Source organism: Chlorocebus sabaeus, chromosome 15 (genome assembly GCF_047675955.1).
Source record: "Chlorocebus sabaeus isolate Y175 chromosome 15, mChlSab1.0.hap1, whole genome shotgun sequence".
Taxonomy (NCBI): Eukaryota; Metazoa; Chordata; class Mammalia; order Primates; family Cercopithecidae; genus Chlorocebus; species Chlorocebus sabaeus.
The window spans coordinates 56669241-56813419 of NC_132918.1; the positions used below are offsets into that span (position 1 = coordinate 56669241).

The following is a 144179-nucleotide window of genomic DNA, read 5'->3' on the forward strand; positions in this document are numbered from 1 at the left end:
TTATAACAGCATAAAATGAACTAATACATATGTCAAGCATGCATTAGAGTGTCTGACATACTGTCCATGTTCAAGAAATGTCCTCAATCATTAGTAGTCGCAGCAGGAGGAAGAGGAGGGGGAGGAAGGTTAGCATTAATATTGCTACTAATCTCTATCCATCAGAATGGCACCACTACCAGCTATTTCCAGTCCAAACACTTGGGATTCATCCTTGGCCCTTGCCACTCACTTCCTACTTCCCCAAACTTTATTTAACCTATCATCAAGCTATTGATCCTATTCCATAAATATCCCTCAGATCAGACCCTCTCTACCTGCTCCTCTGCCCCCATTTCCATGCTCACTGCCCTGCCCCGCCCCGTTCAGTCCCCATCCTCTGTTACCCAGTCTGTTCGAAAGTCAGAAAGCCATACTGCCTGGTGTCCCACCCTCGCCTTACCATTTCCCCTCCAGTTCATCCTCTACATCGTCTCCAAAACGATCCTCCAACATGTTTGTCTGACCAGATCACATCTCTCCTAGGCATATTTCAGTAACAATTATAATTGGAACAAAGAAGAGAAAAGCTAATATTTAAAATCATAACAGACTGCAGCTGCATCATCCCCAAAGGCTTGCATGTCTCTGAGCACAAAGCTCTTTGTTTCAAAACACCTGGGTGGGGCCATCCTTGGTGGTTCATGCCTGTAATCCCAGCACTTTGGGAGGCCGAGGCGGGTGGATCACCTGAGGTCAGGAGTTCAAGACCAGCCTGCCAAAGTGGTGAAACCCGTCTCTACTAAAAATACAAAAATTAGCCAGACATGGTGATGCGCGTAGTAAACCCAGCTACTTGGGAGGCCAAGGCAGGAGAATCGCTTGAACCTGGGAGGCAGAGTCTGCAGTGAGCCGAGATCGCGCTGCTGCACTCCAGCCTGAGCAACAGAGCTACACTCCTTCTCCAAAAACAAACAAAGAAACAAAACAAACAAACAAAAAACACCTGGGTGGACACAGAAGGTGAACAGTTGGGAATTTAAAACAAAGAGATAGCTAAACTCCTCTGCAGGAAATAAATCAGGATTTGGGGGCTGGTAGGCATCTAGAAAGGGAAGCGAATTGAGGAAAGCCTTAAGAGGGATGCTACCTCACCATCTCAGTGGGAGGCTGGAGGCATACCCTTAACCCCACTGCCCTTTGCCCTACATCTTTAATAAAGTTTGTTACATAAACACTGCCCCTCATGAATCTATAAATGGAGGAAAGGGGTGATGTTCTTTGAGGATCTGTTAGGAACAAGAACTGAGAACAGAGGTGGGAGGGCGTCCCTGTGACTCTGGAAGTTCCAGGTAGGATGAAATTGGAGCCTGCAGACCCTAGGAACAAAGGGCTTGGACAGGGAAGACCTGATGTAAACAAAGGTGGGTGTTCAAGTCAATTATACCTAAATTTCAAAAAATGTCGCCAGGCTCTTTGGTGCGATCTCATCACTATGGCAATAATGTGGCAGATGTTTTCTATGGGTCAGGCAATGGGCTGGCTGCTTTGAATGCACAATCTCATGCCATCCTTTCCTAAGGCTTGCTACAGAGTTGACATTATTGGATCCATTTACAACTTAGGACCTACCATTTACCTGGAGTCACAGAGTTGGAAGGGGTCAGGGAGTTGGGGTCTGAACCAGATCTATGTATTCTCGCTGTTATTCAGAGGTGTCCCCTTTCTCTTAGATAAACTCTCAGCACTTCCCCACTGATTCCAATTTTCTAATTGTGGTCAAATAAAAAGTCAGATCCAGTCACAGGTCTGAATGAAAACATCAGGTCTATTCACTCATTTTGCAAATTGGAAGAGGTTGCTCCAAGGAAGTGCAGGGAACTGGGACCTCAAGGGAGCCAAGTGAATAAGGATATTTCTTTTCATTGTGAGTGTAATGTTCCTTTCACTGCACCCATTTCCCAAACTGGGCCTGCAGAACTGGTGATGCCAGTAAGTGTGCCATGAGAAAAGTATCCTGCAGTTAAATACATCTGGACATTATTGAGTTAAAGTTAAATAAAGCTTCTCACAAGCCTCAATATATTACTGTGCATTTGATTTTCCAAAAGCAGGTGTTGGTATGTTTGTTTCCCACTTATTGGACAAAGACTTTGGTGGGACAATGATGAGCCTCTTATCAAGCTGGTGTATTGTGGAACAGAGTTTAGGAACTCTGGCTTCCTTTGCAGAAAAATTCTTGCTTTGAGGAAATACAGGCATTACATTCAGCAGGGGTTTCAAGTAATGAAAACTGACCACCCATAAAGATGATATTTCCTGTAGGAAGGATGAGGAACTCCTGAAGTCCTGCAGGAACTCACGTTTTTCCTGGTGGATATGAGTGGAGACAGACTCCATGTAGAAGGGATATTCTGAGTAAAGGAAGGAACTCCACCGAACAGGCTTTGGGAGAAAGGACAGGATCTAGCGGAAGGATTCTGAGAATGAGGCCAGATATAAAAGAACACGAAGTAAACAGACGAGGCTGCTTTATAGTACTCAAAGGCACAAGGATGATATACCTTTATTTTTCTCAAATAAAATCTGACTTTGAGGCCCACCCACTGTGAATGGCAAGAAGTCTTATACCAGACATTTTTTATTTTTGGTGACTCTTTTGTTTTGTTTTTGTTTTTGGTTCTTTTTTTTAGATAAAGTCTTTCTCCGTCACCCAGGCTGGAGTGCAGTGGTGCAATCGTGGCTCACTGGAACCTCCATCTCCCAGGTTCAAGTGATTCTCATGCCTCAGCCTCCCAAGTAGCTAGGATTACCAGGGCACACCACCATGGCAGGCTAATTTTTTGTATTTTTAGTAGAGATGAGGTTTCACCGTGTTGGCCAGGCTGGTTTCAAACTCCTGACCTCAAGTGATCTGCCCACCTTGACCTCCCAAAGTGCTGGGATTACAGGCATAAACCACCCTGCCCGGCCATTTTCGGTGACTCTTACCCCATATGAGCATCTGGGGCTTGTCTAGTCCAGAACAACTGGGGAAGAGCCAACTCTGCTCATGGTGGATCCCCAAGAGAACCACTAGTGTAACTCCTGCTGTCTAAATTTGGACTCCAGCTTGGACCAGCACTGCCATTCCAGGCAGGATGCCAAAATGGCCCTCCCAGGGGTTTCATCACAGATAGGGATCAGCTACAGAGACCCCTGTGGTAACCAGGGCCACTACTTGGTGTCCACAGACATCCAGCCTCCTTACAGTATCCGAGATACTCCTCTGTCCAGCCTCAGTGAAGTTTTCTTGGCAGCTGGCTATATCCCTCCTTCCCTGGAAGCCCAAACTTCAGGCCCATTCCCACTCCCAATTCATCCAATTTAGCTTCTTTAACCAAGCTCTGAGAGCATGGGTCTGATAATGATATTCTGGGATTTGGGGAACCAGGTTGACCTTACACATTTAAGGCGAGCATGAACTAAATATCCCCTTGAATCAGGAGGAAAAATACCTCGTCTTTCTTTGGCTAATGAATCCACAGCAGGCACTCCTAACATTTCCATTAAAAAAATAAAAACAAACAAAAACAAAAAACACAAAAAAACAAAAAATCAGCTGGGCACAGTAGCTCACATCTGAAATCCCAGCACTCTGGGAGGCTGAGGTGGGTGGATCACTTGAGGTCAGCAGTTCCAGAACAGCCTGGCCAACCTGGTGAAACCCTGTCTCTACTAAAAATACAAAAATTAGCCAGGTGTGGCAGTGTATGCCTGTAGTCTCAGACACTTGGAGGGCTGAGGCATGAGAATCATTTGAACCCGGGAGATGGAGATTTTGCAGTGAGCTGAGATCATGCCACTGGACTCCAGCCTGGGTGACAGAGTGAGACTCGATCTCAAAAAAAAAAAAAAAAAAAAAAAAAAAAAGATTATTTTTCTCAAGAATGCATCATGTCACAAATACACAAGAGAGGCGATTATATTTGCACTAAAAGATAGGAAAATGTTAGAGACAAATTTGGAATTTGGTAAAGCAATGAAGTCAGGGAAAGGAAATTCACTCCAGTAAGACCCTTGTCCCTATGGAGCTTCTCTCCACATGGAGGGGTTGAAAAAACCTTGGAGTGATTCCGACACACGAGTAAGAATGACTCTGATGTGATCACTGTGATAGCACAGGTGCCTGGGAAGTATTGTGTAGCTGAGCACAGGAGTCAACATGCTGTAAACTTGCTTGACATCCACAACAATAAATAACAAATAATCACGACCAGTAAAAAAGAAAAGAATAGAAAGGCTGACTGTGATGGTTAATTATTATTATTATTTATTTATTTATTTATTTATTTTTTTTGAGACCGAGTCTCCTGCTGTCATCCAGGCTAGAGTGCACTGGCACAATCTCAGCTCACTGCAACATCTGCCTCCTGGGTTCCAGTGATTGTCCTGCCTCAGCCTCCCTAGTAGCTGAGATTACAGGCACCCACCACCATGCCCTGATAATTTTTATATTTTTAGTAGAGATGGGGTTTTACCATGTTGGCCATGCTGGTCTCGAACTCCTGACATCAAGTGATCTGCCTGCCTCTGCCTCCCAAAATGCTGGGATTACAGGCATGAGCTCCTGTGCCTGGCCCATGTGATGGCTAATTACATGTGTTGACTTGGCAAGGCTAGGGTGCCCAATTGTTTGGTCAAACACCAGTTTAGAAGTTGCTGTTGAAGTATTTTAAAGATATGATTAACATTTAAATCTGCAGACTTTGAGTAAAGCAGATTAGTTTCCATAATGTGGGTGGGCCTCAGTCTAATCAACTGAAGACCTTAACAGCAAAGACTGGGGTTTCCAGAAGAAGAAGGAATTCTGTCTCAAGACTGCAAGACAGAAACTCTGCCTGAACTTATAGCCTGCAGACTCAAACTCAAGACAGCAACATCAACCCTTCTCTGAATTTCTAGCCTGCCAGCCTGCCCTACACATTTTGCCCTTGCCAGTTCCCACAACCGCATGAGCCAATTCCTTGAAATGAATCTCTGTCTCCTATTGATCTGTTTCAGGGAAGAATCCTCACTAATGAAAAAGGCTTATGCCATTTTGCATATTATAGTGTCCACTAGAGATTAAGAATTAAAGACATGAGAATGGAACCAGGCAGCAAACTGGGTGCCCATATCTACTTTTCCTTCCCCCAGCACCAAATTCCACAAAGTGAACAACATTTAAAAGAACGGGGAGAATGGAGAAGAGGTATACAAGGAAAAAAAGGAAGAGGAGGAAGAGGCAGTGCATTTCTTCATACAGCACAATGCTTTGACTGTGACAAGAATTGCAAAGATTTTTCTCTCAGTTTGCCTCTTGTTTTTTGACTTTGTTTATGGTTGTGTTGTCATGCAGAAGTATTTTATTTCCTATAAATGAATTAGAGAAATGAAGACATCCTCTAAAAGACAGAAAACAGATGGTATCAAATTAACAGAGAAGCAAGATCAGAGAAAACCACAGCCTAAAATACCCTCAGTTCCTGCTTTTGGAAGGGAAGTTGTTCTGGAACAGCTCCTAGTTCAGAGTCAATGGACCCAAAAAAAGGGATGGTACCCTGGGGCAACCACTGGGATATTCAATTTGGAGCAACAGGCCATGTGAAACCCTTTTCTCTTCTCCTTTTGTGCTGAGCAGGGGTTAGCAGTGGTGTTGTCTCCAGGCTAAAGCAGTGACTTGGGCACTGAGGTCAGAGATGCAGAGTGATGTCCCAGCAGCAAGTCATCCCCAGGATAGACAAGAAAAACCTCATGTCAAAAGATAAGCTAGCAGAGGTTCCTACACTCAGCAGAGGCACACTTTCATCACCATCTGCAAAATCCAGTATAGCGTCACAAAAATAAGGATAAGCAGATGGTCAATAGTCAGGAAGTATCTGAGGAAAACCAATACCCTAAAAAAGAACAGCAGACTAACAAGCAGAAAGATTGATGTCTGAGGAAAGAGTTAAGAGCAAAGAGCAGAGTTTAAATACCTCTAATCAATTGCTTCAGAATGGTTAAGAACATGGACTCAGGCAACAAACTGCCTGAAATCAATTTCTAGTTCTACCCTGCTCTAAGATGTATGGATACCATGGGGGAAAGTTGTGCCTCAGTTTTCTAATCTGTGAAGTGGGAATTTGAATAATACCAATCTCATAGGATTATTTAAAAACTTAAATAAGATAATCATGAAAAAACAAAACTCAGTAATGAGCCAATAATAACTACTCAATACATGTTCGATACTGTATTATTGTTTTTAAGAAGCAAGAACTGGCTGCAGTAGAGAAGCAAAAATTTGAGAATATAGAAATGAAAATCAATGTATGGCAAATTTATAAATGAGAAAGATGAATGAACCACATAATAGATTAAAAAGTGGGCCAGGCACGGTGGCTCACGCCTGTAATCCCAGAGGTTTGGGAGGCCAAGACGGGCGGATCACTAGGTCAAGAGATCGAGACCATCCTGTCTCTACTAAAAATACAAAAATTAGCTGGGTGTGGTGGCTTACACCTGTAGTCCCAGCTACTCAGGAAGCTAAGGCAGGAGAATCGCTTGAACCGGGGAGGCAGAGATTGCAGTAAGCTGAGATCACACCATTGCACTCCAGCCTGGGCGACAAGAGCGAAACTCCATCTCAAAAAAAAAAAAAAAAAAAAAAAAAAGGTGAATTAGTGACTGAGATTTTAGCCAGTGTGCCCAGAAGGTGGGGGTTTGTGTTTGAGGGGCCAAGCTTTCTAACTGGCCTTTCCTTCTTTCCTTTCCCCTTCATGGAGGCAGAGCTTTTGACTGGCATGCCTGCAGGTGAAAGTGGGGGTAGAGATTGGTGTGCCTGGGGCTGAACTTTCAGTAGGTAGGGCCAGAAGTTTGTTTACCTATGGAAGGATTAATCAAATAAGCCAATTAGTTGAGGATAATGGGAGCCAGGCTTTTGAGTTATAAATAGGGAATGAGGAAGGCATTGTGTGGCACTGGAATCAGAGGTACTGATGTGAACTCATGGATGTTACAGAGGTATGTAGGTATATGTGTACATACATATGCAGACACATACATGCATATATTTGTTTCCTTGCTTTGTCTCCTGAAAGGACCTGCAAACAATATACAATGAGCACACCTAGTTCCCAAATCTTGGTTTCTAAATACCATTCTCTATGAAAAGGAACTAGGGCTGCTAAGAAAAAATGATTCCAGGGCTGGGCAGAAAAGTGCAAAAGGAGATAAACATATTTTGTTTTTCTAAAAAGTAAGAAAATGCTCAGTGAATGCTAGAGACATATCAAAAGGACCCAGGAATCAGCTGCAAGGGGACCCACTGGCCAAACCTGGGACAATTCAAACATAAAAAAATATATAATGATAGTAATAGATTGTAATCCACCAAATAAAATAATCCATGAATTCAGTTGATATAAATATATCAATCAATAAATGGAAGAAAAGGGAAAGTTCTCCCTTATGGTTAAATGCCAACTAAATATGGAAGAAATTAAAAAGTTAAAAAATCATCAGTGGGTAATCAAACTAGTAGATAAAAGTTTGATGAGGAACAGGAGATTTATATAATTTCAAAGTATCTCCCCCAAAATTTCTTGTTAATTACAAAGGAAAATAACTTTACAGTGAGGAAATGTATCAGAGAACACCTTAAACAAGTATTTAAAGTTAACATCACAGTAACAGACCAAGCCAATAACCCGTGATTCACTGAGAAGAAGATAGCAATTCTACAGTATTGCTTCCAAAATGTATAACCTGAATCTAATCATAAGGAAACATGAGGCAACATGGATTGAGCAACATTCTATACAATAACTGGTCAAGGGCAAGAAATTCAAGCAAAATAAAGGCTAAGAAACTCTTTCAGATTAAAGGCGACTAAAAAGATATGACACATAAATGCAATTTATGATCCTGGATTGGATCCTGGACCAGGAAAAAAAAGCTATAAAAACTTTATTGGGACAATTAATGAAATCTGAATGTAAACTGTGGATTACAAAATAGTATTATATCAATGTTAACTGTCTTAATTTTGATAATGGCACTAGGGTTATAAAAGAGAATGTCCCTGTTCTTACGAAATACACAATGAAGTATTTAGGCTTGATGTATGCAACCTATTCTCAAATAGTTCAGAAAAACGCCTGCCTGCCTGCCTGCCTGCCTTCCTTCCTTCCTTCCCTCCCTCCCTCCCTATATCTTTCTTTCTTTGTTTTCTTTCTTCTTTCTTTCTTTCTTTCTCACTCTTTCTCTTTCTCTCTCTCTTTCTTTCATCCTTTCTTTCTCTCCTTGATTTTAAAAATGGAGCTGATGGGCCGGGCGCGGTGGCTCAAGCCTGTAATCCCAGCACTTTGGGAGGCCGAGACGGGCGGATCACGAGGTCAGGAGATTGAGACCATCCTGGCTAACACGGTGAAACCCCGTCTCTACTAAAAAATACAAAAAAACTAGCCAGGCGTGGTGGCGGGCGCCTGTAGTCCCAGCTACTCGGGAGGCTGAGACAGGGGAATGGTGTAAACCTGGGAGGCGGAGGTTGCAGTGAGCTGAGATCCGGCCACTGCACTCCAGCCTGAGTGATAGAGCAAGACCCCGTCTCAAAAAAAAAAAAAAAAAAAAAAAAAAATTGGAGCTGAGAATTTCCTGGAATTTCTGAAAGACACCAGTTCCGGGAATCTCAATATCTCCACTTTCATACATCCCAGAGAAACTGTAGACATCAGTTTAAAAAACCTTTTAAAAACCCATAAGGAGGCCAGGCATGGTGGCTCACGCCTGTAATCCTAGCACTTTGGGAGGCTGAGGTGGGTGCATCACTTGAGGTCACGAGTGCGAGACCAGGGTGGCCAACATGGAGAAACCCTGTCTCTACTAAAAATACAAAAAATTGCCGGGTGTGGTGGCTCACGCCTGTAATCCCAGCACTTTGGGAGGCTGAGGCGGGTGGATCACGAGGTCAGGAGATCGAGACCATCCTGGTTAACACGGTGAAACCCCGTCTCTACTAAATATACAAAAAATTAGCCGGGTCTGGTGGCGGTGCCTGTAGTCCCAGCTACTCGGGAGGCTGAGGCAGGAGAATGGCTTGAACCCGGGAGGCAGAGCTTGCAGTGAGCCGAGATCGCGCCACTGCACTCCAGCCTGGGCGACAGAGGGAGACTCTGTCTCAAAAAGAAAAGAAAAATACAAAAAATTAGTTAGGCGTGGTGGTGGGTGCCTGTAATCCCAGCTACTAGGGAGGCTAAGCCAGGAGAATCAGTTGAACCCAGGAGGTGGAGGCTGCAGTGAGCCGAGATTGTGCCACTGCACTCCAGCCTGGTGACAGAGCCAGACTTCATCTCAAAAAAAGAAAAAAACAAAACAAAAAGCAAGAGACAGATAATGTATCAAGGTGATCAAAGTGGCAGTGAAATATCATCAATGTTCTAGCAACTCTGAATTCTGTAATGAGTAAAACTATTTTTTCTTTAGAATAAGATAAGGCATTTCTACTCCAAAAAAAGCTGAGAGATTTTACCGCAAAAGATCACCATAAAGTAAAATTTAAAAGATGAACTTCAGGCAAAAGGTAAATGTTTCCAGATGGAAGGTCTGAGATATGAAAAGGAATGGTTGTAAGTGTAACTAAGCAAGCACTGACAAAATCAAGTAACAGTAACAGTATTAAACTTTTGTGCATGTAGGCATAGGCTAGAACTAAACTTGTGGACAATAAGAGCAAATGAGTGGGGGTGGTGGTGATCATAAAGTGTTTTAATGTTCTCACGTTCTTCAGGAGGAGGGTAAATATATGGATTAAATTTAGACCTTGTTAAGTATGAGTTTCATATAACTAGAACGATCATAAAAAGAATAGCCATAAAGCATATGACTTCCACAAAAAGTAGAGACGAAAAAGTAAAATGAAAAGGAAAATCAATCCCAAAAAAAGCAAAAATTGGTTAGTGGCATGTGAGGAGGATAGCATAAAAAAGAAAATAGAAAATTTGTAATGAAATAGTCGAAATAAATCCAAATATACCTGCAGCTCCAGGAATGTAGTGAACTAAATTCTCAAGTTAAAGACAAATATTGTCAAATGTAATCAAACAAAATCCACACTTAACACATCGGGACACAGAAATGTTGAAGCTGACAGGATGTAAAATGATATACAGGCAAATGCTAACAAGAAGAAAGCTGGCAAGCTGGAATGGCTTTATTAACTTTAGACAAAATAGACTGTAGGCAAAAAGCATCAATGGAGATAAAATGAGTCATACATAAGAATAAACAGCTCAAAAATTTCCAGAAGACACATCACTTTAAAATTTCTATGTCACTAATAATATAGTTCCAAAATATACAAAGCTCAAACTGACAAAACTATAGAAGAAATAGATAAATCTATTATCTTAAGGATAAATTTGCATACAGTTCTCACAGCAAGAGATCAGGCAAAAACAGAAGAGTAAAAAGAAAGAACATTTGATCAACACAATAAAAAGGTTGATGGGTTGACGTCATGTACATTACACAGAACTTTGCTCTCAACTATTATAGAGCATATATACTTTTCACATGAAACATTTATGAGAATTAAATGACATGCTACACCATCAATCTAGCTTTAACAAATTTCTAAAGATTAATATCTGAGCCCAAAGCTAATATCTATGAAGCTTTTAGATTTTTTTTTTTTTTCCCAAGAAGGAGTCTTGCTCTGTTGCCCAGGCTGGAGTGCACTGGCGTGATCTCGGCTCACTGCAACCTCTGCCTCCCGGGTTCAAGCGATTCTCCTGCCTCAGCCTCCTGAGTAGCTGGATTACAGATGCCCACCATCATGCCTGGCTAATTTTTGTATTTTTAGTACAGACGGGTTTTCACCATGTTGGCCAGGTTGGTTTCAAACTCCTGACCTCAGGTGATCCACCCACCTCAGCCTCCCAAAGTGCTGGGATTACAGGCATGAGCCACCATGCCCAGCCTTAGAATTTGACCTAGAGACAAAAACAGAACTGCCATGTCTCAGAGCTGTGGAAAGTTCAGTAGTTTCAACTAAAGAATTCCTAGAAAGGTGTACTGATCTGTTCTAAAATAAATTGTGATGGTGGTTGCACAGCTCTGTAAGTACGCTAAAACTCATCGAATTGTTAACTTTAGGTGAACTGTGGTATGCAAATTATATCTCAATAAAGTTTACATGTGTATCAACTTGAGAAGCTAGAAATCTGTGGATACTTCTCTGTTTCTATGAGGGATTTAAAAAAAACTTTCAGAAAGGAACTACGAGCTAATGAAGCTAAAGTGTTTGGGGGGAAAAAAGAAGTCTGACTTGCAAGACCTCAAAGAAAACATTAGACTTAAAAGTACTGAACACTTACTATAGAAACCAGGAGACATGACGAAGTGACATACTGCACTCAGTGAATTAACCAAGTAATAGTTGAAATCCTAAAGGCTTAGAAGAAGAGAATGAAATTGAAATATAGACTAATTGTATTCCACAACTAGAAGAACTGGAGGATCCCCAGAGTAAAAAATTTAACAACTCAAAGATGATGGGCAAACAAACAAACTCCATTAACTCTAACAGAAAGTGATTAAAAACCATTTCCAATGCTAACTGAATAATGAGATATCAGCTAGGCACAAGAGGAAGAACAAATTGAAAAGTTGCAATATGAACTTCTTTGCTTTACTCATCAGAAAGTTAAAGTGAAAAATGTAATGGACTAAATTGTGTCCCTCCAAAATTCATATGTTGAAGCTCTAACCCCCAATGTGACTATGTACTTGGAGGCAGAGCTTTTTAGGGAAGTGATTAAGGTTAAATAAGAACAGAAGAGTGGGGGCCCTAATCCAGTTGAACTTCTATTCTTATAAGAAAAGGAAGTGACACCAGATATTTCTCTTTTTCTGTGGGGACACACAGTAGAGGTCATGTGAGGGAAGAGCAAGAAGGTGGCTATCTGCAAGCCAGAAAGAGAGGCCTCACTAGAAACCCATTCTGGCAGCACCTTGATCTTGCACTTCTAGCCTCCAGAACTGTGAGAAAATAAATTTCTGTTGTTTAAGTCACCTAGTCTATAGTCTTCTGTTACGGCAGCCTGAGCTGACTAACACAGAAAGCAAATACAGAAGCTTCTGATTAAAGATAGTAGAGTAAGAACATGCATTAATCTACAATCCCTTTTAAAATCCCTTGAATACCACCATTAAGAGATTTTTCAAAGGCATAAACAAACAGGACAAAAAATATGGCAGAGGAGACAAGAGCAGGAAGATGTTCAAAGCTGGAAAGCAGGACATGTAGTAAATTATTTCGCTGATTTGAGAAAGAGGAATCCTAAGGCAGAAATAGGAAAAGCAGGGAATCAATCCAAAAGACTCAGGAATTGGTGGAACCAGTTAACTTTGCAAGTGAGAATGAAGATGGTATTGAAAATAAGAGAGTTGTTTAAATAGATTAAAGAGCTAAAAGGTTGTTAAACCTCCAGATACCTTCCTGCTATAGTTTGGGTGTTTGTCCCCGACAAACCTCATGTTGAAATTTGACTCCTGATGTTGCAAGGTGCATGGTGGCACCTGGTGAGAGGTGTTTGGGTCATGGGGGCAGATCCCTCATGAATAGATGGATGCCCTCCCTAGGGGTGAATTCTTTCTCTGTTAGTTCCTTCAAGTTCTGGTTGCTAAAAAGAGTCTGGCCCCTACCCCGACTTGCTTCCTCTCTTGCTATGTGACCCTTTTGCACATGCTGGCTCCTCTTCTACTTTCCACTGTTGAAGCAACTTCAGGCCCTCACCAGATGCAGATGGCCAATCTTGAACTTTCCAGCCACCAGAATAATGAGCCAAATAAACCTCTTTTCTTTATAAACTATTCAGTCTCAGATATTCTGTTATAGCAACACTACATGGACTAAGACACCTCCCCAACTCAGCACAGCAAGATGTCTCTCACTACCTCCCCAAACCTGGCAAAGTGCTGGAGTTTTAAATATTGGAGAGGAGGCCGGGCGCGCTGGCTCAAGCCTGTAATCCCAGCCCTTTGGGAGGCCGAGACGGGCGGATCACAAGATCAGGAGATCGAGACCATCCTGGCTAACCCGGTGAAACCCCGTCTCTACTAAAAAATACAAAAAACTAGCCGGCGAGGTGGCGGGCGCCTGTAGTCCCAGCTACTCGAGCGGCTGAGGCAGGAGAATGGCGTGAACCCAGGAGGCAGAGCTTGCAGTGAGCTGAGATCCGGCCACTGCACTCCAGCCTGGGAGACAGAAGGAGGCTCCGTCTCAAAAAAAAAAAAAAAAAAAAATTTGGAGAGGATAAAACTAAGGGCTAAGTTGAAGGCAAGGGTACCATATTAAAAATCGGAAGATTTTGAGATATTTTATCTACATATTGATTTTAGGATTATGGGTCCTTCTTTTCCCTTGGCTGCTGGAATGCGGTTGGTTGGGCCTGTACCCTTTAGTCAAGAGATGGGGAAAATATTCTGTGGGAAATTAGACCAGCCCAAAAGATATGTGGAAAGATATGGACACTGGGGATTCCTAAATAAGTGGCCAGATGAGCCACTGAGAACTTCATAGTCAACAGATTCCATCCATATCTATACAGTTTCCAATTCAATTTTTAGCATTCCTCTCTTCAATGAGCAACCAGGCAAGGATGATTTCAGGAACTGGTCTAACAATAAAAACTAAGATGAAAAACAAACAACTGAAAATAAAACGGAAAATTAAAACTATACAGAGAAATAAAACTTTTTCAAAAGTTTTTAAAAAGTGTTTAAAAAATATATTATTACTATCAGAGCTGTAAGAGAAGATAATTATTATGAAGCAAGAATATACCATTAGGCCTGATGCGGTGGCTCATGCGTGTAATCCCAGCACTTTGGGAGGCCAAGGCGAGTGGATCATGAGGTCAAGAGATTGAGACCATCCCTGCCAACATGGTGAAACCCCATCTCTACTAATACAAAAATTAGCCGGGCATGGTGGCAGGCACCTGTAGTCCCAGCTACTCAGGAGGCTGAGGCAGGAGAGTCACTTGAACCCGGGAGGTGGACGTTGCAGTGAGCTGAGATTGTGCCACTGCACACCAGTCTGGCGATAGAGTGAGACTCTGTCTCAACAACAACAACAACAAAAATATATATAAAATATATATCCATACACACACATATATACACACACATATATATACACCATTTAAAAGGACATTTCAGAGAACAAACAAGCTCTAGGAAATTAAAAATGAAAGCAGAAATGAAAAACTCGAGAAGAGTTATAAGATACAATTAAAGAAATTAGTTAGATTAGCAGACAAAGAGATGCTTTAACAGCCGGAATATAGGAATTTTAGAAAGAAGATGGAAAACAGAGTGGGGATATCATCAAAGATATAATTCAAGAAAACATCCCAGAACTGAATAGCCAGTGTTTGCAGATTGAAAGGATCCACAAAATACTCTAGACAACTGATTAAAATAGAAACACATCAAGGTGCACATTAAAAACTTTCAGAATATCAGGAATAAAGTATTCCAGATTTTTCCAGAGGGCAGAGGGCAAGGGGAGGAAAAGGAGAGAGGGAGAGAAGGTTTTATACAAAGGGTCAAGAATCATAATGGCATCTGACTTCCCAAAAGTTACACTGAAAGCCAGAAGACAATGTGAAAAGCCTTTGAAATTCTGAGGAAATGTTACTTTTATGAACTCTATGCCTAGTCAGTATTATGAATAAAGTGTTCATAAAGATGTTTTGAATAAAGACTTTCAAATATGCAAACTCTCAAAATACTTATCTTCCATGTATACTTTCTTAGGAAAATGCTGGAAGAAGTGCCCACTATATAAAGAAGGCAAATCAAGAAAGAGGATGGTATCCAGGAAACAGGGAATCTAAAAACAGTTACACAGGGAGGTCCCTGCATGATGGAACATTGCAAGATGATCACTTTGCAGCATCTAGGGAATACTGAATCCAAATGTCCAAGATGATGAAACTGATGGATCAGTTGATGTGTTTGAATAAATGGAGAAAGTTTAAACAACTGAGGGATGAATTTGGGCCTGAATTATTGATGAATACATAGAAACCCAAGCAAGTGAAGTACATGCTGACTTTAGCGGGGAAAAAGACTGTGCAAGAAAGGAAAAATTATTGTCACATGGCTCAGCTGTGAATAGCATTTACACAGTCATAACTATATAAACAGTGTTTATAGTATGGATGGTAGTGAGAACAGGCAGTTTATATGTGTGTGGTATTTTGGAGGGTATAAAAGAGGGCAAAATATACATAGTTTTCTGCAGGGGCAAATCATTTTAATACATAATGCCCAAAATAGAAAAATCAACAGGTTGGTCATGTAAACATATTATTTCAAGTGATAGAAGTGAATAAACAGCTAAAGGGGTTTAAAGCAGCTGCCAGGTGAGAATGGAGAACAAGTGGTAATGTTGTTTCTTGGTAATATGCCTTGTGGCATATTACGGTGGCTCACACCTGTAATCCAAGCACTTTGGGAGGCCGAGGCAGGCAGATCACTTGGGGTCAGGAGTTTGAGACCAGCCTGACCAACATGGTGAAACCCTGTCTCTTCTAAAAATACAAAATTAGCTGGGTATGGTGATACACGCCTGTAATCCCAGCTACTTGGGAGGCTGAGGCAGGAGAATCGCTTGAACCGGGGAGGCAGAGGTTGCAGTGAGCTGAGACAACACCATTGTACTCCAGCCTGTGCAACAAGAGCAAAACTCCATCTCAAAAAAATAAGTAAATAAATAAATAAACCAACAACAACAAAAAACTATTTAAACTATATTTGTATACAATTTTGGTAAAAATAAAAACTAACGGGCTGGGAGCGGTGGCTCACGCCTGTAATCCCGGCACTTTGGGAGGCCGAGGTGAGTGGATCACGAGGTCAGGAGTTCAAGACCAGTCTGGCTAACACGGTGAAACCCCATCTGTACTAAAAATACAAAAATTAGCCAGGTGTGGTGGCGGGCGCCTGTAAACCCAGCTACTCAGAAGGCTGACGCAGATAATTGCTTGAACCCGGGAGGCAGAGATTGCAGTGAGCTGAGATTGAGCCACTGCACTCCAGCCTGGGCGACAGAGAAAGACTTTATCTAAAAAATAAATAAATTAATATAATAATAAAAAACCCCTAATTTTTTTTTAAATAAAGAAAATGCCTGGGCTGGACGCGCCTGTAATACCAGCACTTTGGGAGGTCGAGGTGGGTGGATCATGAGGTCAGGAGATGGGGACCATCCTGGCTAACACAGTGAAATCCCGTCTGTACTAAAAATACAAAAAATTAGCCGGGCGTGATGGCGGGCGCCTGTAGTCCCAGCTACAGGGGAGCCTGAGGCAGGAGAATGGAGTGAACCTAGGAGGTGGAGCTTGCGGTGAGCCGAGATCATGCCACTGCCCTCCAGCCTGGGCGACAGAGCGAGACTGTCTCAAAGAAAAGAAAAGAAAAGAAAATGCCTGAAACATATTATAGCATAGAATAGAAACATTTAATGTTCTCTAAGCAGAAAGACATGACTCTGCAAATGTAGGTGACTTGAAACCAATATGAGAATGAAATGAAGAGATGTTATCAGTTGTGGAAGACCTAAAAGCTTATGACCAGAAATTGCAAAAGGTATACACAAAATAAATTACAGAAAAAAGAGAAATATGCTGTCATGATAAGAAGGTTGGTGAAATCTGGCTTACTGCTTGTGTTAGAATACGCTCTTACTTATTACCATGAGGACTATAGTAATCTGTTACAGTAGCAACAAAAAACTAATGATGGTGTTGCCCTCGATCAGTTGTACCTTTTCCTCGACTGTGGAGACCTCCTCACAATTTAAAAGAACATCACCTAGGTTTTCTCCTGGAATAAGGTCCTGTCTTCTGAGAGGCCAGACTAAATACATTAAATTAGGTTAAGACAAAGCCATTGTATCAAAGAGACCTCCAAATGGATTTAATACCATAAAAGTTTATTTTTCTGTCACATAAGAGTCCAGCCAGTCTCAGCTGACAGTAGGTTGTGCTCACGTGGCCCCGGAGGCTTCTGAGTTCATCCTCCCTCGAGGCACCCTGCTTACCTCTGCAATCAAGGTGAACCGTCGCCACTCACGCAGGAAGTGAGGAAGCAGAAGCTGCACATATCACTTTTGCTCACATTCTACTCGAAAGAATTTAGTGAAGTACAGGGAAGGCTGTGAAATTAGCACAGCAAAAATTCTATGAATATGGACAAAGGGGAGAATGGATTTCAGGGTACAATTTGTGTCTATCACCTGCATGACCCAGTCTTTAGATTCTTAAGTCCCTCAGCCTAAGGAAGTTTCTTCACTTTGGCCCCACATTGTGCATCCCCGTTGCAAGGTTCTGGGCCACCTACCTCATTCTTTTGTGAGATGCTCACTTTCTTCCAACTTAGCAAAGATCCCTGGCTCCCTTGTAGGATAATAAAGAGGCTTCTCTAGGCTTTCAGCCCAAGACGCTGAATAGGAATGTTTCTCATATTTCACATGCCAATGTAAAATTTACTTTGATGATAGACATCATTTTTGCAGAATTTCTTTTTCACCTGGGGGTGACTACAATTCTGCACATTTGAGCTAAACAATTCAGCGTTAAGGTTTGCGGTTAAAAAAAATGCTATGACAAGTGAAGATCCCCTATAATACTGTGACTTCTCATAGGATCACTTGCCTATTTTAGTTTCAGTTACTGCAGGTAATGCCATTTGGCAATTGTTTAAAGTGCTATGAAAAATCTAATTTTTAAAATGAAATGCTGAACGATCTGGAACTAATATCTAGATCAGCACTGCCCAATAGAAATGTCAGAGAGGCCATAGACATAATTTTCTAGTAGTTAAGTCAAAAAAGGTAAAAGAAACATATGAAATAAATTGTAATGCTATATTTTAACACAATATATCTAAAATATTACCACTCTAACATTCAACCAATATAAAAATTATCAATGAAATATTTTACACTCTTTTTTTTTTTAATACCAAGTCTTCAATATCGGGCATGTATTTTGCACTTACAGCACATCTCAATTCCTACTGGCCACATTTGAAGTACTTTACGGCCACATGTGGCCAGTGCCCGCTGTACTGGCCAGTGTAGAACTAGATGATCTCAATGTGGAAGGTATGTGAAGAAAGAGGGAAGTGAAAGCAGGCTGAAATTCCTGTTTTGTTTAAAGTTAGATATAGCCAGTAAGGAACATTCAGTAGATGTAATAAGTAGTGTTTGGTACAAATGGTTAGCCATATGGAAAAAATAAAATTGTATCATGTGCCACACATAAACATAAATTCCAGATAGATTAAGGAGCTATTTTTTAAGAGAAAAAAGTACAAAATACAAAAAGTGTTAATTGGGGGCCCTATGTAAGACACAAAATGCAGAAACCATAAAGGAAAAGATTGTCAGATTTATCTAAAATGGAAATCCAACATTTAAGTTAAGCAAAGAACATCATAAGAAAAGTTAAATGACAAGGGATACGGTAAAAGAAAACATCCATAAATCAACAAGAAGACAAACCAACTAAAAAATAGAAGAGGTGGGCAGATATTTCAAATAGTAATTTGAATAGGCAATAAGTATATAAGATGCTTAACTGCACTAGTGATGACAGCAATGCAGATTAAACAACAATAAGCTATTTTTCTTTCACTAGACTGTCAAAAGCAAAATGAAAAACACTGGCATATTACCTTGTGTCTCTCATTTATGCCACTGTTGGAAATGTATATTTGTAAAATCTTTTGGAAGGCAATTCAGCAGAATCTATCAAAATTAAAACATAATTCCTTTGGACTTAAAGATTCCATTTCAGAGAATCTATTCTTCTAAATATTTATACATGTGCACAAAGATGTATGTGCAAGGATTTGATGTGTATTACCAGAACTGGTGAAATCCATCAGTTATCCCAACCAAAAGAACACCATAGGGGTGCCTCCATATGCCCTGTCACGAGAACGTCCTCGAGATCTCAACTTACTTAGATCAGTCAAAAAAGCAAATCCCGTAGACAACAACTTTTTGTATGATTCCATTTCTATAAGACTGAAAAAGAGCACACACATACAATTGTGTGTTTAAACACATATATGGGTAAGTAACTGCCTAGAGAAAGGGTTCTCAGAACATACACCAAACTGGGCAGTGGGTAAGAGAGATGAGGGTGTATGTGGAGGGACATATTTCTATTTTACTTCACGTACTTCTGTGCTGCTTGACTCTTTTACAATGCAAATGGTTTAATATATTAGGTTTACAGCGAGAGCCACATTCCCAACTGCTCCTGGCAAAAGAAGAGGCTGATTTCAGGACTTGGAGCTACCCCTTCTCCAACCACCTGCCCCCGCCCAGCTGAGTGGTCAGGTCAGGTCCACGTTGCTGAGTTGTCTGTCCTTGTGGGCACCAGGTATTCTCAGCCCACACCAGATGTCAAACATGGAACACCCGTCACCTCTGTGTAGCCGTGACCCCACGCTCCCACCTACCCATCTACCCCTTGGCATCTCAAGCCCAAGACTGGCTTTTTAAAGTACAAGTCCTGCTGATGGTATTTCCTGGCCAGGCTGAACTATGTCTCCTGGAGGAGGAGAATGAGGTCAACCACTGTGACAAACAAAACCAAGAGCGGAGGGCCAGTGTGTGGATTGTGTTGATGACTGTGGCTTTCATTTCCCCAAGGCAAACCTCAGGAGGCGGTGGTCAGGGTCTCTCATTTTCATGCTGAGGCTTTTTGGGACATTTCAAAAGTTGCCACCCACACCTTGTTAGGGGAGGGAGAGGAAACTTCCTCTTCAGGATGGGTTGGGGATTGTGGGAAGACCTTTGTGTGAGACCAAGTGTCATGCAGAGACAGCAAGAGAGAGACTGGGAATCAATTCCTTCTCCGAGGGTTTAATTAAAGTGTGGGGAAGTTTGCAATCTTATTCAGAAGTTAACATCTGAGTATAGATTTGAAGGAGGTAAGAGATGAAGCCATGTGGGTGTCAGACAGAAGAGCATTCCAGAGACAGGGAACAGCAGTGCAAAGGCCCTGAGGTAGGATTGTGTCTGGTTTGTTGGAAGAACAGAAAGGAAGCCTTTGTGGTATGGCAGGAGCTAAGGGAGTAGGCGGTGAGCAGAAGAAGACAAGGTCAGAGGGAAGGGAGAAAGGTGGAGAGTGAGAACTACCTTGACATCTTGGAAAGACTTTGCCTTTCATTCTAGGTGAGTTGGGGAACCACTGGTGGTCTGAAAGCCAGAGAGTACATGATCAGGTTGACATTTAACAGGATGCCTCTGTCTGCTGTGTTGGAAACAGACTGAGCGCATAAGGGAGAAAGTGGGCAACTGCAGCCGACCAAAAGAGAGACAGGAGTGCTGAGATACTAATGGAGTGACCAGCAGCATCAGGAGGCTTGGGAAACAGATTGCTGGGCCCTAGCCCTGGAGCTGCTACCTGTTAGTATGGGGGGTGTCCAAGGAATTTACATTTCTACAAGTTCCCAGGTGATGATGATACTATTGGTCTGGGGGCCACACTTTGAGAACTTGTCTTTGTAGCATTGATGAAAACATTTGTTTATCAAAGTTCTCAAGGAAGCACATTGCTCACTCCTGTGTCCCCAGTACCTAGTGTGATGCCTGGCACCAGTCTTTATCGAGCTCAGGCTCTGAGCCATGCATGGTGCTATTGAATGAGGTTCATGAGGATCCCAGGTTTGAACTGTTTGGAGGTAACTGGTGATGAAACTTTCACAGGAAGTAGTCATTAAAGGGAAAGGATTCCTTGTAATAACAATAGCAACAGGTGTGATACCTATCCAGTGTCTGCCTAGGTGTTTTACTTGTATCTCTCTCCAATTAAATCCTGTAAATGCCCTGGAAGTCGGGCATTATCCTGGGATTTTTATGAATGAGAGAACCAAGGCTTGGAGAGTTTAATTTTCCCTGGTACAAGATTAATGAGTACCAGAACCCAGCCAGGCCTGACTGTTTAATCACAGGCCGCCTCAAGAAGTCACTGACAAGACCTAGTAATTAAAGAACCTCGAGAAGATAGGAGTTTCTTTCTTTGCGGACTGAGAGCCTTTTTAAAAGTGCAAAGAATATGCCATCCTTTAAAAACAAAATGCTTCCCATCTAAATTGAGATTCCTGTTCACACATGTTTCGAGCCTCAAGCCCTTCCTGGCAGAACCCTGGTAGCAGTGGCTGTCCCAACAGAAGTGTTTTTGCTTTTTTGCTGTTTTTTGTGGCTTTTAGCCTTCTCTGATGGAGAACTTTTCCTTCCCTCTCCCTCTTCTCAGCTTCCTTCGGTAGGATGAAGGGTGTAAGATTTTGTGCTGAGGAGCTGAAGCTTGACAAATTTAGGTCTAAATGGAATCCGTGTATCTTGATAGGGAGGAAGAAAATCAAGTTCCAGCACTTCCCTCCTTATCCGCCTCTCTTTTTCCTACCCTTCCCTGAGGATAAAAATAGCCGCTTCCCAGGGCCTCACTGCAATCGAGCAACTGCAACTGCGTGCTGAAGCCAAGCCTAGCGTGAGAGCAGCTGCTCCCCGAGGCACGGGCTCCGCGAGAGCCCTGGGGTCAGGACAGGGGCCTGTCCGCAGGGACGAAGTGTCCCCGGACAGGGCAGGGGCCCTTGGAGCCTCACCAAGAGAGGGGGCACTGGTGCAAGTTTGACCCGGATGGTGGGCGGCTCACAAAAATACATCAGGAGGCCCGGAAGTCCATGCACTGGCCGACTCCACTGCCTTTAAGTACACGAGGTCTATCTGCAGTTCTTAACCTCTATGAGGGGACAAGGACTCCCTAGAACAAATGATGACATACCACCTCTCTGTGTGCACTCAATGAGCACACATACAACACACAGAAACATGGACGTGGACACAAATACACACGGAGAGACATACACTTCTGCACACAATTTCTTATTATTGGAAGGCTGTCGAAGCCTGGTGTGGACCACAGATTAACAACCCCAAAGGCAGGTGGATTATAGTGATGCAGAACGATTATTAAAAAATAACAATTTGGCCGGGCGCAGTGGCTCACGCCAGTAATCCCAGCACTTTGGAAGGCTGAGGTCGGTGGATCACCTGACGTCAGGAGTTCGAGACCAGCCCAGCCAACATGGTGAAACCCCGTCTCTACTAAAAATACAAAAAATTAGTCGGCATGGTTGCGGGCGCCTGTAATCCCAGCTACTTGGGAGGCTGTGGCAGGAGAATCACTTGAACCTAGGAGACAGAGGTTGCAGTGAGTCGAGATTGTGCCAGTGCACTCCACCTTGGGCGACTGAAAAGCAAGACGACTTCTCAAAATAAATAAATGAAAATATGAAAATAAATAAAATTTTGTAACATGTAAAAATAGGGTTACTAAAGCGTGCTAAGATCTTTCTGGAAAACAAATGTACGTAGTATAAATTCTAATAATAGATACGGAAATGATAAAGTTGATCACCAAGATAAAGGATGGTTTCTATATAATTTGAGTTTTCCCACTAAACAGGAAAGCATGCTGCTCTTTCGCAACCAGAACGACCGCATCCAGGCGTTTCCGGGGATCTGGGGCGCCCACTGAGCTGCAGGCGCGGCCGGTGGCTCTAGCCTGGCCCCTCGGTCGGGAAAGGAGGGTTAGACAATAGACAAGCAAAAATGAGACGCGGTGACCGCATGGGGCGGGACCGGCTCTTGCGGAGAGGGTGACCCGAGCCCTTCGCCCGCCGAGGCACTTTAAAACCCCAGCGCGCTGCCCAGCTCGGCCCGCACAGAGAGAACGGTGCGTGCGCGCTCCCGGGGAGGCGGCGGCGCGCACGGGCGCGTCTCCGCGGGCAGCCCCCTACTCCGGACGATGCCGCAGAGGAGGCGGCGGCGGCGGCGGCGCGCTCTGGAGGTCTGAAGCCACTGCTGGCTGCCACGGGCCAGCGGCGCGATGAGCTGGGCAGCCGCCCCCGGCTCGGGGCTGTGAGCGGCTCGGGGCCGGGGGTGGGCGGCGGTGCGGCGGGCGGCCGACGCTCCTCTTCGGCGGCGGCGGCGGCCATGCGCGGGGCGGCGCGGCTGGGGCGGCCGGGCCGGAGTAGCCTCCCGGGGGCCCGCGGCCTGAGGGCCCCGCCGCCGCCGCCGCCGCTGCTGCTTCTGCTGGCGCTGTTGCCGCTACTGCCCGCGCCTGGCGCCGCCGCCGCCCCCGCCCCACGGCCCCCGGAGCTGCAGTCGGCTGCCGCGGGGCCCAGTGTGAGTCTCTACCTGAGCGAGGACGAGGTGCGCCGGCTGATCGGTGAGTGGGGCCGCCGAGGCCGGGGCGGGCAGGTCGCGCCGGCGGGGGCAGCTTCCGGCCGCCGGCGGCTCAGTCTGCGCTCCGTGGACCGCGGGCGAGTGCCCTCCCCGCCCCCCGCGCCCGGATTTGCCTCGCGGCCGGGTCTCTGCCTGCCGTGCTGGCTGGGAGGTGTGGTCCCTGCCCGGTCCCCCGCTCCGGGTCAGCCTTCGTGCCGCCCTCGCTGCCCCGCCGCGATAGACCCACATTCACCCCATCCCATCCTCCTTACTGCCTCCTTAGCCCTTTTCCCTAGAAGAGTCAAGCGCCCTTAAAACTTTTCTTCCTTGCTACACGAAGTTTTTTTGACCCTTTCTATGCGTGTCACTCTAGGGTCCTCGATTTTGAATACCTCGAAATTTACGTTTTAGACTGAACTTGCAAACCCTTTGCTGTGGTTTTGATGCCCCAGTAGAGGCCACGGTCTGTGCTTACCCTTTTACAAAAAAAAAAAAAAAAAAAAAAAAAAAAAGAGAAAGAGAGAGAAAGGGGGAGGTTATAAGGGCACCAAATGTTCGTGGCAGCCTCCAGATCTTGGGACGTAGATTTGGATCATATGCTTAGATTCTAAGCATATTTTTAGTGAATGAATCGCCAGGTAGCAGACCTTTTTAGTTTCAATACCTTTTTGGTTTTTGCATTGGGTGTGTTGGGAGTATAGACTGATTCTGTACTTCTGGGCCACTCTCCTACTTTGAATACCTTGAAGGGAAGCAAGAACTTAATCTTGGGTCGGTTTGTGGTTCCATTTACTTGCTTAGCTTTGTTGTTTGGGGAATTAATTTGAAAAATTGCTGAGGTCTTATGTTAGGACTTTGTGGATTCTGGAAATGACCCCTTAGAGGAAGATCTGACAAGAACAACCCCCCAAAAAGAAAGTCCTTGGTACCTAGACATTTGCATTCTTTTGTTATTATGGCAGTATCTTTATTTCATCTCAAGGTGGTGCTTCTGAGTGTTTGAGGGGAAAAAATTATTCTCTGTTGCATCTTTTGTCAGTATTATTTTATTTTTTTAAGTAATAAGACTTTGTTGAGGTGTGTTGAGATTGACTCAGTGTAGAAATGGAATTACTTATAGCAGACTCTTCAGACATTACATGTACGGATTTGCAGTTTTTAACCAAAGAAGAATGCTGTGTTTTTATAAAGTCGTGCCATTCTTAATCCTTCTTAGTCTAGCTGAATTAGCTGAATGTAGTTTAGCCGAATTAAAACTGCTAATTGGGGTAGTACTTGGAACACAAGACTAAGACTTAGGAAAAATAATACAACACGACTCATATCACATTAGTTTTAGAAATATTAACGTATTGTCCGGGCGCGGTGGCTCACGCCTGTAATCCCAGCACTTTGGGAGGCCGAGGTGGGGGGATCACGAGGTCAGGAGATCGAGACCATCCTGGCTAACACGGTGAGACCCCGTCTCTACTAAAAATACCAAAAAAAAAAAAAAAAATTAGCCGGGCGTGTTGTCGGGCGCCTGTAGTCCCAGCTACTCCGGAGGCTGAGGCAGGAGAATGGCTTGAACCCGGGAGGCGGAGCTTGCAGTGAGCCAAGATCGCGACACTGCACTCCAGCCTGGGCGACAGAGCGACACTCCCCGTCTCACAAAAAAAAAAAGAAAAAAAGAAAAAAAAAATTAACGTATTATGCATGGTTTTGTAAAGGCTTTTTAGTTAAAAGCACTTATATAGCTTGTGAGTTTGTTTACATGGGTAAACAAAGTCAGAGGTGAAGGTAGCCGACAGAGGACAACCAGGGATTGACATTGAATTCTTGACATATACCTGCCCCTACATGCTTTATACACATAATTTCTTCCAATTTTCTCGTGGGCCAGTGAAGGTGGCATTATTTCCATTGTAGAGGTGAGGAAAGTGGGGTTTTTAAGTAACTTGCTCAAGGTCACACAGTTCATAATTTTTTTTTTTTTAAGACGGAGTCTCGTTCTTGTCGCCCAGGCTGGAGTGCTGTGGCGCGATCTGGGCTCACTGCAACCTCTGCTTCCCGAGTTCAAGCGATTCTCCTGCCTCAGCCTCCCAAGTGGCTGGGATTAGAGGCGCGTGCCACCACTCCCGGCTGTTTTTTGTATTTTCAGTAGAGACAGCGTTTCGCCATGTTGGTCAGGCTGGTCTCGAACTCCTGACCTCGTGATCTGCCCATCTCAGCCTCCCAAAGTGCTGGATTACAGGTGTGAGCCACTGCACCTGGCCTAGTCATATTTTTTTAAAAAACGAAACAGTGTTGACATAGGCAGCAAAGTTTTATTGAATGAAATGAAGATACTGTGTATAGAAGTTTGATTATGGCATGGTGGAAAATAAATCATTGCTAATTAGCGCTTGAGTTATGTATTTGTTACCTTATTTGGCCTGGAACTAATTTTCTTAGTAATATTTGCAGCAGAGGAAGCTCCTGATTGATGAGCATCCAATTTATGCCTAGAAATACTGTTGCTGGGAGGGTAGGAAGCATTGTTTCGATTAACTCCCTTGTCTACCCTGGGGGGCAAGAGAGACTTCTAGTAGTATTTTCTCTAGTGCAAATAGGGTTGACCTGTTACAGAGGATCTCTAGTCACTTCATCCTGCCAGATTCACATCGTTTGTTCTTTCCATCCCTCATACATTCTACCTTTAAAATAACTCCTTGGCTCCTCCAGGTAGGGAAGAGCCAAGTGGGTAGGACTGAGATGTATACAAGGCACTCCGAGTTCTCAGAATACAGTCTTTCACAGAAGCTGTTATGATACTTAAGGCTTCTTGGAATAGTAACTTTGCACTGTATTTTAGAATCACTATAGATTTTGTGCCTTCTGAATGCTGGCATGGGAAATGAACCATTATTTTACAACATTTTTAAGACAGTTTAGAGTTCCAACTAAGAAACTTAGAAATGAAGTTGACGGTGACAACTTTATAACTTGAACTAATTACCATTGATATGAGAATAAGTTGTTTTAATCCAATTAATATATGCATATAGTTTTAAGAAAACCCAGTAGCACTAAAAGGCTTTTTTTTTTTTTTTTTCTGAGACAGAGTTTCGCTCTTGTTGCCCAGGCTGGAGTGCAATGGTGTGATCTCAGCTCACCACAACCTCTACCTCCCAGGTTCAAGCCATTCTCCTGCCTCAGCCTCCCCAGTAGTTGGGATTACAGGCACACATCACCACGCCCAGCTAATTTTGTATTTTTAGTAGAGACGGGATTTCTCCATGTTGGTCAGTCTGGTCTGGAACTCCCAACCTCAGGTGATCAGCCACCTCAGCCTCCCAAAGTGCTGGGATTACAGGTGTGAGCCACTGAATCCAGCTTAAAAGGCTTTTGACAAACACAGCAGGCTCTTGCTTTTGTCCTTTTTATCCCCCAGGCTCTACTTTCCAGGGGTAGCTACTACCTCAACTACATCTGTTTATTTTTTCTTTCTCTTTTTTTGCTTTTGTAATTCTAAATCAATGTAGAATAAGTCTTTGACTTTCTAGTATCATAACTGAGCTCTTTATCATTTCTCTCTTAAATCCTCCAATGTAGTTACATAACTTTTTTGTAAAAATAGTATTTACATTATTGTGTACACTTGTATTGCTAAATAGGGACTTATGGTTATGTTTTTTCCTATACATTTTTGCTTTTCCCAGAGCAAATAATTGCATTTTGATTCGTTATCTATTTATCTTTGGCTGTGTTCCCTCAACTACTCCAAGAAGTATGTTAAATGCCTTTCGATTTTTTTTTTTTTTTTTCCAGGTAGCACATTCAATCATCTGTCAGTTCTACTTGGTTTCCTCTTAGAGACTTCTTGGTCTGGAGCATTCCATTCTCTTGCTCCAATCTAGATAGTAGGATTATTTTTTCTGGGACTTCCTGTTACTTCTTTCCTGTCTGGGAACCTCTGTGTCTTGGATCTCCTGTCTTCCTTTTTCTTGCTTTGCTTCATTTTACTACTACGTATGTATCCTCAGTAGCTTCTTAAGAAGGAATGATGGGAGATAAATTACTTGAGGCCTTGAATGTTTGAATATGTCTATCCTATCCTCATACTTTATACATGGTTTGGCTGAATTTAAAATATTAGGTAGAAAACACATTTTTTCATAATTTTGATGGCATATTCACAGTTTTCTGTCTTAAGGGTTTTTGATGAAAAGTCCAAAGCCATTCTGATTCCTCTTTTTTACTCTTGCTTTTTTGAAGCTCAGGTTCTTTTTCTCTGGCATTCTGAAGTTTTATAAGTTTTCGTGTGGTTGGTTGGTTGGTTCTTTCCTTCCTTTCTTCCTTTTCTTTCTTGTATTACCTTAGTGGGTCGTTTCAATCTAGGGACTCCTATCTTTTAGTTTTCAGAAATGCCTTTTTTTTTTTTTTTTTAAATAATTCCCACCCTTTATTTTTTCTCTCTCTCTCTCTGTGTGTGTATGTGTGTGTGTTTGTTTCTGAGATGTCTGTTGGTTTGGTTATTGAACCCCCTACAAGTGATCTTCAAATTTTCTTAACTAATCTCACCTCTTGCGTATTTCTTTGTACTGGAAAGAGTGGGCGGGGGGGGGAATGGTTCTTAATTTTAATGATCATGTTTTTAAATTTTAGAATCGTTTTCTGTTTCCATTTCATTGCATCTTATTTTATGGATGTATTACCTGCACTTACCTCTGACGTATTTTTTTTTCTTTGTGTTTAATATATTTTTAATATTTCTTCTGTTTCCTCCAGTGTGGCTGTTCATTTCAGGAATCTTTTCTTTGTTTAAATCATAAATATCTAGTGATCCTTGACTGTCTATAAGGAAGAGAAAGATCCTGAGGAGTTGATTGCAAAGGAGAGAACATGTGTGTATTGGTGGTCTAGTGACTTGTGAGGTCAGGTGGACTTTTCATTGGGAGTCTGCCCTGAATATCGACACCTTTACATCTCGTTTGGGGCCAGTGTTCGCAACGAAGAAACCATCATCTCGTGCCTCTGGTATGCTTGGTGATATGCCAGCTGCCAGCGTTTGGGTTACCTGGCTGAGGGAGGGATGGAGGCTGTAGCCTTTGACTTCTGGGTACACTTTTCCTGTCATTGTGCTTCAGTTTCTTCAGAAAAAACTTTGGGTCTCCTGCTGGAATTGGGGGTCCAAAAACTTTGAACACCTCTTTCAGTGGCTCCTGCCTTGTCTAGGCTGAGCCTCAGATCAGCCTTTGGCATCTCCTTGGTGCCTCAAGACCTGAGCCTCTTAGAGGCCCTGAGGGGCAGTGACCATTCCTTCAACTACTTTTGCCATCTCGTAAAAAATTTGTTTAAAAAAGTATGTTGTCTTTCCTTTTCTGTTTGTCTTTGTGGTTTGATGTCTTTGTGATTTCTTTTTTTTTTTAAAACTATCATTTGAGAGGAATTTTGGAGGTAAGGGATTATGGTCGTTTCACAATGTGTAAATGGCAGTTAGGGTTTGGGCTTAACTATTGAAGATGATGTGTGTCTTTTTGTATGAACAGTGTTAAGAGTAGTTAGTAGTGGTGGTTGTAGTAGTAGTTGACACTTTTAAAAGTGCTGTCTTTTGTCTGCGTGGGGCATAGAAGTCATCCCTGTGTTACGTACTGTCATTTCCATTTTACAGATAGAGTGTTAGTCTGTTCTGGCTACTGTAACAATGTACCATAAATTGGGTGGATTGTAAACAACAGAGATTTATTTCTCATAGGTTTGGAGCTGGGAAGTCCAGGATCAAGGCTCTGGTAGATTTGATATCTGCTAGAGCCCTGTTCCTGGTTTATGGATACAGCCTTCTCCCTGTGTTCTCACGTGGTGGAGCTCCCCTGGGTCTTTTTATAAGGGCTCTAATCCCATTCGTGAGGACTGCTCCTATGAGCTAATCACCTCCCAAAGGGCCCAGCCTGCTAATACCATCGCCTTAGGGGTTAGGATTCAATGTAGAAATTTTCAACAGAGAAATGAGAAAACAATAATCTTAGAGTAGGTATGTATTAATAACTAGCCTGGCTTTTTGGTAGTAGTAGGGCACGCAGTCCTGATGGAAGTGTATCTGTTCTGAAACCCCAAAAGCTTTGGGAGCTTTTCAACTCTGGTTGGCCTTCCTGTGTTCCTGGGCTTGCATTTACTTCTCTTAACAGGCTGCAATGTAGGCATTTATTTCTGCATTGTACTGATGAGGACCCTGATTCAGGGCCTTTTGGACAGTGAGTAGAAGGCCAGGTCTTGAGTCAGTCCTGCCTGAGACCTGAATTCATACTGCTTCTTTATCAGCTCTGGAGGAGTGCAATTAACCAAAAACTCAAGGAGAATCTGCAAGCCTGCAGGTGGTTGTTTGTGGTCTTTATTATTATGCTAATTATCCTCGCATCCTCCTATGTTCTCTAATTGATAATTTTCATAGTACTGAGCTCTGTGGAATTCCAGAGCCTGTGAAGGTGGCGTATGGCTGGGCAGTGCCAGAAGCTTGGGAAGAACATGCTGGTGGGTGAGGGGAATGATATAAACTGGTTATGGCAACAGTGGTGGTGGTGATGGGGTCAGGGGAGGACTTTTGGGAAGAGACCCCATTTCTACCAGTTAGAAATTCACTTTGGATAACTTGCTTCTCCTTTTAAAATAAATACCTTCTGAAAAAGTTAAGCGTGTTCACATTTTATTTAAAATCAAGTCAATACTAGTTGGGATCACTGTGTCCCAAATCAGTCCAGAAAATTTTTTTTGAAGCTAAACCAAGTACCATATATTGTGGTAGAAAATGACAATTCAAAATTATTACATTCCTTTCCCTGAAGATCTCGGAATTTTGTAGGGGAGACTTGCATTTATGACTGCAACAGAGATAAGTTGCTGATTGACATAAGTTGTTATAGGAGTACTTACTTTTGACTGTGGAAAGGGTGGAGGAGAGACAGGCTTAGAGAGTTTAGGAAAGTTGTCCCAGGAAAAAAAAAGACATTTGAGCCTCATCTTGAAGGATGAATTTGATAGGCATGAAAGAGCAGTTCATACCAGGCAGAGAAAGTAGTGTGAACAAAGGCATAGAGCTGTGTGAAATTGTGGGGTAGGAAAAATCTAATGTGGCTGAGGTGAAAAAATTAGCAAAGCCATGGAGCGTCACAGGATAAAGCTGGAAGGTAGGCTGAGGTTAGAGTAGGAATTTGAACTCTTATAGGTGAATTCTTCAGTGAGCTGCTTAAGAATGCAGACTAGGAGAGTGCGCAGTCAGGTCTGGGTTATAGGGAAGATAACTTTGGCCCCAGTGAAAAGGATGGCTTTGGAGAATGAAATGCTGGATCTGGAAAATGGGATGGAGCCAACCTTGTGATGATAAGAGGGGTCAACTAAGGCAGTTGAAGGGGTGGGATGGATTTGTGAGGAATTTGGTGAGTTTGGAGAAGACTTAGCAGAAGAGACTTTAGGGCTAAAGAAAGGGGAGGAGTCACAGAGGAATCTAGGGTTTCAGATTTGGGCAACTGAACCAAAGGACCCTTTCCTTTTGGGAGAAGTGGTTGGTCAAGGGAAAGAAAAAGGAGATGAACCATGTATTTCTCTCCTCCCAGCACCCGTCTTTCCTAAGTCCCAGAGCCCATGCTTGGTGTGGGGGAAGGGGGGAGGGTTGAAGGCGTCCCCTGCAGGTGAGTCTGGCATAAGCCGCCAGAGGGCCCAGCTGCTGGGTGGGTTGTTGGGAGGTTAGCACTCTGCAGCAAACCCTTAACCGTAGGCATTTTGGTGGAGTTGGTATTTATTTGAATCCATGTGTTCTTCATTGGGAGACAGGCAGAGACATTGTGCAATTGTGGGTTTGAGGGTTGTTGTTTTTTCTCCTTATGCTACACATGCGAGAGAACTCTAACCAATTACAGCTAAACCTGTCCCCTGTGAGTCACATCCTGAGTTGACTGGTCAGTTCCGAAGGTGCTGCCTAAAATGCTGTTTGGATTTTAAGGATCACTTTTGGGACAAATCAAACATGTGAATGTTTATTCAGGCACCTGAGTTGAGAAGTTCCATAGCATTACTTTTGGTGTTTTGATGCAGTTATGCCAGTGTTCTGAAGAATCTTGCCAGCTACACATCCTAAAGCAAAACAAAAACTTGTACATGAAACAGAACCATTAGCTATTCTAAAATTATATCACACTTAAAAGTATACATTTTTGTGCATTGTTGATGTAAATCAAGTACAATATTTTCTAATAAAAATTTTATTAAACAGCATTCATGTGTGCAGGACCTCTTAAAATGTGCCAAAATAAATGTGTATTGCTCAGTTACATAATAAACAGTTGTTGAATGATTCTTCTTGTGTGTTCAGCAGTGATAGTGCTGAGTGGATTTCATAGGTCTCATTCTTTTATTTTTTTTGAGACGGAGTTTTGCTCTTGTCACCCAGGCTGGAGTGTAATGGCATGATCTTGGCTCACTGCAACCTTTGCCTTCCGGGTTCAAGCAATTCTCCTGCCTCAGCCTCCCGAGTAGTGGGATTACAGGCGCCCACCACCACTCCCAACTAACTTTTGTATTTTTGGTAGAGACGGGGTTTTACCATATTGGCCAGTCCAATCTCGAACTCCTGACCTCAGGTGATGCACCTACCTTGGCCTCCTTTCAAAGTGCTGGGATTACAGGCGTGAGCCACCTTGCCCGGCCTCATTCTCATTCTTATATAAATTTTAAGCTGGAATAGACAGCACACAAGTCTCTAGTTAGGGATCACCTGTAATTTAGGGAGGAGGAGGAAGAGCGTATCTTGCTGTATGCCAGGTACTTTACATGTGTTCTCTTTTATCAACCATAGGAAGTCGGTGGCATTGACTGTTTTTTGTTTGTTTATTTTTTAAGCAGATAAGGCTGAGACGCTGAGGTTGTGGGCAATTACAGAATTTACTGTAGGTCACAGAGATGTGTGGGGCTATGTGACTGCAAAGTGCATGCTTTCTCTACTGTGCTGCCTTTGAAGATTAACAGTTTACTTAGTCTTTAACCAAAATCATCTGAGAAGCTTTACCAAAAAAAATACAGATTCCTTGACCTACCCTGAGCAATTTGTTGAATTGACTGAGATGGGGCTCAGGTAAATTAACATTTTAAATGCCATGTTTAATTGATTACAGGATGTACAGTTTTTCCACATTTGAACATCTCTGACATCAGAACCATGTTATAATCGGTGGTGAGTCATCAGGCAGTTGATAGCTTTTTTCTTTCTTAGTGGCGCAAAAAATAATGATGTACTTTAGATTAAATGAAATATGATAGTATAAAAAGATCATACTGTAAAGGGAACTTAAATACACAGTTTGTCAGCTTTCTTCCTTTCTTTTTTGAGAGGGAGTCTTGCTCTGTCTCTCAGGCTGTAGTATAGTGATGCGACCTTAGCTCACTGCAGTCTCTGCCTCCCAGGTTCAAGCGATTGTCGTGCCTGAGGCTCCTGAGTAGCTTCGGACTACAGGTGTGCACCACCATGCCTGGCTAATTTTTGTACCTTTTTTTTTTTTTTTTTTTTTTGGTAGAGATGGCATTTCACCATGTTGGCCAGGCTGGTCTCGAACTCCTGACTTCAAGTGATTCCCTCCCTTCCAACCCCGTCTCGGCTTCCCAAAGTGCTGAGATTACAGGCGTGAGCCACCATACCAGGCCTCCACCTTTTTTGTACGCGTATGTGTGGGCTTGTCACAATTTTCAGAATTGTAAAATTCACTGGTGGTATTTATTATTTGCTTATGGCAATAGCTGTGTAGTAATGCCCTTCCGAGGAAACCATAAAATGAATGAGATATTGTCGTTAGATTAAGAGCAGTAGCAAGGTTACTTTTCAGCCAAGAAGCTGCAGGCAAGGAGAAATGTCAGTGGTTCTCAACCTTTTTTTGTGAAAGCCTCAGGCCCTTTCCCTAGAAAAAGGCGTGAATGTCCACACATACCAAATTTTATGTACTGTGCTAGGACCTCTTAGACTTTTGGGGCCTTTGATGGACTCCTGATGAAAAGCTTAATGGGTGTACCTGAGTGTCACAAAAGCTGGTATATGTCATATTCTGTTTTACATCCTAAGATCTGACCTCTTACATGAATTTTTTAAAAATTTGCATATATTAAGATTTACTTTGTTGTAAAGTTATGTAGGTGTTGACAAATGCATAGTGTCCTATATCCTCCACAGTATCATAGAGAGTAGTTTGCACTTTTAAAAAATCCCCTGTGAATGGGGCATTTGTGTTTATAAATACTCCCTCCCTTTTATTTTAAATAAGGTACTTTAAAAATGTATTTATTATGGAAAATTTCAAAAAATCAAAATAAGGCATAATAATATAATGAACTTCTATATACCCGTCATCCAGCTTTAGCAATTCTCCACTCATAGCCAATTCTGTTTCATCTCTACCACCTTACCCCCTACTCCACTCGTTTGCCCTTACTCTCCCTATCCTCTTCTTAGATTATTTTGAAGCAAATCCAGACATAATTTCATAAAAAATATTCCGATATGTATATATGAAAGAAACTTAAAAAATCTAACCATTATTGCATGTTATTAAGAAATTAAGAATTTATAAATATCAAATATGTAAGCTGTTGAGCTTTTCCTGATTTATAAATATGTAAATGTATATGTAGAGACTCTTGCCTACCACCAGGATCCACTTTTATGCCTGACCCTCCCTGCACAACTCACTTAGTTCCCTTGGTGCCAGACTCCTTCTCACCCTAGAGTCTACATTAGATGGCACCTCTGCCTAGGGTTCTTTTCCCAGATCTTTACATGGCTGGTACTTTCTAGATCTCAACTTAAAATGTCAATTCCCCAGAGAGGCTTGTCTTCCTAGGGTTGATCCCTAGCGCCTCTCTGTGCTATCACACTGTTTTAAGCATCCGATACTTTTTTGGTTGTTTCCATCTCCTTTAGTGAAAGTTCTGTTTGAATAGAGACTGTTTAGGTTGTTCCACTTTATATTTTTAGCACGTGAAACAGTACCTGACATGTAGTAGGTTTTCATTAAAAGTGGAACAAATGAGTAAACAAATGATTCATACTTACAAAAAAATTCACTATCCTGTGCCTTACTGGAGTCATCATTCTGTTGATCATTTCCCATTGCCTGCTAAGTTATTATCCAAAAGGAAATTAGACTGAAGCTATACTTACTAATGGAAGTTTACATATGTTAATTTTTTATAGCTGCTTTTCTTTTCTTTTTTTTTTTTTTTTCCTTTTTGAGACAGAGTCTCACTTTGTTGCCCAGGCTCGAGTACAGTGATGAAGTTATGGCTCACTGCAGTTTTGATCTCCCAGACTGAAGTGGTCCTCCTGTCTCAGCCTCTAAATAGTTAGGACTACTAGGTGTGAGCTACCATACCCCACTAATTAAACAAATTTTTTTGGTATAAATGATGTCTCCCTATGCTGCCCAGGATAGTCTGAAACTTCTGAGCTCAGGGGATCCTCCCACCTTGGCCTCCCAAAGTGCTGGGTTTACAGGTGTGAGCCACTATGCCTGTTCTTGATAACTTACTTTCTTTGGAGTTGCCTGATTTGCCTCTCCCATTCCCTTGCTGTCTCTGGTGCTCCCATGTCAACTTCCATAGCTCCATATCCTGCATAAGCAGACCTGTATCACTGCACCCATCATATTTTGTCTCCCGCTCCTGTACCAAGGCTACCTCATGGCTTGGCGCAGAGCAGTCTCTCAATAGACTGTTGGCCCACACTACAACTGGAGGATGTGAAATATTCAAGAGAGATTCTGGCAGAAGCCTTTATCAGTAATGAAAAGCTAGGAAATACAATTTCTAATTTTTTTTCCCCAAAATGCCTAATCTGCTATCCTATCCAGTCTATTTTCCATCTTATATACGGTATAGTTTTCAGCCCTAGAAGTTTGACTTGAGTCTTTTTATATTTTCCATGATTCTACTTAACTTTTTGACCATATGGAGTACAGGTATAATAGTTGTTTCAGTGTCCTTGTTTGTATTCTAACAGTTGTGCCTGTTCTGTGTTGATTTTGACAACATATCATGTTTACTTCCTCAAGTGGCACAGTTAGGAAAGATTCTTAGTGCCTGCAGATTCCTGGCTTTTCCTTGGGGGGAACAGGAGATTCCCTTCCATGTCTTCTTGAAGCTGATTTCTAAACCACCTATCAGGACCAAAAGGGTGGGCCTACCTGCTTTTCCTTGGGCAGAAAGAAGGCAGTCTGAAGGAAGGAGGGGAAGAAGGGGTATATTTATGTTGTCTGCTGTTGTTGATCATGCATGTATTCTTTCTCTGGAAAGCCCTTTTTAATCCTTCTTCTGTGTGAACATACACTCTCAAGACAGTTCTATCAAGACACTTAGGGTTGCAGGACAAATATATGTGGAAAATGCTGAAGAGTGTGGCAGAGTTACGTGAAAAATCACATTTAATCCACAGATTATTGCTTGAACAGCTATGGGATTGAAAATTTACATGCTTATTCAATTATGAGGAAAGGATGCCCCTGTTCTATCTACAGTCTAGTATTTTAATTCCTTGTCTTATAATGTAGTTAAACATTAGGTCTCAGCTAATTTTCTAGGTATAATATGACCACAGCTAGATTTATTAGATTCTGATGAACAAACTTATTTTATCGATTTCAGCTTGTTACTTTCCATAACCTAAGAGCATTTGAAATAAGAGCTCCTTGTTTATTTTCCTTTTAGCATTCATTAACATGTGTTCCGTGGTTTAATACATGTTAAGTGATTTTGGTTTTCTTCTCTGATTAATGGCTCATATTACCACTGTCCTCAGAATCTAGAAGATTATCTTGACTAAATGAATTTTTACTTAAGGTTTAACTGGCATATGGAAACTGTGGATGATATAATAAAATAATAGTGTTTTGGCTGACACTAGGAAACCATGGATGATATCATAGAGTAATAGAATTTTGTGGCTGAGGAGGGACATTAACATCATCTGGTTTAACTTTTGTTTTGTAGTTGAGAAAATTGTTGCCTAGAGAGGGTGGTTAAGTAATTGGTTGCCAAAGGTCATTCAGCTACCTAGTAGTGAAGCCAGGGGAGGAGAAGAACCATGAACTCTGCTTTATAGTTCTCTTTCTACAACATCACTTTTTTTTTTTTTTTTCCTTAACTAATGGTTCTTGACATTTTCTTTAAAGTACCATTTTCTTTAAAACCCATCTTTGATGTAGTTGACTTTTATCGACAGCCAGCCATTCATGCATCTAATATTTTAGTAGTTACAAGTAAACTAAGACCCCAGCCTTGTTTGTAAGATGTGCAAGGTAATAGGAAGATGGACATTTGAAATAACTCCCTGAAATATGTTTTGTTAAGTGCTATAAAGGTGGCTTTTAAAATAAAAATAAAGAGAGTTTGCTGATTTAGCACGAATGAACCATGTGTGCAGCTTTGAGAAACCAATAGTCAACTTTTAAAATCATTTGGAAAAAATTTTTGAACTGTTGAATTATTAGAACCTGAGTTAGACAGGCCAGTTTGTGTGAATCACAGGCCTTGAAATAACTTTGAACTTAAAATCGTCTAGGGAAAAATGAATATTTTTTTGATGAGCCTTAAGAGTTTTGCAAGAATAGCTTTGGTTTTTTAGCTTTGAATTTGGGTTGTTTAAAAAAAAATTATGAAAAAATGCCATGCTTTCTAACAAGAGAGCAACATTTTTACTTTGCTGGAATTGGCAGTGGGAAATTGAAGTCTGGTTAATATAACTGAACAGCTGAAGTATTGTCATCCTAAATCAGAAGTTAAAAATTCTATGCATTCTAATGACAAAATGCTACCTCTTTAGTCCGTGGCTGTCCGTTCTTGTTCTTGTCTGCTTTCCAGCAGAGCCCCCTTTTCTCTCGGCATCCTTGTCAAAAATCAATCAGCCCAAAATATGTAACTTTATTTCTGGAGTCTCAATTCTCTTCTATTGGTCTACATGTCTGTCATGCCAGTACTACACTGTTTTGATTAAAGTAGCTTGGTGGTGAGCTTTGAAACCAGGAAGTGTGAGTCCTCCAGCTATGTTCTTTTTAAAAATTGTTTTGGCTATTTTGGGCTGCTCACAATTTCATATTAATTTAAGGATCTACTTTTCCTCTTGTGCAAAAATGGGAGTCAGAATTTTGGTAGGGATTTTGCTGAATCTGTAGCTCACTTTGGGTGGTATTGTTATGTTAACAATGCTGAGTCTTCCAGTCCATGAACATGGGGTGTTTTTCCATTTATTTAGGTCTTTAATTCTTTCAGCAGTGTTTTGTAGTTTTCAGTGTACAGTTATTCCTAAGTATTTTATTCTTTTGGATACTATTGTAAATGGAATTGTTTTCTAATTTCCTTTTTGGATTGTTCATTGAGGGACCAGCTCTTATTATGCATTATACTTCTCCTTTCCTACTTGGATTGTTTTGCCCCCGGACAGTGTCTCAGAATTCTCTTCTCTTTTGATTTCTATGATCTTTACTTACATAACCTTTGACTCATTAGGATTGTTGGAGTCACCAGACCTCTACAAAATGATACTCAGTGACTTTATTTCCCTGACTCTAATTTTCATTTATTCCCTCCCTTTATCCCAAAGGGATATTAGAACCTACCCTGAATTTTTTTTTTTTTCCTTTGACCATGCTGGTGTCCCAGTTCCCAGTTTTCTTTTTTTTTTCCCCCCCCAAATAAGGCACTCATTGGAATGACCACCTTAGACTCAGCCCTTGGAATTTCCTAACTATAGCACCCAACCTTCCTTCTCAGTTACTCCCTTCTACTGGAACCAGGCTCTGTTTCCTAGTCTCACAAAGAGTTACCCTGCTCCTGGCTTGTCTCAGAACTGGTTCATTAAAGCATTACTGAATAAATTGTTTCCCTCACTACCTCTCTAATCAGTTCTCATTACTCACTTAACCTCTGTGACGCTTAACACTCCCTGACAGTAATAACCTACTGTCCACTATCCCTGCTTTCAGGCTGCATTTGATTGCTGTTGTCATCTTTGAAACACTAATAATTAATAGCATTTAGAAACAGGTAGGTTATCTAGCCCCTATCTTTATGTGTCTTTTACTTTTCCTTGAAATTTTTTTCAAGCATGTGATGGGGAAGGAAAGAAAAAGGAGTTAAAATTGAGAGATAAATCATGATATTCTCTATAGATTTCATCTTTTTCTAAAAATAAATTTGTTTAAAATCTTTTATTTCATTAATTTTATTTCCTGATTATTAGGGTAAAATATACTCATTTATAGACTATTTGTAAAATATACAAGAAAATATATAGACTGGAAAATATATTCATTATAGACTATTTGGAAAATATTTGTAAAGAAGAAAAATACCATGTATTATTTAACCATGCATTGACAATTTTTGATAAATGTATTTTCAATGTTTTTTTTCATGTTCTTGTTTTTTCTTTATGTAGTTGAAACCGTTTGTGAAGGTTAAGAATATAGGTAACTCTTTGAGATAGATGGTACCTAAAAATGTGTATGTTCAGTTTTGCCTCACTCCCTGCCTTCTTCCCATTGCCTGGTGGTCATATTATGGCCTATACATTTTCTCCTTTAAGAAATTGATTATGCTTTTCCTTATAGCTGATCACATTTTGTAAATATCTTACAGATGATTTGAAGTAATTCACATTTCCTATAGAGTACCATCTTGATGTATGTATTAATTATGGCTATACCTATAAAGGATATCTTTTATATGCTAATATCATTCATAGACTGATAGTTTTGTACCATGGTCGTACTTATATTTGGTTCTCCTCATATTTCTACTATTTTGGTTTTTAAAATTCTTTATAGTTTGATACAGAACAGTGATGATTCATGATTATTATACATCCTAAAGCATACCTCTTCTCAGTGTAAAACAATTCTCTATCCCCTATTAAAAACAAAAGTTTTACTAATCTCTCAGTATGTTTTAGAGAAACTTTTTGGGGAGAATACATAATTGAGGTGTTTCCTGAGGCGTTCTGAGTACTGTTTTTGCATATGATGAGAGTTTGTCTGGAAATAGAATTCCTTGCCTGCTTCCTCTTCTGGAAATTAAAGCTTTGTTCCATTCCCTATCATCTTCAGGATTTTCTGTTATTCTCATTCAGATAGCATGGGTAACTCAATAATTTTATTTCAGTCGCATTGTCAAATGTTGCATGTGGAAACTTTTCCCAAGTTTTGGTCTTCTCTTTTGGTCTCTCTCTTCAGTTTATCGTACTTTGCCAAATTTTGCTATTTGATTTAACTGGGTATTTTAAGGGAAAGTTGGAGGAAGGTGTTTTAATCATTAATAATTTATCATTAATGGTGTTAACATTAATATACCAAAGATAATGTCTTTACAAATGTGATTTTTTAATTGAATTTTATTTTTGAGGGCCTTTTCTCTATCTCTTATCAACCTTCATGGATTATTTTAGACAGTAGTTGGTTGTATTTTTGTATCAATGAGTTGTTGCAGCTGTATGCATATTTCTTTAAACACTTTTATTGTTTTTCCAGTTTAACTTTCATAGAAAATTTAAGAGAAGAAAAAGAATAAAAGCATATAATAAAAATAATCCATAATCCACCATTTATATTCAACCACTGGTAACATATTTTGTCATTTTCCTTTTTTTTTTTAAAGTGGAACACAACATGCATATGAATATATGTTTAACTTTGATTCACTGGATGTTTATTGAAGACCTGTTACATGCATGAACTATTCTAGGTGCCAGACGTTGTTGAAAATTTGCTGTATACAGTTTGTATGTTGTAATTTTCATTTACTGTTATATTCTAAGCAAAACTCATTTTACTACATTATTTATAACAGCTTTGTTCATGGCTTCATAGTCTTTTTTCAGTGTTTTTTAGTCACTTATTTGGTCATTAGAACCTGTCTTCAAAGAAGAAGCCCAGTATGTTAGATAGATGAACAGGGAGCAATTTAGTTGAAAGGATATTATGACTTGGGGTATCACCTCTCTCCTCCAAAGAAAAACTGTTGAAAACTGTTGTTCTCTCTTGTGGATGTATTATAGTTTATTAATCATTGCTCTGTTGCTGGTAGTTTATATTATTTCTTTTCTTCAATTTTAATTGTTTCTATTAATATATTTGTACATAAAAATTTGTGTCTGTCTTTCATTTCCTTAAGATGGATTTTAGTAATGGAATTACTGGGTCAAAGAGTATAAATGTTTATAAAACTTTATATAGAATCACAAATTACTTGTCATAACCTGTATAACACTCAGTATTATTTTTAAATAAGATAAACATTTCTGTTATAACATCAAATGCATTCCATAAAAAACCCTTCAAGTTTACCTAGTCACTAAAAATAACAAGATTTATGAGAAAAATAAGGTTAAGGGCAAACCACTCAAGACCTCTGCAATTTTCAAAGCAGAGCACTAACAAAAGCGTAATTGGTACCTTATGAGATGACTTGGGCAGCCCAGTCAAACCATTTAGCATGGCTTGTGTTGCCTCAGAAGAGAGTGAAAGATACTAACATACAAGGTGTGGTCTTGAGACAGTACACATGAAAGTCATTTTCTAAGCCAATGTGGTTGCCATAAAGGTGGGCACCAGAGGAAATGCAGCTTGCTGTGCAAAGGATGGGAATGCTCCTTTGGGATTCCTGGGTACAGGTGCTCATTTTAAATATTCTTGAAATAGAGCTGAGAGGGCTTCTGCTTGGCAGCAGCTGAGCTGAATGAGGATCTTTTTCTTTCTCACCGAAAGTTATATAATTCTATTCCTGCTATTCCAGATCCCCTTGCCTAGGAAAATTAATATGTGAACCACTTCCTTGTTATACTGGAATGATCTTATTTACAAACCACTTAAAAGCTCGTGTTACAGAAGCATGTCTCACAATATAACAGACTGTATTTGCTAATTCGATGCGTGAAAATAGAATTTTATTGGTTTCGTTCAAACCTTTTCAAACTGGAAATAACTACCTTAGCTAATAAAGAATGGAATATCTGTTTCAAAACATGTTTTCAAAACCTATAGTCAGAAAACAGCAACTGTGTTTAATGATTGATTGTACTGCCATTTCAACACCTCAGTCTATGGTAGTGAATTTTAAATTTACAATTTATTTTGGTGGTCATTAGGTGTTCATAGAGATTTGGATCACAGGGCTTTAAATTGTCAGCAGCTTATAAATATTTATTTGCTGAGGGTACAAACATCATCTTGTAGTGAGTCATTTGTGGCAATGGCTTAATCTGGGATTATGCAGCATTCAATTATAGCACCAGAAAGAACAGGAAGTAGAAGAGTGAGTTCAAGATTGGGTGTCTTTTTCTGAACGGATTGTGTGTGTCAGACGTAGGCTGTGGTGGGAGAAAGTGGAAACCTCCACTGCTAAGAAAGTAATTGAAGTAATTGAGGTTGAGGCCTGTAAGAAGAAACTGAAGAAATGATTGGTACAATAGAACGGGAGAAACAAGAGGATTATAGATACTGGAGACAGAATGACCCTGGGAGCAGCTGTTGTAATAGTAAAGGAAAGAGCTGAATAACTACTAGCTGTTGAGATACTATAGTTCAAGATTTTAGAGGCAGAGCAATTCGCATATTGCTGCTGTCCATAGAAATGAGTTTCTTTGGTATGGATGAAGGTTGTTGGAGTTGAGGAATAAAAGGAATAAAAGAGTCATTGAAGGGCAGATTGGAAGTGGGTTAGTCTCAGGGACATTGGGAGCCTGCCCCAATGAGACATAGAAGAGGAATGTATAGAACTTGTATAAACTGGTCCCAGAATCCTCAGTGAATGAGATAGCTGAGATACTGAGAAGGATAGAGGGTGGCATAGTTTGATGGCATGATTGTAAAGGAATAGAACTTTTGGTAAGGATGCTCAAGCATGACTTCAGTCATCTGAGTGGCCATGGCGATCCAGGGCAGTGTCCACTGAGGGTAGGAGAATGGGCCCTTTGGGCTCCACAGGGCCAGGGGGAAGTTGTACTTCAGAAGGATAAGGAGGTTGGTGGAAGTCAGAGTGGTGTTAATGGGTGACAGTATAGAAGCAGATCACTGAAAGGGGATAAGGGGTGGACAGCCAGGGTGCTAAGCCTACCAGCACAAGTTGAAGTCCAACCAGGTTTGAGAAACCTGAGAAAGTTGGCTGACTGCAGTCTTTGCCCTGTCTTCAGTTGAAATGTGAAGTTGCTCTGATATGTTGAAAAAGAATATTCTCTACTTAGGAGGCATAGTTTCTGTTGAAGTTGGTAGTTTCTGTTTGGGCTGGTAGAACCAGAGAGACCTTGAGCAAATTGGGGAGAACAGATGTTCCCAGGAGGCTGGGAAGAAATTGGTTATATCCACCAGTCTACTTGACAGATAAGATAAAATTTCTAGTAGAACAAAACCACGAATTATCAAATGACTGCATGTATGACTTAAGGACGTGCCTGCATTTTTTTTTCTTGTCTGGCTGCTTACAGGTCCTTTTTATCTAGCTTAACATGGAGTTGAATTTACAGAACTCCTAGATGCTCTTGATACTTTGAACTGTGTCTGGAAAACTTACTCATTATTTTTTGTTATTATTACCAGTAATAACAACAAATTGTTATTTATTAGAACAGAGTTCTTTATTTTCCTGGGAAAGGTGTTTTGAAGTTTAAATATGGAAGTTGGTGATCACTTAAGATTAATTTTTTCTAAAATTTTTGATGTTAGTACAAGTACTATGCTATGATTTTGCAAGCTTCTTGAGATAAGCAGAGGGCTAAAAACCATTGAGTTTTCCATCTTTTTCCATCTTTTTTCCATCTTTTAAAAAATTTAGGTAAAGTACGTATAATGAAATACACAGATTTTAAATGTCCTGCTGGTTGAGTTTTGAAAAATGCATACACCTAGTAACTGTCACTCCAACCAAGATATAGGACATTTCCATCACCACAGAAATTCCATGATGCCTCTTTGTAATCAATTCAACAGTTTCCCTTCCACTCTCCTTTCCAGGGTAACCATTGATCTGATTTTTGTCACCATAAATTACTTTTGCCTATTCTATAACTTTACATAAGTGGAAATATTAGTATATACTTTTTTGTGTAGTTTCTTTCACTCATACAGTCTATGAAATTCATCACTATTGTTACCAAGTCTATTTTCATTGCTGATTAGCATTCCATTTATATATATGCCACAGTTGGTTATCTGTTCATCTTTTGATGGACGTTTGTGTTGTTTCCAGTTTTGGCTATTGTGGCTAAAAGGGCTGTGAACATGGCCAGGCATGGTGGCTCACACCTGTAATCCCAGCACTTTGGGAGGCCGAGGCAGATAGATCACTTGAGGTCAGGAGACCAACCTGGCCAACGTAGTGAAACCACGTTTCTACTAAAAATACAAAAATTAGCCGGACGTGGTGGCAGGTGCCCGTAATCCCAACTACTCTGGAGGCTGAAGCAGGAGAATCGCTTGAACCTGGGAGGTAGAGATTGAAGTGAGCTGAGATCCTGCCTGGGCAACAGAATGAGACTCCATCTCAGAAATAAAAACGTTGTGGGAGTCTTTTTGTGGACATATGTTTTCTTTTCTTTTGGATAATTACTCAGAAACGGAATTCTTGGATCATAGAATAGGTGTATGTTTAACTTTATAAGAAACTGTGTTTTCCAAAGTAGTTGAAAGTTTTTTATTACACTTTTAGCAATGTGTAAGATTGTATAATAGTTACCCCACCTCCTTGACAATGTTCAATGTTATTTTCTTTGGTGCTAGTGGCTCTCATTGTGGTGTTCGTTTGTAGTTCTCTGATGACTAAAGATGTTTAGCACCTCTTCATATGCTTATTGGGTATGTATATAATTATGAAATGTCTGCTCACATCTTTTGTCCATTTTATCTAATTTGGTTAAAAAAGTTTTGATTCTTTATATATTCTAGAAACAAATCATTAAAAAAATTTAACCAACATCTCTCCCTTTCCACAGACAAGTTCTTTCTTAGATATATGTGTTGTGAATATTTTCTCCTAGTTTGTGACTTTAATTTCATTTTCTTAATGTTTTTTTGAGGGACAGAAGTTGTTAATTTTGATGAATTTCAGTTTTTAATTTTGATAATTTTTAAATTTTGATAAGTTTTTAAATTTTCATAATTTTCAGTTTTTTCTGGTTGCTTTATGTTCTGTGTCACCTGTCCAGGAAATCTTTGCTTACCCCAGGTTGTGAAGATTTTTCTATCCTACATTTTTTTTTTTTTCTCAGCCCGAAGGAGAGCAATGGAGAGATGGAAGGAAAGATGGAAAGGGATGGGGGAAAGAGAGAGAGAGAGAAAAAGAGAGAGAGAGAGCAAGCAATAGAGAGAGTGCAAGGCAGAGGGAGAAGAAGAAAAAGAGAGGGCGAGGGAGTCAGAGAGCAAGAGCGACAGGGCCCCAGAGAGGGAGCGCTCCGCTCTGGCAGACATGGCCTCTTCTATCCTACGTTTTCTTCTAGAAGCTTTACAGTTCTGGGTTTTACATTTAGGTTTATATCTCAGATTGGGTTTTGTATGATATGTAAGATAGGGGTGAAGTTTTTTTTTTTTTTTTTTAGTAACCCTAGGAAGAGTTTTCTAACGTTTATTTTTTCAATTTTTATTTACACGTTATAATTGTACATATTTATAGGGTACAGTTTGGTGTTTTGATACATATCTCTGCTGTATAATGATCCAATCAGGGTAGTTAGTGTATTCATCACATCATACATTTATCATTTCTTTGTGATGATAAACTTGAAAAGCCTCTCTTCTAGCTATTTTGTGATATACCGTGTTTTACTGTTAACTAGTCACTCTACTGTGTGTTAGAACATCAGAATTTATTCCTCTTATCTAATTGTAAGTTTGTACCCACTGACCAGCCTTTCCCCATCCTCCACTTTCCCCTCCCCTCCTCAGTCTCTGGTAATAATTACTCTTCTCTATTCCTATGATACTAACTTTTTTTTTTTAAAAAAAAAAGATTCCACATATGAGTGATATCATGCAGTATTTGTCTTTCTGTGTCTGGCTTATTTCAGTTAACATGATGTCTTCCAGGTTCATTCATGTTGTAGCAAATGACAGAATGTCCATTTTTTAAAAAGTCGAATAATATTACATTGTGTACATTTACCATATTTTATTTATCCATTCATTCTTTGTTGGACAGTTAGGTTGATCTCATATCATGGCTATTGTAAATAGTGCAACAATAAACATGGGAATGCAGATACCTCTTCGACATACTAATTTCATTTTCTTTTGATATATACACAGTAGTGCGATTGCTGGATCATATGGTAGTTGTTGTTGTTGTTGTTGTTGTTGTTTACCCCCTACGCAGTCTTGTTCTGTCTTCCAGGCTGGAGTACAGTGACACAATCATAGCTCATTGCCGCCTTGAACTCCTGGGCTCAAGCCAACCTCCGATCTCAGCCACCCAAGTAGTGAGGACTACAGGCATACACCACCATGCTTGGCTAATTGTAAACATTTTTTGTAGAGACAGTGTTTTGCTAATGTTGCCCAGACTGGTCTCATACTTTTGAACGGCCTAAGTGATCCTCTGGTCCCGGCCTGCCACACACTGGGATTACTGGCATGAACCATCATACCTGGCCTTACTTTTAATTTTTTAAAGAACCTCCAAAGTCAGGCCAGGCACAGTGGCTCACGCCTGTAATCCCAGCACTTTGGGAGGCTGAGGCGGGTGGATCACGAGGTCAGGAGATCGAGACTATCCCGGCTAACACGGTGAAACCCCGTCTCTACTAAAAATACAAAAACAAAATTAGCCAGGCGTGGTGGCGGGCAACTGTAGTCCCAGCTACTCGGGAGGCTGAGGTGGGAGAATGGCGTGAACCCGGGAGGCGGAGCTTGCAGTGAGCTGAGATCGCACCACTGCACTCCAGCCTGGGCGACAGAGCGAGACTCGTCTTAAAAAAAAAGGACCTCCAAAGTCTTTTTCGTAATGGTGTACTAGTTTATAATCCTACCAGCAGTGTAATAGCCATCCTAACTGGAATGAGGTGGTATCTCATTGTGGTTTTAATTTTCATTTTAAGGTGTTTTTTTCCTGTATATTTATGCATCTAGTTGCTTTATATCTCTTGTTGAAAATACTAAAATTAAATTGCTTTGGTTCCTCTTCCAAGGCATTTTCATTTTCAAGATTGTTGTTGGCATGTAAATTTTGTGATTAATTTTTTCAAAAAATCTCTTGAGATTTTGATTAAGATTACTTTGAATCTGCAGATCAATATGAGAGACTTGACATCTTAACAGTATTGAGGCTTATCTAAGGAGAATTGTACAGTATGGCTTTCCACTTTTTAAGGTCTTCTCTAATTTTTCTTAGCCATGTTTTACAGTTTTCAGTGTAGCGATCTTACATAGCCTTAGAGTTATTCCTAGGTCCCTGGTATTTTTTAATGTTACAGTATTGACTTTTTAAGTTTTATTTTCTAGTTGTTGCTAATATAGAAATACAATTGATTTTAAAGTATTGGCTTTGTATTCTGAGACCTTGCTAAATTCACTAGTTGGTTTTAATAGTATTTTAGTAGATTTCATAGTGCTTTCTATACATACCATTATGTCATCTGTGAACAATGACAGTTTGACTTCATCCTTGTGCTTTTTATGTCTGAATACATTGGCTAGGACCCCCAGTACAAGGTTGAATAGAAGTTGTGGACGTGGACATCTTTGCCTTGTTTCTGATCTTAGGAATAAGGATTTAGTAATTCACCATTGAGTATGATATTAGCTCTAGGGTTTTTTTAAATGTTCTTTACCAAACTGAGAAAGTTTCTGTCTGTTCCTAGTTTGTTGACAGTTTTTTATCATTAACAGGCTTTGAATGTTGTCAAATGCTTTTTCTCTATCTATTGAGATGATACGGGTTTTTATTTTGTTAATGTGGTAAATTATACTGATTTTTAAAAGGTTAACCTTTCATATATACTTGGTCATGATGTGTTAATCCTTTTATGTATTCTTATATTGAATTTGCTAATGTTTTGTGGAGAATGTTTTAATCTATGTTCATAAGGGATGTTGTTCTGTAATTTTCTTTTCTCATAATGTTTTAGTAAGTTTGTATCAAGATGATGCTGCTGGCCTCATCAGATGACTTAGGAAGTATTCTCTTCAACTATTTTCTGACGGAGTTTATGTAAGATTGGTGTGGTGTCTTCCTTAAATGTTTGATAGAATTCACTGGTGAAGCCATCTGGACCTGGAGCTTTCTTTTGGGATAGGTTTTTAATTGTTTGAAATTTTTATTTCTTTTAGTTTGGTAAATTGTGTTTTTAAAGGGTTCTTCTGTTTCATCTAATTTGTTTACTTTATTGTCAAAGTTGTTTATACTAATCTTTTTATCTTTTTAGCATCTATAGGATTTGTAGTAATATTTCATTTTCATTACTAGTATTGGTAATTTGTGTTTGGTGTTTCTTCTCTTTTTTCCTTGATCAGTCTTGTGAAGTGTTTAACTATTTTATTAATCTTTTCAAATAATACTCTTTTGGTTTCATCCTTATAGTTAATATCTTTATCATATGGTGTTTGATCAAGGAAGGTAGCCTGTATGATTTTGGTTTGAATCTGTTTTTATATTTAAAAAAAATTTTTAAATGCATGTGGTCTAATTCATGATTAATCCCCCCTCACTTTTTCATGTCCCATAATTATATGTTCAGATCATCTATGTCCACACTCAATTTGTATCTGTTTTGATCTTATTTTTTAAAGAGGGAGGGTCTTGTGTTACACAGATGGGAGTGCAGTGGTGTGATCATAACTCACAGTAACCTCAAATTCCTGAGCTCAAGCCATCCTCACGCCTCCTGAGTAGTTAGTACTACAGGTGTGCACCACCACTCCCAGCTAATTTTAAAAAAGTTTTTTATAGAGATGGGTTGTTGCTGTGTTGCCCAGGCTGGTCTTGAACTTCCAGCCTCAACTGATCCTCTTGCTTCAGCCTCCCAAAGAGCTGGGATTACAGGTGTAACGCTATGCCTAACTGTTCTGATCTTTTGATTTCTCAGAGGATGTTAGTTTCCATTTGTGATTGTGGATTTGTGTGTTTCTTTTTGCCTTTTTGTCCTGTTGGTTTTTACTTTCTATATTTGAAGCCCTATTTTTTCAGTTGTACTACTGTATCTTCTTGTGGTTTTTATTAATATGAACTCATTAATACATTTTATATTAATACATTTATTATGAAATCCTTTCAACTTGAGTTCTAGTTTGTCTCATGTCAATACTGCCTCATGTAACTTTCTTCTTTTTATTTATCTGACATATATTTCTAAGTAAACAGCACCTATCTAGACTAGAGTAAGACCCAGGCTTAAGAAAAAAGGCAAATTTAAATTATTTACAATTTTTCCTCTAACGCCTTTCTCCAACACCACCAATCTTCCATTCCTGGGTATTTGCTAACACTCCTGCCAGCAGGGAGTGGCTTTTGCAAAAGGATCTACGTTTCTCTCTCTGCTTTCAATATCTTTTGTAGGATAAATAAAAGCAGTACTACCCAGCTAGTGCTGTGGGTGGCAAGCCACCCAGGTGCTGGGGCAAGAGACTGAAGGCACAAGCTGTTCCAGTATAATAAAGAAAATGTATGGAACAAGAATAGTTATACTAGAAATATAGATATGATTACATATGAATATTATTAATCATTAGTTTGTAGCATTACTCTTTATTCCAATATTATAATAATCTGTGTTCTACAATTATAACCTAGGAAAAACCAGGCCATACAGCGATAGGAGCTGAGGGGACATGGTGAGAAGTGACTAGAAGGTAAAAGTGTGAGCCCTCTGTCATGCCTGGATAGGGCCACTAGAGGACTCCTTGGTCTAGCGGTAACACCAGTGCCTGGGAAGGCACCGTTACTTAGCAGACCTTGGTTTTGTGGTAGCGCCAGTGCCTGGGAAGGCACCTGTTACTTAGCAGACCAGGAAAGGGAGTCTCCCTTTTCCCAGGGGAGTTAGAGAAGACTCTGCTCCACTACCTCTTGTGGAAGGCCTGACATCACTCAGGCCCACCTGCAGTCATCTGGAGACCTAAATGTCTCCCTGCGATGCTATGCTTCAGCAGTCATGCTCCCGGTCCACTTTCATGTTCCACCCTGTACACCTGGCTCTGCCTTCTAGGTAGCAGTAGCAGAAGCAGAATTAGTGAAAGTATTAAAATCTTTGATCTCTCCAAGAAATGCATAGAAGAAATAACGACGTAAGCTGGCCCCTCTCTGTCTCCATCTAGGCTACCAAATAGGGAAGGGCCCCCTGTTCGTTGGACACATGACTCACGTGACCTTACCTATCACTGGAGATGACCCACACTCCTTACCCTGCCCCCTTGCCTTGTGTACAATAAATAACAGCACAGCTAGGCATTCAGGGCCACTACCGGTCTCCGCATCTTTGTGGTAGTGGTCCCCCGGGCCCAGCTGTCTTTTTTTCTATCTCTTTGTCTTGTGTCTTTATTTCTATGATCTCTGGTCTCCGCACACAAGGAGAAAAACCCACAGGCCCTGTAGGGCTGGACCCTACAAGTGCAGCAGCTTTCCCCTATGTAGCATGCCTTAAATTTCATTTCTGCATTAATGATTTTATTACATCTAGTTCAGAAACGAGAAAACGAATTTTACAGGATAAATACCTGTGGCAGAGTGATTTGTTTCTAGGTCTCTATTCTTAGGAGGTATGAGATCTCCATCTTGACCTCTCTGCATACTGTGAGGTTTCAGACCCCATAGTGCCGGCTCAGTAAATGTGAAAGTTGCATTTTGGCTGTTGTTCTCAGTATCTTTTCCCCCTCTAACTTGTGGAATATATATGTCATATATTACTAGAGGGACACCTGGATAGAACTTTAAATAACAGTAAATCAATTCAAGAGAAAGTTACTCCCTGCTTTTAGTCTTTCAGTTCCTTGGATGATCACGGGGAAATCCTCTGTGTGAGTTTTTCTTTTTTTTTTACATTTCTCAAATGCTTGATTATACCTCCCTCCTCCCTTTTTATAACAATGAGCTAGGCTCAAGCTCACTGCCTTCTTGGTAGGCACCAGAATTGAGCTAGAATTTAGTACATTTGTTTTGTTTTTCTTTTGTTTTTGGATAACTTTTTTTTTTTTTTAACAGTAACTGTTGATTTGCCACTGAAAAGTAGTGTTTAAATTTTGCCTTACAAATTTTTATTTTAACAAATTAAATATGTTTTAAATAAAAATATTAAATACAGGTAGGATAAAAGAGTGTGACAAAATTGAGAGCCTGATACGTTTGGGAGATTGCATGTGCCCTGGTTGAGAAGGTGGTATGGGAGTGAGTGAAACTTAGGAGTCACTTCTCTGGTATTCCAGGCTCTTCATTTATTTTTGTTTTGTCTGTAGTACTAACCTCTTGGTTAACAAGTGTTTATGTTTTGTGCAGAAAGCTGTGTCCTGCAGATACCATGAAAAACATAGTGTTCTTCCCTTTGTAGTCTTGGTAGGGAAGACAGCATGCGCCTGCAAGACACCGGTGCAAGTGTGTACCATGGTAAATGCTATCAGAACAGCAAGGACCTTGTGTTGTCAGAGGAAGCAGAGGTCATCTCTGGCTGGGGGCTTGAGGCTTGGCTCAGGCTTATGTTTTATCTGAAGTGCCTTTCTCCCTTTCATTTTGAATCTCCCTTCCTAAGTCTACATAAATTTTTTGGGAGAAGGGGCATTTCTTTGTAGCTGTTACTCTAAGAAGCACTGTGTCCAGAAGAAAGCATCACACTGGCCCTCGGAAGACAGAGTGGCTGCCAGAGTTCTAGTTCTAGCACACCTGTTTTTGGTTGGATAACTGTTTCAAGTCTCAATTTCTTCATCTTTCTTGGTGATGATAAAACCGTGTGTCTTTCTTGCTTCATAGGGCAGCCCATGGGAGGGCCATTTGTGATGTTCATTTGCTTATCAATATTATCTTCACTCTATTATTTGCATTTGAAATACCGATAGGGATGATTTTGAGGGTATTTTAAGTGTTTAATTATTTTTTTCCAATTTTTTTCTAGGTCTTGATGCAGAACTTTATTATGTGAGAAATGACCTTATTAGTCACTACGCTCTATCCTTTAATCTGTTAGTACCCAGTGAGACAAATTTCCTGCACTTCACCTGGCATGCGAAGTCCAAGGTAAGAGAGTGGCTAACCACAGACATCATGACAGAGTCACCCAGCCACAGAGGCAAGGGCTGTGTTTGAGGACTGGGCTGCCATCTGTACCGAAGGGTCGGCCGGTGATGCGATATAATAGTACTGAGTCTTTTCAGATTTGTATTTCAAATACTTGGCCTATTCCTCTAAAATTTCTCGAATCCTTTAAAACGAAGGTGGCTGTCATTTAATTGATTAGCATATGACACAACACTTACATCCTTTTAGGCTCTTCAAACAGAGATCCAGACCTAGCTTGAAAAGGGTGAAATTGGACCCAATGATAACAGTGCTGCTGTGGTGAAATGATACGGGTGCAGGGGTAGGGATTGGTAAGACAGGCTTTTTAGACATGTTGGACAGAATGGATACAGTTCTCCCACTCATGGAGAAATGGTTTAAGAAAGGTACAGCAGATGCAGCCACCCATGTGTCCTCTGGCGAGGCTTCTTTACTCCTAAGGGCTAAATCCAATCACTTAAGAATCTCTTGCCTGGGCTACTTGTTGCTGAATTCTTCACATTTGCTCTGACTGCCTGGGTCCCTCAAACATAGTAAGTTTTCTCCTAAGTCAGAGAGTCGGAGGCTGAGCCTGGAGGTGCCTCCTATACCCAACCAACTTCAGTTTCTTTTATCAACTTTGTATATAGGCTTTTGAATAGGATTTTATTTAGGAAATAAAAATAATCTTGCTACTATAAATAAGAATACCTATTGTAGAGTTGTTTTTTTAAAAGTATTATAGAGTAGTGTCTGTCATGATATTTGCTGCAAGTTTTTTAAATTGGCCACTTTAATATAGGTTTTTTAAAATCTTCATTTTTTTCTACTTAGAAAACAACAATGATTATTGGGAAAATTCAAATATTACAAAAATGTTTTAAGAACTCTAAGACTAGGCCTGGCATGGTGGCTCATGCCTATAATCTCAGCACTTTGGGAGGTCGAGACAGGTGGATCACGAGGTCAGGAGATCGAGACCATCCTGGCCAACATGGTGAAACCCCGTCTCTACTAAAAATATGAAAATCAGCCAGATGTGGTGGCGCGCACCTGTATTCCCAGCTACTCAGGAGACTGAGGCAGGAGAGTTGCTACCCGGGAGGTGGAGGTTGCAGTGAGCTGAGATTGCACCACTGCACTCCCTCCTGGGTGACAGAGTGAGACTCTGTTTCAAAAAAATAAAAAAGAAAAAGAACTGTTAAGACTTTGTAGTTCTATATTCAGAAGTAATTGTTTATGGTTTGGTATAACTTCTTCAAGGTCCCCTTTTTTTCCCTTTTTAAACAAAAAAGGGATTTTTAGACATGTATGTTGTATAGTACTTTTTCCCCTACAGAATAACTTATCTAGGCATCTTTCTTTTTCTCTCACTCCTTCTCTTTAGTGGTTTTATAATATGATATTGTACGATGTATGCTATATTGCTTTCTGTAAAGTACCTCATTGATGGGACACATGGATTTTTAATAGCATTTTATTATTTCAAACAATGCTTCCCTTCACTGTTACATAGTTTCCCTCATTTCATTTTGTAGGCAAAATCTAGGTAATGGGATGATGAAAACAATTGGTAGTTCATCTTTTATTGATGTTTCTACCTTTGCTATTCCTTTTATTTAAAAATTTTTCAACCTTTGCTTTTGATGAATATAGAAACACAGAAAAAAATGTGTTAATGTGTATCCCTGTGTGTGTATATGTACATATATATGTGTGTGTATGTATATAAATATGTTAAGAACATCTTTGTTCAGAAGTTTTTGTGCACTTATGGCCTTATTTCTGAATAGTAAATTACTGCTAAGAAGTGAAATGGCTAGCCAATGCGTGTGCGTGTTTAAAACTTTGAAAGGTACTGCCAAATGTACCAGTGAATAAGTGTTTATTTTTGATCTTCATTTCCTAATACCAACATTTTAAGTATACTTGTTTGCCTTCCAATCTCCCTCTCCCTCCCGCTCCCCATATGTCAGTGTGTATTTTCTAAGAAAAAGGGCATTCTTTATACGACCAAAGTACAATGATCAAAACCAGGAAATTTGACATTATTATGTTATTATCTAATCCACAGTAGTCACATTTTATCAATTATCACAACAATGTTCTTCATAGCTAATTTTTACTAGTTGATGTCTCTTAGTTCCCTATCAGTCTGGAACAGTTCCATAGCCTTTCTTTATGTTTTTTGACCTTAACATTTTTGAAACATATAGGCCAGTTATTTTGTAGAATGCCCCTCAGTTTGCGTTGTCTGAGGTTTCCTCATGATTAGATTCAGGAATATCTCTTTGGCAGTGATACCACAAAGGTGCTGTCCTTCCCAGTGCACAAGGTGCCAGTTTGTCCTGTGACTGGTGGTGGTGACTCCGAACACACTCCTCACCAGATTTCTCCCATTGAGTTTTTCCCTTTATGATTAGTGTGTAATTTGTGGGGAGATAATTTGAAACTATCTTTTAACAAAATCTCATTCCTCATCACCCTTTCAACTTCTACTTTTTGCATCTGTTTTTGAAACCAGTTTTGTATTTCAGCCTGTGCTGTGGTGAGGGCAGTGTGTTCCCTCTCCCTGGAAGAGGTCAGACCTATGCTGGATAACCATTCAGTAAGGCTGTTGTAGAAGGAATTCAAGTATTTGTGGAGTGGTTGTTACTGAATTTTAAGTTCCTTTGCAACTCTGAGGTCCAGTGTTTCTATGAACATCTTTCAGGCAGAGAAGCTTCTTATATTCTCCAAAAAATTGATAGCTAATTCTTTGTTATTATTCTTACCTTTGATGTTGATACATATAAAAACAAATAATAAATGTATTTCAAAATGGTGAAAGGTTTATTAGAGAATTCTGTTCTAGGTGCTTCTATTGACTTTGAACAGAGTGTAAATATTTCTGGGCACACTTAGGAAAAAAGAATGCTGATATGAGAAGGTTTCCTGGAAGTGTATGGGTAGTGATTTGTGAGTCCAAAGGCAATGTGGGAAGTGGCAGTCAGGACTGAACAAAATAAAACCTCCTTTTACTGATTCCTTTAAAACAGTTAATATACACTGTTATTTGGAGTGAGCGCAGGGCCCTGACATTGCTGGTAATGGGTGTCTGAGTCTTAGGAGCCTGTTACAGGAGGATGTTGGAGTGGGAGAGAGCAGGTGGGAGGGGCTCAGGTGAATATATGTGTTTGAAGGGAAACCTGTGTTAGCGTGGTGCATTTTGGGTCAGGAGAAGCCTTGGTATAGCTGTAATTGTACTCCCATATCATTCACATTATTTTATAGCGCATAATTTCCAAGTTACTTCTTTGGCAGGTATAAATATCATTGTTAGTGCACATTTGGGCTGCCACTGTGGTATGATATTCTTCGTGAGGCAGAAGTTTCCTGATTTTTTTGGAGGGCATGACCATTCATTTACATGTCCAGGCCAGAAATGTAGAAGGGATCCTAGTTTCCTTCTCCTACACTTTCTAAATCTAGTTGATTCTCTCTAATAATTACATCTTAAATTCGTTTCTTACCTCTCTTGTGACCCAATGCCTCACCCTTAGTTTGGGCCTTCATTGTTTCTTGCTGGGTTCAGAAGTGGTCTTCTAACTGGTCTCCTTTCCTCTGGACTGACCTCTCGTTGCACCCTTCACAAAGCCACCCTAGGCTTCTCTGTTGCTACCGGAATAAAGCTCTTGATTTCGTCAGAGGCCTTTATGGTCTGGTTTTGGCCTTTCTTTTCTGCCTCCTATCTAGCCAGTCATTTAGTGTCATTTTTTTCTGTCTTGGAATTTCCTGAATGCTCTGTGATCTGTCACAGTGCTGCTGTTTGCCACAAATGCCCTTTCTTCATTCTTTACCTGAATAACTCCTGTTTATCTCATAAAGCTGTGACCTGGTGTCACCTCTCCTCCAATGTGCCAGGTGCCCTTTTCTGTCTGCACAGTGCCCTTCTCCTCTCTCATAGCTTTACTTTACTAGTTATACTTTAAGAATATTGTACTAGTTTGATTTTCTTTTCTTTCTCCCTCCTGTAAGCTGAGCACCTTAAAGGGTATCCCCTGTGCTTGGTATAGCACGTGGTACTTACTGCAGAAGAAATGTGCAGGTAGAAGCCACAGGGCCCGGCTCAACAAATGGGGAACTTCTGAGCAGTTAGGGCTTTTCAGAGTTGGAATGTGTGGCTTTAGGAGTGGTGACTTTCCTATTTCTGGAAGTGTGAAAACATATAGGCTGGGTACACTCGACAGTAATTGCACAAATGGGATGTTTCAGATATTTTACTCTTAATAGAGTGAGGTTATAAGTTTGGAAAAATGAGTGGGTTGAGTGTTAATATAGTTTCAGGCTTCAGACACTATTGCAGTTCCCAATTCTAGGTCATAATCTCTGGTGATTTTAGCACAGTTGATTATGTTTATTTATTTTAAAAATTAATCTTGTGAGTAGATAATATATGCACATAGTAAAAATTTAAAAAGCTTAAAGGGTATACAGTGAAAAGTAAGTCCCCTACACCTTCTGGTACCGTCCCTGAGCAATCCAGCCACTTAGGTCCCCTCGCCTGAGTCAGCCAGTGTTGCCTGATTCTTGTCTTTCCTTTAGAAATAGTTTGTGTGTATATAAGCATCCATGTGTATATGTATATATACATCTTTCAACAACTAACATACCACATACTTTTCTGCAGTTTGCAGAGCACTGAACAATATCCTGGTCAAGGATCTCTGTCACTTGATACAGAGTCGTACTTTTTCCCCCTTCAAATGGCTGTATTATTTATTATTATATGGTTGTACTTTGGTTATTGATCAGTTCCTGTGAGGAAATTAAGACCCAGGTTTGGAAAGGGACTTGCTTAAGGTAGGAGAAGTAGGGTTAGAGGAAGCAGATGATAGAGATGACCTGAAATGGGAAAGTCACACATGAAGGCAGGGGAGGCTTGATGAAGGGTTTGTCACCTGATCGTTTAACCCTGAGGTGTAATCATGAACTTTCAGAAGGAAGGCTGTGCCTCTCAAGCTCTAATTACTTCATCGGAAACCCTCGGTTCTTTCTTTAAGGTTTTGCCAGAAGATGAAATATTTGCTTCCAGAGATCTCCTGTCTCCCTGGTATATGTCAGTTCAACATTGTAGATATTTTAACATTAGTGTTCTCATATCACAGCTTCTGGTAATAGTGTTTCTCAGTGTTTACACGGTTTTGTCTTGCCGCACAGATTGTGGTCTCTTCAGAGGCTTGAAGCTGTCTTACTCTTAGTGCATAGGTCACACATGCCTTAGCGAGTGGTCAGGAAAGACCATTGTGTTAATTGCATTTTGAGCTGGGAGTAGAACTCTGGTATTGCTTCTTTTTCACAGGACCACACACTTAAAAGCAGGCTACTGAGACGCTTTAACAGATAATTAGTTTCTTCTGTATTCCAGCACATTCCCCAATATCCAGGAAAAACATGTAACTGTGTCTGTTGAGTGTCAGTAGCTTTTTTTTTTTTTTTCTTTGAGACAGAGTCTCACTGTGTCACCCAGGCTGGAGTGCAGTGGCCGGATCTCAGCCCACTGCAAGCTCCGCCTCCCGGGTTCACGCCATTCTCCCGCCTCAGCCTCCCGAGTATCTAGGACTACAGGCGCCCGCCACCACGCCAGGCTAATTCTTTTGTATTTTTAGTAGAGATGGGGTTTCACCATGTTAGCCAGGATGGTCTTGATCTCCTGACCTCGCGATCTGCCCTCCTCGGCCTCCCAAAGTGTTGGCATCACAGGCACGAGCCACTGCATCTGGCCGTCAGTAGCTATTTTAGATACCCAAAAAGCAAAAATTTGCCAGGATGTAGCAGAATATTCCCACTACCCACCCTCACCGCATGGCTGTTTTCTGCTTTCAGGAATTCATCATCATTTTCTAGGAGTTGCAGGGAACTTGTCCAGAGTTCCAGCAGACACCGCTGGAGGCCAGCGGCTATGTCCTGTGCAGAGTGAGGTTTCTATGAGAAAGGCATTACTTCTAGTAAGTTCAGAGAAATTAAAGGGCTATTTAGCTGTAGACAAGTGTATTCACTTTAAATCTGTACTCTCTGTGTTCCAGAAGGAAATGGCTTTACTTGCCAGCTTCCTACTTGTAATTGCCATTTGTTTCCAAGTAAGGGAACGTAAGCAAAAATGTTTATTTTTCAGTTTATTCAAATGTTTATATTTTTGGTAGTTTCTGTTTTGTTTTGTTTTTTTCCTTTTCTTTTCTTTTTTTTTTTTCCTTTTTTTTTTGAGACTGAGTCTCACTGTGTCTACCCAGGCTGGCATGCAGTGGTGCGATCTCAGCTCACTGCATCCTCCGCCTCCCGGGTTCAAGTGATTCTCCTGCCTCAGCCTCCCGAGTAACTGGGATTACATGTGCCCACCACCATGCCCACCTAATTTTTGTATTTTTAGTAGAGACAGGGTTTTACCATGTTGGCCAGGCTGGTCTAGAACTCCTGGCCTCAAGTGATCCACCTGCATTGACCTCCCAGAATGCTGGGATTACAGGTGTGAGCCACCAGGCCTGGCCTGTAGTTTCTTTTCTGAAGTATTTTGGCTCACTCTACATTCTGATAAACAACTGCTGTTCAGATTGCTTTGTCCCAGTAGACTGTACATTTAACTTTTGAGCAGATCTGTTTCTTTAAAGGATGATTGGCAAGTGAGAGTCCTTACAGATTGATACATGCCCAACTAGAGAAAATTGGACTTCAATAATTGGCAATTTCTTCTCTAATCCCAGAAACTGCAGTTTTAAAATTTATATCCTAAAGACTGCAGAGGGAAAAGAGAACTACCTTGTGAATGCCCCCCATTTTTAGACAGTTCCTCAAAAAAGGAGCCAGCAAGCAGGCTTCCGCAGTTTCATGCTTCATATTCCTCTAAGCTGTTGATACAACCAAAGGGGCTGCCTTCTCAGATCTCCTCATCAGCCCTTTGCACCTCTCCCTGTGCCCTCACTGGCCAGCTACACTCACAACCTCGTTTCCCTCCCTTCTCTCCCCCTTTTCACCTTGCCACACTGAAATGCTCAGGTGCCAGTCTTACCCCTTTTTTAACTGCAGTTAGCGCCCTGGACCCCTTTGCTAGACCCTCTCTGCTTCCTTAGGGGTTCTGGTCTCTGGCCTGCTGCTTCTCTCCTTGTGATAACTGAGACCTGTGATAAAGGAGACAGCAAGTTTCTGGGGAGATAGTAAGTGTGGCTTTGAATTTGTTAAGTTGGAAGGCTGTAGGATAATTAGGTAGATTTACCTAGTAGGTAATTGGACACTTGGGAGGGATTGAAGATAAAAGAGAGTGAGAGAAATGGATGATTAAGATATTCCATCAGTGGTGAAATGGGCTAGAACCTAGTGTACTAGGAGAGAAGGATTTACATTTGGAGAGGAAAATGGACCTTTCCTTGGGAGTGGAATGAAAAGAATGGATGCTCTAACAGATCTGCCTGGGTGTTGAAAAGAAAGGCGAAAATGGAGTTCCTCTGTGCTAGTGGAAAGGGACAAAAACATTGAGTGTGAGGAGGTGGGGAAGGTCTGTAAGGTTGGAATAAGACTAGGGAAGAGAGGGTCAGTGAGGAAGGGATTGCTGAACGGAACTAAAGGCCTCCGCTGAGACTGGAGGTCATCGTTGTATAAGAGCTCCTTCTCTGTAGGATGGATTTCCTTCAGCAGTGCTGAGCAGCAGGAGTAGAGTAAGGGGTGGTCAGGATGCTGGAGCTGCCCTTTGAGAGTTTGGAAGGAGTGAACCAGCTGAAGGTGCCAATATGACTGTCAGTAATGTTGCCTTCTTTAGGGCTTAGGCTGTGGGAAACATGAAACTAGGTGTTTGTGGCTATACTGGAGAGAAGGGAAGTGGCTTTAACTGGCTACTGCATCCTGTTGGGAACACAGCTCCTGGCTCATAAATGTGCCTCATAAACTTTGGCTGACTTGGAGTGATGGAGTCAGAGAACTGGTTTTGTAGGAATCAGGTGGTGATGGGATCTTTGATAGAATGGTATCATTCGAGACCATCCCGGCCAACATGGCGAAACCCTGTCTCTACTAAAAATACAAAAATTAGCTGGGCATGGTGGCGTGTGCCTGTAGTCCCAGCTACTTCGAAGGCTGAGGCAGGAGAATCACTTGAACCCAGGAGGCAGAGGTTGCAGTGAGCTGATATCACGCCACTGCACTCCAGCCTGAGTGACAGAGTGATACTTGGTCTCAAAAAAAGAAGTTATGAGCCTCAGAGTAGAGGGGATTGCATGAGGGCATGAGGAAGGGATGTCTGGGAAGGACCTAGTGATCCTAAAGAGTGCTGACCCTGCTGTCTAGGCCCTGAGGGTCAGGTGTTATAGGAACTGAATGATAGGGGAACAGATGACTTCTGAGGAAAGCCAGGTTGTGGGAGAAGGTGGGAAGACATTTGTGAAGAGGCAGAGAGTGTAGGAGGTTGTTCTGAATAGGGAGGTTCTCAGAATGGGGGAAGAAACAGAAGGCCTGCAACAGTGTTCTTGACAGACCCAGGAGTTTCGTGTCAGAATCCCTGGGGCCAGCAGTGGGCTGATGATTATGAAGAAGTGCAGCATGGCAGTAAGGTGTCTGTTCTGGAATGACTACTGATGCCGCTGATGTCTGCATTTATCAGAGGAGACTTGTGCCAGGCTAACAGTTAGGTGTATTACATTAATGATCCTATTTGATCCTCATAACATGTATTACCCTCATTTTACAAAAAATGGAAACTCAGAGAAGTTACTAATTTACCTGAGGGTCACATGGTCTTATGGTTCCGAACCCAGTTCTTGCTGGCGGTGCTGCTTTCTTTTGTGCACCTACCCTTCATGTATAGTCCTGTTCAGAGATAGCATGGCTGTAGGGATGTATAATGAATGCATTCTTTGATGTTGTATTGCTGGAAAGCTTGCTCATACCCTGCCCAAACTTGCTTGGTTGTGGCTCTGTAGCACCCCCTGGTGGCAGCAATGGTATTGTGATATGCTAAGGTGAGTGTGAACACTTTCTAGCCAAGGTACCTCTAAGTCACTGATGTGCTGCAGCAAGAACATTTGCTTTGTTGGGAATGTGGCACTTATCAAACACAGCCTTTAACAGTTGTTTTTGTACCTATCTTAACTGCAAAGGAAGAGTTTAATGTTTGTATACCCCTACAGTGTTTAGCTAAGAGACTTTAAATACAGTGTGAAAGGAGAAACCCCGAGGGGAATCAAACTCTAGATTGAGCCCTTCTTATTCATGGGTAACAACACCTTCCACTGTAGCCCAAGCGTTAAGGGCCATCCCTTCCCTTATATCTGGGATGATACTCTTTCCCTCTTTTCTTTCATCTTTATTATGTACCATTTCATTAGCTTTATTCGCCAGCATATATACATATTTGAATATCTCATCTAAAAACGAAGAAAGAAAAGCTTTGGAACACCGCCCACTTCACCATCTGTCTCCCATTCTTCCAGTTAAGTTTCTTAAAGAATGGCTTATCGAATGTCTTTCTTCTCACTCTTTTCTCAACCTGCTGCCTCATGGCTCTGCAAATCTCAGTCTGCCACCAATGACACCTTTTGTGACCACTGAATGGGAGAGGGATACCATACGTATCAAGAACCTGTGGGCAGGGCAGAGAGTGATGTGAACTGTAGGACCTCATTGAAGGTCTTGATGCTGGCAGCCATTCTGAATTTCAGCTATTGCTTTGCAGTTTGAGCTGCTGCTTTCATGAACTCTCCATAGCAACAGAGCCATAATTATTGATGCTGATTGGTTCTATTAAGCCACATTGGGTAGGCCAGGTATTGATAGATAATATTGGTGTTTTAGCGACATTTCATGGGTTGCCTCTCTTCCCTTCTGGATTCTGAATCACTTCTCAAGTCAAATGGGGATCTAAATATGAACTTTCTTTTTGGTGGGAGCAAGACTAGAGGATGTGACTTAGCTATTCTATGAGAAATCTACCTTGGCATCTGCTTATTGTGTGAGTGGGTCTGCAGAGCAGACCTTCTTCTACCAGCCACAAGGAGGCCCTCCGAGCTTGGCTTTCATTTATCAACCAGAGAAGACATTGGTAGCTATTTATGGTCTGTCAGTTACATATCTCACCACTTTGGTTCTTCACATCTGGCTCTTCATGGCCTCTCTGTCAGTGCTGCATAGTCCTCAGCAGGATTTCTGACCCTAGATGGCAGGTTTTATGGAAGAGTGGTGGTCCTGTTCTGGACATAAAATAAGAGGGTGGCTTGCTGAGTTGAATTTTTATCCAACTGAAAATTCTTGGGACTATTTCTGACAATTTGGACTTTTTTATACCTAGATTATTTGTACATGTGAAAGTCTCATGCATTGACTAGTTAATGAGCTAATCAATGAAGTCAAGCTGATAGTATCTTCTTATCACGGGTCCATTTTGTTTATTTCTGTCTATTTTACAGGTTGAATATAAGCTGGGATTCCAAGTGGACAATGTTTTGGCAATGGACATGCCCCAGGTCAACATTTCTGTTCAGGGGGAAGTTCCACGCACTTTATCAGGTAAGTGAGATTCTTCAAAGACAGAGTTAACATACTTTTTCAACTGCATGCCCTGTGTCCCCAGAACGGAAGTTTAACTACTGATGAGTAGTGTGTATTACTTGATAGGCATAAGATGTGTAAGTACTGTGAAAAGTAATTTTTGTAAATATTTGCACTGTGTTCTTAAACCATTCTCTCTTTTCTGTCCTTCTAGAACTCTCTGTGCTCAGCCCTCCCTCTCTCCTTTTCTGCATTGCTGGTACTTACCTCCACATGAGTCCCTGTGTCTGATCTCATTTCGCTTTGATTAGGCACCACATTCCACCCTGTGGCCCAGATGGTCTTTGCATGGTCATATTTGACCCTGTCACCTGAGGCCCATCAGTGCCCTCCACTCCCATCAACTGAACATTCCAGACTCACCACCTTGTGTCCTGGATCCTTTACCATCTGCCCCTGTCTGCCTGTCTAGCCTTGTTGCTGCACTTGCCCCAGAGTTCTAGCAGTTCCAGACTACGTGAAGTTCTGATCTTTAAGCCTTTGCATGTGCTGGTCTCAGTATTTGGGATCATCTTTTCCTCTTTCTGCTTGTGAACTCCTTTCTATTAATCCTACTCATTCTGCAAGACTCAAGATCTACACTGTCTTTTTCCTGCCACCTTCTCTTCTTTCATTTGTTAACTTCTATTCTTCCTACCCCCTTGGAACCTTATATTTAACTGTTTTTGCACTGATTACATTATCTAGCAGTTCCCTTGATGCTTAGCATAGAGTATGGCACAGGATAGGCACTCAGTACAGTCTGAGTAAATGAATAAGTGTCTTATTTACACCAATTTAACTTCTTTTGAATTAACTTCTTAGGCTCTTTAAGTTGTGGTATTTGTAAGAAATGGAAATTTTTAAAAATTGAAAGTATCAGCCACAATAGTGTTGTGAAACTTTTTCTGGCAGTCATATTCACTGTTATCAGTCACATACATTAAGCTTGAAGAAAGCATGGGAAGGCTGCTTAAATTTTTGTGGGCAGTAAAGGAATTTAGAAATGCCCATATCTTTAATGCACTCATACAGATGGTAGAATGATATATTTTAAATTTGTAGGAAAAGAATCTTAAAGATTGGGGAAAAAAATTATCTGCACTGAAGTCTGTTATCCCATTGCTACAATTATGGATTAAAATCAGTTTCTATTGAGAAAGGTGTTGTTTTTAAACTCATAGCTGAGAATTGATCAGATTCATTTACAGGTTTATATTTAATCTTTTTATGAAGAGCAGACATACTTGCATTTTGGTAGTGAGTTGTCTTTCCATTTGATCATGTAATTTCTGTTGTTACTACAGCTGATGTGTCTGCTAAGGTTTGCCTGATGATCCTTTAGCTTTAGTGTATTGGAATAGCAGGACTTATGAGACAAAGTGATGTGTTAAAGACGATGAGCAAAAGTTGAAAACAATTATCTCTTCATTGATGTCTTGGTTTGTTCTTTAATACTAACTTTGATATCCATAATGGATTAAATGCTTAATGTCTAGAGGTGTGGTAGTCTGAAGATCTCTAAAAACTTTTGTTTCGTTACTTTATTTAAATGTATTATTTTTAGTTTTCTTGCAGCAAAAATAAGTAATTCTAAAATGTTTAAAATAATCATTTTGGGGCATTAATGGTGATTTTTAGAAAATGTAAAATATTTTTCTTATCTTTTTTAAACAGTGTTTCGGGTAGAGCTTTCCTGTACTGGCAAAGTAGATTCTGAAGTTATGATACTAATGCAGCTCAACTTGACAGTAAATTCTTCAAAAAATTTTACCGTCTTAAATTTTAAACGAAGGAAAATGTGCTACAAAAGTAAGGAATTTATTTACTAAAATATGTTTTACGTATATGTGAGAAGATGAAAAATAGAGTTTGTTGTTTTTTCACAGATTTGATTATGACCAACTCGTGATTATAGTTGCAAGTGAGAAAAGAACACTGACAGATGAAGTTTTGAGATAATCCAGATAGTTGGTAGCCAAGAATCTCACTCAGGCCTCATTCAGTCCATGCTTTCTCAAATCTTTTGTCAGAATTGCTAAGATGTTTTCCATTAGGAATAGTGCTAAAATGGTTGAAGAGGTAAAGAAATAAGAAAAATTTCTTATTTCTTATTTCTGTTGGGACTTCTGAGTAACTATGTTAATTGTGTTTCCCTTATCAAGTTACTTTTATGCAGAAGCATTGCTCTGGGGTGAGATAGACCTGGGTTGGAATGACAGCTCTGGTCTTTTCAAGATATTGATACAAGTTACTTAACGTCTCTGAAGCTCAGTTTTCTTCGTCTGTAAAATGGGCATAATACCTGTTTCAGAGGTTTGTTGTTTTTATGATTCATTAAATCTAGCCTAAAACTTAGAATACCATATGTGGGTACTTACCAAAGTTAGTTTTTTTTGGTTTTGAATTATAAACTGAAGAAATCAGAGTGGATATGAAAGAGTTCCAGCATGCTAGGTCATAAATCAAAGAATTTTGGAGTTCTCCTTACAAGGTTAGTCCAACCCACTCACTGTAAGTTCCATAAAGCTAAAGTGACCCAAATTTACAAGTTCGCATAGGTAGAATTGGTTAGTATCTAAGATGGGGTGAGGGGAAATCCTTAAAAAAACCTCCCAAACCCTGAGTGTTTACTATGTTCTAAGTGCTTGACAGATATTACACCTGTTTAATCCCTACAGCAACCCTAGGCAATGGGTTCTGTCATTGTCGTCATTTTCAGAAAAGGAAGCTGAGCTTCAGAGAATCTAGCTTGCCAAGATCAGATGGCTAAGTGGTACAGCTAGGATGCAGACCTGTTCTGTCAGTCTCTTTGTTAAACTTTTAATAAATTTCCCAATTGAAATCTGTGCTGAGTGTTATGAAAACACCTAAGGCCAACAAGTGAGTTGTAATGGCTAATGTCTGGGTACATGCCGATAAAAAAGCTGTACTACATTTGAATAGACATTTTAAGAAAGAAAAGCTAGCGTCTTTCAGCTTTAGTGTTTTGATTACAATTTTCAGTTCTACTATATTCAGTTATGTACCAACTTCCATGTAATTTTAAAGACAAAGGAGATTTCAGAGACTCTTTAGTCCAGTGTGGTCATTATATGTTTGATATAAGGAGATTGGACCCTAGGCCCCCTAGGCTATCACAGCTAGCCAGTGAGGAGTATAAAACATTCAGTTCGTGATCCTCGGAGAGATGGACATGACTGTACCATGGTGCTTCATGTTACTCTTAAAGGCAGAATGATAACCAGACATAGTGTGGATCCCACCAGTGCTAATATCTGCTGAGGTTAATGATCAACTGATACTCAAAATGATCATATACCTTCTCCATTTTCTTTAATATGTGTGTGAAATTAACATTAAAATTCTATGTTGGAGTAATTTTCTGGTCTGTTTTAGACTTAAGTTTTTCTCTGGCCCTCTGTATTTGTTGGTCATGGTTTTGGCCACCCTAGTCACCCAGTTCAGGCTCATGACTCTTACTTTGTTATGTGATCTTAATGTTTTTATTTATCTGGTTTTCCAGCCTACTATATTTCAAAAACTGCAACAGAAAACATATCTGTACCATATGGAATGTTAGTAGGTGTTACTAGCAAGAAAAGTTTCCTTTATCATATGAGGATGGCAATTATGGGTTAGACAAGTTTTGTGACCCCTGGACTCCTTTTAGTCTTTACATTCTAATGTTCACTGTGAACCTCCAAAGAGACACTATAGTATGTGGCGTTTCCCAAACTTCTTGACCACAGGAACATTTTCATTGAGCATCTAGAAGTAACACCCATTGGCTAACAGTGGTATAGACTATTGATTGATGACTGTAGTGGTGATTATTGGAATAGTAACGTAGCTTTCATTATCTTGCAACAAATACCTGTTGCTGAGTTCCAGCAATGTTCTGATAATTATTGTAATTAAAGATTTTCATGGAAAAGAGAATTTCTAAAGCATCATTTATCTCCTTTTAAATTCAGAACTTGAAGAAGTAAAAACTTCAGCCTTGGACAAAAACACTAGCAGAACTATTTGTAAGTGTTAATGTATTTTTATCCATTATTAGAAATGAAAAATGGTTGACTGCATATAAACATGATTGCATGAAGCTTGGAGGCCTCATGGTTTCCAGTTTGTCAAATGATAATGACACCATGCTGTTATTTTGCTGGTGCTTTGTAGACTGGTGGATAGGTCATGAAACTTAGAATATTGACTATTTTGAGAACTAAAATTTATACGTATTTTGTAACAAGTAAGCTAAAAAGTTTTACAAGCAAGAATATCATATGTTTTTGAGTAGTCCTAATTAAAGTATGACCATGAAATATATGTAAGATCTGTATTAGCGGAGGGTTAGAAAATCTGGCTTGCGGTCTGGACCTAATCTTAAGCTAATTTCATCCAGGTGAAGGTTTACACCTTAAAGATACTGTGTTACTTAAAACTACAGAGCAGATATGCAAAGTAGATTTTTTTTTTTTTGGTATTGGTTGTGTTTAGATACTATTACAAACTTCTTTTTTTCTTTTCTGAAATGAAGACATCGTTGGGTCTTACTCTTCTTGGGGTTGTGTTAATACCAGTATCTTAAAAGGATACTAGATTCTCTTCATGCAAGTAGACTTTTAAAAAATTGTTTTTTGAAAATTTCAAAAACTTATAAAAGTTCAGAGTACGCTTTGATGAACTCCATGTGCCCATCCCCCAACCTCAGTAATGATCAACACTTTGCCATCGTTCTTCCATTGGTTCCCTCCTTTTGTGCTGGTTAGGGGTGGAGGAAAGTATTTTCAGGCACATCCCAGGCATCAGATTATTTCACCCATAAATATTTCAGGGTGGATCTCCTTTAAAAGGGCCTTAAAAAAAAAAAAACCCACAATCACCTAATACCTATTCATGTTGATTTGTCACATATAACGAAATTAACAGCAGTTGCTTAGTATCTCCAATAGATAGTCCATGTTCAGATTAACCTGATTGTCTTAAAAATGTCTTTTTTTCCCCACTGAATCAAGATCCAAATGAAGCCTACACAACTGTTTGGGTGATATGTGTTTTGTTTTAATCAGAAACCACCAACCCTTTTATTAATATTACTTGTTTATTGAAGAAATTAAATCATTTGTCCCATAGAATTTCCCACATTCTGCATCTTCCTGAAATCATTGAACATTTTTTTTTATTTTTTCTCTTTTGTAAACTGGCAGGTAGATTTTACACTTGATTAGATTTAGAACCATCTCTTTGGTAAGAATAGTCTATAGATCGTACTCTGTGCTACCTATTTTGTCTTTTCATCACCTTGGGAAGCACAGAGTATCTGGATGTCCCGAAGTGGAAATTTTTTGCCTGTAAAATAATGTGACATATTGTCTACTTGCTAGAATATTTCTGAAAAGAAAGAAAAAAACATTTAAAGTCACCGTTGCCAAAGTTTACTTTTAAAATTCTGGTGACTTTGCCCATTTCTTTTATGCTAGTAGGATATTACTTCTCACAAAGAGCAGTATTGCATATTCCTGGCCTCTGTCTGTCTCTTCCTTGCTCCCTCTCATCTTCCCGCCCTTTCTATTTATTCAGCCACCCAACACCTATGGAGAGTCTGTGGTGTGTTAGGTCATATGACTGAAGCAGAGGACTAAACTGTGAGCAAATAGACTCTGTCCTCGGGGGTTTATAATGTAGTGGGAGAAATAGACAAGGCAATAGGCAGTGACAACAACATAGCATGGCAAGCTATGATATGGCAAGCACAGGGGATTTGGGAACCCAAGGATAGCTTCCTGAGAACAGTGACAGCTCTTCTGAGAGCTGAAGGGTGACCAGATGGTGGCAAATGGGGAATGGGAAAAATGCATAGGGAAGCCTGGAATTTGGAGGTAATTGAGCAGGGTACATCTAGGGGGATCTGCCCAGCAGAGCTGTATCCTCGGCTCTGCTCTGGAAAGTGCTTGGACAGCGCTGCTGACACATGCCTCCAGAATTTAGAATTTTTTCCTGCCCCTCCCAAGATTGAATAGCTTTCCCATGGCATAAGGTCATTCTTGATGAAAGTCATGCCTTCATTCAGGCTACAGCCAAGTCTAGCTGCCCTAGAAGTCATTTGGTCTCTTTGCATTAATCTGTTCTGATTTATTGTTTGTTGATTGAAAGTTTAAATTTTAGAAAAGTTTTATTTTTCTTATTTCCATGTGTTTTTGAAAGCTATAACTTTTATCTTTTATCCCGAACTATCCCCAGAACTCCAAACTTGTGTATCTGTCAATTTAACATCTATGCATGGAGATATGAGGTACCTAGTTAGTAGACTAGGTACTCCAAATTTAACTTGGACAAAACTCTTGATTTTCACATCCCCAACCTGCTTATTTTTATCTTTATAAAGGTACCCTTATCCAAGTTATCGCTTAAGCCAAAACTTTTCATTCTTCTTTTTCTTTCTACTTTGGTACAATCCATTTGTAAAGTCTGTTGACTGTGTTCCCAAATCCATTTACTTCTCATCTTCACTGTAACACTCTTGTTCAAGCCACTGCTCTCTCCTTGAATTATTTTGGTAACCTTCTAACTCATTCCCTGCTTCTGCTCTTGCATTCTTCACACATCATGCAGTCATTTTTTGTTAAGTGGCCGTGTGAAATTGCTTTGCTTGAAACCTTGCAATGATCCCCCATCTCATTTAGGATAAACCCCAAATGCCTCAAGTTTTGCTCAGTAGAGTTATGATGTGAATACTCATGATCATGTCTTGCATGAATCTCCAGGCACACCAGTTCTGCTTCTGTTTGCGTCTTCCACTCTGCCTGCTTCTGTCATCTGTATCTTTGTTTCTGTGTGTTTTTTCTCAGTTTGCTTCTGTGTGTGTGTGGCTGTGTCTATGTCATTGGGTTATTTTCCCTGTTGCTGAGGCTGTTTGTCTCTTTTATTTATTTATTTATTTATTTATTATTTTTGAGACGGAGTCTTGCTTTGTTGCCCAGGCTGGAGTGCAATGGTGCGATTTTGGTTCACTACAACCTCTGCCTCCTGGGTTCAAGTGATTCTCCTGCCTCAGCCTCTTGAGTAACTGGGACTACAGGTGCGCACCACCAGGCATGGCTAATTTTTGTAATTTTTTTTTTTTTTTTTCAGTAGAGATGGGATTTCACTATGTTGGCCAGGCTGGTCTCAAACTCCTGACCTCAAGGGATCCACCCACCTTGGCCTCCCAAAGCGCTGGGATTATAGGTGTGAGCCACCGCCCCCAGCCTGCCTCTCTTTTTAAAATAATAGAAAGCCGAGTATCATTTTATTTAATGAATAGAGTCTTTAAAAACAGAAAAGCAAAACAATTTCTGTTACTCTCAAAAAAGAATAAATGTTTGTTTTTATAAACTTGTGGACCCTTCTGTCACTCAGTCTTCTGTGAGTCAGTGGTCCCTGGCAACAAAGCGATGTCTGATCCCTCTAACCCAAACATCATTGTTGAAGAGATAGGAAGAATATATAGATCTGCACTGTCTAGTATGGTGCCTGCTAGCCACATGTGACTTTCTAACTTAATTACAGTGAAGTCAAATTAAAACATCAGTCAGTTTTACTGACTACATTTCAGTAGCTTTAGTTGTATTTACATTTGAATGCTTAATAGTCACAGGTGACCAGTGGCTACTCTATTGGACAGTACTCTAGAGAACATTTTCATTACTGCAGAAAGTTCTGTTGGACAGCACTGCTATAGTATATTTTATGCACTGGTATGTATGTTTTATGTATACCATTTGTGAGTGACTATTATACTCATTAGGCAAAAATTCTATTAAAAAATTCTTTTTTTTTTTTTTTGAGCTGTAGTTGCACACTGTCGCCCAGGCTGGAGTACAGTTGAGGGATCTCGGCTTGCTGCAACCTCTGCCCTCGAGGTGCAAGTGATTCTCGTGCCTCAGCCTCCCGAGTAGCTGGGACTACAGGCGCCTGCCACCACGCCCGGCTAATTTTTTCATATTTTTAGTAGAGGCAGGGTTTCACCATATTGGTCAGGGTAGTCTCAAGGTGATCTGCCTGCCTTGGCCTCCCAAAGTGCTAGGATTACAGGCATGAGCCATCACACCTGGCCTAAAATATCTTTTTAAAACTACAACAAAAACATCAAAAAAACTTTGTGAACTTACACCAATATGCTACTGGTAACTGATCTTACCAAAGAATGGGCACATGAAAAGAACAGAATACTTATTTGTGTATATTGGATCCCAAAGCAGTCATATTTCTTTAAAAAGCTAAATGTGCTTTTTGTTTTTATTTCAGATGATCCTGTACATGCAGCTCCAACCACTTCTACGCGTGTGTTTTATATTAGTGTAGGGGTTTGTTGTGCAGTAATATTTCTTGTAGCAATAATATTAGCTGTTTTGCACCTTCATAGTATGAAAAGGATCGAACTGGATGACAGGTATTGTACACATTTTGGGAAAGAAAAAAAACGAAAGCAGTTATTTTTATATGTGTAGGAGCCCGTACATACCAATGCGCAGTGGTGCAGGGGAAGGAGGGAGGATGACCAAGCCCCAGCCAAAGGAAAAATAAGATGACCTAATCACTGTCTCTGTGTTTCTCTGATTTTGTTTTCATTTTTTAAAAATTATAAAGTCAGAAATTTGTTTTTTAGTTGTTGGGGAAGAAGCGGAGAACAAGTATGTTTTTTCTATTCCCTTTGACATGACTACTTCAGACCATTGCCTTTTCAAAATAGCCCTGTTTCTTCCTTCTAGCTCTTCCCTTCATCATTCTCCCAACCTTCTCTTCCTCCCTCCATCCAGTAAACATTTATTGCGCACCTGCTCTGATTTAAACCATTGGTTCTCAACCTGGTTACACAGTAGAGTCAAGGAGAAGCTTTTAAAACATGCTAGTATTTGGGTCCACCTTCCAGAGATTTTGATGCAAGTGGTTTGTGGTAGTAATGGGGGATCAGTATTTTTCGTAAAGCTTCCTGGATGATTCTAATGTACAGCCAGTTTGAGATATACTGGGTTAGATACTATGCTGAGTGCTGGGAACAGACAGAAATAATGATATACTTCATAGTTTCAAGATTTTAATCTTTTGCGTTAACCTGTAATTATAAAAGTATGTAATTTGATGACTGTGATATGTATAGTAAAGTGTGTGAATACAGAAGGTGCTTGTCCAGCCTCAGTGAGTCAGAGATGACAAGGAGGACATTATAGTCAAGTTAGGGTGAGAGGTACAGATGGAATGATAGGTTTATTTTCATAACACATACTTCTTACTTCCCTCCTCAGTGATTCCAAGTTGCTGACTGAAGACATGCCCCAGCTTTGTGACTTCTTTGAAAGCCCTCCTTTATGTGGAGATGTATCACCATACTCTTTGAACCTTTTCTTCTCTTCTTGCTGTATCCTTACTTGCGCTCCAGTCAAATGATTACTTATTCCTCACTTTTGCCCCACACTTTGCCCTTCAGGACTTTTGTTCATTCTTTCTCCTTCCCATAGGCCACCTCCATGCATTTTCCACCAGTCCATGCTTGGTCCACTCTTCAAATTCCAGCTCCATTGCTGTCTCTTTCATGAAGTCTTTTCTAAGCCTCCCAAACACCCATTTCTCTTTGTCTCTGTCTCTCTCTGTCTCTCTCTCGTAGCAGTTATTGTACTTTTTCTTCTATAATTTTTTGTGTGATTGTCTTACCTTTAGAATGTAAGCTTTTTCCAGTTAGGGAGCAGTGTGTCTTACTCCTTGTTGAGTCACCAGTCCTAATTGGTCTTAATATACAGCTGGGAGGCATATTTGTGGCATAAGACTATGAAGGGGAAGGGAGCTGATTGGATTCAGTACTTGCCCCTAAGTACTCTTTGTCCCCACTGTTTTATTTTCCATTTCTGTGTGGAGAAAGAAGAGAAAAGGGATACGAATGAGAAGGAAGTACATATATGATTTGTTTCAGAATATGTTTTGTGTACATGGTGGTGGTGAAGTTAGGTTTAGATTTTTACAGGGGAAGAAATGGCATTTGGAAGCAATTAAGGGAACATTTTGATAGGACTTTGAGAGAGGATACAGGTAGAGAGGTGACTGAAGAGTATGACATTTGGAAGTCAGTCTTGATGTACCCAGAGAGTTTTCCTTGAATGCCTGCATGTGTGCTAGGGCTGTGAGTCCACATAGGCCAGAATTGTGCAATAACTTTCAGATTCCGTGGGGCATCTACCTCTGCCTGCTGAAATAATTAGTTACCATCCATGAATTGGTCTTCCAGTTCTCTATAGTTTTCAGGCAAAAGTTTCCAGGCATTACTTCAGTAAAACCAACTTATATTATCACATGTTTTCAGAGCATAGCCTAGTGGTCAAGAGTATGGACTCTAGAGCCAGACTATCTCTGTTCGAAACCTGGCTGTTCTGTTTACTAGTTTTATGGGCTACATGGAGTAAGTTATATAGCCTATGTGTGTCTCAGTTCTCTTCTGTAAAGCAGAAATACACATCTAGTTAGTTAGGTATGTTGTGAGGTTTTAATGCAATAATACTGTAAGCTCTTAAAACACAGTGCTACGTATAGTAAATGGCATTTTTATGACGTTTTTAATAAAGCTGCAGTATGCTAGTAGTGATGGACAAAGTTCTTCTTCAACCCTTTTCTGTCCTATTAACAATTATTTATTACCTGCCAGGCAGGCTAACAGTGGTGACCAGAAAGCTCCCATCCAGTTATCCAATAGCATTTAAGAGACATCTGCTGCTTCTCACTCTATATAGGGACCACTGGGATTACCATTTATTGTTTTCTGTTTACTAGTACTGTTCCAGGTACTTTATATATATTAACACTCACAGCCACCTAGAAATAGGCTTGAAGAGATTAAATAACTTCTTCAGGATTGCTCTTCTAGGAGCAGGGCAGAGCAGGTGGGACTCAGTGTTGTAATAGCTATATATTAATAATCCACTATTGTCATTGTATGAAGCACATGCTGTGTGCCAGGCACTGTTCCCTGTGCTTTACATTCATGAACCCCGTTAATCCTCACACAGTCTGGTGAGGTTGGTTGGAGCCCATGGCTCCATGGAATTCCTTAGAAAGGGATGATAGTGTTCTTCCATTCCAGGCACTTAGGAGCCACTGCTTGTTATGAACAGATCTCCTTAGAGGCAGAGAATTAACACTGCCTGAGATGTGCTCATGCCAGGGCAGTTGGAGCTCATGTGTGTGGCTTTCCCTCTCCCAGCACTGCAAATTGATCTTTTCAGTCTCTGTGTTACGCCAGATGAGCCTGTCCTGGATAAGCAGAGCTTCTCTTTATATTCACCCTGAAGTCCTGCAGAAGGGTTGGTCTGCAGCGTGTCTCTACTGTAGTCTTTCCCTATTCGTTTGTGACTGTGGGAAAGTTTATTACTCCTTTGTGGGATGCTTGATTTTTCTCTTCCAGTTTCCATTGTCCCCACCACCGCCCCCCTGCCCTTACTGGTGATAGTTTCCCTTTAAAATCTTTTATTTTATATCTAATGCCTAACAGTGTCGGACACATAGTAAAATACACAGTAACTATTTGGCTGAACAACCAATGAGTAGAGGGAGGAAAACAAACATTTTGTTATACCAATCATTCTGTGGTTTTTTCACAACAATTTGTGTCAAAAATGACCATTCTGTCTGGTTTATGTTTTCTGTTCCAGGGAAGTGTGGTTTTCTCTGTTCATTGATTGACTTAGTATTAATTGAGCTCTCACTGGGGCTCACTTTGGCCCACTTGGGGCTTCTTGTGCCAGGCACTGGCTTAAGTGCTGGGGAAGGAGAGGTGAATAAACAGGCACTTGGCCTGCTTTTGTGGAGTTTATAGTCTGATTGGGTGAGACAGACATTAAACAAACAAAAAAAATCCCTGCTGGAATGTAGGGGTCACAATCTTTGTCTGTTGCGTTCACTGCTGTATCTCTAGCACCCAGTACAGTACCTGACATGTAGTAGATACTTAATAAATATTTGTGGAATGAATAGATGAAGTGGAGTTACAGAGAAAAACAGAAAAGTACAAATTGTAGTAAGTGTTTTGAAGGAAAATTATGATCTTTCCCAAAGTTCTGACTTCATTCTAAGACAGGGTTAGTATCTCCATACATAATTTTACTTGCTTTTGAAAATCAAATGAGATAATTTATTCAGATTGATAATTTATTTAGACTGGCTATAAACTATTAAGTGCTACCAAATATACATTTTAATCTCATTTTCTACCTCTTGTGATATAGCTGTGTAGGTGTTGACTTTAATGGATGTCGGGGTAGGTCCCCAATTGCTTCTTGCTTCACTCGTAACAGTAAGTCTTGGATTCCAAAAAAAATTTTGTTCTGACCACTTAACATAGTGCTTTGCTTATTTTAGGGACCCACTTAATATCTGTTGAGGGAGTGAAAAATTGACATAGATGTCCCTGTAACACCTTTGTGTGCCTACAGGCTTTTCAAAAATTCTGAGGTAGCACAAGAGTGCCACCTACTGTTCAGTTAATGGAGAGAACGTGTCTGCGCACTTAAATCATCAGTGATGTTGGTTGTAGATATTTAAGTAGTATTTTCACATACCTCATACAATTTGAGCCTCACAAAAATCCTGTGAGGTAGATTATCTTAATCCCATTTATTTCCTTCCCTTTTGAGGATGGTAATGCTCCTCTTCCCTCCCCATTATTGAAGTCTGGACTTCTAACAGCTTTGATATCTGGTTTGATTTTTGAGTGGTACTCAGCTGTAAAACAGAGTCCTGTAATTGCTTTTTGTTCTAAGGACTGGGGATGCATAATATTCACATAATTAATATAATTATAGTTTATATAGATTAGTAATAATAATTTATAAATATATGTTTGAGGACCAGGCACTAAATGCTTTACTTCCTTATTTTTCATGTAATCGTTTTAGCAGTCTTACCAGAGGATAGTATTATGCACATTCTGTCCACAGGGAATTTGAGGTTCCAGAGGATTAAACAGTTTGTCCTAGGCCGTACAGCTAGTAATCGATGATACTGGCAGTTTTGACTTCACGGTTTATGCTCTTCATCTCTTTTCTATATTGACCTATACCCACTGCATTATAAACCCATATAGATCAATTCTGGAATAACATTGAGCCTAAGAAGCTCTTCCAGCACTCTGACCAGATGATAGCGTAATGAATCTTTATTATAGTCTCTTTGAGTTGCAAAGTATCTTCGCAGAGTTGCTGGGGAAACAGGGCTAACTGCAGCTTCACAAGAAGTATCAGGTTGGTGCAATAATTCCAGTTTTTTTCATTAAAAGCAATGGCAAAAACCGCAATTTGCAATTACTTTTGCACCAACCTGATAGATAATCTAAAATGATAGACATATTCAGGGAAGGCATGCTGGAGGGGCATTTCGTTAGGCAGACATGTATCTTGAGATCCATGGTTGTGCTGAGCAGAATGGCTTGCATATTATAAGTGCGCTCTAAATGTTTATTGCAGGACCTTCCTATCTTAATTTTTGCTATGACTTTCTACAAATGTTTTGGTTACAATAGCAGATAGTAGTATATTGTATTATTAGCAATAGAAAGGCTACACAAAGACTTACGATCCTCATTGCCTGGATGTTATATATTTACATTTTTCAGATTTGTGTATGGGCTCTTGAAATTGATAAAATACATTTTCACATATAAATGTTATAGATTATATAGCAGCCTGTCATTTTGTGTGTGTGTGTGTGTGCGCGTGTGTGTGTGTTTTGTTTCAGAGACAGGGTCTCACTATGTTGCCCAGGCTGGCCTCAAACTCCTGGACTTTATTATGTATTTTTTAAAATCACCAGTTTTTGAAAATACAGACCTATTATGTGGGAAGTGGTCAGTTAAAAGATTTTGCATATTAAGGAAAGTTGGAGATTTGATTGGGCACTGCTGATCCTGTAGCTAAGAGAGACATTGAAAGATCTATCCTGCCATCTGGTTTCACTCTTCATGCTGAATTTCTATGTTTCATGTCTCCACTGCTGCAAAATTATAAGAAATAAGGCAGTGAGACTGAAATGTACCCAAGAGACAAGGTTTCTCCCCCCTGAAAAGAGAAAACTGCATGCTTGAGCAGCACTACTTTGCAGTAATCTTGAACACAAGGTTTACAATTATTTGAACCTATCATCTTCTTAGTATCATGTATTATTTAGAGAATATGGTGTAATGCTTCAAGTACTAGAGATTTCCCAGAAGTTGGATAAAAAGGAGGGATTGGGGAAGTAGAAGCAGCAAAATGTATTGTGATTAAATGAACTTAAACCAAATTTGATACTTTTTTTTTTTTTTTTTTTGAGATGGAGTCTCACTTTATCACCCAGGCTCTAGTGCAGTGGCGTAATCTTGACTCACTGCAACCTCCGCCTTCCAGATTCGAGCGATTCTCCTGCCTTAGCCTCCCGAGTAACTGGGACTACAGGCATGCGTCACCATGCCCGGCTAATTTTGTACTTTTAGTAGAGACGAGGTTTCGCCATGTAGGCCAGACTGGTGTCGAACTCCTGACCTCCGGTCATCTGTCCGCCTTGGCCTTCAAAGTGCTGGGATTACAGGCGTGAGCTACCATACCTGGCCAATACTCCTGTCTAAGCTCTGAGCATGTTGGCACATTTGACTTGGTTTGCTCTTCCTTTATCTGTAGGCCATTTGATATTGGACCATCATTGAAAGAAGCCTGTCTTCTTTTCTAAAAAGCAATCTAATTGAGTGGCATGGGCTCTTTTTTTGAGAGGTGATCCGTAGTTCCCTAACATATCTTTGTGTGAAGTTTAGGACAATTATCTGAGATGTCTGAGCACTAGTACCTACAGTTCTGAATAATTTTGATAAGATGAACTTGCTTAATGATTTTGGAGATAGAAATGAAAGAAAAAATAGAGCTCTATAGGAGTTAGATTAAAATTTCAGTATGGAACATCATGAATTATTGTGGTCTGCATCAGGATTTTAGGCTGGTTATAATGGCTATGTGCATTTTGTATGTATGGAAAAAGTAAATTTCTCATTGAAACTGACTTGTCAAATATTTCTCTCAAAAATTGTTTGCAGCATTAGTGCCAGCAGTAGTTCCCAAGGGCTGTCTCAGCCATCCACCCAGACGACTCAGTATCTGAGAGCTGACACACCCAACAATGCAACTCCTATCACCAGTAAGAGTTAATTTAATTCTAAAGCCAGTTTACTAAAGTTGTCTATGCTGCTTCCCAGTGGTCTTGCATGGTTAGTGTTCTTGTGAGACATGTTGTGTAAATCATATCTAAAGCATGCAAAATTAGGTATGCTCTTCAACTTTTGCTTTCTAGAGCATTGAATGAAACATTCTAAAATTGAGGTGTCAGAAATGAAATTTAAGTTTGCTAGAAATGGTGTGGCTTTGGGGAGATTTCCATAGATTTATTATACTAAAAGGGCTAGTAAGTCACTTCTGTAGAAATTCAAAAGGAAGATTTTCAGGTAACTATATTTAATTAACCATTGAGCTACATAAAGACAGAGACTTTAGATTGTAAGGAATTGTTTGATGGTCTCATGGGCCATGGTAAAGACTACATTGGTTTTTAATCATAATAGGAAGTTATTCTCAACTGGAGAGTTGAGAATGTCGGATCTGATTTCCTTTTTTGGACTGGCATTTATTCTTTAGTAAAATAAGATGAAGAATTTCTGTCCTCTACCCAGTGCCCTATTGTAGTTTTCCAGTACTGTCTCCCATGAAAAAGAACCAGGATTTTTTGGAGAAATGGCTGATTCCAGGTCTGGGTCAGGAAGTGAACAAGATAAGCCTGGGACATGTTGCTGAGTCAGATATCAAGGAAATAGCTAAGACTTGAAGAACTCCCACTGGCTAAAGATGGGACCATTTGATCATCAAAATGAATAATGACTATAATGAATTAAGATGTAAAATGTGTAAAAATGCACAAATTTGTAACAATACCTTATTTAACAAAATTGTTCATTATGAGAGGTAACTAAGGCTCCAGTGAATACCTTACTCTACCAACTGACTACATGAACTATATTTCAGGGTAACCAGATGGTGCTGGTGGATGAGAGAAAATGTTTCTTTACAGATGATTCTCAGCTAATAAATGTGGAAGGAATTATATAATTAGAAAAATCGCATGTGCAACTCCTGATGAAATAGTTGATTCAGAAAAAGATCATCAGTGATTAAAAGGAAAATGGGGAACTCTACCGTTGAGGGATGAGGCTGTCACCACCTGAATACACTGATGAACTCAGCGTTACTAAAAGTAGGGACCTAGGTATTTTGTACCCAAGAATATTATGTACCATTCATGGAGCGTTCTTTTCTCTCCCTACTGCACCCCCTACAAGTTAACCTGGATCTAATCAAGATTATAGACCTGACTTACAGTTTATAGGAAATACTACTTGAAGAAGTAGAAGCCAAACATTTTCCAGGGTAGCCGACCCAGTTTCTTCAATAAGACAGTGGCAAGAAAAAAGGAGGGGGAGAATGCATAATGGAGTAAACGAAATTTAAGGGAAATAATAATAGCAGCTACTCTTCCCACTAATGAAGAAAGAAATACATGCTTTTTAGGAAATACGATAGATGTGAAAGTAGTTTAAGCTACTCAGAACAGGCACATCATTACATTTGATATTTAGATCTCAATCTTGGCTCATTAGAATGGATTCTTAATTGTTATATATGACCTCAAAGAGGTAGGTAATTGTTATATATGCTAAAATACTTTCTTAAAAAAGTCAAAGGGGCCGGGCATGGTGGCTCACGCCAGTAATCCCAGCACTTTGGGAGGCCAAGGCCGGCAGATCACGAGGTCAGGAGATCGACACCATCCTGGCTAAGATGGTGAAACCCTGTGTCTCCTAAAAATACAAAAAATTAGCTGGGCATGATGACTTGCGCCTGTAGTCCCAGCTACTCGGGAAGCTGAGGCAGGAGAATGGCGTGAACCCAGGAGGCGGAGCTTGCAGTGAGCCGAGATCGCACCACTGCACTCCAGCCTGGGCAACAGAGTGAGCCTCCATCTCAATAAATAAATAAATAAATAAATAAATAAATAAAGTCAAAGGAAATAAATTTATCTTTTAAAGATTGTTGCCATCAATAAGAAATTTATTTGTTTGTAATTGTGGCCATTACCGTAAGGAACTAGATAATTTACTTACCATATATATGCTAAAAACAAACACTTTGTAAAAAGGTCAATAGAAATGCATTTGTTTACAGATAGAAAAAGAGGAAGAAAAAATTATTTGAAGACATAGTAGCCAAAAATATTCTAAGGTAACAGAGCACAACAGGTCACAGATCCAAGAAACTAAGAGAACTCCAAGTAGAATTAAACATAAACATTCACATGTACTCACACACCTAGATAGTCTATCATAGTCAAACTGCTGCCAGTCAGTGGTTTCAGGTGGTGTCAGCCTACATCCTTTGTAAAGTTGCCCAAAGTTTCATGTGGTTCTCCTGGCAACCATCGATGATCATTGCATAGGTCCACTAATTTTGAGGGGAGGTTTCTTCCCAATATCTGCTAAAGCTAATAAATCATTAGAGATGCCATTGCAACTTCTACTTGGTAACACCAGATTTTCCTTTTATTCTAACATTTTTTTTCTTGAAGTGAAAACTAATTTGTAACTGTAAATTCTGTTTTTGCTGTCATTGAATTAAGAATGAATGGGAATTAAGGGAACCTAATAAATTTGAAAATCACAATGGTTTTGCTAGGATGTGGTAATACCAGAATAATTAAATTGATTATGTATTTTGTAAAAAGCCTTTGCAGACAAAAATAACTTTTTGTTTGAAACTTTTTGTTTGTTCAAACAAAACAACTTTTCAAATGAGATATTTGAAAAAAATCTTCATCTGAAAAGTTGGTTTGTTATGAGATTATATTAGAAAATCTTTTGGGAGAAACACTGTCCATAAGAGGGATTAAATGAAATTTCACAGGTCAAGCTTGTTTCATTTGGCTAAAAGGCAATTGAAGTGGTGGTCATGGTAATGCTATTTTTAGGATTTCTTGTTGCAGTTTAGAATTTTAACATTTTGGAGTAGTGTTGTGGTGGGCGAGAAGACATTTCTTTAACATTTAGTGTGGCCTTCAAATAACTCTCCTAGTTCATATATATGCCTGTTTCCTTTTATGATTCTTACACTCATTCCTGTGACTTGAGTCCTGAGGTTCTAACTGAACTAGTTGACCCCAATACCATAATAAGGGTATTTATATTGCTTGGTTTGGCTTTGTTGGCTCCTTAGGTTATCCTACCTTGCGGATAGAGAAGAACGACTTGAGAAGTGTCACTCTTCTGGAAGCCAAAGCCAAGGTGAAGGATATAGCAATATCCAGGGAGAGGATAACTCTAAAAGATGTACTCCAAGAAGGTATTTATTATCTCAAAGTCAGTTTTTTAAGTATGATTTAATGTTACCACTATAAACACTTTTTTCAAAAATTTAAAAACTTTCATCTCGTTTTGTGTCTAAGATAAGGATAAGAAGCAGTGTTTGGTTTTTCTCTTACAAAATTATTTTTATTTTCTCTTTATACTTTAATGTGCCTTGTACAACTTTGGTGCAGTTCTTTATTTTCAAGTATGTTAAAGCATGTGTATTATTGTTTGCTATGTTTAAGGTGTATTATCTGTTTAGTTTTTATTTAAAATGATTACTACCTGGCAGGTCTCTTTGAAATATTCTAAGTTACCTTCTCTCTGACAGATGACTTAGGGGTTGTAGTGTAAGGAGTGGACATGGGCTTTGGTTTTGGTCCTAAGTTCTAATCCCACATTTTATTCTCTGTGTGACTTTGGAGAAATCACGTAATGTCTTCAATCTCCAGCTTCCTCTTCTATAAATTTGGACTGCGTTGTCATCTCTTAGACTAGTTACAAAGATGAGATGAAATTAGGTACAGTAAATGAACTAACACATAATAGTGTTTGCTGGGTATTAGTATGCTTCCCTTCCCCTCTCACTGGGCCTTGCTTTCCTTTTTGAGTTGGAGGATATTGATTAGGGAGATGCTGAAAGAAGAGGACAAATTAATAATAAAATACTGCACTGAGCTCTTCATGTTGTTAAATAGAGAATTACTTTTTTACTCCCACCGTAATTCAGCTTGGAATGCTTTGGATACTTTGGAGTCCTCCTTATGTATTCCTTTGCTGGGTGGGACACATTTAGGTCAATCACAACTAAGTCAGGTACTGAAATTGTCCCCAGTGGCAAATGGTAATTAATGGAAGCAGATTTTCTGATATGTCTTAAAATGCATGATCGCCACTTATTACAGTTCACTGATTTCTAAGCATAACTAGTTTGCAGATCTGTTTGCAATGTGAAGAGAGTAAGTAGACCAGGTAGCATTTCCTAAAGAAGAAAAAAAAGAGAGATCAGTTAATAATGTTATATTTGCAGTTTCTTGTGGTCTCTGAGTGGGATAGAATAGGCAGTCTGTTGCAGTGGTATGATTTGAGAAGAAGGAATTCTGAACCAGGTAGAGTTTTTCTTTTTTGGTCTTTTCAGGCCCATAGTAGTTTATTTTAAAATTCTTTTGATTTCAGAAAAGAAAATATGGTGGCTGATTAACATTTAAAAAGGTGGTCAGGTTCACTGGAAATCTGATAAATGCAAAGAAAACAATAGTTACATGCGATTTTTTTTTACGTTAGACTGTGAAAAAGTAAAAATAATTTCTAGGTTGACGGGGGTATGGAGGAACACACACTCTTTTACATTGCTGGTAGGAATGTGAATTGCTGTAACAACATTGTTTTTAAGTATATGTAAATCTATGTTTGGCAGTAATATTTAAAAATGGGACTAGGTACTGGGAAGAGGAGAAAGATTTTGCAGTGCTGCGGTGCAAGGTGCAAGAGAGTTACAAAGCTCAGTCAAGCAAGGTGAACTTGGGTGGAGAGAGAAGGGAGAACCTTTGTGAGGAAGACAGGTCAGGGTGTGTCGCTCTATGTATTGACTAGAGTGTTTGAAGGTATTTACTCAGCTTCAAGCAAAATGCCTTAAATTAAGATTATCCAAAGTCTTTTCTGCCTCGAGCATACAAGTTACTCTGTCTCTAGACCCCAATGAGACCTGATATATGAATACAGACAACTCCACCTCATAGAGCAAAAGGCATTAGAGCAAGCCTATTTGTATGCATGGCATCCGCATCTAAGTGAAACTATTTGCAAGCTTATCTTTTAAATTGTGAAGGAAGGAAAGTAAACAATTTTCTAGTGAGAAAGAGTAAAATGAGATTGATTTTCAGTGATCATCTTGTTTGGGAGCTTTTTATGGGCAATTACAAAATTGGTAATAAAATCTAGGTGGATTTTCTTAGTTCATTTTTAATCACTCCTTCCCCAGCACCCCCAAAGGTCATAACTAACTTCTCTTATTACTATAAGAGTTTTTTGTTTTTGTTTTTGTTTTTTGAGACAGAGTCTCTCTCTGTTGCCCCGGCTGGAGTGCAGTGGCGCAATCTTGGCTCACTGCAAGCTCCACCTCCCAGGTTCACGCCATTCTCCTGCCTCAGCCTCCCAAGTAGCTGGGACAACAGGTGCCTGCCACTACGCCCAGCTAATTTTTTTGTATTTTTAGTAGAGACAGGGTTTCATGGTGTTAGCCAGGACGGTCTCGATCTCCTGACCTCGTGATCCACCTGCCTCGGCCTCCCAAAGTGCTGGGATTACAGGCATGAGCCACTGCGCCCAGCCTCTTCTCATGCTAAGAGTTTTTAGGAACACATTTTACTAGTGAACCGAGAGTCTAATTGGCTTGTCTGAGACCTTCTGAGGAGAGAGTGGTAGAAGGAATGGAACCTAGGACTGTCTGGATCCAAAACTTGTACCCCTTGGCCTTCCCTTGAAGCTACTTTTTAAGGCTCTGCAGTAGAGAGGAAAGTTCATTTTTGTCTTTTTGTCCTTTCTCTGAGGCTAAGCCTAGAAACTCATAAATGCCATTGTGGATACTTCATTACTGAGCTCCAGTGCTCCTGGCTATATCATTAGTTTATTTAGTATAATTCAGGAAAATTTTCATATATTTAGTTTAAATATGGTGTTTCTGAAAACAAGGTGTGTAATAGTTACAAAAAACTTTTAACAGTTGTTAAAACCAAAGATTTGGGTCTTTTTACTCTAGGGCTAGAATAATGTTGTTGATCACATATGCCCTTGTTATTTTTGTTTTATATTATATTGTGCCAGAAAGTTTCGTACTATAATTTTATGAAGGTTATATGATCTCATTAATTATTACTTTTCCTTTTAGGTACTTTTGGGCGTATTTTCCATGGGATTTTAATAGATGAAAAAGATCCAAATAAAGAAAAACAAGCATTTGTCAAAACAGTTAAAGGTAGGATCTTTTTTCCATAGTATTTCCATGATGCTCTTCCGTCTCAGGTGGCTCATGCCAGCAAAATTCTATCTCAGTTCCCCAGTGTGTGCCATACCTTTTAAATCAATCCATGTTAATTTAGCTTAAAACAAAAATTATCTTATAGGAGCCTAATTGTTTTGGAAATTTGGGTGGTTCTCATTAGGTATAGAAAAACAGAAGTCTGCTAAATTAAGACATGAGACATTTGTTAGATATTACTCAGTTAATTGCAAGTCAAACTGCATCCACTTGATTTCATTGTTACTGTATCTAATTTGGTATACTTTTGCAGGTATAGCCATAGTTGGAATTGCTGGCCTAAGGGTGTGTACATTTAACATTTTAATAGAGCCCAGGTGCAGTGCTTACACCTGTAATCCCAGCTACTCAGAAGGCTGATGCGTGAGAATTGCTCAAACCCGGTAGGCGGAGGATGCAGTGAGCCGAGATCATGCCACTGCACTCCAGCCTGGGCGACAGAGTGAGACTCTGTCTCAAAAAAAAAAAAAAAAAAAATTAATAGATATTGTTAGATTGTCCTCTAAAAGATAGCACTGGTTTATATTGTCATGAACGGAATACCTGTTTTCACTAAATATTATTCTTTTGGGCCATCATTTGAAATGTGATGCCTATTTTTAATTTATTGATGTATATAAGTTATTTAATTAAAGATTCCCTATCGAGATACTACAGTGTTACTTATGCAGGCATATGGCTTATTTCCTATTATTGGTAGATTGGCAAGACTTTTAAAAATATTAGAATTGTAATTACTTACAACAGATACTTGTAAAAGCTTAAATAATTCTGAATTAAGAGCTGCATGCAGTGGCTCACAATTGTAATCCCAATGCTTTGGGAGGCTAAGGCAGGAGGATTGCTTGAGCCCATAGGTTCAAGATCAGCCTGGGCAATATAGCAAGACCCCTGTCTCTCTACAAAAAAAAAAAAAAAAATTAGCTCGGTGTAGTAGCATATGCCTGTGTCTCAGCTACTCAGGAGGGTGAGGTAGGAGGATTGCTTGAGCCCAGGAATTCAAGGCTGCAGTGACCCCTGATCATGCCACTGTACTCCAGCCTAGGTGACAGAGCAAGATCCTGTTTTAATTTTAAAAAATGATAATAATAATTCTGAAATAAGTCTTATTTGCTTATTTAGAGAGAAAGAAAAATGTGATAATTTATAGGGTACTTAATGTCTGTCAGGTCTGATGTAAATTGAGAAGGCATAGTAATAACTTCTAAAAACAAATTTGGCACTTTGCCTTCAGAAACTGAAGGGAAGACTAAATTCAGTTTTATGAGTAAAAAGCGATAAAATTTTACAGTTTATGAAGTTAATTTATAAGAATTGTTTCTAAATTTACTTAAAGGAATACATGGGAAGTACGAAGGGTTTATGTTTATTGTTTGTAAAAAGTTGGCTTGTGCCAATCTAACAAAAAATCTTTGGAATTGCTTTTAATTGAACAAAGTTGTTTGTTTAAGGCTGCTGCAAATACGTCCATACACACACACCTCTTTGATCTTGTCTAAACACATGGTTTAACTTACTGTATCATTCAATATTTATTTTATTCATTCACCCCTTCCCAGCACCAAAACACTTTTAAAGGGTAATATTTACGTTAGGTCCATCCCTTCTTGTCCTTTGACTGAAACCAAGTGTAAGTTAGGTCCCAGTAGGTTTTCTAACTGGGAGAGTTTACATATTACTTTTTGTAAATGTGAAATTTGAGCCATAAGGTTATTAAACAACAGCCTTTTGTTATTTTCTCATTTTTTTTTTCCTAAGGAGTCTCCTTAATTCAAATATTTCTTCTGGGGTTCGTAAGTATCCTATAGACTGTGTGGAACTGAGCTATTATTGACTTGTTCTGAATTAAGGCAGGAGGTTTTTATACAAAGTTGGGTTGATTTAGGATTGGAAGGGGAGATAAAAGGAAATAATAGTGATAAGAAAACACAATGAGTATACTTGGACTGTTTCACGAGATAAGACTTCTCTTTCCGTATATGCTTGACCTGTAGTCACTGGTTGTTTCTATGCTTTACTTCTGTAATTATAATGTTCTTTGTGAGTTGTGCAGAAATAAGAGAAAGCACAGTGAGTCCTTATGGGGGACAGAGGGGAAGTGCGTTGACCAGGATACTTGCCTCGAATTTGTTAGAGAGATAGCACCACATGACTGTCTCTGAGATTGATTATTTTGGAATTCTGTTTTTAGGTTTTGTTGTAGCCACATAGAGTTGGCCAAAGTCTCACAAATCTGTATGCTTTGTTACATGTTGCACAATTAGAAGTGTAGCATAAAATACAAAAAAAAAAGTGTTTTAGAAAGCACTGACCTTTGCCTTTAGGCATAAGTAGAAAATTGGAGTTTGACTTTTAAAAATATTCATAATTTTATACAGAGACTTCATAGATACTCCAGTATAAATTTCTGGAGATTGAAATTAGCAGCCTGAATCTTACACAGTAAATATTGTGAAATTGAATTCCATAAAATAAGCGAATCAGTTTGGGTTTATTGGTATTAAATTCTTATTTTCTTTATTGTAGCTACTAAATTTTTATAGTTTTGTAAGTAAACAAGTGCTTGTTTTAAAAAAATCATTTTGTGCATCCTTGTAACTTTTAGAATATATTTAATTAGTACGCTTTTCAAATGTATACATCTTGAAGATAGACCTTTCATTATGTAAAATTAAAAGACTATTGAGACTGGGAAAGGAATCCAAGAAAATGAGTTTTTCTTACTAAATGGATAAAGTTATTTTATCTTCAATTGAGTTTTCTTAGATCATCATTCAAGCATCCTTTGCTTTAATAGAACATGCTTATCAAAATTAAAAGCTTGAAAAAAGTAAGTACAAAATGACACATTCTGAAATTACCATTTGTTGTACTTAGATCTCCTTACCAGTTGAGGGAATAGTAAAGTCTTTTTAACTGGGCGGGGACCTCCAACTATTACTAGTTTTCAGTCTTGAAAAGATCCTACTAGCCCCCAGTAGTCCTGGCCATAATTTCATTAGAAATTATTTAGGTTATAGAAAGAGTAATAAAGGCACATTCTGCCATTTACTAAGAAATCCCACATTTTAAGCAGTTTGTAGACACGTTGAGTTTATTCCAGCACACATTGGTATGAAGCACCTTTTCCAAAGAAGTATCGAATGTTTCAGATCCTTGGCTTTTTGTCCACCCATTTTACATTCCTACAATAGTCTTAACTGAGAGAAGCTGCTTGGAAAGGGAACACTTAGTAGCAAGTAATGGAAGTGAAGCAAGAGAAGTGAAGCAGGAATGAGATTCCAATGGGTAGATGTGGAAGTAAATGAAATTTGAGATTTCTCAGCTTTGACAGTTCCACATTTAAAGACCACATGTGACAATCATAGTATCTGAATTCAGTGGGATGGGTTTTATTGTTGGTTCAGCATTTTCCTAGGTGGGTCTAGAATATGAATCTTGGCTTTGCCAGTCTTTCATATTTCTTTCTGCCTCTTATTGCATTGGTCCGAAGCTTTATAAATTATTATTTAATTAATTTATTTACAGCCAGGGTCTCACTTTGTCACCCAGGCTGGAGTGCAGTGGCGCAATCATAGCTCAACCTCCTGGGCTCAAGCAATCCCCCTACCTCAACCTCCTGGGCTCAAGCAATCCCCCTACCTCAGCCACCTGAGTAGCTGGGACTACAGGTGTGCGCCACCACACCCTGCTTACTTTTTTTTTTGTAGAGATGGGGTTTCACCATGTTGCCAGCCTGAGCTTTACAAATTGTTATTGCTGTTTTTACTACTGATGTAAAAATTCATTGTGGGTTTCTTTGAAAGGGTTTTTAAAAATAAATAGTATTTTACACTATTAAGTTTGTTTTAACATTTTAAAACTATTTTTTAAAATTCAAACTCACTTCTTATTTGTTTATTATTATTATTTTGGGAGACAGGGTCTTGCTGTGTTGCCCAGGCTGGAGTGCAGTGTGGTGCAATCATGGCTCACTGCAACCTTGACCTCCTTGGCTCGAGCAATCCTCCAGCTTCAGCCCCCTCAGTGGGTGGGACTGCCAGTGTGTACCACCATGTCCAACTAATTAAAAAACTTTTTTAAATAGAGATGGGGGCTTGTTGTGTTCCAACTCAGGCTGGTCTTGAACTCCTGGCTTTAAGTGATCCCCCTGCTTCAGCCTCCCAAAGTGGTGGTATTACAGGTGTGAACCACTGCACCTGGCTGCATTTTCAATTTTATAATAAGAAATATTCTTTTCAAGTAGTGGAGAAATTCCTTTCTACTATTAAGGTTGTGGTCCCTATAAGATGAGGAATCCTTGTGGATTTGTACAAATATTTGAAGGCCTAAAAATTCCTTTGGAGATGTAGACTTAAAGATATTGGTAAATTGCATTATCATGTTATTGTTTCAAAAACTTTGACCTAAAAGTTAATTTGTTCTGTTTTGCTACTTTGAACCAAAAACCATAAGTTTAGAAGCTAAAACTAAAATGGCATAATTCTAATTTTGGTTATCATATGAAAGTTAACTAATTTTTACTACTGTATTATTAGTTCTTTTTGTTTGTTTTTAACCACAGAGAAGTAAAAAGAAGAAAGCAACAGAATATGCCATAATCTCCAATCATAACTTTTGTAGTCATTTTATACCTGTAATGTTTGTTGGGTTAGAAAGTATAAACAGAATAGAAAACGTAAATTCTCCCATCTTGAAAAGTAGCCATCATACATAAACAATTCCTTAATATGTAAGAAATATTAGGATATATAAACACAAGTTGTACCTTGTTTTTGAAATTTAATATACCTTAGAGATCTTCCTCTGTCAGTACATATAGCCCTATCTCATTTTTTAAAAGTAGCCACATAGTATCCCATTGTGTCAGTTTAATTAGTTCTTTGTTAATGGGTACTTTGGTGGTTGAGTTTTTTGCCACTGAACAGTGCTCTTGTTACATTATACATAGATGAGCTTTTGTGACTATATCTGTTAACAATGAGATTGATGATGCAAGGTATATCTGCATTTCAAAATTTTGTTACATGTTGCTTTCTCTGTCTATCCAAGGTACTATTGATGAGCCTGTTTTCTCACACTCTTGCCGAAACTCTCAATAGTAGATAGTGGAATTTTTTGTGTCTCAATTTGACAGGGGAAATGGCATCTACTGGTTTAATTTTCACTTCTTTACTTAGGACTGAGGCTATGAGTCGTTTTGTATTGTGTGTCATTTGTTTTTTATTTTCTCAGTAAACTGTGTGTTTATATCCTCTGCCTCTTTTTCAAATTTTTTCCTTATTGATTTATATGAGCTATTTAAATAGGAAAAAAGGAAGTTAGCAATATATATGCCTTATGTGTTGCATATATTTTTCCAGTATGTTATTGCATTTTCTGCTTTGTTTATGGAAACTTAATTGATTTTAATATAAAAATTTCTGGGAAAATTGACTTGTTTAATGAGACTGCAGTAGAATTTTTATCTAGATCTATTTAGATTTACCTGTAACTTATAATGAAAACCTACCTACCTTATAGTCCAAGATAATTATTTACTAATAGCAGGAAATGTTAATGCCATATATGTAGTATTATTATTCAAGACAATTGAATAATAATTCTTGAATTATTTTCTTTATATATAGATCAAGCTTCTGAAATTCAAGTGACAATGATGCTCACTGAAAGTTGTAAGCTGCGAGGTCTTCATCACAGGTGAGAGGAGAAACCACCAGCATTTTGGTGTTGAGCGTGGCAACACTTGATGCTGCATCATTTTTATGTGCAGGACATTGTGATGACTTCTGAATTGAACGCTTTGTGGAATAGCTTAATTTTTTTTTTTTCTGAATATAAAAGTGAAATGCATTCTCACTGTACAAAACTTAACAAACACAAAGTATAAAGAAAACAAAGAATAGTATGTAAGCCCACATCTAGATAATCATAGCTAATCTAGCTAATCTTTCCAGAAATAATTTATACATTTTATGTGCGTATTTCCCTTTAAAAAATACGATGATTGTTTACATATGTTAAAAAATATTTGTTATGAGATTTTGAACGTATAGGACCTCAAAGTCAAGTATAATAAACATGAATAAATTTTCCTTCTAGATGCAATGATAGTTAACATTTTGCCATATTTTCTGTGTTGTGTATGTTTATGAGATTTATATCTCTAGATATTAGTATCTATATATTCATGTATATAAATATTTTACCATAAATTAGACATCTGAGTACTTTTATTGCATATCCAGCATTTATTTTCAATAAAAAGAATATATTTTTCTTTATAATCATAATACCATTGTTGTCTTTGACAAAACTAACATGCTTCTTAATTTAACAAAACAATGTATCTGACTTTTGATGTTGGCAACTGTAAATCCATATAGCCATTTAAAGAAGCTGCATAGTGGTCCACTGAATGGATGTACAACATTTTATTTAACTAATTTCTGGTATACAATCATTATGCCATGGCATGATTAAAAAAAATTACTTATAGTTCTGTATGAAGACCTTTTTCTTTTTGTTTTTTCTTCTTTTTGAGACGGAGTCTCACTCTGTCACCCAGGCTAGAGTGCGGTGGTGTATCTCAGCTCACTGCAATCTCCACCTCCCTGGTTCACACTGTTCTCCTACCTCAGCCTCTTGAGTAGCTGGGACTATAGGCGCTCCCTACCATGCCTGGCTAATTTTTTGTATTTTTAGTAGAGACGGGATTTCACCATGTTAGCCAGGATGGTCTCGATCTCCTGACCTCGTGATCCACCCGCCTTGGCCTCCCAAAGTGCTGAGATTACAGGCGTGAGCCACTGCACCCGGCCATGAAGACCTTTTTTAAAAGCTTGATATTGGTGCTGTTCACAGAACTATAACAAAAACTTCTACCGTTTGAGCCAGAAACAGCTTAAATATACATCATAATGTGTGACAGTATCAACATTAGAGCAAGTTTTTTTTAAAGCACTATGTAGAGTCAACATAATTTGTATGTCTGCTGAAAATTTGATCACACATGTTTAAAAATAGAACTGTGGTCATCCCTGTTGGAAGATGTTTATGGGCTTCTGAAAAAATATATTTTAGTTTCTGTATAATTTAGACAGTTCCTTGAGTTCTGCTGAAAAATAAGGTGACTACCCAGAGTCTTACTCTTGAATTTGGTTATATTTTGGTTCATATTCAAAAGCATTTGAGGACCTAAAAAGAAGGTAGCCACAGTAAGATAAATAAAATGATAATGAAAATGAAACTGAATTTTTTGGCATTGTGGTGGTAGAAAAGAAAACCAATAAGCCAGCAGTAAGGAGAACAAATATTTTTACTGTAACTGAACATAAAACATCTCCTAGCTTCTGGGCAACCAAGGGTGAAGGAAACGCTAAAAGTTGATAATCGCAGTAGCAGAAGGGAAGGAAACAGTTGGAATATTGTCCTTTTTGGCAGTGTTGAAAGTGCTTAATGGTCTATTACACTGACTCTAGGGAGAAGGGCCAAAGGTGTTTAATCCTAGTGTGTACTGTTTACCTATTACTTAGGTACCTAGCCAATGTTCTTACCCCAGTGAAAGGTTTGCATCACCTCAGCACAGACATGAGTAGCAGGGATAAGTGTAGAGAAAGCCAGAATTTTCCCAAGAAACAGTTTTATATTCACTGTAGCCCTAAAGATGCCTTGGCTGAAAAATGCTCAGAGCAAGCATTTGCCGTGTTGTGTCTCATGGAGTTTTAGATTGTAAGGTTTTGCAGCATCCCACCAGGATGAATTAGTAGTCTCAGGAGGTCCTTAGGGAATGACATGACATACTAAATTGGGGTTATTTGATACTGGGCATTCAGTCCTTGAGGAAAGTCTTGTAAAGGTAGGTTATAGCTTGATTATGCTTAATAGTTCTTCCTTCTATGAGGTGATAGCAGGACTCCTAGTTACAGTGAATAAAACACATTGTCAATATGTTGAAAGTATATTATTCTTTCCATTCGCTGTAGCAGTTCATTTCATTTTTAAGGTGACCAGGGCCTATCACACATTTGGTTTTGATCCCTGATATGTATAGACTATTCATAGCTATACTTATGTATTTGTTTGTTCATTCTTTTATTCTAATTCATTCAGTACCCATTTTGCACTTGGAACTGTGTTAGGTAGAAAGAATGAAAATGAAATGATCTTCAGAGATCATATTATAGAATTTATCAAGCAAACCCAATACATTCAGCAAGAAAAGACACCTGTTTTCAGATTTTACCTTTGTAGCTGGTTGTGGTATGTAATACAGCATGTTTGCTTCATGTTTTAACATTCCGTGGTTAAGGATTTTACAAGTATTGAGGTGTTTTAAAGCATTTTGAAATTCTTTCTTTTCACACATTTTTCCCCTGGAATTTTTGAAAATAATTTTATTATAAGTGAAAATAGCTATATAAATAAAAGATATCAACCTATTCTAATATCATTAGAAGTGCTTCGTGTCAAAGTACTCTTGAGCTATTTCTGCTTGTGGTTGGGCCCCTTCATTGGTCCAGGGATGCCTGATGGTGAACACTTCCACCAAATGCCTCACAGCTCTCCCTCTGCAAGCACCCACAAAAAGACTGAGAATTAGAGGCAGTTCCTACATCAAGCCCCACAGAACCTACCCTTCCTCTACCTTCGTTCTTCTCTATAGCACCTCCTGCTTTCATTTACTCTTCTTAGAGATCCAGACCTTCCCCTTTATCCTCCTTTTCATTATAAAATGGGCAGAATAAAAAACAGCCATTTGTACTTTGAAACATTTTCATGAAGTTTGTTACCTCTACCAGTGGATTTTTAATCCTATGGTAGTGGAATAAAAGATTTGACCTCATCCAGCAAATCTAATGGATAAAATGTCTTTAACTCTGCTAAATGAATTTCAGTCACAAAGAAAGAAACAGAAGTAATCTTTGGTGGGTTAAATAGATTGGGCAACAGTGTTTACCCTGAAATCATGGTATGCCCAAGTTAATCCTGAGTGTAAACCCGTAGTCATTTTGGTGTTCGTGGGAGTTGGTGGAAAGGGGCTCTGTAATCTCCCATGTGATCTCCCTTGCTCCTCTGGAGAGAAAGTCTAGTGGTCCGGGGGAATGCAAAGATTATTGAATCAGATGAAGATTGTATTTTTTCCTCCGTGTACTTGCTCTTTGTCCTTGGCAGGTTACCTAAACTTTCTCTCCCAGCGTGGATTTCCTTGCATATAAACTGGAACTCCTAATTGCTGCCACTCAAGTGGTTATAGAGAGATTGCCTGTTACAGGTTTACTGATCTCTAAGTCCTCATTTTCCCACCTCCTCAGGGTCAGTGCTTTCCATGTTAGCAACTTCTGCAAATATGAGGGGAGCACACAGCTTTGCCACTTGTGCATTGGTGATTGTGCTACGGTTTTATAACTGGAGTTTAAAAAGTGATACATGCTCAATTAAGATAATTTTTAGGAAATGCAGAAAACAAGGCTGAAATTATTTATAGTCTCACAACTTAAAGCAACTCAACTCTTTGCATATTTCCATGCAGACCTTTATTATTATTTTTTTCATTTTTATAATTATCTTGCAAATGTGAATTTTGTATCTTTCTCATAAGATAAGCTTTTACTCATATTCTCATATCGTGACCAATTATGACATATTATCCTGTTATTCTTTCATTACTTTTGAACATTCAAGCTGTTTGCTACTTTTTACTAATATCACATTAACTATCCTTGTTCATTAAGTAGCTTTTTTATGTTTGATGTATTTCCTTATTAAACATCCTTAGAAGCAGAATTTGCTAAGTTAAGGAGTAGGAATGTTTTAAGGCTATTTGTTACTGTTATTTGTTATTAAATATTTGTTTTATATAGCATAGAATACAAAGTGTTGGGTGTAAAAATTGAGTTTACCTTAGTTTTTGTCTTCTAGCAATTTTTAGCTTAGTGGGGAAAATGATATAATTATGTAAAAAGTTATATAACCTTGGGAAAAATGAGCAGTTATTTCCAGATGTCAGTGGAGGAGGTATTATTAGACAGTAGGATGAAATGTACGTATGTATGCCATAGAAATTAAAATAGGAACAAGATTGTCCACTGCATGCTTGGTTTTATTTTGCACATCACAGCAACCTTTTATGGTTGGTGGGGTCCCTGTGTTATAAGAATGGAAACCAAAGCCAAGAGACAGATGGTCACTCAGATAGTAACTGGTAAATCTAGGATTCAAAAATCTGATTCTAAATCCAGTGTGATCAGCTAAGGACTTTTTGGCTTTTGTGGCAGTTTCAGCCTTTTAGAGACCTTTTTGATGATCATATTCTTGACCACAGTCTGGATTGGGCCTTTTTTTTTTTCTTTTTCATGTGTGATATGGAGTAAGTGGGATTTTATTATCATAATACACTCTTGGGCAAGTCAGTTTTTAGATGTCTCTGATGAATTGCCCTTTGGAGTAAAGATACGGTGTGGTTAGAGTGTGCCTTCAGAGAATCCAGCCCACGGGAAGCAACTTTGAGTTTATGACTTTGCCCTACCAAGAATGTGCATATATGGCGATATATGCACATATATGGGGAGCACTTAAGTCTGGTTTAAAATACAGAGCACTTATAGTTTTACATTTTTAATGGTAATCATGTTTTTAAGTATTTTGGGGATTTTGTTTTGTTTTAGATTATTTTTATTAGAAGTAAGCCCCTAACATTTTGGATTCCTTTGTCTTTCTCCCAATTTTTTATTATTTTATAGAAATCTTCTTCCTATTACTCATGTGTGTATAGAAGAAGGAGAAAAGCCCATGGTGATATTGCCTTACATGAATTGGGGGAATCTTAAATTGTTTTTACGGCAGTGCAAGTTAGTAGAGGCCAATAATCCACAGGTGAGAAAAATTTGCCCAAATACCAATTATTTACCAGTAGTTTCTGATAATGTCTTTGAAAGTAGATATTAACGCTCTTGAATATAAACTGTTTAAAGGCCTGCAAAAAAGAACCTCAAATGAACCACAAGATATTTATAACCTGTTGGTTTAAAGGAAAATGTTGGCTTATGTTCCCGCCTTGAGGCTTACACTGTGCTGATGCTGAAGTTTTCCTTATATTTTCCTTGTGTACTTATTCATAGTCAACTCAAACCCTTTGTAATGCCATCTCAGGTGTTTTCCTGATAACTGAGGGTACTTGTCCTAGATCTTCCTCTTAGGAATGGAAACAGACTTTCTAGAGCCATTTGGTTCATACTATATATACCAAAGCCTGGTGATGACTGGAGGTCTAGATTGTGGGAGGTAATTGGATGTATTGTTAATATGCTTGGCTGTAAGATGGCAGTCATCTAAGAGTGTTTCTCTTCCTTGCTTGTGTTTATAACTGTAAAGCAAAGGTCAGATACCATGCATATTATGATGGTAGTGGTAGTAAAGCCTAGTGGGTTTTTTGCTGTCTGCTGTATCTTGTAGTCCAATTAAGTTGCTTTAGGATTTATAGTAGTATAGTTATTATAGTTGCCAGGAGAAAATGGGTTCAAAGGCCGCATTGAGTATTTGGCTTAATATGTATGATATGCTTTATAAATTGACAAGACTAAAGCTGGGATTCTCAACAAGTGGTTAGAGCCTGTGTCTCATCTGCATTACCTGGGGAAGGATTTTATTCCTCCACCCCAAGTACTGTCATCCACCTAGAGGAGCACATCAGCAGAAAAAGCTAGGGGCTTGTACTTTGGGTTTTTTTGTTTTTTGTTTCGTTAGACAGGATCTCAGTCACTAAGGGTGGAGGGCAGTGGTATGATCACAGTTCACTGCAGCCTCAACCTCCCATATTTAAGCAGTCCTCCCACCTCAGCCTCCTGAGTAGCTGGGACCACAGGAACATGCCACCGTACCTGGCTAATTTTTAAAAAACTAATTTTGTGTAGAGACAGGGCCTCAGTATGTTGTCCAGGTTGGTCTCAAACTCCTGGGCTCAAGTAATCCTCCCACCTCAACCTCCCAAAGTGCTGGGATTATAGGCATGAGCCACTGCACCAGGCTTAGACTTCTGTTAATTTGAAAATAATCCTGAGGAGAGAATCTCCTAATAAAAACTACTGTTTTGGGGGAAAAAAAAATTACTGAATTATAAACATTTGAAATATTACCTTGAGAACTCAGCATTCACTGAGCAGATGTATTGAGCAGCTGCTCTGTGTGCTGGATATTGGGGAGACACATCTAACAGATGAAAGGAGACAGAGAGTAAATGGTAGATTATAGAATAATAAGGACTATAGTTGATATAAGTACAGGGATATATGGGAACATTGTTGGTCAAGAAATAGCTTTTAAAAATTCAGTGTGTAGGTTTAAAGCAGTATTTTTGGATGGAGTAGGATTGTGGAATGAAATAAAGTAAGAAAGTGCCATCATATTTGTGTGCTATTTGCAAACCATGTCATTTTTTGTTACCACAGGCAATTTCTCAACAAGACCTGGTACACATGGCTATTCAGATTGCCTGTGGAATGAGCTACCTGGCCAGAAGGGAAGTCATCCACAAAGACCTGGCTGCTAGGAACTGTGTGTAGGTGCCATGAGCTTTACGCTGTCACTTGATGTAGAGTGCTTCCTGGATTTGGGGTTCTCTGCGAGTCACAGTGGGACTTGTGTTGTATTTAAGGGTGGTGGTAATCCCTACTTTTTAATACTCTCGATTGTATTTGATGTTCATGTCTTTACTTTTCAGCATTGATGACACACTTCAAGTTAAGATCACAGACAATGCCCTCTCCAGAGACTTGTTCCCCATGGACTATCACTGTCTGGGGGACAATGAAAACAGGCCAGTTCGTTGGATGGCTCTTGAAAGTCTGGTTAATAACGAGTTCTCTAGCGCTAGTGATGTGGTAAGTGCTGAGACCCCCAGATAGCAAAAGAATAGAGAAATAGCTTTCTGTTTCTAAATGTTTTACTGTTTTTGTCTTTTGGGTTTTTAAAAAATCTGCTAGCTGTTCCTGGAAATTTTTATCCAGAAAGCAAGTGTAATTAGCTGCCAGTCAGCCAGTTTACGGAGAGGAGCTGTGACCCAGACCATAGGCCAGCACTGTGTGTAATCTCATTTCATCCTCACAGTACTGCTCTGACAGAAGCACTATTTTTTTTTTTTTTTTTTTTTTTAAGATGGAGTTCCACTCTTCTTGCCCAGGCTGGAGTGCAGTGGCGCCATCCCAGCACACTGCATCCTCTGCCTCCCAGGTTCAAGCGATTCTCCGGCCTCAGCCTCCCAAGTAGCTGGGATTACAGGCATGTGCCACCATGCCTGGCTAATTTTGTATTTTTAGTAGAGACGGGGTTTCACCATGTTGGCCAGTCTGGTCTTGAACTCCTGACTTCAGTTGATTCACCTGCCTCCGCCTCCCAAAGTGCTGGGATTACAGATGTGAGCCACCATGCCCAGCGACAGGAGCACTATTAACACTAGGAGGGAGGCTGTGGTATCCCAGTTTTAAAGGTGAGGATTTTGAGACTCAGAGAGGTTACAGTAATTTCATTATTATTTTTTTCTTATTTAAGAGACAGACCAAATCGTTTCCAGATCATAAAGGTATTTTCTTTTTTTCAGATGACCTCTTCTAAGTGTTATGGCCCGTAAAATTTGTAATTCCCCACGTCATCCTTGTCCTTTTGTCAAGTTTCTGGGTGGTTTTGCCCACTTAGCCAGATCATAGTTGGGTCCTTTGTACTTAGTGATGTATAGTTTCAGAAGCCATGTTCACTTGTGGATATTTTAGAGCCATTTAATATTTCTGTCACTTGATTTCTTAGTCTTATTTGGAAGACTAAGCATAATTTATTTTCCTATCTCTTGCCTGTTAGACTTTATTATTGTTGCAGAATATTTAGGGATTAAGTAAAACTTCTGCTTATAGGGTCCCACCTATGTTCACTCAGTGATAATCAGTTTGTGTTACATGTAAAGTCCTGTAGAATAATTTGCTTCTAAGCTTCAACTGTAAGAATTGGGCTTACTGTATCATTGTATTTTGTGTCTCTATATTTTATAATTTAGGGATACTCTTTTGCTTCAAAGTCTGTATGTCTTAAGGATTAATCTTTAAATCGTGTATTACTGTATGCTAATTCATTATATTAATTGGTATATACTCATTTCCTCGGTGTATGAGTTTTCTGTGGCTGCTGTAACAAATTACTACAACCTTGTTGGCTTTAAATAATAGAAGTGTAGTCTCTCATGGTTCACTTCTGAGGCCAAATGTCTGAAATCAAGGTGTAGTCAGGGCTGGGCTCCCTCCAGAGCCTCTAGTGGAGAAGCAGTCCTTGCCTCTTTCACCTCCTGGTGGCTGTTGGCATTCTTTGGCTTGTGGTTCCATCTCTCTGTTCCAAGTTCATACCATCTTCTCCTTCACATATGTCTTTCAAACTCTCTCTGCATATGATTTAGAACCCACCTACATAATCCAGAATAAACTTTTCCTCTCAAGGTCCTTAATCACATTTTGTCATATAAGGTAATTACAAGTTTTGGGGATTAGGACATGGACATATCTTTGGGGCTACCATTCAGTTCACTGGAGTCAATAATTGAAATGATGTAAGATTTCTTTACTGAAAGACTTATGGAGAGGAGCTGTGACCCAGACCCAGATTTTCTGATTAAAAATCCTTAAAATAAGAATAATTTGAGAAAGGGGAAAAATCCTTTCATTAACTCTAACTACTAAGTAAATTTTTTTTCTCCTTTCTGGAAACTATGTGCTATTTGATATTGATATGGTTTGGCTATGTCCCCACCCAAAATCTCATCTTGAATTGTAATTCCCATAATCCCCACATGTCAAGGGTGGGACCAAGGGTGGAGATCATTGGATCATGGCGGGGGCGGGTTCCCGGATGCTGTTAGAGTCTCACGAGATCTGATGGTTTTATAAGCATCAGGCATTTCCCCTGCTTGCACTCACTCCATCCTGCCACCCTGTGAGGAAGGTACCTGCTTCTCCTTTTCCTTCCGTCACAATTGTAAATTTCCTGAGGCCTCCCCAGCAATGCAGAAATAAGTCAATTAAACCTCTTTCCTTTATAAATTACCCAGTTTTGGGTATTTCTTCATAGCAGTGTGAGAAGGGACTAATACAGATATATTGCTCCTTTTACATACGAAGTATTTTGATAAAATGTGTTCACTTAATGTAAATGCAATTTACTTACACAAATTTTAAACTTTTTTTTTTTTTTTTGAGACGGAGTCTCGCTCTGTCACCAGACTGGAGTGCAGTGGCGCGATTGCGGCTCACTGCAACCTCCACCTCCTCGGTTCAAGCAATTCTCCTGCCTCAGCCTCCTGAGTAACTGGGACTGTAGGCGTGCACCACCATGCCCAGCTAATTTTGTTAACAAGGTCTTTCATTGTATGTATCTTCAAAATAACTTTGTTTTAACTCAAGATAAACTATTCTTAAACAAACAGTTTATCTGACACTTGTGAGATGAACAAAGTAAATATGAATGATTATGAGAAGGGATGTGATCTGCTTCACAGAGCAGTCTCAGAAGCTAACACTGAATGACAACCTGTTTCATGTTGTCCACAGCCTCTCCTAGCCAGAGAGGCATGGGGCATGGTGGGCCAGGATGAGGAAAATAAAACCAGACTCTTGGACACTGAATCCCAGGGTTCAGCTTGTAGAGCAGTGGGGTACTAATCCTGGTCTGTTTTTCCAGAGCTTTGATGATAAAGAAAAAATGTCCCTCTAGCATGAATGTCTAGAAGTTAAACATGCCAAGTAAAGCAGTACAAATATGCAAAGCAGCTTAGATACTTTTAATGACTATCTAATGAGAACCTGGGCTTTTTTTTAGGGAGAGAAGGGTTACATTTTTGGTTTTGATTTTGATTTTTTTCAAATGACATATGAAAGGAAAGCTGAGTTTGATTTTGGACCAATGCACAGCTGCTGTACTAAATGACAGGAAGGACTAGTTCTACCCTTTGATAAGGTTTTTGGTTTTAGAGTTGCCAAATCTTTATTCAGAAATTTTGAATTGTATCTGGAACTGTTTACCAGCTCTACATTAAGCAAAGCTATTTTCATGGAGTGGGAAGGGGGGCAGGCAGGAGGAATCGGTTTGGCTTTGGTTGTAGAACGTAATTTTAAAACATAATGTCAGTTGAATTAGAGCAGCGTGGTTCTCAAATTTACTCCTTTAGTGAAAGCTCACATCTAAACATTTTTAAATGTAGAAAAGTAAAAGAAACTTTCCTTAGTGTTTACATTGAAAATTTTATTCCATAGTTGATTTAAAAGGTGGATTCACTTGTCTCTTTGGGATGTTAATTTTTTTATTTCCAGTGGTTGATTTAACATTTTTGTTATTTATTGAAATATAGTATAGTTGCCATTGCTGAAATGAGATGGCAGTTGTTGTGGTGAACCAAAACTAGTTCGATGGGCAGAAAATGGAAGATAATTTTTAGATGATAATCTCTAAGTATTTCGTGTAATTTGAAGAGGTTGGAAATTTTTTTATTATTCTCTTAGGAAAAGGAGCATTGATAGCTTGTATTTCAAAGGGGTATGCAAGATGATGAATAGTGCTATTTGCTTGCACAGTGGAGGCCCCCAAAATATATATTACTTTTTTTTTCCTTAGACACAGGGTCTCACTCTGTTGCCCAGGTGAGAGTGCAGTGGTGCAATCATAGCTCAGTGTAGCCTTTTACTCCTGGGCTCAAGTGATCCTCCTGCCTCAGCCTCCTGAGTAGCTAGGACTACCAGTGTGTGCCACCAAACCTGGCTAATTCTTTTATTTTTTGTGGAGATGGAGGCTTGCTGTGTTGCCCAGGCGGATCTTGTACCCCTGGGCTCAAGCGATCCTCCTGCCTTGACCTCTCAAAGCACTGAGATTACAGGTGTGAGCCACTGCACCCAGCCTGTATTACTTAATTTAATGTATATCTGTGTAGGTATACCATCGTATAATTAAGTGATGATAGGAGTTTTTTTGGTAATATTTATGATCAAATATTTTGCAGGACCTACAGAGTGAAAATTAAGTTAGATAATATACTTTCAACAAATGAGGGTATAGCTAATAATAAATCTCCAAGCAAGATGCTCCTGGAGTGTTGAGTCTCTTCAGCTGGATATTAACTGGCAAAGTTCATGTTGAGGATACATGGCATGGTTTGGTTAGGCAGAACATTTCAAATTATATCAGAAATAGTTATTTTTATGGTTATGACATTTTGCAGGAGTTCACATATTTTAGGTAAGAATCTGCCATCATCAGAATGCAGTTATACCAAATAGTTGCTTGTTCATGTGGCAGCTTTATTTTTAAATATCACCATTAACTTAATGGTGATCAGCTTCACAAGAGAGTTACTTTAGTTATTTAGTTAGTTAGTTATTACAGATAAAGTTTTTTATTCATTATCCTCCTCCTCTGCCTCTTCCTCCTCGTCATCTTTGCCTTTCTCTTCCACCTTTGTCCAGACAACTTTAGCAGGACCCTTTGCGCCATCAAACTTTCCTTTAGACTTGCAGTTAGCAACATCCTTCTCATACTTCTCCTTCAGCTTTGTTGCCTTTGTGATGCAAAGCTGCTTTTCAGTGTCACTTACATTACTCTACCTCTCACCTAGCTTTTTTGCCACATCTCCAATAGAGATGCCAGGGTCTGAATTCTTGGGGCGGAATTCTGTACAGAACAGGAAGAATCTGGACAGTGACCTTTTGGGGACATTGAGGTCCTTTTTGTTTTTTTGCCTCCGTTAGATGGTCCATAATCCTTCATTTCTGAATCATAGCATATTTAATCCGCTTTTGCCATTTCATCAGATTTAGACTTCTCTTTCCCAGACACTGTCTTCTACTTCTCAGTGCACTTTTTGGTCAATTTTGTAAAATTGACAGGGATATCTGGGTTTTTCTTCTTAGGTTCTCTGCATGCCTGCACAAAGAAGGCATAAGCAAACATCTTGCCTTTTGGTTTTCTGGAGTAGATTTTAGCCACCCTGACTCAATTGTTCACGAGTCTTGGCAGCACAGGGCATGACACGTAGCTTAGCGATTCCCCAGCCTCACGCTAGCTGCCTCTGCAAGAGGCACCTCAACAGGAGAATTACTTTAACATCATAACTACTTTCAGTGTGTTTTGGCATAAACTTACTTGAAATAGCTGTGTGACCCAAATTTTCTGAGCTATACTTAGCATGTGATGTTAAAATATCCTTTGATTTGCATTTAACGTGATTAACTCCTAGAAAATGCTCACATTTTTCTTTTTTAGATTATTATAAATTTGTTTCCATATATATATGTGTGTGTATATACAATCCCACACACACATATGTATGTATTGCCTTTGCTTTAGATAATTGGAATTGAAAGGACTAGGAACACCCTTCTGTTTTCCATGACTATGATGTGACTATTCGTGTAAAAATCCTGCCTTTTAGTTTTTTGGGACTGAATTTTTTTTAATTCTTAAAATATTTTAAAGTGCACATGTTGAAGATTGCTTTTTAACATTTGGGTTGGAAATACATACAAACAGTCATTATGTTCTGTTACCACTTTTTCTTTATGGGTGAAGTTGGGGGCTTAAATGTTACATTTAATATTCTATTTTTGGACACTTCCACCAGAGTCTATACACATGTGAAATACATATTTTTAGATGTAAATGTAGCACCCAACAAATGATACTGCTGCCTTGGAGGGAACATTTTCTCTGTCCTTTAAGACATCCTTAATATTTTTGCATTTCTTTATAATTAAAAATTCTACACAATTTATTTAGAAATACATTAATGTTTTCCATCATAAAAATAATACATTGCATCTCTAGGTTGTGTTTTCAGAATTTCTACTGAAAGGATTCAATATTTCAGTATGTCCAGATTCTTACGTTAACATCAACTTTTAACTATTGAGCTTAAGAACTATGCACATCAAGATTTGACTAGTTATAAATGTCTAATATTATTCTAAGATATGATATCATTGTAGGCATTCTTAAGAATTTCTGGATATTGTTTTTATTGTGTTTTCATCAGATGTGGATACCTCCATAAATTTTTTTATGTGACTTTCTTTTCCTTTTTTTGAAAATAGAGCTCTTGATTTACATGTTCTTTGAATTATTTAGCTAATTATAGTAGCTAACGTAATTCTGCTCTTAAGAACTACCTTCTATTAGGAGATTACTAAATGTAATCAGGAGTCCGCAGTTATGAATTTCTTTCTTATTGGTTTTCTTGTCTTTATAGTATTACATTGTGTTTAAGAAGCATTTTCTTAAGAAAAACAGGTCAAGGAAATAACTTCCATGCCAAATATTGTCAGCATGGTTTATGGCAATGAAGAGATCCTTTTAAAGGTATTTGAACAGTTTTTAGGGGACAGGACACATCAAAATGTGTTGCTTGTGCGTTTACATTATTTATTTTGTGAATGTTAATGATTACCTAGAAAATAAAGGGAAATCTGAAGTTATCCAGAGACTGCATCTGCAGCACATTGCTACGTATGACTCTTTAACTCCCTATTTGCCCAGTGCTGTGGAGGAAGCCCAGTGCTTGTTGTATCCTGAGCAGACCTGAGCGGGAGAGTCTGACATTTATAATATACCCATGAAGAGTAGTCTGCTGTACTACTGTGGTATCAAAGAGAAAGCTAGAGTTATGGAGGATGCTTATTGTTTTTTAAAGTATAGAAAACTTTATTCATTATTAATTTTAGAGTAAGGCGTAGATTCCTAATATTTGTTTCCTTTATGGTTGCTGATTTTATATACAATAATCTTGGAACAATCATTTAAGTATTAAGTTCACATTAAGAGGAATAAATATTAAAGACAGGAAAAATCTAGAGGTGCAAGGATTATTTCAGACTTGAAGAAATAAAATTTTAAATTTAATATTAACGTTAAGATATTGTTTAGTTTTATTTAATGGTATTGTTTTATTCATCCTAATATTTCCTTAGAATGAGGAATAAATGGATTTACTTTAGGAAGAGTTGCTGTATTTTCAGAGGTGAGCACTTGCTGTCCTGTGATCAAATAGTTGGCCTGGGTATGTTTTCTGTCGTTGGCTCTCCCTCAGGATAATTTACCGATAAAATCTTGTAAACAACTCTTTACATTCCTTTAAAGAGACTTGTTCTTATTCTGTTTGATATTCCCTTCAGATAGCCCCAGTGTTCTGATGGAGTAATGTCTGTGCATCTGATGCAGTGGCAAAAAGTGCCATAAATAACAGATGCGTGTAATGGCCTGGTTAGCATCCAGTGTTGGCTCCGTGCATCTGATGCAGTGGCAAAAAGTGCCATAAATAACAGATGCGTGTAATGGCCTGGTTAGCATCCAATGTTGGCTCCTCTGTCTTTCCTAATCACAGATCGTAGGGCAGGTTCATAGCAGAAGTAGTCACTTTTCAATCATGTATAACACTCTGCTTAAAGATCGCTGATGTTTGAAGTTGAGTTGGTGTCTTAGTGTATTGGGGCCACTATAGCAAACTGCCGTAGACTGGATAACTTAAATAACAAACACTGAATTCTCATAATTCTAGAGTCTAGGAGAGTCCAAAATTAAGGTGCCAGCAGGTTCAGTGTCTGTTGAGAGCCTCTTTCCTGGTTTGTAATGTCTACCCTCTCTTTGGGTCCTCATGTGGCATAAGCAGTGAGGGAGCTCTCTGGTGGTCTCTTTTATAAGAGTACCAATCCCATTTATGAGGGCTGCACTCTCATGACCTGACCATCTCCCAAAGGCCCCAACTCCTAATACCATTACTTAGGGGTTAAGGTTTCAGCATATGAATGGTGGCAGGGACACAGACATTCAGTCCACCACATTCTGCCACTGGCCTTCCAAAATGTATGTCATTCTCACATGCAAAATACATTCATTCCATCCCAACAGCCCTAAAAGTCTTAACTTATTCTAGCATCAGCTCTAACGTCTTAAGTCCAAAGTGTCATTTAAATATCATCTAAATCCGGTATGGATGAACCTCAAGGTACAGTTTATGCTGAGGCAAATTCTTCTCTAGCTCTGAACCTATAAAAGCAAACAAGTTAGGTGCTTCAAAAATACAGTGGTGGGACAAGTTATGGGTAGACATACTCATTCCAAAGGGAAGAAATAGGAAAGAAGAAAGGATGAATGCATCTAAAATAAGTTGAAAACCTAACCGAACAAACAATATTAAACCTTAGGATTCAAGAATAATTCTCTTTGGCTTAGTACTCTGCTTTTCAGGCCTCTTGGGGTGGGAACATCATCTCTCAGCTAGGTGGGAAGGCACCTCACTGGCTCTTTGCCAGGGCCCCACCCCAGAGGCACTGAGGTCCTTTTTTGGCACTTGGGACACACCAGACCTGAAGAGGCATCTAAGAGGAGGCTTGTCCCTCTGGACATCTGCTCTAGACCTGGTAAAGGGCATCTACAGAAAAACCTATAGCTAACATATTTAGTGGTGAAAGGCTGAATTCTTTTTATTTAATATCAGGAACAAGACAAGGTTGCCCACTATTATCATTTCTGTTACTCAGCACTGTCCTTAAGGTTATAGCCAGTGCACTAAGGGAAGAAAAGGGTGGATAGAAAAAAGTAACTATTTGCAGAATAGTATGATCATTTATGTAGAACATTCAGTATGATATACAAAAACGCTACTAAAACTAATAAGTGAGTTTAGAAAGATTGCAAGATCAATGTACGAAAATAAATTGTATTTTTAAACACTTAATGAAAAATAAGAAATTAAAGTTTTAAGAAAGTTTATAAGAACACCAAAAATATGAAGTTTTCAGGAATAAATCTGACAAAAAATGTGAAAAAGCTGCACAATACATTGCTGAGATAAATTAAAGAATACATACACAATAGGAGAGGTACACTGTTTTTGCCTTGGTCAGAAAACTCAAGATAGTCTCTCCAAGTTTGAAAAATATTATCAACATTATTAGTCATTCATTAGGGAAATGCAAAATTAAACCACAGTGAGATACTGTTGGTTTGGCTAAAATTGAAAAGTCTGACCATACCAAATATTGACAAGGATATGAAAGAACAAGAGCTCTTTTACACTTCTGGCAGGAATGTAAAATGGGATAGTCACTTTGGAAAACAGTTTGGCAATTTCTTAAAATTAATATATATGTACCATATTCAGTCATTTTGCTCTTAGCGAGATGAAAACGTGTTCTTACCAACACTGTACACAGATGTTCATAGCAGCTTTATTTTTAATAGCTAAGTCTGAACATAATTCAAATGCTTATCAACAGGCAAATGGGTAAACTGCAGTATTCATATAATGAGCTATACTACTAAATAAAAAGGAATGAACTGTTGGTACATGCTGCATCATGGATGAATCTCAGAATGATTATTCTGAGTAAAAGAAGCTAGGAAAACAGTATACAGCTTGAATAATTCTATTTATATAATTCTAGAAAATGACAACTATATAGTGACAGAAAGCAGATTAGCAGGTACTTGGGAATGGTAGTGCTGGTGGTAGGGAGGGATGAAGGGAAAGGATCAAAACAGAATCTTTCGGAGGTGATAGCTACGCTCCTTACCTTGGTTGTGGCAGTGGTTTCAGGAGTGTTTATGTGTGTCAGAACTTACCCAGTTGAATACTTTATGTGCAGTTTCTTATGTGTCAGCTGTACTACAATAAAAATAAATGAAAACTGTCGTCGCTGTCTGATCACTGCTGCTAACATATCTAAGACTACTTGCTAAATTTGCCCATTCTTAAGACCTGCCAAGGACTTTTGTTTAAAGTGATATGATCCAGGCCTGTCATGGTGGCTCATGCCTATAGTTCCAGCACTTTGGGAGGCCACAGCGGGTGGATCACTTGAAACCTGCAGTTCGAGACCAGCCTGGCCAACATGGTGAAACCCGATTTCTGCTAAAAATACAAATAAATAATTAAATAATGTGATCCAGGCTTCAGAATTATTAAGATAGGACTGGGGAACTATACTTTTTAGCAAGCAGCCCAGATAATTCTTCTCCTTCTAATAAAACAACCCAGATTTATTTAATTGCACTTTGGTAATCTGCAGCCATGTCTTCATATGAGAAAGAGATATAAGGTTTCTAATATGAACAGAAAGGCCTAGCCATGGAACACCTGATGATACTTCCACTGTGGTCAGATAAGATAATTTACAATTGAATGGAATTATTTTCTTTTCAGTTTATAGTTCACTGAAGTGAGCCTTGCATTGTAAGTTCCTGAAGTAATGACTGGAAATGCCTTAATTCAGTAGCCTCATCTTTAGTTAATGCTGCACCAAAAGAAAAAAGGAATTTTACTTATATAATTTTTGACAAGTCATATTCATATATGTTTTGTGGAAAAACCATTTTACATCTTATATATGGAAGCTATAAAATAACACATGTTCTGGGGAGAGGAATAAGATGAATAGAATAACACTGTAATTCTCTAAATGTTCTTTAGCCACGGCCTTTCATAAAACTCTGGAAAGAACAGCATGACCTTCTTATTGCCCCCTTTCCACCGACGTCAAACAGAAGGAAATTATAGAATAAGTCTGTCTAAATTTTAAATGGTTCAGTTATCAGAAGACTTTAGAGCAAGTTTTCCACAAATCATCTCTGTGCCATTTTGTCTTGATTATTTTTTTAAGGGTTGGTTTGCCAACATGTAATTAATCACTTTTGTTAGTTTTTAAGGAAACGAAACGGCATTGTTCCCTTTGGCTTAACTGTTCTTTTCGATGGCGTCTTTTAGTGTTGTAGTTGTAATATGAAAACCTTAGGTAAATGTTAGGCAGTAATAATGTGAACAAAACAGTGGGAAGGGAGTAATTTTTAAAAGCTTATATACATTGCTGCTGTGATACTTATATTCAACTCCAGATCTCAAATACCACCAACCTTACTATCAAAGTCCCTTATAGTCAGAAGGTATTATAATGTCAGTGGATGGGGTTATTCCCTGTGTACAAAGGGTCAAGATGCTCTTGTCACCAATTCCCATCGTTTCTTCTTCCAAAATCTAGTTTAAATGGATCATTTCATCTCAGGAGGAAGGGATGGGAGCACCCTTCCGACCAGTTTCATTTCTTTGGGCTCTGTTCCATCTGTGCAGGGAACTACCTTCTCTATGGAAATTGGACACGATTTTAAAAACAAAGCATTGCATTTACTAATGACTGTCAGTATTAAGATTTCATATAGATCTTGTTACTTCTCAGAAAAAAGTTTCATATAGAGTAAGGTTTTAAAGATAGGCAAATAACTAGATGTGAGCAGGCACCGTCCTTTAACTTTTATTAATTCGAAATCATTTTTCCATTTTTAAGCAGAACAGAATGTCCCAGTAGGTGTAAGGGAAATTTTAGTAGCCTCCAAGACTCTGTGGAGATTTTGAAACAAGACACACTTCTTCATCTGTCCCCTGCCCCCTCCTCCTCCCAGAGCATAGACTTCAAGGCTGAGCTTTGCTCCGTGTTAATGATCATTGTTAATGAAAAAGATAATAGTTTCCAAAAGGCTGAACCCCTGGTTTTGGTATTTAGGGTAATGCTGCCGTCAAAGTGATTGAGATATACTCCTTCCTCTGTGTTCTGAAAGTTTATGTAGGATTGGGTGTGTAATGAATGGGTTGAATTGTGTCCTGCCTCCGCCAAAAAAAAAAAAAATCGGTTGCAGCCCTAATCCCTAGTACCTCAGAACGTGACCTTATTTGGAAATAGGGTCATTGCAGATGTAACGTTAAGATGAGGTCATGCTCAAATTAGGATGAGCTCTAATCCCCCCTAAGACAAGAGACACACACACGAGGAGAAAATGTCATGTGAAGATAGAGGCAGGGACTGCAGGGCTGCAGCTGCAAACCAAGGCACACCAGGGGCTGCCGGCAACCACAGGAAGCTGGGAATAGGCAAGGGAAGATTCCCCCTCCAGGTTTCCAGGGAAGCACAGCCCCGCTGACACATGGATTTGGACTTACAGCTATCAGAGCAGTGGGACAATAAATTTCTGTTGTTTAAGCTACTCGTTTGTGATATGTTATTATGGTAGCCCTAGGAAACTAATACAGATTTGTGTTTTCTTTCAAGTTTGATAGAATTCACCAAACAATGTTGAGTTTTCTTTGTGGAAAAGTTTTGAATTGTGAATTCAGTATCTTTAATAGATGTAGGGCTATATAGATGTTCTGTTTATTCCTGCGTGTTTCGGTAATTTGTATTTTAAGAAATGTGTTTATTTCATTTAAGTTACTGAATTTATTGGCATAAAATTGGATTGTTCATAGTATTTTTTGATGTCCTAAAGGATGGTGTTCCCTCCTTTATTTCTGATATTTAAAATTTTTTGTTGTTGTTCAGTCTAACACAGTGGTTCTTAACTGGGACAGTTTTGCTCTGGTTAAGGGCATTTGTCTGTGCCAAGGGACGTTTGGCTATGTGTGGAGGCATTTTGGGTTGTCACAGCTTGGAGGATGTGCTACTGTCATCTAATGGCTAAGCCCAGGGAGAATGCTACACATCCTACAACGCACAGGACAGCTACTCACAGCAAAGAATCCTCCAGCCCACGATATCAGTAGTGCTGAGGTTAAAAAACCTACTCTAGGCTTTACAATGTAAACCTTCTATTTTCCAAAAATATTATATCATTTCATGTTTAATATAGTGTTTCCATTCATCCCCTTCCAGTCTTCAAACTGTTTGTGGGCATACCTTTTACTTCTCTGTATATTATTAACCCCACAATATATTGTTGGCTGTTTTTCCTTTAAATAGTCTCTCAAGGAAATTTTAACATAAGAGAATATGTTCAGTTGTTATTAATATATTTTCAGCACTCTATATTCTTTGCGTTGACTCAGATTTCCATGTGGTATATTTTCTTTCCACATGAAGAACTGCTTTCATACATCTTACAGGTCTGCTGGAAACATAGTCTCTCTGCTTTTATTTGTCTGAAAAACTGTATTTTATCTTCATTGTTGAAGTATATTTTGGTTCTATATAGAACTTTCTATGACAGTTTTTAATTTTTTCTTTTTCTTTCTTTGAGACAGAGTCTCACTTTGTTGCCCAGGCAGGAGCGCAGTGGTGCAATCTCGGCTCACCACAACCTCCGCCTTCTGGGTTTAAGCAATTCTTCTGCCTCAGCCTCCTGAGTAGCGGGGATTACAGGCATGTGCCACCACGCCCAGATAATTTTGTATTTTTAGTAGAGATGGGGTTTCTCCATGTTGGTCATGGCTGGTCTCGAACTCCTGACCTCAGGTGATCCTCCCAAAGTGCTGGGATTACAGGTGTGAGCCACCGTGCCTGGCCCTAAAATATTTTAAAATATGTCATTTCATTGTTTTCTTGTTTGCATAGATTCTGGGGGAAAAATGCAGCTGTTGTTCACTATTATAAGGCTTTTTTAAAAATCTGTGTATTTTACAAAGTATTTTGGGATTTTGTTACTATTGAAAAATAATAACCTAAAATTTAATGCATCATGCTTAGATTTTATAAATAGACTTGTATTTGACTCGTGTTTGGTATTTTTCTTTTTTCCTTTTCTTTTTTTCACGTTTTTCTCTTTTACTCATTAAAATACGTATTTTGGGGCAAGCTATTTCTCTGAGCCTCAGTTTTCTCGCCTGTAAAATTGAGCTACCAGTGATTCTCACAGGTTTGTTGAGGAAATTAAATGTATTGAAGGATGCAGAATATCTCGAACTTGTAGGTTCTCATAAACCTGATACTACAGTACACAGGTATCCCCCTCCTCATCCACGTTCAGTTGTTCTGACCTCAGGGTTCACACTTGGTGGCAGATCAGTGGATGTACCAGATCTGAGTCCTTCCCAGCCATGTGGCAGCAGCTCTGTGTAGACATGTTGCCTGTCCCCTGCCCCCTGCACGGTCTCCAGGAGCTGAGTACAGCCAGGAAGTGGCCAAATTGGGGAGCTCCAAACAGACCATGAGTGGACACTGTTGGCACTGTTTACTGTTCCTGTTCCTTTCTGTAGTTTACATGTTGAATTTAAATAAATCTGATCGCTTACTCAAGCAAGGTTGGAAGTTATTTTAATCCTTTAATTTAAAACTTTAAATACAGTAAAAATCCATGCCTTCTTATATTTTCCCTCATTTGCATATTTCACTTAGGATGCTCTTCCCTTTAATTAGACTAAAATTCTGTTCATTTTCCACTTCTCAATCATGCAGACTAGCTATAGTATTTACAGTTACAAATTCTCATATTAGAAGAATCTTAGACATAATTCATAATACATAACTTGTAATCAGCAGTAGACTATTACTTCCAATGGATCTAATTACTTAGAATTTATATTATTAATATTGAATGCACTCTTTTTTATCTTAGCAAGGGAAACTAACTGTGTATGATAGACTTCTTTTTGTAAATAACATTTCACTTTTCTGAAGCATGAGTTGAGCTGCTGTTTTTTTGTACTGTAGCTGGCTGTGGGCACTGGCCCCCTGACCGTTGTTTTAAATGTCCCCTCATTGTGCTCCTGCTCCTTTCCTAGTGGGCCTTTGGAGTGACGCTGTGGGAACTCATGACTCTGGGCCAGACGCCCTACGTGGACATTGACCCCTTCGAGATGGCCGCATACCTGAAAGATGGTTACCGAATAGCCCAGCCAATCAACTGTCCTGATGAATTGTGAGTTTTTTTTTGAGCTTGAAGGCATGAGTTTTATTCCATTTACTATATTGGAATAAAGGAAAAAGAGCAGGTTTCCATATTCACATAGAGCCTTCCCTTTTGAGAATAATGACTCTTTGGATTTAAATTAGACTCTTATAAAGAACCACAAAGTCAGGGAGATTCACTCTTTCATGCATTTGATATTAGAATGCCTTGCATTTTATTTTATAGTGCATAATCTAAGCACTATAAATTAGTCTGAGAGGGTGTACTAAGAAAATTGAATACTATGTCAGTTATTCTATACAGAGTGAGTACCTGACTTTTGTAGTTATAAAGTAATTATAAAGGACATAGTAGTTATAAAACCTTTCTCATTGTCATTTTGCCTTGCCAGTTAGTATCAGCTGATACAGGGAAGATGATCTGGACTAGTAAGCGAAATAGTTGCTTTCTGTTTCCTGCTTCTATCACGTAGCTTATCTTGCCATGTAATGAGGATGGGATAAACAGGAGGCTCTTCAGGATGAGTGATTGTACAGATGAGTATGTTCTCAGTTCCAGAACTCCCTGAAGTTTCTGCACCATGACAAGGTGGCAGCTTTTGTACTGATTTTACTCTAGATTCAGGGTTCATAGAACTTAGATAAAACTTTCTCTTCCTCCAAGTTCTTTTTCTTAATTTAACTACAGGAAAACACAGGTTGTTCTTTTTTGACTGTGTTTTAGGATTTTACATGAACTCTCTGTATTTGCTGAAATATTTTGATATGTTGTCATGAAGAATTTAAATTCACACATGTAATCCAAATAATTTCTTTTAGCTTCTTTCTAGAGCTGCCAACAGATAGTAAAATGAATCCATTTTTAATATATTGTCCTCTCCATACCCACCTTTAGACAGGCAGCATAACTGGCATCAAACTGACCAAAAGTTTAGGAATACTGTATCCTTACTAGTCCAAATTTTCATTTTTGTCACTCTGCAGATTTGCTGTGATGGCCTGTTGCTGGGCCTTAGATCCGGAGGAGAGGCCCAAGTTTCAGCAGCTGGTACAGTGCCTAACAGAGTTTCACGCAGCCCTGGGGGCCTACGTCTGACTCTTCTCTCCCAATCCCACAGCATCAGGAGGAAGGTGCCTGTCGCGGCTCACTTGAAGCCTGTCATGGATGCTTCATATCTAACACAACGCCAACAGAAGCACATTCGTCTTCCAGAACACCGTGCCTTAGGAATGCTTTAGAATCTGAACTTTTTAAGACAGACTTAATAATGTGGCATATTTTCTAGATAATCACTTTTATTAGGTTGAACTGAAAGGGTTTTTGTAAATTTTTTGGCCAAAATTTTTTAAAACATAGTTACTTTGGACTAGGGGTACATTCTTACAAAATAAACAAACAGTTTTTAAAATTGTTTAGACACAGATATTTGGAATTAGCTATCTTAGTGCCAACTGCTTTTTATTTTTTTACTTCATCAAGGTGATGTAAGTGACTCACCTTTAAAGTTTTTTTAATGTTATTTTTTGTCACTACTCTGGGAAATGGTTTGTCTTCAAAATGCAATGCTTTTCTTAGGAAAGGAAAAACAGCATTAAAAGATACCTGGTTTGCCTTGTACAAGAAAAGGCAGTATTAGAGGAAGAAAATTTAAAGAAAAGCTAGAGGAAGAAAGCAATTTTTTTTAATACTTACTAGAAGCAAACTGCCCTTGCATGGAAAACTGTTTATTTTTTTCAGTGAAAAGGAATTCTGCTTTCGTATGTTTTGGGAAAGCAGGAACTGAGTTCATTACATCTTTAATTTGGCAGAAATTAGCCTTTCTGTGAACCAGAAGTGGTTTGGGGCAGATCTGTAGTAAACAATGGTGATTTTATTTATTTTTACTCTCTGGAAAAGGAGATAATACCATTCCAGAAAGTGAACTCATATTTCTAAGGTTAAGATTCCCTTTTATTGCACCTAGAATAGTGCTATGCACAGAGTGGGTGCTTGAGTTGTTGTCATTCTTTTTTTTAAAAAAAAAAAATGTAAACTGGTAAATTTTGTGCTTATCTTCAAGGCTGGCTTAAGTATAAAATTGTTTTTTTAAACACTTGAAAAATTAAAGGATTTGTTTTATATTATGACAGTATTGAAATTATTTTTCATAATGAATGGTTATTGCGAGCTTTGAACATTCAACAACTGGACATGTGTGTTTTATTTCATGATGTTTCAGTCAAGTTCCAAAGCCCTAACACAGTTACAGCTGGCTCAGTCTCCAGGTTCTAGTATAAAGTTGGAATTAATGTTACAAGGAAGTATTACAACACTGAAACATTTCTCCAAAACCAGCAAGTAAGGGGTATGTATGTATTTATGCTCAGTTTTAGTTGGCCTAAAACAGAGTTGAATGGGCCTCCTAAATAGCTAGGCCTGCAGGTACTGCCACTGCTCCCATCTTCACAGATATATGAGGGAGAATGTGCAGCAGTTGGAGGCTTTCGCTGTTTTTAAACAAGCTTTATGAATCAGCAACACACCTGGAAAGATAGCTCACATAGTGCCTGGTTTTCCACAAGTAAGCTAAGGGCATGATTTTCTGTGTACATTTGTTAACAGTCCTTTGGTTTTATGAAATACTCATATGAAGCCAGTCCCTGGAGGACTGTTTTTTAAAAAGTCCCTTTGAACCATTTGTAAATTATATTTTCATTCATAACCTGCATTCTTAGAAGGCATTCAGTCAACATTTATAGCACTTACTGTGTATTTTCCACATGGAGTGGTTCAGCTCGAGCGTCCCTTCCAGTATTCAGGGCAGTCTTATTTTGTGTTCAAGTGAGTGCATTGTTTAAAAATCACAGTTTATTAACATGTACAGGATCTATTTTAAAAAAATAAGTACTGACACTTGACTTCTATCCTCAATTAACAGATAGTAAGAAATGTCCTCAGTTTGGTGGATGGTGTGGTGCTTGTAACCTTATCTTTTTGTGTTTGTGAGCACTTTTATTTTATGTATGTATTTTTATTGTAGATTTTTCTTGAGCTACTTGGAGTCTTTGACATGGGAAGGGAAGAGCAGTTATAAGATTTCACTGACTCATCTTCTTTCAGTAGTTTTGTTGTAGATTGTGAATGTTACTGAAGTTTTACATTTTACTGATTTTGCAGAAAATATAATTTTTATGGAAAAGAAGCAAATTGACAAAGCACTGTTGTGGTATTATAAGCTGGCTCTGGTGACCTAGAAGTGCATTCTATTCTGTTCTTTCTTGTAATCCTCCTATTGTAAGAATTTTTTTTTTTTTTTTTTTTTTTTGATGGAAGGAGGATTAGGTTGGTTGCTCATTCAGTGTGTATTTATTGAGTGCCTACTGTATCCTGACTGTCAGGATAATGCAGGGAACAAGATAGGTGAGGTTCTTCCCCTCCTAGATTTTGCATTCTAGTTAGGAAAAGCAGGTAATGAACATAAATAAGATTTTGGTAAGTGCTATGATGGAAATAATAGAGTGATATTAGAGAGAGTAACTTTAGATGTCATAATTAGCCAAGCTTCTCTAAGCAGGTGGCATTTGAATTGTGATCTGAATGGCAAGAAGCAGCCAGCCATGAGAACACAGAGGCAGAAGGCACATAATTGCAGAAACCTTAAAGCAGAAGCAAACTGGCCTCTAATCTCAGCCCTTCCCGTTCATTCTCTAGCTGCTGTTATTAGAAAAAGAGAAAGGTAGCTAGCATGGCTAGAAAGTAGTTAGTGAGGGGAGTGGTACAAAGAAACAGGTCTTTGTAAACTGTGGTATACTTTTATATTTTTTGCTGAATACAGTGGGAATTCATTTGAGAATTTTTCAAATAAGTAGCAATATGATCTGATTTGTCATTCTGAAAAGGTTGTGCCAGCTCCTCTGTGAAGATTGGATTGTGAGAATTCAAACGAAGAAGTAACAAGACCCTTTAAGAAGCCACTGTGTAGTTCAGGAAAGTAAAGATAGTGGTTTGAACCCTTTGAGAAGTGAGGACATACAGAGAGAAGGGGCAGATTAGAGATACGTTTTGAAGATACACCAGGACCTGGATCCATTGGATGTTGACGGTGGGGTGAAGAAGGAAACAGGGAGGTCAGGAATGACTAATTGGTTTGGGGCTTGAGCATCTGGTTTTATGGCCAAGCTATATACTGAGATTGGGGAAAGTCTAGGAGAAACTGGATTTTGCATTGGCCAGATAAATCCATAATTTGGTGTAGACTGTGTTTGAGATGCCAGTTGATCATCTGTATGGAGATTTTTGATTGACAGACGAGAGTCTGCAGCTCAGGGAAGGTCTCATTGAACATATGAATGTAGGCGTATAGCATATAGACTATTTTTAAAGCCATGGTACTGGATGGAGTTGCTAGGGAGAGAGTGTATAGATGGAGAGGAGAGCCTAGGACTGAGTCTTGAGCACTCTAACCTTCAGTTCCATCTAGTGAAGGAAGAAGAGATAACAAAGACCGAGAAGCCACTGTGATTGATAAAAGCAACAACAAAAAAGTGAAAATGAGGTGTTGCAGGAGCCCAACTAAGGTCGTGTTTCAAAATGGAGACACCTCCATCAGATTTGGCAATATGGAGTTAACTGGCAGGAGCATGGGGACTGGAGCAAGTCGAGTGTGTACACAGGTGGGTATGTAAAGGCCTACTATAGTCAGCCCTGCTGTGAAGGGAAACGGAGCAATAACTAGAGGAGATGAAAGGGGGGTTTTGGGAGAAGAGGGACAGGGACGAGAGTGTTTTCCAGATGAAGGTACAGTGCCAGAAAATGTTTCACAGGCTCATGGGAATGATCCAGTAGAGAGAGAAAAATCCTCTGGGGTATGGGCCACTGCTCTTCCTTGCCATTTGGTCCACAAGCATGAAAGACTTTCACTCTGGCCTCAATCCCTTTTGTTGTGTAAGGGTTGTGTGTTTACTGGGGGAGAAATGTGAGGGAGGTAAGGTAAGGGAGGCGGTACACAAAACTCTCACTGTCCCATTACCCAACAGCCTGCCTCTGTTGACGGGCTTTCCTGGGACTTCAGACTGGCACCCTCATTGTGCTTGCAGCTGTCATGTTTCCTTGTCCAGATTGCCCCATAGCTGCTTCCCTGGCCTTGACCTTGAACCCCTCTAGCCAGCAACTGCCCAGGTAACACTTTCTAAAACTGAGCCGCTCTCCCTGCTTGGAGCCTTCAGAGTAGACTTCAGACCTAGGTGGAGTATCCACTCAGCTCTGCCTTTTCTCCTGCTCCCCACTTCGGGCCTGAGTGCATCCCACCGCTCTGCATGCTCCTTCCCCTTCTCCAAGAATGACGTGCTCCCCGCACCCCCCACACCCCCCACACCCCCGCTGCCGGGGCCCGGGGACCAAGAAGGTGCCTCTCACACCTTACTGCTCTCCACCCGGCTTCATGGTTGCTTTTCAGCCTTTTTCCCTGGGTTTGAACTTTAACAAAGGTAAGATGGAGGTTTATTTTTCACCGCTTGGCTGTGAGTTCCTTGAGGATAGGAACTTGTGTTTTACTGAGATCTGAATCTCCATTGCTTTAGTGGTGTGCTCAGTACATGGTAGGGGTGAATATTTAATGAATGAACAAGTGAAGATACCTATATTTTGCACAGGAGAGCAATTAGAGAGGCTTAAACCGAAAGGAAGTCTTCTAATTCCTTAAAAGCATTGTCTCATATTTGAAGAGTTCAAGTTTGATGCAACATAAACTGATAAAGTTTGAAATAAAAAGAGACAGGTTGGTAGGAAAGACCATCTGTATCCTATCCCCAAACTGGCTTAAGTCCACTCCCACTGCCCCCAGCTACCACCTTTTTACTTCGTTCTACCTGCTTTTTCTTTCGTCACCGGAATAATAAGCCTGATGTAAATTCTGTTTCATACTCCCACAGGTCAACTTTTTTTGGAGTTTGACAATAATTATTCCAAGTCAAGTAATTCATTGATTTTAGTGCAAGATTGTTTTCCAGGTGTTATTCTTCCATGCGCCTCATCCCCAATTCATACAGTAGAAAAGAGATGATTTAATTTAGGGGTATAGAAAATAAAAATGTAAATACTTGCTTGTTAAATTAATAATTTTTTTCTACCTTCATTTTTGCCTTTAATATTTCAAGATAATATTGGACTTAATTCTCTGGGACACACAAACATCCTGCATAAGTATATTGACAACATACATTTTATATGTAAGTGAACCGTATGGGTGAGCCTCTGCTTTCTCCCTGACAGCACCGTTCATTAAGAAATTAAGGCTAACTAGGTCTATAGGGTTTAATGGGAGATGTCTCCTAACTTTTCAAAGACCAGATGTTCTTATTATACTGGTAAAAACTTAAAAAAAAAGAGGGATTGATGATGTTCAACGTTATTCTCTTTGAACAAATACATCGTTTTGTTCATACTTGGTTTCTCAGTCTTTCAACACTGAAGCATGTTTTAATGATTTGTCTTTAGAAGGGTGAGCACTCCTCTGGGGATATATTACAACTGGGGAAAAAATAGTTTGAAAATAACTGTTTACCCTTAAAGAGGTTAACTCTATGGTGCCTTAAGTTTACATTTGCGATAAACTTTTTTACATCTTTCTGAGTCTTTTTTTTTTTTTGCTTTTTGCCTTCTTGGTTCTGAGAATAAGCATAGGCTGATATTAGATAGGTTTGTATCATTAGGGATAGCATTTAGCTGCAAATAATGGAAAAATTCAACTATAATCACTTAACCAAATGCAGGTCTATTTTTCTCCCATAACAGCTTCAGAGAGAGAGAAACCAAGGCTAATGCAGTGATCCCAGGGTGTCATCCATTGCCAGTCTCCTCCTGTTTTGCTACTCTGCCATCTGTAGCATGCTGTGGCTCTTAGGGACCCCAGGGGCCTAGAGCTTGCTCCAGATAGGAAGATGAGCAAGGGCAAAAAACAAGAGGCATAAGTTAGTTAGCTGAGTCCTTTTTGTGAGGAAACTACTACCTTCCTGTAGTATGCGTCCACCAACAACTTAGTATCCTGAACACACGTGAGCACTCCCTGTAGTAGGTATGCCAGGAAATTAGATTTTGTTCTTTTTTGAAAACAGCTTTATTGAGATATAATTCTAGTATCACCCATTTAAAGTGTATAATTCTCAGTGATTTTTAGTGTAGTCACAGAGTTGTATAATCATTACCACAATCTAATTCATTTTTATTACCCTAAAAAGAAACCCCATGCCCGTTAGCAGTCACTCCCAGTTCCACTCTCACCCTCAGCCCTAGGCAACCACGAATCTACTTTTTGTCTGTATAGATTTGCCTGTTCTGGACCATTCATATAAATGGAATCACACAACGTGGTCTTTTTTGTTTGGCTTATTTCATTTAACATAGGATTTTCAAGATTCCTTCATGTTGTATTTTGTATCGGTACTTCATTCTTTTTTTTACTGACAAATATTCCATTGTATGGATATAAATCATGCAACAGTTGATGCACATTGGAGGAAATTGAGTTTTGAGTTGGCCATGTTCTCGTTGTGAACAAAATTGGGCTTCTGTTGGTAAGGAAGGGGCGATGGCTCTTGGTGAACAGCTAGCAGTGTCTGCCCCTTTGCAGAAATGTGCTGGTATCTGGCTTCCTTCAGCAATATATTTAATGCTTCAAAAGTTCTGTCAGAGAAATACAGTGATAGTGAAGAGTCTTAGTGACTGTAGGGAGTGTCCACTCAGCTTGGTGTTTGAAGTTGGTGAGTCCTGCCATTATTTGAGACGAAAGCCTGATAGGAATTACTACCTTACCTTTACCTTCTAAGTCTTTGTCCAGAAAACTCTACTGCTGTATTCCATTGTGAATGCTGTTACTTTGGCCTCTGGCCCACTGTTTTCTACCTGTTCATAATGCTGCTACCACCTTATAGAGTTGAGCTTGCAAAGTTATTTATGTTTTCTTCAATATTTGGCATACAGTATCTACCACCAGGTACCTTTTTGCTAGCTTCATGATCTGACTATTTAGGGCCTTTGGAGGTAAGCCAGAGATTGGCTGTGTGTCTCCATTGAAAGTCTTATTAAAGAGCTTAAAACATATTTATTTAATTATCTATTACATAGATTTATTGTACTGTATTTCATATGTCTTTAGACAATATTTGCATTCATACTAGGTTTTTTGACTTTTGAATTGATACTATTTGGTCACAGCATTACTTAATAGGCATCTGAAGAACAGTTTAGACATTGTCTGCCTAATTTAGAGAGCAGGATACCGTCCTGGAGACTCTATGACGAATTGGTTGTGGGCCCTCATTCTAGAAAAACACTAAAATTAATATCCTGAGAAAATTCCTCTAGGCCAATGTGGTTCAAGCCAGAATGGGTTTGACTTACCCATAATCTCTTTATCAGAAAGTGCAGTGCTTGATAAATCTGTGTTTAAGTTTTGTGTTGGGATCTCTAGGCAGTGCCCCTCTGGCCTTTACTCTTCCCCCTGTCCCAGTCCCCAGAACGGCCCACAGATAACTTAGCTTAAAGGAGAGGGGCAGCTTTATTTGACCTGACCAGCATTCTTGGCCAGCTGAGCAGACTTGTCTTGTGGTAAGTATTCCCTTAGGGTCCTTCTCACCTCTTCTGGGAAGGCAGGAAGAGGAAGAGACAGGAGCTTGGCACTGCCAGGCTTCGTGGAAACCTGGACTGGCTCCCACTGAGGGGCTTCGCCTTCTCCATTTTCCTCTGCGTCCACTCTGGACCTTTTATTCTTTCGTGTCCCTTTGTTGCCAGCCTTAGCTTCTGGCTCTTGTCCTTATGTCCCTCTTAAAGGAACTTCATTCCCTTTCCACCGGGTATAGTACTTCAAGTGCATTTAAACAATGTATTAAGACTTAAAGTAGATACAAAGATTAGTTTTTTCCACAGCCACCTTAGCAGGGCATCACAGTTTAGAGATGAAAGGAGGATTACCTGTTTTATTTTACAAATAAGGAAACTGAATTCCGTATCACTTCCTAGACACGAGATTGAAAATAGGCTCTTTTTCATGTTGGCATGTTTTTAGGAGGTAGTTGGAATTCCCCAGGAAGGGAAATTAATTTGTTGAGTACTAACCAGCACTCATTTGACAGACATATATTAAAATGCCCATCAAATGAGTGGAAGTTGATAATAGATTTGTGGGGAGTATGGTATCATCGGAGCATAGTGTTTAAAGCATAGGGCAGCAGACGATTTGAAGAGTAAATGGCAGATATGCTGTGAGAGCCTAACATATTAAGGAGTTTAGACTTTGTTCTGGAGGCTTTGGAGATTCAGTAAAAGGCTTTCATCAGGCAGTGATGCAGTCACATTTGTTTTAGCAATGTTAGTAGCAGGTGGTCATTGCCTACTATACAGGCCTTGTACTGATTGCTGTACATGCATGATCTCATTTAATCTTGACAACAATTGTTACTAATTTCTATTTTACGGTGGAGGAAATGGAAGTTGAGATAGATTGCACAGGTCATAGTGGAGCTGTGATTCTCATCTAGGGAGTCTGACCAGAGCACACACAGGACACCTGTACATTTGGGATGAGAGGAAAGAATTGCAGGATGTGTTAGGAGAGCCGACTTGGTATTCTCAATATTTAATGACATAAGAGACGGTACTGTTGGTTCAGAGTGAGAGGTGTTGGATAGGAGTCTGTAAGTATGTAAGAGTGTGAAGGTTTTTCTAAGGGAAATCTGAAAGGGAGCTGACCAGGAACAGTGCAAGTGAGGTCAGCTGAGGGTGGAGACAGGAATTTATAGTGGTACTGCCGTGACTGGTTATGGCATTCTTCTCCATGAATTTGGCTGCAGTCGAATCTGCTGTAACACAGAGTGGATTAAATAAGATGAATGTTCTCTCTCCTATATGACAGTCCAAAGGGAGGAGAGTGGCCCAGGCTGGTGGTGTGGTTCATGTTCCAGAACCATTTAAGATCCCAGTTCCCTTCCATCTTGTTGTGCGATCCCATGGCCACATTAATGTGGCTGCATGGCCAACGCTGAGTCTCTGCCACATCCCAGCTTCTGGGAAGGGGCAGGAGCAGAAGTGAAAAGCAAGTAATTTCCTTTTAGACAAATAATAGAGATGTTGTGCACATCACCTTTGCTCACATTTTATTGTCAAGAACTTAGGCATCTGGCTGCAAGGACCTCTGAGAAAGGAGTCTGGCTGGCATCCAGGTTCCCAACTAAAACCATTACTATGGAAGACGAAGATAATGGATTTGAGGGGCCAGCTAATAGTCTGCTACAAAAGAGAAGACTGGCTGTGGAGGATTGGAGTTTTTCTGGACAGGTGTGAGGATAGTGGGGCAAGAGAGTTTTAGGGTATTGGTGAGATGTAGCTCAGGTGGACAGCCATGAGCTCCAACTGGGCATGGTAGTTGTCAGGAGATTGAGGACCTGGAAGCCTGCAGAGTAGATGTGGGACTAAGGGAGAAAGTGGTTGGAATGGGATTAGTCATTTGTGGCTAGAGTAGGATCTGGGTTCTACTCTAGAACCCAGAGTAGAGAAGTCCAGAGGTGGCCGAGTTCTGAGAGATGACAGTACCTGGAGTGAAGCCATGGTTAGGGAAACCAACCATGGTGAGGTGGAGGTTTCCAGAGTTGAAGCAGTCACAGAGCATGTTTGGTGTTCCTGCACAGCAGTCAGACTGCCTACACACATACTCTATTCTCATCATATACTTATACCACACCCCACTTCGTGTCCATCTGGATAGCTCCTCCTCACCTACAAAACCCACTTCCCACAAAGCTGTTCTTGATCCCTCGGCTCTTAAAGTCTCTGGCTACCAGCTGGCATCTTTCTCTGCTTCTTTGTAGTTTGTAACTTAAGCTTACATATGGCCAGTTGTATTAGGGTTCTCTAGAGGGACAGCAGTAATAGGAGATATATACATCCTATTTTATATATATATATATGTATGTATGTATATAAAAAGGGGAGTTTATTAAGTATTAACTCACATGATCACAAGGTCCCAGTAGGCCGTCTGTAAGCTGAGAAGCAAGGAAAGCCAGTCCGAGTCCCAAAACAGAAGAACTTGGAGTCCAATGCAGGAAGCATCCAGCACAGGAGGAAGATGTAGGCTGGGAGGCTAGGCCCATCTAGTCTTTTTACGTTTTTGGTTTTTTTTTTTTTTTTTCTTCCTGCTTTATATTCTAGCCACGCTGGCAACTGATTAGATGGTGCCCACCCACATTAAGCGTGGATTTGCCTTTCCCAGCCCACTGATTCAAATGTTAATCTCCTTTGACAACACCCTCACAGACACACCTAGGATCAATACTCTGCATCCTTCTGTCCAATCAAGTTGACACTCAGTATTAACGATCACAACAGTTCCAGCCTTTCTAAGCCACTACATATACACTACATATCTGCTGCAACCTGGCAGTTGCTGTGCTTATTTTCATACCAAATTCCCAAGACAGGCAATCTAATTGGCCCCACTCATCACATCTTTTCACACTGGACCATAGCTAGCAGGTCACTTGCAGGACAGAATGGGCAGAGGGCTGCTAACTCAGCTGCTCCCCGTGCTGGGTTCAGTGCCAAGCCTATGACCCTGTGGGTGCAGAGGTGCAAAGGAATACAGCCCTATCGTTGCTTTATCTTTCTGCCAGCCCTTGGGTGTGGGAGGGGTTTTTAGAGAGATGCAAGTTGGCTGTGTCTCCTTGCTACTCAGAACAGTAAGTTTATACTATACCAAAAGGGATTTGATCAGCTGGTTGAGAATTCAGTCATCATCGGTCTGTTCATTAAACTAGAACAGTTGAGGAGCTCTGCCAGGCCCTGGGAATGAAGAAGCCAGGGAGGCCATCCTGTCCTCACTGTTTGGTGGGGGTGGCGGGGAGGAGTAAGGTGGGGGTTAGGGACACATAACCAGCCAGTTACGGCACAGTTTATGTGGGAGGAGCAGCTCTGAAGCTGTGGCCACCTCCAGGGTTTCAGCCCCAGAGAGCCTTCCCCAAAGGGCTGGTAAAACCTAGGAAGCCTAAGCACATGGGGAGGGCATCTCCAGAAACATGGACCATCCCTGGATGGGAGGCAGCCCCCTGCCCTAAGAGGGAACTGCTTGAGCTGCTGCCTCTAGGACAGGAGTGCTGCTGGAGTTTGTGTGTGGTGACAGGACATGCATGGCCATCTGTTCATGCAAGTGGCCATCACATCTGTCCTTGGGCATGGCTTTCTCATTGGACACAATAGCGTGGTGAGACATTACATCTCTGAACCTCATACTACCCTGGTCTCAGGGTATGACTGCAGCTTTGCACACACCCTGGAGTGAGCCTCAACCTGAGAGTAAGGAAACTACTTCTGGCATCAACTGGAAAAGTTTTATTTTATTAAAACTTTTTTTGCAAAGCCCAATCTTTTAATCCAAGAATCAGTTTCTTGGAAAACAAATGCTTTATTTTCCAGAGGTAAAAACAAAAAATGCTCTTGTGGAAAACTGTGTCATATTAGGTCAGGGAAAGAGATTTTTTTTTTTCAGGTTAGTGAGAAAGGTCTGGCCAGTCCTCCAGGTTCAGATGGCTATCATTGCTTCCAGGGCAGGAGTTGGGAGATGGGGGGCTGGAACCAAGGTGGTCCCACCAGGATGGGCCTCCTAAAGCTACCACAGAACTGGGCTCAGACTTTGGCCCCAAATGTCTCAGGGAAGTCCCTGCAGAGACTGGACCTGAGAAATGGCCCCTCTCATGCCTCCATCCTGTCGTTCACTGGCCATGTTCACCTTCCATCCCCTCTCAGGAAAGCAGACATCCACTCTCTTCCCTGAGATTTCCCAGCCTTGGGGAAAACACACTCGGGTGTCACACGCTCACCTGGTGCACTTCTTATTCAGAAGCCTGTCATCCAGATGACAACATCCAAATGTCACTGGTATGAGACCAGCCTTGTTTTCTCTCTTTCTCTTACCACATACTAAATCCACTACTTACAAATTTGCCCCTGTATCTCCGTCTTCTCTTCACTCCATCACCATCCCTCTGGACCACACAACCCTTCCTCATAGGGCTGCCTCCAGCCTTCCCAACTCTAGCCTGTTCTCACAGCTGTCAGAGCCATCCTATCATGGGGGGATCCAAGGGCCTGTCTGGGTCATCACAGTGGGCAGGAATGGCACAGCTTGACTCTCCAGGACAGCTAGAGACTCCCACGAGGCTGGGCAGGAATTCCAGGAGGAATTGCACAGGAAACATCACCTCACTACCCTGGAAGTTGTGGGTGAGGGGAGGAAGCCTCAGAAACAAACCAAGAAGCCAGAAGGACTCACTGGGTTGGGGGCTGTGGGGAGTGTTCCCAGAAGAGAAGCTGCCACTAGCTGGGTGGTTGCCTCGTAGACCTCAAGGTCTCCACAGCTCTAGAAAAAGGAGGGCTGACCCCAGCGTGACCTCAGGTTCATTTTCTAAGCAGCAGGTAAGGCCGGGGGCCCTCTTGAGTTTGTGCTGTGGTCTGTCCAGTTGGTATCCAATCCCACAGACTTATCACTGTCATCTTTGTCCTCTCCCTCACCCTCTGACCCTGCCTGGCCCCCTCATCCTCTCCTCTCGCTCTCACCCTCCTTTTCTGACCCTCCCCGTTCCCCTTTAACCCTGCCTTGTCTCAACTCTAGTCAGCAGCTCCAAATCTATCCAGGGCTCCTAGTCAGCCCGCTCCTCTTTCAGAAGAATGTTCTCATCCCTCTGTCCCTCCTGTGACTACTACTGTCCCCTTCCACCCTGGATTCCCAGACCTTGTTCTATTTATGGTCTTTTCTAACCGTGATTTTCCCATTGTTGGTCACTCTCTTCTTGTCTACGTGTGAGTGGAGCCGTGAGGGCCCTCCACCCTCCACTCCCCTGACCTGGGGCCAGTGCTGTCACTTTCTGGAGCTGCTCCCTCTGCAGGCTGCAGACTACAGCTGCCAGATTCAATGACCTTTTCTCAGTCATTCTCCTGACTGCTGACCACATCACCCTGTTTAAAACCCTCTCTTCCTTCAACACTTCTCTCTTGGGGCTTTTCTTCTTCTCACTTTATGCACAGGCTTCCACCTCTCTCCCACTCCCCAAAACATCAGGGGTTTCTAAGGTTCCGTTCCCAGTCTTCTCCCTCACATCTGTCCCTCAGTGACTCCATCTGTACTCAGATACCTGCTCTGTCCCCAGCACCCCACACCTGGTCTCTGGTCCAAGACCTCTGGACATCTCTTCCTGACATTGTCCCCCTGGTCACACAGCCACCTCAGCTAAACTCATCCTCTCCCTTCCCTGTCCTCTACCAGGGCCACCCAGGAAGCCACCTCCACTCCTTGTATTGTTTTTCCTGAGTCATCCAGGGGTAGAGCTTGGGGTCTCTCTGACAAGCTCTGTCCAGCCCCCAGTCCTCTTGAGAGTGCCTGCAGGGTTGATGGGGCCAGCCTCTCCTACCCTCTCCACTCTCTTTCCTAGACGTTGTCAGTAACATCCTGTTTGGGCCTCCTGTCCCCCATTTTCCTCGATGCTACACTGGCTGCCAGAGTTACCTTCATTTTCCTGTTCTGAATATCACTCAAGCATTTATTTCAGACATTCGCAATACTGTCATGAGAAACGTTTTCCTTCAACAAGTGTGGATGCATAAAATCATGTGAAGAAGACTGTTTTGTTTTTTTGTTTTTTGCCTATTTTATGTTGTAAGCTCCCCCAGGAAAGATGAACCACTCCACCCACTTCTTTGTGACTTCCTGTAGCACTTTGACTTTATTAAATATAATGATTTCTGGGAGTGAGAGAGTACTTCTACTGACCAAAGAAAGGTAATCCTACTGCAGCTTACCCAGAAATACACACACACACACACACACACACACACACACACACACACACGGAATTCGTTATTCAAAGAGTTCCTACTGACAAAGAAAAAACCTAAATGCATTCAAGACTTGGAGAAAGATCTGCCAGAGACAGGGTTGGTTTCCAAGACACACATTCCCAAAAGAAATACAGACATGGACATATCCTTAAAGTTTACACACAGGGCGAGATGGCCATGTGTTGGGGGTGTTTACACCAGCCCCACGGATGGAGTGCCTTTCCCCCAGCTGTGTCCACGTGGCAGTGCACAGGCTTGTAGTGTTTATTTACTCAACCTACACTTATGCATGTGCATGATCCAGCCAGAGTTTCAGAGTTGCTTTTCTAGTGGTGGCAACAACTTCAGCCCAATGGCCTTGACCTCTGGACCCAGACCTGAGACCACAGGGCGCCGGCTGGGGTTGGGCTGCAGCCTGTGACCATGAGCCACTAAGGAAGTAACCCATGAACAAACCGCCACCTCCTTGCTCTATTTCGCCGCACGAACATCACCTAGAGTGTTAGTATGAAGGTTTAGCACTGTTGGCTAACCTACCATGAAAGGGAGGCACCAACAACTGTGAAGGTGATTTCATGACAAATGACACTTCCGTTATTCTTTCCCACCTCAGGAATTAGATTCCTTGATTTATTTTTAAGTTAAAAAAATTTTCTGCAGTGAAATTCTAAAGTACACAGTGCCTTTGTTACAAATACACTGTCTTATCTAAGCACAGGATACCAGGAAGTTGCGCTGAAATTGTTTTTGAAGATCTAAGGAAAATATTATTTTACAACTAGTGCATTGCTACAATTAGCATTTGATTCACTTCCTGTTGTCTAAGAGAAAATGTCAAGCTGTGGGTTTAGAATCAGAGTTTAGTGCTGGGTTAATTAAAGCCTAACAATAAGAGAGAGAAAACAAATATTTTTGAAAGCTGATATTGCTCCTTCCTATTTTATCTTCCATATCTCTTAACCTCTTTTTAAAAAATATTTTTCCTCTTTTTAACTTTCTATACTGCATTCTAGGTTTACTTTTTATAACCTACCTTCTGATTAATCAGTTATTTTTTTCAGTTTTGTCTTTCTGCTGTTTAATGCATTTGGGTTTAAAGTTCAATGTCTATATTTTTCATTCCTAAAAGTTTTCTTTTAAAACTTATCTTTTTAATCTCAGTAGTCGCTTTTGTTTTTATAGCATTTATTGTTTCTTTAATCATTGTAAACATGCTTTTTAAATATTCTAATTCTGTTAATTACATTTCTTAAAATTCTTTAATTTTTTTTTTTTTTTAATGGAGTCTTGCTCTGTTGCCCAGGCTGGAGTGCAGTGGTGCAATCTCGGCTCACTGCAACCTCTGCATCCCGGGTTCAAGTGATCCTCCTGCCTCAGCCTCCTGAGTAGCTGGGATTACAGGCGCATGCCACCACCCCAGTTAATTTTTGTATTTTTAGTAGAGACTGGGTTTCACCATGTTGGTCAGGCTGGTCTCAAACTCCTGACCTTGTGATCTGCCCACCTCGGCCTCCCAAAGTGCTGGGATTACAGGTGTGAGCCACCGTGTCTGGCCAAGTTCTTGGAATTCTAAAGCTACTTGTGCTTTTGCTGACTCTCATTCATGGTGGCCTCTTTTCTCACATGGTCCATAAGCTTGACTGTGACCTCACATTCTCCCTGGCCATGTAGTTGTGCGGTTTTAAGTGAGTTTCTTAATCCTGAGTTCTAATTTGATTGCACTGTGGTCTGAGAGACAGTTTGTTGTGATTTCTGTTCTTTTACATTTGCTGAGGCATGCTTTACTTCCAATTATGTGGCCAATTTTAGAATAAGTGCGATGTGGTGCTGAGAAGAAGGTATATTCTGTTGATTTGGGGTGGAGAGTTCTGTAGATATCTATTAGGTTCGCTTGGTGCAGAGCTGAGTTCAAGTCCTGGATATACTTGTTAACTTTCTGTCTCGTTGATCTGTCTAATGTTGACAGTGGGGTGTTAAAGTCTCCCACTATTATTGTGTGGGAGTCTAAGTCTCTTTGTAAGTCTCTAAGGACTTGCTTTATGAATCTGGGTGCTCCTGTATTGGGTGCATATATATTTAGGATCATTAGCTGTTCTTGTTGAATTGATCCCTTTACCATTACGTAATGGCCTTCTTTGTGTCTTTTGATCTTTGTTGGTTTAAAGTCTGTTTCATCAGAGACTAGGATTGCAACTCCTGCTTTTTTTTTTTTTTCTTTCCATTTGCTTGGTGAATCTTCCTCCATCCCTTTATTTTGAGCCTATGTGTGTCTCTGCATGTAAGATGTGTCTCCTAGATACAGCACACTGATGGGTCTTGACTCTTTATCTAACTTGCCAGTCTGTGTCTTTTAATTGGGGCATTTACCCATTTACATTTAAGATTAATACTGTTATGTGTGAATTTGATCCTGTCATTATGATGTTAACTGGTTGTTTTGCCCATAAATCAATGCAGTTTCTTCATAGCATCGATGGTCTTTACAATTTGGCATGTTTTTGCAGTGACTGGTACCCGTTGTTGTTTTCCATTAGTGCTTCCTTCAGGAGCTCTCGTAAGGCAGGCCTGGTGGTGACAGAATCTCTCAACATTTGCTTATCTGTAAAGGATTTTATTTCCTTCACTTATTAAGCTTAGTTTGGGTAGATATGAAATTCTGGGTTGAAAAATCTTTTCTTTAAGAATGTTGAATATTGGCCCACACTGTCTTCTGGCTTTCTGCAGAGAGGTCAGCTGTTAGTCTGATGGGCTTCCCTTTGTGGGTAACCCGACCTTTCTCTCTCTCTGCCCTTAACATTTTTTCCCCTGTTTCAACCTTGGTGCATCTGACAATTATGTGTCTTGGGGTTGCTCTTCTCAAGGAGTATCTTTGTGGTGTTCTCTGTATTTCCTGAGATTGAATGTTGGCCTGCCTTGCTAAGTTGGGGAAGTTCTCCTGGATAATATCCTGCAGAGTGTTTTCCAACTTGATTCTATTCTCCTGGTCACTTTCAGGTACACCAATGAGACAAAGATTTGGTCTTTTCACATAGTCCCATATTTCTTGGAGGCTTTGGTCATTTCTTTTTACTCTTTTTTTCTCTAAATTTGTCTTCTCACTTTATTTCATTAATTTGATCTTCAATCACTGATATCCTTTCTTCCACTTGATCAAAGCAGCTATTGAAGCTTGTGCATGTGTCATGAAGTTCTCGTGCCATGGTTTTCAGCTCTGTCAGGTCATTTAAGGTCTTCTCTACACTATTCTAGTTATCCATTCGTCTAACCTTTTTTTCAAGGTTTTTAGTTTCCTTGCGATGGGTTGGAACATGCTTCTTTAGCTTGGAGAAGTTTGTTATTACTGACCTTCTGAAGCCTACTTCTGTCAACTTGTCAAAGTCACATTCTCCATCTAGCTTTGTTCCATTGCTGGTGAGAAGCTGCGATCCTTTGGAGGAGAAGAGGCACTCTGGTTTTTAGAATTTTCAGCTTTTCTGCTCTGGTTTCTCCCATCTTTGTGGTTTTATCTACCTTTGGTCTTTGATGTTGGTGACCTACAGATGAGGTTTTGGTGTAGATATCCTTTTTGTTGATGTTGATGCTACTCCTTTCTATTTGTTAGTTTCCTTCTAACAGGTCCCTCAGCTACAGGTCTGTTGGAGTTTGTTAGAGGTCCACTCCAGACTCTGTTTGCCTGGGTGTCACCAGCAGAGGCTGCAGAACAGCAAATACTGCAGAACAGCAAATATTGCAGAACAGCAAATATTGCTGCCTGATCCTTCCTCTGGAAGCTTTGTACCAGAGGGGCACCTGCCTGTATTGAGGTGTCTGTCGGCCCTTACTGGGAGATATCTCCCAGTTAGGCTACACGGGGATCAGGGACCCACTTGAGGAAGCAGTCTGTCTGTTCTCAGAGCTCAAACGCCGTGCTGGGAGAACCACTGCTCTCTTCAGAGCTGTCAGGGACATTTAAGTCTGTGGAAGTTATCTGCTGCCTTTTGTTCAGCTATGCCCTGCCCACAGAGGTGGAGTCTATAGAGGCAGTAGGCCTTGCTGTGCTGCAATGGGCTCCACCCAGTTCGAGCTTCCCAGACACTTTGTTTACCTACTCAAGCCTCAGCAATGGCAGACACCTCTCCCCCCGCCAGGCTGCAGCCTCGCAGGTTGATCTCAGACTGGTGCACTAGCAGTGAGCAAGGCTTCATGGGCGTGGGACCTGCTGAGCCAGGCACAGGAGAGAATCTCCTGGTCTGCCGGTTGCTAAGACCATGAGAAAAGCGCAGTATTTGGGCGGAGTGTACTGATTTTCCAGGCACAGTCTGTTACGGCTTCCCTTGACTAGGAAAGGGATATCCCCCAACCTCTTGCACTTCCCGGGTGAGGCAATGCCCACCCTGCCTTGGCTCGCCCTCCATGAGCTGCACCCACTGTCCAACCAGTCCCAGTGAGATGAACCAGATACCTCAGCTGGAAATGCAGAAATCACCCATCATCTGTGTTGATCATGCTGGGAGCTGCAGACTGGAGCTGTTCCTATTCGGCCATCTTGGAAGAGACTCCTCTATATATACCACATTTTCTTTATCCATTAATCTGTTTGATGAAAAGACCCAGGTTGATGACATATTTTGACTATTGTGAATGATGCTGCAGTAAACATGGGACTGCAGAGATCTCTTCAACAGAATGATGTTGCAGTAAACATGGGACTGCAGAGATCTCTTTGACATACTGATTTCCTTTCCTTTGGACAAATACTCAATAGTGAGATTGCTGGATCATATGGTAGCTCTGTTTTTCATTTTTTTGAGGAAGCTCCATACTGTTTTCCATAATGGCTTTACTAATTTACATTGCCACCAAGACAGTATAAGCATTCCCCTATCTCCACATCCTCACCAGCATTTGTTGTTTTTAATCTTTTTGATAATAGCCATGCAAATTAGGATGAGATCTCATTGTGGTTTTGATTTGCATTTCCCTGACAATTAGTGATATTGAGCATTTTTTCATATACTTGGCCATTTGTATGTCTTCTTTTGCAAGGTATCTATTCAGATCATTCACCTGTTTTTCTTGAGCTGAATTATTTGTTTGTTTTGTTTGTTTTTTGCTGTTGAGTTGTTTGTGTTCGTGTATATTCTGGATATTAGTCCCTTGTCAGATGAATAGGTTGCAGATATTTTCTGCTATTCTTTGGACTGTCTCTTCACTCTGTTGATTGCTTCCTTTGCTGTGCAGAAGCTTTTTAGTTTGATGTCATCCCTTTTGCCTATTTTTGCTTTTGTTGCCTGTATTTTTGAGATTTCCATAAAATCTTTGCCCAGACCAATGTCCTGAAGCATATCCCTATGTTTTCTAGTAGTTTTACAGTTTCAGGTCTTACATTTTAGTCTTTAATTTATTTTTACTTTACTTTTATGTTATATATGGTGTAAGAAAGGAGTCTAGTTTCATTCTTCTGCCTATGAATCTCCAGTTTTTCCAGCATCATTTATTGAAAAGACTGTCCTTTCCCTAGTGAATGTTCTTGGCACTTTTGTCAGAAATGAGTTGGCCGTAAATACATAGATTTGTTTCTGGGTTCTCTATTCTGCTCCATTGGTCTATGTGTCTGTTTTTATGCCAGTACCATGCTGCTTTGGTTACTATAGCTTTGTAGTATATTTTGAAGTCAGGTAGTGTGTTGCCTCCAGTTGTATGCTTTTTGCCAAGGATTGATTGATTAGCCTATTTGGTGTTGGTTTCACTTTTAATTCAAGAACTCAAACTTCAAATTGGCCCTCATTTTGTTAGGCAATTTCAATACACTTTATATCTCTCTCCTCAAACATTTTCTTAAAGTTCTCCTCCCCTGCCTCACTTTCAGCCTTACCTTATTATTGTGGATAGTTTAGAAGACATAGGAAGGAAACTTATTTTTCCTTTCTACTATCAAATCTATAAACCCATCTGTACCCATTTTTATCATTTTTGCCTTTTCTCCTGCTAGAATGGGAAGGTGTCCCTAGTCTTAGAAAGGCCAGCCTCTCTATTTGTTCTCTAGTTCTCACTCCCTCTTGCCTTCTCAAGAACTCCTTTTTCCCTTCCAAGTAGATCCAGTGGTCCTCAAACTTGAGTGAGCATCAGAATCACTGGAGGCCTTATTAAAATACAGACCATTAGGCCCCAGCCCCAGAGTGTCTGATGAAATAATGTGGGCTGGAACCCCAGACATTTTCATTTTAATAAGTTCCCAGGTGAAGCTGATGCTACTGGTTGGGGATGACATTTTGAGAACCACTGTTCTCATGTATGTCTTTCCATTCTCTTACTGCTTTTTAAATGTTGACAATTACATTTTTAATTTCTAATAACATTTTCTGATTTTCTCTTATTTCTTTTTTTCTTGTCTGTGGAAGAATAACCTAGATTCTCACTAAAGATACACAGAAGATTTTTTTTTTAAAGTTATTTCCTAAACTATCTCTATTTCTCCTGGGTTCACTTTTCTATTTATCTTCATTCTTTTTTTGTTGGGCTGTTGGTTTTACTGAAAGATCTAAGGATCCTTGGCTGTCCATTTAAATCTGTGACTGTAGGATTTGTGGTTTAATATAGATGGCTGGTTTTCTCTACCACCATGTGGATTGTCATGTGGAGAGGGATTCAACAGCCCTCTTCCCTAAGTGGGAGGCTTGGGCATATTGACCTGCAGGATTCCATTAAGGGGCCATGGCCAGGGCCTCCTGATGCACCCATGATAAAATACAGAAGCCTTTTTTTGGGATGCCAACACAGGCATCAAAAGCCCTAGTCTTCCTCGGGAATCCTGTCTAATATCTATAAGAGGGCACCCTCTGATTTGACCTGGGCTGGATACATCTTAGTCTGTTGTTCTTCTTCCTTAAGAGAGGGGCAAGCATAGCATGGATATGCTCTTTGATACAACTCTTTGCATATAGCACTTCTGGGACTCACCCTGACTTCTCCTCCCTGCTGAATCCTGCTCTCTGTGCCTGTACCTTATGACCATGAAGTCTCCCTGGGACCTTGGTAGCAGCAGCTCTCACCACCTGCAGGCACCTCCAGCACCTTTACTTGTTGCTTTCTTTGCTCCACTTCGTCCGTTAGGATGGTTCTATCTGATATTCATCAAACCCTGCTGAGGGTTCCCTCTTCCATGCTGTAATATTTATTTCCATTTGCTATTTACTAGTGTAATAAATGTTAAAATGGGACTCTTCTTATCCTGTTCAGTTTGACTGAAGCAGCAATGTGACAGATTCCAGGCAAGTCTGAGACAGATCACCACATGTAGAATTTCCAAGAAAATGTTCACATAATGTTCCATTTCAAGAATATGAGGGAAGGGTGAGGAAGAAGGCACTTGGAGGATTTCTTTGGAGGTAATCTTGTTCTGAATTCCTACCCACTTGCCTACATGCCAGCCTCAGAAGGACTGAGGCCAGTGAGCAAGAGGGAGGGAGGGTGAGGAGCAGAGAAAGAAAGAAGCTGACTAGCCCTCTAACCCCAGTCTTTCCCCGCTCTCTGTCCCCTTTCCTACCTCTGGTCATTAGGAGATCCAGGGAGCAGCTGGTCCCCACCCACTCTGCTCTCTGTATTCTCACTTTAAGCTTGTGAATCCTGGTAGATTGCCCTTCACCATCTCTCCTGCACAAAATGGTTCTGTCTCTGGTTCTCCACTTCCCCTTTCTTCCTACCCTGCCTCTTCCCTTTTTCTGCTTTTATTCCTTGCCTCTGCCCTTTCTTATTTATGGCACATAATACCAACCTCACACTAGTAAATTCTCATCACCATTGATACAAGATAATTATATTCCTTTCTCCTCTCCTCCTTCCCTTCGTTTCTTCCTTCCTTTTTTCCTTCCTTCCTCCCTTCCGCCCTCCCTTCCTCCTTCCCTTCCTTTTATTCAACAAACACCACTTCTGAATGTGATGGTGGATCTCAGAGAATGAGAAAACACAAGCGCAAACAGTAGTCCAGCAGCATGGTGGGTAGGGGGACCCCAGACTCAGCATGCGGTTGTCAGGAAGGCTTTCCAAGGACTGAATTTTTAGAGAGGGTGGAGTTGGTCAGGAGAAAGGGATTTGGGAGTAGTCTTCCAGCTGCAGAGCATACTGCAGAGTTCTGGAGAGATGCCGCAGGGTACACACTCAGGAAATTACTTGCTCAGCCACTTTATCCTCTTTATTTTACATCTCAGCCCTGTGAGATAAGCAGTGCAGGTGGTAATGCCTCCATTTTGCAGGTTAGAGAACAGAGAATCCATCCCACAAAACACTTCCAGAACACCAGCTTTTGCCAAGCAGTGTAGAAGAAGCTGACAGTAAAGAGACCTGGACCCACTGCAGGCTCCTCAGGCTGCAACAGGCCTGAGCCGAGGAGGAGAGAAGTTATCCTTTAACAGAGTTTAGGGTTTTGATGATTGCACTGGACTGGTCACCTTTATTATAGGATTTTGAGATTAGAAGAGACTGGAAGGCTTTTTATTCAAGAATGGCTTGGAAAGCCATGGGACCTACTGGAGATTTAGGGACAGGAATAAAAATGTTTTCTGCTTGTACCCTCTGTTGTCCCACTTGTTCAAAGTAAGGGGTAATTAATTATAACAAGTAATAAACACCACTGGAAAGTATGCAGTGCTCTGAGGACAAAAAATGCACTGATCTCACTCCCCATATCAGCACAGAAGGTCTGGGTGGCATCTGAACGGACTGGAGGACTGGTCATGAAACTGGGTTAACATAGCAGCATTGTCTTTCTTTGATTCACAAAGAAGCACAGATCCACAAAAATAGCCAGGTTTTCTAAAGGTATCTCATGCCATCCATACCACTGAGAAAACATCTGTTGTATGATTATTTTTATTTGAGGTGAATTGGGAAGCGTTATGGAGATAGGGAGCTTGAGGCCATCTAGCTACCTTTTGGCACTGACCCTTAGCCCAACCTTGGCCTGAAGATAGTAGATGTGACAGCTTCTGAGTTGGCTGTGGGACTCAGCCATGGGTGGAGCTGGCGAGGGCCTGCTCTGCTGGAGGCCAGCCGGAAGCCTGGAAGGAGGCTGGACGAGGAGGCTTGCAGACCGGTCATGACTCTGCTGGCTCTGGGAGCTTGGGCAAATCCCACGACCACCCCAAGCATCCTCACTATGAGAATGGATAATAGTGGTGCAAATCATCTGGATTATTAGTAGGATTTGGTGTGATGGTGTCAAACAGCACTGTCATACTTTTCCTTGGAAGCAGCCCAAGAACCTAGTGAGGTAAGCCCTTGGGGGCAAGGAGGTATGCAGCTAAGAGTCCCTGGCAAGCTTGAGAATTCTCAAAGCCTCTGCTTTAAGGAAGTTTGCTTTTACTTTGTATTACATCTGTATTTAACATTAAAATGTCACATAACTTTGTCCTCCTCCCAAATCTTTGAGCAAAAACGGATGTCAAAATTGAACGTGCTCTGGGCATGGAGCTGGGGGAAGGCCCTGGGATGTGGGCAGCCCAGTTCAGGAGCTCAGTGATAGGAGGGCCTTAGTAAGCCATAAAACACCATACGTGTCACTGACTTTTATTGCTACAACCCCGAAGAGAGTGGTATGAGAGAGAGAGAGAGACTGGCCAAGTTTTACCTGAGAGGTGGAATAGGACCCAGGTGAGCAGATCAGTGATACTTCCTGGGAGGTGTGGCCAGGCCTTGAAGGATGGTGCAGAGCTCCTCATTCTGCTCAGTCACAACCCCCAGCCCTCCCCGGAGCTGACACAGCCTTTCTGTGCCAGGTCTGCAGGGCAGCCTGGCAATCCCAGCTCCTGAATGTCACTTCTGCCAGCACCAAGCCCTGAGACTGAACCCCTCCTCCTCCTTTCAGCTGCAGCAGTGTGCTTCTGTGGAATTAGCAGGCCAATTCCACGTAGCCCAGGAGGGCTGAGCTAGGTTCACACTGTGCTAGGCTGTGCAGTTTTGTATAAAGGTGTTCTTACACAGTGAGGTAATGGCCTTGTGGCGCAGAGCCCAGCTAGGGCCTGGAGTCTCAGACTACCTTCCTCCAAGGCCCTTTGGACTATGAAGTCTGTGACACATGGTGGGACACTGAAGAAGCACCAGGCATTCTTGTTTCTTCCCAGGCAAGTGTCAGAAGTGTCCCCTTCACTCTCCAGATGTTTCTGTAAGCCTCCTGGCTAAGAGAGTTGGATGCCTAGCTGTGTGGGACTGCATTTTGAAGGGTTATGAACCATGCAAGCAGAGGGATACCATAGGGGATGGGTGCCATTGTGAACGACAGTGAGGCCTGAACTAAGACAGAGCCTATACTCGGCTCCCTGGCAGGGTAGCACGGGTCTCTCTGGGTTTCTTTGTCCTAGCCATTGTGGCCTTGATGGACCCAGTCACAATTTTCCCACTGGGATTAAGACTTTCTATCACCATCTCCACCAACCACCTGCCCTCACTTGCCTCCACTCCTACAACATGCCATCATTGTCATGATCAACTTTTTTCCTTCCTCCCTCCATTAACCATTACTGCTATCATCTCTACCAATTCTCTTCTCTTCCCACACCCCCTACCATCGATTAGCATCATCACAACACGACCATCATCGTCACTGCCGTTCATTGAGTGCCCATTACACCCTGTGCTATGGGAAGGCTTTTTTCTGCTCTCTTGCCTATTCTGGAATTTCCTGCCTCCTACTGGTCCAGGTCCCTACCAGGAAGCCCACATTTGTCCCTAGCTTCCAAAAGCAGGAAACCTCTACCAGAGTGTTTAGATACCCGGACTCTTCTACACGCACTCTTATAGGAAGAGATAACAATGCTCCAAATTGCATGACAAGTTGCCCATTTGCTTGGATTAAAATGCAAAACAACTGGTTCCACTGGTTTCTCTGTAGATTGCCTTAGCACACAAAAAATAACCATTGCAAGCCCTTCTCCCATTATATTTCAATTAGTAACAATCATCAACTCATCACACATTTTGAGCAGGAGTTTTGCTCAGAGAACAAATTGGTTTTAAGCAGTTAATAAAAGGCTACCTGGTCCTCCCTGCCTCCCACTGTGAAGGGCTCATCTCAGTGCCTGGGGCAGAGAGAACCCTTCCCAGTGCCCACGTCAGGAGAATTTCCACAACCTTCACGGAGGCTGAATGAAGGGCTTTGGGGAGAACCCATGGGAAGGCATTTCAGGGCTCTCCACTTCAGTCTTCAGATGTTGTCTCCAGAAACTAGACCAGTTCCCAAAGTGCTGTTTACACTTGCATCTGTTTCCACGTGGGATAACGTGGCTCTCTACAGTTAGGCAGACTGGCTGTAAGCCCATAGTTATTACAGCGTGGCCTAATCGTTCCCATCCTAGGTTATCACCATTGTTTGTTTAGTATGTCTTATGTCCTGCAGCTTGATCTTTTCACATTCTACCATGCATTGGTGACTCTCTCTTTCTCCATGGACTTGTGAAACTTTTATATTTCAACCAGTCATGTGGGGGTATAGTAGTATCTCACTGTGTTTACTAATGAGGTCAAAAACCTTTTTGTCTCTTTTTCTGTCATTTCAATATCCTCTTTTAAATGCCCATTCGCCCCTTTTGCTCCTTCTTCTGTTGTCTGCCTTTTCCTTTACGAATTATAGGAATTCTATATCAGATATGCAATCCCTTTTCCAGTTATATGTACTATAGATATTTTCTGCTATACTGTGCTTGCCATTTCATTGCCTTGATGGCATCTTTTGCTGAACAAATTTCTTTCCTTAAGGTAGTCAAATATATCAATCTTTGCTGTTGTGGTAGTGCTTTTTGTGCCATAAAAATCTTTATCCACAGTTACATTCTTCTACATTACCTTCTAAAATCTCCATTGTTTTACATTTTACATTTAGGTCCATATTCCACCTGGAATTGATTTTTGTGTGTGGTTTGATACAGGAGTTAAATTTCATTTGTAATTCATATGGTGTCTTATAGTTCCAGAATAATTTACCCAAAAAGGCCATTCATTCTCCTTTGTTTTATGGTGCCACCTTTGTCTGGAATCTAGTCTACTTATATATGTTTTTTGGCTTGTGCTTCCATTTCATTCCACTGGCTTGTGCTTATGCCACATTGTCTGCACTGCTATTGCTTTGTAGTGTCTTACTATCTGATAGAGCAAGTTTTTTAATACACTTTCTATTCTTTAAGAGATCTTGGCTTTGTGTAGCCCTTTGTATTTTCTGTGTGCATTTTAGAATCAGCTTGTCGAGTTCTACAAAACAACATTTTAAAAAACTCTATGGTACATTTTGGTTGAGAACATATGAATCTAGAGATCAAATTGGGGAGAACGGCCATTCTTCACATATTTCAAATATTTCATTTCTTTCCTTCTACTTCCAGTATTCCTATTACAAATATGTTGCACCCTTTGTAATTGTCCCACAATTCTTGGAGGCTCTGTTCCATTTCTTCTCATTTTTTCCTCTTTGCTTTTCAGTTTGGGACATTTCTATTGACATATTTTCAAGCTCACTGATCCTTTCCTCAGCCATGTCCAGTCTACTGATGAGCCAAAGGCATTCTTCATGTCTGTTGTAGTAGTTTTAATCTCCAGCATTTCCTTTTATTACTATCTTAGAGTTTCCATCTTTCTGCTTACATTACCCATCTGTTCTTGCATCTTGTCCATTTTTCTCATTAGAGCCCTCAACATATCAATCATAGTTATTTTAAATTTCTGCTCTGATAATGCCAACATCTCTGCCATATTTGAGTTGAGGATCATACTCTACAGGAGTCCCCAACCCCTGGGCCATGAACCGATACTGGTCCAATGGCATGTTAGGAACCGGGCCACACAGCAGGAAGGAACAAAGCTTCATCTGTATTTATAGTGGCTCCCTATCAGTTGCAGCACCGCCTGAGCTCCGCCTCCCGTCAGATCAGCGGTGGCATTAGATTCTCATAAAAACATGATCCCTATTGTGAACTGCACATGTGAGGGATCTAGGCTGCATGCTCCTTATGAGAATCTAATGCCTGATGATCTATCAGTGTCTCCCATCACCCCAGATTGGGAGTGTCTAGTTGCTGGAAAATAAGCTTAGGGCTCCCACTGATTCTACATTATGGTGAGTTGTACATTAGCATTATATGTTACAATGTAATAATAATAGAAATAAAGTGCACAATAAATGTAATTTGCTTGAATCTTGAAACCACCCCACTACCCACCACACCATCTGTGGAAAAACTGACTTCCATGAAACCTGTCCTTGGTGGCAGAAGTTGGGAATCACTGATACAATAAATAACTGCCTTCTTTCTCTTAGCATAATGCTTTTAAGGGTCATCCATTTGTAACATGTATCAGTAATTCATTCCTTTTTATAGCTGAGTAATATTCCTCTGTATGGATCTACTATATTTGGTTTATCCATTCATCATTTGATGGACATTTTGGTTGTTTGTGCTTTTGGCTATTATGAATAATGCTACTATATGCATTTATGTACAAGTTCTTGTACGTACAAGTTCTTCTTGTTGGCAGCCTTGGCTTTTCTCAAGCAGATGCTTTATAAGGGGGTGCAGGGTCATCCTAGAGATGACCTTTTTCTTTCTTTAGGGTAGATATCTAGGAATGGAATTTCTGGCTCATGCGGTAACTTGGCATTTTGAGAGATTGTCAAACTGTTTTCCAAAGTGACTGCACCATTTTCCATTTCCACTGTGTATAAGGTTTCCATTTTACATTCCCACTATATATGAAGTTTCCTTTTTACATTCCCACTATGTATAAGGCTTCCGTTTTACATTCCCACTATGTATAAAGTTTCCATTTTACATTCCCACTATGTATAAGGTTTCCAGTTTCTTCACATCCTTACCAATGCCTGTTATTGGCTGTCTTTTTTTTTTTTTTTCTCCATCGTAGCTATATGATAGGGGATATGAAGTGGTATCTTACTGTGGGATTGATTTACATTTCCCCCTAAAATCCCAGCACTTTGGGAGGCTGAGATAGGAGAATCCCTTGAGTCCAGGAGTTTGAGACCAGCCTGGGCAACATAGTGAAACCCTATCTTTGTAAAAACATCAAAAAAATTAGCCAGACATGGTGTTGCATACCTGTGGTCCCGGCTTCTTGGAAGGCTGAGGTGAGAGGATTGCTTGAGCCTAGGAGGTGGAGGTTGCAGTGAGCCATGATTGCACCACTGCACTCCAGCCTGGGTGATGAAGAGAGATCCTGTCTCAAAAAATAAAATAAAAAATTTAAAAAATGATCTACATTCTCCTAATAACTAATAATGATGAGCATCTTTTTCATGTGCTTATGAGCCATTTGTATGTCTTCAAGAAGTGTCTCTTCAAATCTTTGCCCATTTTTAAGTTGGGTTGTCTTTTTATTATTGAGTTATAAGAGTTCTTTATATATTCTGTATATCAGATTATTATCAGATATATGATTTGCAAATTTTTTTCTCAATCTATGTTTGCTTTCCTACTTACTTGATAATGTTCTTTGAAAACAAAAGTTTAAAATTTGATAAAGTCCAACTTATCAATCTTCTAATAATTGTGCTTTTCACTGCATATAAGAAATCATTACCTAACCCATGATTGCAAAGATTTACTTCTATGCTTCCTTCCAAGAATTTTATAGTTTTAGTTCTTAATATTTACATCTGTCATCCACCCTGAGTTAATTTTTTTTTTTTTTTTTTTTTTTTTTTTTTGAGACAAGGTCTCACTTTATGACCCAGGCTAGAGTGCCGTGATGCAATCATGGCTCACTGCAGCCTCAACTTCCCAAGCTCAAGCACTCCTCCCACCTTAGCCTCCTGGAATGATTTTCTTTGTCTCATTTTCAGAGTATTTATTGCTAGTGTATAGAGATGGAAATTGATTATTGTACATTGATCTTGTATCCAGCAACTTTGCTAGAGAAATGTAACTGATTTTTTTTTATTATACTTTATGTTCTAGGGTACATGTGCGCAACATGCAGGTTTGTTACATATGTATACATGTGCCATGTTGGTGTGCTGCACCCATTAACTCATCATTTACATTAGGTGTATCTCCTAATGCTATCCCTCCCCTCTCCCCCAACTCCACAACAGGCCGCGGTGTGTGATGTTCCCCTTCCTGTGTTCAAGTGTTCTCATTGTTCAATTCCCACCCATGAGTGAGAACATGCAGTGTTTGGTTTTCTGTTCTTGTGATAGTTTGCTGAGAATGATGGTTTCCAGCTGCATCCATGTCCCTGCAAAGGACATGAACTCATCCTTTTTTATGGCTGCATAGTATTCCATGGTGTATATGTGCCACATTTTCTTAATCTAGTCTGTCATTGATGGACATTTGGGTTGGTTCCAAGTCTTTGCTATTGTGAATAGTGCCTCAATAAACATATGTGTGCATGTGTCTTTATAGCAGCATGATTTATAATCCTTTGGGAATATACCCAGTAATGGGATGGCTGGGTCAAATGGTATCTCTAGTTCTAGATCCCTGAGGAATCGCCACACTGTCCTCCACAATGGTTGAACTAGTTTACAGTCCCACCAACAGTGTAAAAGTGTTCCTATTTCTCCACATCCTCTCCAGCACCTGTTGTTTTCTGACTTTTTAATGATTGCCATTCTAACTGGTGTGAGATGGTATCTCACTGTGGTTTTGATTTGCATTTTTCTGATGGCTGGTGGTGATGAGCATTTTTTCATGTGTCTGTTGGCTGCATAAATGTCTTCTTTTGAGAAGTGTCTGTTCATGTCTTTTGCCCACTTTTTGATGGGGTTGTTTGGTTTTTTCTTGTAAATTTGTTTGAGTTCTTTCTAGGTTCTGGTTATTAGCTCTTTGTCAGATGAGTAGATTGCAAAAATTTTCTCCCATTCTGTAGGCTGCCTGTTCACTCTGATGGTAGTTTTTTTTGCTGTGCAGAAGCTCTTTAGTTTGATTAGATCCCATTTGTCAATTTTAGCTTTTATTGCCATTGCTTTTGGTGTTTTAGACATGAAGTCCTTGCCCATGCCTATGTCCTAAATGGTATTGCCAAAGTTTTCTTCTAGGGTATTTATAGTTTTAGGTCTAACATTTAAGTCTCTAATCCATCTTGAATTAATTTTTGTATAAGGTGTAAGGAAGGGATCCAGTTTCAGCTTTCTACTTATGGCTAGCCAGTTTTCCCAGCACCATTTATTAAATAGGGAATCCTTTCCCCATTTCTTGTTTTTGTCAGGTTTGTCAAAGATCAGATGGTTGTAGATGTGTGGTATTATTTTGGAGGGCTCTGTTCTGTTCCATTGGTCTATATCTCTGTTTTGGTACCAGTACCATGCTGTTTTAGTTACTGTAGCCTTGTAGGATAGTCTGAAGTCAAGTAGCATGATGCCTCCAGCTTTGTTCTTTTGGCTTAGGATTATCTTGGCAATGTGGGCTCTTTTTTGGTTCCATATGAACTTGCAAGTAGTTTTCTCCAATTCTGTGAAGAAAGTCATTGGTACTTAATGGGGATGGCATTGAATCTATAAATTACCTTGGGCAGTGTGGCCATTTTCATGATATTGATTCTTCCTATCCATGAGCATGGAATGTTCTTCCATCTGTTTGTGTCCTCTTTTATTTCATTGAGCAGTGGTTTGTAGTTCTCCTTGAAGAGGTCCTTCACATCCCTTGTAAGTTGGATTCCTAGGTATTTTATTCTCTTTGAAGCAATTGTGAGTGGGAGTTCACTCATGATTTGACTCTCTGTTTGTCTGTTATTGGTGTATAAGAATGCCTGTGATTTTTACACATTGATTTTGTATCCTGAGACTTTGCTGAAGTTGCTTATCAGCTTAAGGAGATTTTGGGCTGAGACGGTGGGGTTTTCTAAATATACAATCATGTCATCTGCAAACAGGGACAATTTGACTTCCTCTTTTCCTAACTGAATACCCTTTATTTCTTTCTCTTGCCTGATTGCGCTGGCCAGAACTTCCAACACTATGTTGAATAGGAGTGGTGAGAAAGGGCATCCCTGTCTTGTGCCAGTTTTCAAGGGGAATGCTTCCAGTTTTTGCCCATTCAATATGATATTGGCTGTGGGTTTGTCATAAATAGCTCTTATTATTTTGAGATACGTTCCATCAATACCAAATTTATTGAGAGTTTTTAGCATGAAGGGCTGTTGAATTTTGTCAAAGGCCTTTTCTGCATCTATTGAGATAATCATGTGGTTTTTGTCTTTGGTTCTGTTTATGTGCTGGATTACATTTGTTGATTTGCGTATATTGAACCAGCCTTGCATATCAGGGATGAAGCCCACTTGATCATGGTGGATAAGCTTTTTAAATGTGCTGCTGGATTCAGTTTGCCAGTATTTTATTGAGGATTTTTGCATCGATATTCATCAGGGATATTGGTCTAAAATTCTCTTTTTTTGTTGTGTCTCTGCCAGGCTTTGGTATCAGGATGATATTGGCCTCATAAAATGAGTTAGGGAGGATTCCCTCTTTTTCTATTGATTGGAATAGTTTCGGAAGGAATGGTACCAGCTCCTCCTTGTACCTCTGGTAGAATTCAGCTGTGTATCCATCTGGTCCTGGACTTCTTTTTGGTTTGTAGGCTCTTAATTATTGCCTCAATTTCAGAGCCTGTTATTGATCTATTCAGGGATTCAACTTCTTCCTGGTTTAGTCTTGGGAGAGTGTATGTGTCCAGGAATTTATCCATTTCTTCTAGGTTTTCTAGTTTATTTGCGTAGAGGTGTTTATAGTATTCTCTGTTAGTACTTTGTATTTCTGTGGAGTTGGTGGTGATATCCCCTTTATCATTTTTTATTGCGTCTATTTGGTTATTCCTTCTTTTCTTCTTTATTAGTTTTGCTAGTGGTCTATCAATTTTGTTGATCTTTTCAAAAACCAGCTCCTGGATTCATTGATTTTTTTAAGGGTTTTTTGTGTCTCTATGTCATTCAGTTTTGCTCTAATCTTAGTTATTTCTTGCCTTCTGCTAACTTTTGAATGTGTTTTCTCTTGCTTCTCTAGTTCTTTTAATTGTGATGTTAGGGTGTCAATTTTAGATCTTTCCTGCTTTCTCTTGTGGGCATTCAGTTCTATAAATTTCCCTCTACACACTGCTTTAAATGTGTCCCAGAGAGTCTGGTATGTTGTATCTTTGTTCTCATTGGTTTCA

General features: G+C 40.0%; 1 protein-coding gene across 2 annotated transcripts; it reads left to right on the forward strand.

Moving 5' to 3' along the window:
- The first annotated feature begins 22783 nt into the window (after window positions 1–22783).
- Window positions 22784–113318, forward strand: RYK (receptor like tyrosine kinase). Of its 2 annotated transcripts, none has more exons than XM_008009075.3 (15): window positions 22784–23303; window positions 51357–51478; window positions 61924–62023; window positions 63722–63856; window positions 66022–66075; window positions 70334–70478; window positions 77127–77227; window positions 80338–80472; window positions 83365–83451; window positions 89145–89214; window positions 94257–94389; window positions 95961–96070; window positions 96233–96392; window positions 111068–111204; window positions 112179–113318. In XM_008009075.3, the coding sequence occupies exons 1-15, from the start codon at window positions 23069–23071 to the stop codon at window positions 112288–112290; spliced, it is 1836 nt and encodes a 611-aa protein (XP_008007266.3). In that variant the 5' UTR covers window positions 22784–23068; the 3' UTR covers window positions 112291–113318. The 2 variants fall into 2 exon arrangements, with proteins under 2 accessions (XP_008007266.3, XP_008007267.3); XM_008009076.3 differs by having other exon boundaries at window positions 22863–23303; window positions 80347–80472.
- The last annotated feature ends 30861 nt before the right edge of the window (window positions 113319–144179 follow it).

Excerpts from the sequence above, each read along its gene's own strand:
- RYK (XM_008009075.3), top strand. The coding sequence starts at position 23,069 with ATGCGCGGGGCGGCGCGGCTGGGGCGGCCGGGCCGGAGTAGCCTCCCG. Across the intron at positions 89,215-94,256 it reads CTGCGAGGTCTTCATCACAG|AAATCTTCTTCCTATTACTC; the intron begins GTGAGAGGAGAA and ends ATTATTTTATAG. Across the intron at positions 96,071-96,232 it reads CTGGCTGCTAGGAACTGTGT|CATTGATGACACACTTCAAG; the intron begins GTAGGTGCCATG and ends TTTACTTTTCAG.